At 45.9% G+C, this 140,623-nt stretch overlaps 7 protein-coding genes and 1 long non-coding RNA gene across 25 annotated transcripts in view; 3 read left to right on the top strand and 5 right to left on the bottom strand.

Moving 5' to 3' along the window:
* Nucleotides 1–7,488: 7,488 nt before the first annotated feature.
* Nucleotides 7,489–42,494, bottom strand: DYRK1B (dual specificity tyrosine phosphorylation regulated kinase 1B). Of its 4 annotated transcripts, none has more exons than XM_083512301.1 (11): nt 42,430–42,494; nt 14,579–14,724; nt 13,779–13,898; nt 13,343–13,531; nt 11,850–11,997; nt 11,115–11,401; nt 10,674–10,820; nt 10,188–10,328; nt 8,933–9,236; nt 8,622–8,728; nt 7,489–8,487 (listed from the first exon to the last, which is right to left on the bottom strand). In XM_083512301.1, exons 2-11 carry the CDS (start codon nt 14,639–14,641, stop codon nt 8,092–8,094), a joined length of 1,902 nt encoding a protein of 633 aa, XP_083368427.1. In that variant the 5' UTR covers nt 14,642–14,724; nt 42,430–42,494; the 3' UTR covers nt 7,489–8,091. The 4 variants fall into 4 exon arrangements, with proteins under 4 accessions (XP_083368427.1, XP_083368426.1, XP_083368425.1 ...); XM_083512300.1 differs by having other exon boundaries at nt 41,985–42,459; XM_083512299.1 differs by lacking the exon at nt 42,430–42,494 and adding an exon at nt 33,955–33,991.
* On the top strand, nt 24,038–26,450 carry LOC310711003. Its single transcript, XR_014528329.1, has 3 exons — nt 24,038–24,159; nt 24,939–25,078; nt 26,226–26,450. It is a non-coding gene; the product is annotated as an uncharacterized lncRNA (long non-coding RNA).
* Nucleotides 42,495–46,061: 3,567 nt separating the features above from the next.
* FBL (fibrillarin) lies at nt 46,062–60,008 on the bottom strand. Of its 2 annotated transcripts, none has more exons than XM_083512349.1 (9): nt 59,865–60,008; nt 58,867–58,965; nt 56,760–56,939; nt 55,333–55,427; nt 54,995–55,165; nt 51,793–51,925; nt 49,846–49,958; nt 48,149–48,294; nt 46,062–46,289 (listed from the first exon to the last, which is right to left on the bottom strand). In XM_083512349.1, the coding sequence occupies exons 1-9, from the start codon at nt 59,872–59,874 to the stop codon at nt 46,265–46,267; spliced, it is 972 nt and encodes a 323-aa protein (XP_083368475.1). In that variant the 5' UTR covers nt 59,875–60,008; the 3' UTR covers nt 46,062–46,264. The 2 variants fall into 2 exon arrangements, with proteins under 2 accessions (XP_083368475.1, XP_083368476.1); XM_083512350.1 differs by having other exon boundaries at nt 58,867–58,947; nt 59,865–59,921.
* Nucleotides 60,009–62,013: 2,005 nt separating this feature from the next.
* Nucleotides 62,014–83,574, bottom strand: IL20RB (interleukin 20 receptor subunit beta). 3 transcript variants are annotated; one of them, XM_083512354.1, is made up of 7 exons: nt 83,224–83,574; nt 76,117–76,237; nt 73,901–74,091; nt 69,897–70,021; nt 67,137–67,287; nt 66,464–66,606; nt 62,014–65,375 (listed from the first exon to the last, which is right to left on the bottom strand). In XM_083512354.1, the coding sequence occupies exons 1-7, from the start codon at nt 83,276–83,278 to the stop codon at nt 65,250–65,252; spliced, it is 912 nt and encodes a 303-aa protein (XP_083368480.1). In that variant the 5' UTR covers nt 83,279–83,574; the 3' UTR covers nt 62,014–65,249. The 3 variants fall into 3 exon arrangements, with proteins under 3 accessions (XP_083368480.1, XP_083368479.1, XP_083368481.1); XM_083512353.1 differs by having other exon boundaries at nt 66,464–66,609; nt 83,224–83,471; XM_083512355.1 differs by lacking the exons at nt 76,117–76,237; nt 83,224–83,574 and adding an exon at nt 74,317–74,443 and having other exon boundaries at nt 66,464–66,609.
* A 2,656-nt stretch (nt 83,575–86,230) lies between these two features.
* DBR1 (debranching RNA lariats 1) lies at nt 86,231–96,148 on the top strand. Its single transcript, XM_083512326.1, has 8 exons — nt 86,231–86,542; nt 87,592–87,716; nt 88,179–88,259; nt 89,533–89,618; nt 92,108–92,332; nt 93,437–93,517; nt 94,068–94,213; nt 94,639–96,148. The coding sequence occupies exons 1-8, from the start codon at nt 86,325–86,327 to the stop codon at nt 95,312–95,314; spliced, it is 1,638 nt and encodes a 545-aa protein (XP_083368452.1). The 5' UTR covers nt 86,231–86,324; the 3' UTR covers nt 95,315–96,148.
* A 3,572-nt stretch (nt 96,149–99,720) lies between these two features.
* LOC310710963 (kallikrein-15-like) lies at nt 99,721–120,018 on the top strand. 8 transcript variants are annotated; one of them, XM_083512339.1, is made up of 6 exons: nt 99,721–100,692; nt 110,358–110,441; nt 113,990–114,143; nt 115,370–115,623; nt 117,190–117,326; nt 119,770–120,018. In XM_083512339.1, the coding sequence occupies exons 1-6, from the start codon at nt 100,617–100,619 to the stop codon at nt 119,923–119,925; spliced, it is 861 nt and encodes a 286-aa protein (XP_083368465.1). In that variant the 5' UTR covers nt 99,721–100,616; the 3' UTR covers nt 119,926–120,018. The 8 variants fall into 8 exon arrangements, with proteins under 8 accessions (XP_083368465.1, XP_083368466.1, XP_083368470.1 ...); XM_083512340.1 differs by lacking the exon at nt 99,721–100,692 and adding an exon at nt 100,706–100,925 and having other exon boundaries at nt 110,358–110,437; XM_083512344.1 differs by lacking the exon at nt 99,721–100,692 and adding an exon at nt 100,860–100,925.
* A 1,831-nt stretch (nt 120,019–121,849) lies between these two features.
* Nucleotides 121,850–130,501, bottom strand: LOC310710978 (trypsin-like). The gene is made up of 5 exons (XM_083512379.1): nt 130,083–130,501; nt 128,399–128,558; nt 125,399–125,652; nt 124,339–124,475; nt 121,850–122,047 (listed from the first exon to the last, which is right to left on the bottom strand). Exons 1-5 carry the CDS (start codon nt 130,129–130,131, stop codon nt 121,895–121,897), a joined length of 753 nt encoding a protein of 250 aa, XP_083368505.1. The 5' UTR covers nt 130,132–130,501; the 3' UTR covers nt 121,850–121,894.
* Nucleotides 130,502–138,028: 7,527 nt separating this feature from the next.
* Nucleotides 138,029–140,623, bottom strand: part of LOC310710971 (trypsin-like) — a 12,455-nt gene continuing 9,860 nt past the window's right edge. For all 5 annotated transcript variants that reach the window (XM_083512365.1, XM_083512366.1, XM_083512367.1 and 2 more), the window contains exons 4-6: nt 140,510–140,623; nt 138,566–138,702; nt 138,029–138,269 (exon numbers count right to left, since the gene is read on the bottom strand). The exon at nt 140,510–140,623 is cut by the window's right edge and continues 140 nt beyond it. In XM_083512365.1, the coding sequence (XP_083368491.1) occupies nt 138,090–138,269; nt 138,566–138,702; nt 140,510–140,623 (431 nt within the window). In that variant the 3' untranslated portion in view covers nt 138,029–138,089. The remainder of the gene's footprint in view (nt 138,270–138,565; nt 138,703–140,509) is intronic.

Genomic DNA, 140,623 nt, shown 5'->3' on the forward strand with positions numbered 1-140,623 from the left:
GTCCCTTCTGTTCACCCTCTTCCTGTGCTGCAGAAAGGATTGTAGCTGGATTTCCACCCCCACCCCCTTTCTTGGATGAGTAGATCTCAAGGATCTCTGCTTCTACAGCTGTGCGAGCTCAGCTGGTTCACTGAATTGGTATATACAAGATGACCCCTTCTGTAACAGTATTGGTCTCTCCAGAGCAGGTCCTACCTGCTGCTGTTATCATTCCAATTCTATGACACTGGGATTTGTAACAGCCATGAATAGCAATAGCAATAGAGCTGAAATTAGGATTGGAACTTATTTTTAGCTCTTGTAATTTGAAAATGTCTTCGCTGTCAGCCTTGGAAGACAGATGAGTTGACCATTCACTATACAGTGGTACCTCGGTTTTCGAACGTAATCCGTTCCGGAAGATGGTTCCAAGTTCTGAAACATTCAAAAATCGAAACTCAATAGTTGACAGGGTCTTGCACTCAGTGGAAGCCGCATTTCCTGTTCGTCATCCGTGGCGTGTTCGAAAACCAAAGAATTTACAGTTTATGGCGTTCAAGTTCCGAAACATTCGTCAATGGAGACGTTCGAAAACTGAGGTACCACTGTAGTTTGTATTGATTAGACTAGGTGGTGACAATTTTGCTTTGCAATTTCTCAGGTGTTGTTCTTTCACAGCTATCTCCAAACTCTTAGAGTTCAGCCAAATCCCTTCAACATCTGAAGGCATCAAGACAATGCAATGAACATGGCTGCAGCCATGCTTTTTCCAAAGGTACCTTAAGTAATCCTCAGAACTGTGGAATCAGCCATGCCAATGCATAAGCTGAAGGAGTTGTGATAAAATGTGCAAATCTGGCTTGAACTAGTGGCGTAGCGTGGGTTGTCAGCACCCGGGGCAAGGCAAGTAATTTGCGCCCCCTAACCCGTGGATTTACGCCCCCTAACCCTAACCCCCAGATGTTGCGCCCGGTGCGGCCGGCCCCCCTGCACCCCCCATGCTATGCCACTGGCTTGAACCTCTGGATCAATCGTTTATATGAAAAGGAAGTAAAATGTGCCCTAAAAGAGAACAGTGATATTGCAAAGAAACTAAATTAATTATTTGTATCCATTGTGAAAGATGCTGGGCTGATACCTGATCCTCAGCGGCCTTTTTGAAGGAGGAGTCTGAATAACTGAGACAAATGGCTGTGACAAATAGAAGCCCTAGTGCTTATTATCAGATGGCTGGGTCTGAATCAGATCCATTCAAAGTTATTAAAGGAACAAGTGCAAAACTGCTGATCTTCTAACAGAGATATGCAACTTATCCCAAAAATCAGTTTCTGTACCAGAGGACTGGAAAGTAACCATATATATAGAGAGAGTGGTTCAGGTGTGAACCCAGGAAATGAAAAAGCTAGTAAGCTTAATAAAGTTCTATCAAGTATATAGAAGTTACAAACCTTTCTGAAGAAGAATCAGCATGGCTTCTGCAAAACAAAGTTCTGTCTCACATCTTTTAACTTTAGTCTGTCAACAGGAATGTGGATGGGATGATCCTGGAGGATCTTGGGCCTTTGGACTTTTGGGCAATACCTCACTAAAGGCTGCTGCATAAACTGTTAGTCACAGCATAGGACCTCTAATGGATCGGTAACTGACTAAACAACAGAAAGAAGAGAGCAGGAATAAATGGACAGTTTCACAACGAAAGAAGAAAGAGAAAATATATTGTAGTTGTTTATAAATGAGATGGCCAAACACTAAATTATTCAAGATTATCAAACCCTAAATGGATTAGGAAGTTTTAAAAAAAATCTCCAAATTCGCAAATGAGGTTCAATATAATGGGGGCAAAACCTCCTAACTTTCGATATACTCTGATGGGGTTTTAGCTAGTGCTGATTAACAAAGATGATCTCGGGGTTGTGGAAGAAAGCTCACTAAAAATCTTGGCATATAACTACAAACAAATAATTCATTGCTAATGATTATTAGGTAAGAGAATGAGAAGGAAACTGTCAGTGGTAAAAAGCCCTTGGCATAATGACATTAGTTGCTGCTGCTAAAATAATGCTGGATAATAATGGACCCATTGTGTGGCTCAGAATAGGTAGCTTTCTGAGATCTTGCAAATATTGTTCGCTGTTTCTAGGTGTCAGATCTCAAAAATGATACTGTACATCTGGAAGTGGTACTGGCAAGGACAACTAAAATTATCTCTAAATGAAAGGCTACAGTGGTTGCGGGTGAAAAAAAGGAAGAAATGATTGTTTTTGATGGTTGTAAAATTATGTAGGGTATGGAGAAAATGGTTAAAAAGATTTTTCTCCTTTTCAGTACTGTAACTCATCACCCGATGAATGTGGCATAAGATTCAGGACAGATGAAAAGTAATTATAGTACTGTATATTATTTCTTAGTGGAATTTCCTGCCACAAAATGTGGTGACCACTAGCTTATTACATGACTTTAAAAGATCTGATAAATTCATGGGATGGTTATATGCAACCCAGGCTCCGAGGCCGTGTCCTATATACAGTGGGAGGGTTGTTTCCTTCCAGAGACATCTTATTTGCCACTGGCCCCAAGGCCTCCCACTTTTCCCATGAGCAAAGGGCTCCAATACCCCAAACATTTTGGACACATCACTGATTTGAATAAAAATCTGCATTGTAAAGATGTGTGTTAGACTGGCAGTTTCAATCTGTTTTCTGGCAATACCCAGGGCCGACACGCTAGTTTCTGAATGAGAGACTGAGTAAGTTGAGGCTTCCACTGTCTACCTTTGGCAATGTGCTGGTAGAACAGGAGTAACACAAAAGTGTCCCAAATTTCAGCAGCTGTGCTGTGCACCTTCCTGTTCCACTTCTTGAAAGCCATCTGTTCTCTTGCTCACGAATAGTGAAATGGTTCACTATTGCTGCAAGCCAGGTTAACATGTAACCGCTGTACGACAGAGATGGGGAAGCAGTGGGCCCACCAACTGATGTTGGACACAACTCCCATTGACCATGGATGCTGAGACTGCAAAGAGCTGGTGTCCTACAGCATCTGGAGGGCTACAGGTTCCCCGACATTGTGGAACAGACATTTATAGAATAGCCTTCTTGGCCAAGCTCCTTCAACATGTCTGCTGATTCGTATGGTTCCATTACATGAACTAAGCTTGGACATCTCTCCCATAGCTTTGCTGTTATGCTATCCACATTGCGGACTGGGGGAGGTTGTCATGACTGCAGAGATTTTTAAAATTATTATCATCAACCAGATTCATTCTGCCTTCCTAGAGTGTGGGATATAAATACAGTGGTGCCTCGCAAGACGAAAAGAATCCGTTCCGCGAGTCTCTTCGTCTTGCGGTTTTTTCGTCTTGCGAAGCAAGCCGCTTAGCGGTTTAGCGGATCAGCTGATAAGCGGCTTAGCGGGCCAGCTGTTAAGCGGCTTAGGATCAGCTGATTAGCGGCTTAGGAAAAAGGAGGGGAGGGGAAAAAAACCCCGCAGGAACTCGCAAGACATTTTCGTCTTGCGAAGCAAGCCCATAGGAAATTCGTTTTGCGAAGCACCTCCAAAACGGAAAACCCTTTCGTCTAGCGGGTTTTCCGTCTTGCGAGGCATTCGTCTTGTGGGGCACAACTGTATGAAGGAATAAAGCTGCATGCTGAATGAGTAGTATGAACCCCATGCTACATGAATAGTCCAGCATTCTGCTCCCACCCGCCCAAGCAGGACGTGAAAACAATAGCTTTGTTTGCATAATTTGTCTAAAGGAAACAGGTGAATGCATTTCAGTGGTAATGGGTATTTGAAGTGACAGGTCTTATTACCCTATTTTCCTTTGAGGGAGGCTGCTACATAAAGCCTAAAAGCTGGGCCAGGGTATGTGCAGGAAACTACTTGTTAGGACAATTTGGGCGCAGGGTGAGGCAATACAATTTTAGACTCTCCACTGAATAATGTAAGTGTAACTAAATTATCACATCCTTCCCCGCCCCACCCCCAATCTGTTTAATATTTGTGAGCAACTCTGATGAAATGAGAGCAAAGTCTGACATGTGGCATTCTATTTCACATTGTATATGACTGGAAAAGCCCAGAAATCCTAAATGAAAACACCAAACTAATAGAGCTCAGAATAGTAGCTCAAATCAAACACATACACTCTAAAATGCCCATCACATTAATTAAAAACAAAGGGATAGTACCGAGGTAGAGTTGTGTACCTCGATACTACCCCTTATTCTCTCCTGTATAAATGTTATGCATTTGATCTTTTCCAATAATTTCTTAATTTACAAAGAGGTACAAAAGGCTGAGGAAGGGATCCATGAATTTTAGCTGTGCAGTTTGTTACCAACTGAACTGTGGCCTCATCTGAGACCTAGCCCTCCTGCCATTTTGAAAAGATTGCTCTGCCTCAATTTATTGTGAGATGCGTTTTAAAAAATAATAGTGGTGACATACAATGAAGGCTTTCCATGTTGCCTGCCAGAATTAAATTTGTGGGTGATGCCATGACCATATTTGTGAACCTTTGTCCAGTATCCCCAAGCCCCACTAAAAACAGAGACAGAAGTTCTAAAAACACTACCCTACCCTGTTCTTTTAAGGCCCCAATCCTTAAAAACCCTAATTCCCCATTATAGCCAATGGGACATGGGAATCAAAACTGCCTTTAGTCTGTTAATTTAAATTAAACTTGGGCTTGATCATTTTTGCAGTCACACAAGCTAGAGACCTCCTTTTGGAGAAGGAAAAAACTGGGATTCTAAAAATGATTGATGTTAAACTGAATACTAGAGTTTTTTTGTCTTCTCTTTTGCATGTGCACAATTACAACCTGCATACAAGACTTAACAGGCTATAAGATTTAACAGGAGCTTTTAGTCTCAAATCAAGCATTTTTAAAAACAGAAAGAACTGTGCCCAGAGTGGAGTTTACTGTGGAAGAGAGAGAAAAAGAAAAGAATAAAAGCAGGTGGTAATCTGGTAATTTATGCCAGAGAATATACTCTAGCCCAGGTGTGGGGAAACTCTGGTCCATCAGGCCTTCTCATTCAGCCCACAAGACTGTTTTGCTCACCTGCCGCCATACATGACATCAGGTGTGAGGCTAAATAGAGACATTGGTAGCAGAAAACACACCGAATCACATACACTTGTGCATTAGCTGATGCACAGGGAGTTCAATACTGCTTAGGTGTACCAGCTGATTCCCACTGGAAACTGCACAAAGCAGGCCAACTTTGGCAGGTGGGCATGACAATCATCAGATGTCAATAAGACACCAGGTGGTTGACAGGTCGGTAGTCCTGTCCCCATAAGAGTTAGCCCGCGGGAAAGTAAAGATTGGCCTACTGCCCCAAAAAGGTTCCTCACCACTGCTGTAGACAGCAGGGATGGGGAACCTGTGACCCTCCAGATGTTGCAATTTATACTGCCTTTCACCCTTGACCACTGGTGGAGCTAGGAGTCCCAACATCACACCGAGGGCCATGGGTTCCCTATGCCTACCTTTGAGGAAATGTGACAAGTCAGTAGAGAACTGAACAACATAAGAGCATGACCTTGATGTGCACTTCTACCAGAACTCTAGCCTAGCTTGAAACCTTTCCCAAGCAAGGCTCCTTGGAAGTACAGAACCCAGGTGTGACAGCAGAAAGAACAACAACCACTGCTCTTTCTAGTAGGCTCAGTTATTATTCCCAGTTTGGGCATGTATTTCGTAAAGGAGGCAAGTTTCAGGTGATACAGCTATCTGCCTTCATTTTAACTGTGAATTCACTCTTAAAAGGCATGAATGGCAGTGGGTAGTGCAGGTGGGGTAGGGGTTAAGAGGAAGCTGGTCTGGCAGGGAGCTAAGAATACAGAACCCTCTGATGATCACTTTTAAGCATTTATCATTTAAGTGGGAGCAGATAATTAATGGAATACATTCCCAAGTTGAACAACTGTCTGCAAGAGCTTGTTTGTTCAAGTGTAACAGACTCATTTATTCTATTCAGAATAAAGGCTAGGACCAGCACCCAAAACCTGCAGAACTTCAACTTTGTGGTACTTACGAGCTATTGGATGGCCTTGGTTGAGGCTATTTTGTGTTCAAGCAGCAAGTTCTTCTTTCCACAAGCACCACCAAATGTCTAATTTGATTTCCCATCTGCAGTGGAGTTTGCTCATGCGCGCAGCCATCTTTCTTCATTAGCTCTTCTACAGCCGACACTGCCTAGCCTAGCTGGGCCCAAGCCTCTCAACCGGCCTCCTTTCTTTCAGTTGGTAGCATTGGGCGCAAAACTGTGCACATTTTGTTCTAAATAACAAAAAAGCCTGCACTGCATAATCTGCATAAATTACACAAACATGCTGTGTTCCAAACAACTGCTTCTTGGGGCAGAAGGAAGAGGGCATGGAGTGCAACAAAGAATTTGAACACCAGGCCATCAGAAGGCCTATCCAAGTCATCTTCTGGTTTCAGAAGTTGGAATTGCCCCCACGCCTTTCAAACCCATCTTTACAACCAAGAAACATATCAAAAGGCTGAGATTTTTAGGATGCTGAATCCCAATATCTAATGCCATGATACTGTAGACATGGGCCTGAGTGTACTAGGACTGCTGAGGACATAGCACATATCCCTGGAACAAATTCTTGGTCTAAAAAACTGACACAGGCAACATCCAACCACTCTGCACTTCCATTGAAGCATCACATTTTGCCAGTAGCAGCTGAGTCTGGAACCATGTGCCCTGCTTTCAGAGAACAATGGACAAAACTAACATCTTGTTCAAAAGCCCAAAGCAGCAAGACCACACTTGCCCTTGTGTTGACTGTATGGTAATTACAATGAAATGCTCTGTGACTGAAATGCTCTTTTTCTGAGAGGCTCCCTTCATGTGTAAGGCCCAGCCGAATCTCATCCAGCTGAAAGGGACAGCAGCCTGCCAAAACTGGAAAAGGACAGTGCTAACTCAAGCACCTCCAAGTCTGGTCAGGTATAAGCCCTGATCTGCCTGGCTGTGCAGCACAGCAGAACTAAGTGCCTAGTGAGCAACAAGAAGCCACTGGAGTAGGGAAACAGGCTCCTTGGGTCACCTCTGGCCTTGTTGCTTCAATTTCTTGCCAATCTAACAGCACACTTGCTATTTATACTACAGCAGTGTTTTATGGTGTGGGTGTGTTAAGGGCCAACTCCCTGTTATTAGGAAAAATAATATTGGTTGCATCCCTCTTTCTCTGCTAAGCTTCCACATTTCCTACTCGCGAAAAAGAAGAAAAGAATCTTAAGGAAATAGCCTGAGCTCAGACGACCGAATCCTGTGCAGGTGCATGAGCTCAAGTAGGGCAGAGGTACAAGTTCACAACCCAGCTCAGCACCCCTCTCCCTCCTTTGCCACCTTCCTAATTGCGCCCTGCACTAGTATACTTCAATGATGCCAGAGCAAAGATCTAAGCACTCCCCCCCCCCACTTTCCATCATGTACACACAACAAGAGGCAGGTCCAAGATGGCTGCACACGAGTCAGCATAAACATTCGCTGGTTGGGGCAACCCTTTATTTCCAAGCAGGGGGAAAATTTTTTAGCAGCAATTCCCATGGGACCACATAGGCCACCAAGCCCATCAGTCCACGCAGTGCACAGAAGTCTGACTGTCCATCCAAGCACAGAATGTTGAAATCTCTTGCACCAAGGAAGGGAATGGCTGGCAGGCCACATGCCGCTGAATGATTCAAGAGGGGCTGTGGCCAGGAAAGACCACACAAGTCAGAGAAAGCACTGACCGAAAGGGGGAAGGCGGCATCCAGGCTGCAAGGGCGGTAGGATGCTGGCTCCACATGCTTCCCCCTGTCCTATTCCCCCCTCCCCCCTCCCCTCCCCCCCCCCAACAATGCTTACCAGTTGCAGCAAGGTCCTAGGTAGCAACAGGACCTGGTCTCTAGACTGGCCACAGCCAGGCAACCTGACCCATCCCACCGCAAGTCCTGGCCCACTCAGACTCTCACCTATGGAGAAGTGCTCTCTGGGCACTGGTTCCCTGCCCTACAGTCAGTCCTGGCCCGTCCAGGCTCTGGTGCAACAAGGGAGTGCTCTCGCTGGGCACTGGCTCCTAGCCTGCCGGGCCAGTCCATCATCAGGAGCTGGCAGCCGTGCCCTGGGGCACGCAGACACCCATCAGTGCAGTCTCGTCAGTGTCTCGGTGCCCACGCCCGCGGAGAGGATAGTTGAGGCCAAGTCCCTCAGGGCGCGAGCCGCCAGCAGTCCTAGTCCGGAAGGCCGAGGTGCCCAAGTGCAAGGAGGAAGAGCCCAGCCCGGGGGGGTTGCAGTCCAGATGGCGAGGGCCCAGAGAAACCTCCATGGCCTCGGGAAGCGGGGGGGAGAGTGGGAGTGGAGGGCGCTGGTACGGAGGGTGCCCGCTCGGGGGGAAACATGGCATGGCCTGGCTGGGCGTGGGCTTGTGAGGTAAGATGTGAGGAATACTCTCGTTGTCGCCGCTGGCCCAGAGACGCATCTGCTGCTGAGGGGGCGCCTGCAACCACAACAATAAAAAAGAGGAAAACGGTAAGTTAAAGATGGAAATGGAGGGGTTGAGCATGTTAAGGGCTGGGGCGACAGAAAGGGCACGGGGAGCCAAAACAGGCCAGAGCTTGACAGGCAACGTACTTGAGGACTCTGCATCTCGCAGTCTGCATGCACGGTGCCCATGCTGCCGTAGTAACGATTGCTGTAACGGTAACCGCGGTTGTCGTTGGAAGAACCACTGGAGCCGCCTGATAGGAGAGGAAAAACGTACACAGCGTCAGAGGAGCAGAACAGGGGCCAAGGTAACATTTGGGCACAGAGCAGGAGATGCTAGGAACAGCTAGACTGACACCCTCCTATGGGGAGAGGTGGAAGAGTATCAGATCACGCAATGGAGATGACTGAGGATAGAGCTGGCAGCGGAAAGGAGGCGGAGGGAGAGATGGACATACCAGAACTAGACACAGAACTGGTGGTGCTGGTGGAGTGGCTGTGCTCCGTGCCCAGGCTGGGTGAGGTGCTGGCGCTTGTGTTGGTGCCCTCGTCGGCTGTTTTCTTGAAGAAGTTGTGCTGCAGGGCGTAGAAGGGGGTGATGCGGCTACGGGGTTCATAGTCCAGCATGCGCAGCACCAAATCCTTGAACTTCAGGTAGTCTGAAGGCGAATGCCCCTGCTCCCCTGCACGGCGCCCGCCTGGACCTCCACTCTCCACCCCCAGCACTTCGTGCAGCCGCCGTGTCCCTGGAACCTTGTAGTCCTGAAAGACACCAAGGAACGGTATAGTTAGGCAGACTTTACTTACAGCAAGATAGAGAATGGTCTGTATCAGCCAGGTGGGGTGTTGTACTCAGTAAAGGCGTAAACATTATCAGTCATGCCAAGTTTGTATTTGGAAAGTAGAAAAGAATTCATTTTATCGCAACACAGGACAAGGCTATTTTATATTCCTAAACCTAAGGAACTCCATCAGAAACAATGTCCTTGTGGATTGTGAAGTTGATGCGTTTAATTAGAGAAAAATCACTGTCAATATTTACTAAAGATTTGGAGAAAAGAGTTGACTTAACACTCTGCAAAAAGCAAGGACTTCTCAGGGCTTCTTGTTCCTGCCCAGGAGTGCCACGCGTTTCTGTCACATGCATCATTCATGTTAAAGGATAGTTATCTTAACACACTTGCAAGATACTTGCCCCATCTATTTCAAATCACCCATGAAAACAAGGGCAACAACTGTGGGGGAGCCTGCTTCTGCCCTCACAGAGAACTCATCTGCTTGTTCCAAGGCGTATTAAAAACTCATGTCTTCCCACCTGCATTCTCAAAATCATTCCCCTTCTTCCCTTGAGGTTTCTAGTCTCTTAGCCTGGAAGTCTGAGGGCAGAGCCTGTGCCTTTAGGTTGATTTAGTCAATAGAAATTATTTTCTACCTCCTTGCCATAGAAGTAACCGAAAATGATGGATACAAAACCACAGTCCCAAAACAAAATACAGTTCAAAGGTCATTGGAAATATTTTGTGGCACAACTAAAAAACTTACCACAACATGTTCCTCCCCCCCACTAAAACACAAAAAGTGAATAGCAAAACTGACAAATCAAAACCTTGTGCTGTGCAGATAATCTTAAAAACATTTGTTGTCTTGGGCTTATTTTAAAGGGAATGCAGAGGGGGAAAGGGCTGAAGATAGGACAGCTGTGCTAAGCATTACCTTCCTGCCATCTTTGCCCCGCCGGAGGACCCAGCCCCCCTCAGGCAGCTTTTCAAAGTACTTCCGAGCTTTGGGAGCCTGCTCCAACATGTGAGGGGGTGGCAGCCCCAACACCTCCACAATCCGGCTCATCTGATCTGCCTGCAAGGGAAAGTCACAGAATCAGGAACACAAGGTGATAGTTTCCAGCCCCACATGGCTCTTCCTGGCTTTACAAACCCACTCCTTGCTTCTTTGAGGGCCTTCTAAATCCATTCATTTGTCTCCTTGAACCAAGGACCTATTCATGCAGCGCCACACACTTCAACTCCTCCTGCCAGCCAAGCCAAGCCAAGTTGCTGCTGCATTCTTTGTCTCGATTAGATGGTTCTGCCCAGCAAGTTCAACAGCTGCCCTTGCTAAAAGCTAGCTGCTACACCAAGTTCTTTGGAGCATAATACCCAGGGGCCAATCTCCCCTCCCCTGGCTCGTCCTCTTTCCACCTACCTCATTGGCACCACTGAAGAGGGGCTCTCCTGTGTGCATCTCCACCAGGATGCAACCTAAGGACCACATGTCAATAGCCAGGTCATAAGGCATGCCCAGTAGCACTTCAGGTGAGCGGTAAAATCGGCTCTGGATATACTGGTAGATCTACAGGGAAGAAAAGGAAAGATAGGATCAGCTGCTGCACTCTGGGGACTGAAAGGTCACAACAGGTAGGTCTGTCTTCTTTCAGTCCCTTTGCTTCAAATGTTGGCCAAGACAAATAAGGTGGTCCAGTGCCTTCTAAGGCCCTCATCTAGCCAAGAGCAAGCTGAAGAAGTCCAAAGAAAATGAGGGAAGCTGTTCAAGCTGACAATTACAAACTTCTGATGTTGACCACTAGGAGGCCAGGCAGTGGGAGAGGGGCTGCAGTTAGAGAGGTCACAGCAAGGGGTCACTCACCCGCTGGCCCAGCTGGCAGGAGCTGCCAAAGTCCACAATCTTGATGGCACTGCGCTTGGGGTTGCAGAGCAGGATGTTCTCAGGCTTAAGGTCACAGTGGATGATGCTGAGCTCAGGTGTTGCCAGGAAGAGTAATGCAGTGCACAGCTGCTGGGCAAACTTGCGTGTGAGGTTCAGAGAGACGCCACGGAAGTTGGTGTTACGGAGCAAGTCGTAGAGGTTGTAGGACAGCAACTCAAACACCAGGCACAAATGGCTCCGGAACATGAAGTGCCGCTTCAAGTGCACTGCGGGTGGGGTGGAAAGAGTAAGTGTGGTGGAGGCATTGCTAGAATACTGCAGCTCCCCACTGATGCTTTGACAACACCCCGCAGCCAGCACTTGTGAATCTCACTGACATATAATTATGACCTCCAGGCATCCCACATGAACATTTCCCACAGTCTTGGACCACAGGTCACTGAGTGCACCACATCTGCAAGCAAAATGATGAACCAATCTCTCCCAATGACCTGAACCCCCACCGACTTCAACTCATGCCCCAACCAGTCTCTCAAACACTATCCAGACCTTCCTTTAATCAGTCACTCACTTATGCAGAGCCTTCCACAAGTTTCCACCAATCTAAATGAAGCACTGGAGACTTCATTTAATGTGCATCTCACCAGTAGTGCTCTCCCTGACCCACTCACACTTCTCAACTAATTCCAAAAATATATCTCTGCAAACTCTCACCAATGTAGTATTTCATCTCTGTGTCATGCTGGTTCATCAGTTCCAGCAATCGCAATTCAATCTGAGCCTGGCTCAAAAATGCCTTCTTGTTCTTGATTATCTTTATGGCCACCCACTCCTGAGCCTGTTGGTCATAGGCCTTCACCACCTAGCAGGGAGAAAAAGACACATCAGTATAATGTTATCGCAGTGGTGCCAAGAAGTAATGACTTTGGGGAGAACCACCAAATCAAAAGTACCGCTGGGCAGGGGGAACATTCAAGCGTCCACACACATAGTGGTCATCTTATTTATTTATTGCCCTTCCTCAGAAAGAGGCCAGGACGATATACATGCAAAAGTTTGCTTAGGATGGCAATGAAACATCAACCCCAGTTACTTAAAACAGTGTTTCCCAAACTTTTTTGGGCAACGGCACACCTGTTTACTGAAAAAAAATCTCGCGGCACACCACCATTAAAGCCCCGCCCCGTGACGTCAGCGCGCAGCGTCACGCCGGGAGGGACGCACGAAAGTGAAAGTTTTTTCCCTCCCCCTTGCCGGGGAACCTCCAAGCTTTGGGGGTGGGAGGAGGCAGCAGAGCGAGGGACTGAGGGACGGCGGCAACTGAGGCGGCGGCGGCTGTTGTGGTGGTGGCGGCGATAGCGGGCGGAGGAGGGGGCGGCGGCGGGGCTTGAGGAGCCGTCGCCGGGAGTTGCTGCTGCTGTTGTTGCTGCTGCTGCCCGGACATGCCGGCCTCCTCCTCCTCCGCTGTCTCGCGCTCCTCCCTTTTGCACGCGCTGCCCCGCCGCTCGGCACCACCACCGCGGAGCCGCCCCCGGCTCGACGCGGATCCTCGCCGCCGCCGCCTCTCACCGCCCGACTCGCCCGCTTCCCTCCCACGGCACACCAGCCAATGTCTCACGGCACAGTAGTGTGCCGCGGAACACCGGTTGGGAAACACTGACTTAAAAGCAGGTCAGAACCCAACAAGCTGCCTTATACCAAACAACACTAATGAGCCACCTGGCTTATACTTTCTATATCAAGGACAACCAAAGTGATGATGTCCAGATGTTGTCAGACTCTCATTGTAGTCCCAGCCAGCGCTGCCAATGGTCATGGATGATGGGAGCTGCCGTTCACTAACACCTGGAAGATACCACGTTGGTTATCTCTTGTCTGTACTGACTAGCAGAGGCTCTCCAAGGTTTCAGTTGGGCATCTTTTCCAGCCCTGCCTGGATATGCTAGAGACTGAACATGAGGCCTTCTGCAAACTAAGCTTCTGCTCTACCAATGAACTACAACCTTTTCCCTTTGGCAAGATTACAGGCCGTGTGTTCCTGTGACTGTGGGGCATGCTCCCTTTTGATCTTGCCAAAGGCACATTTGCTGGGGAAGGAGAACCTAGAGCTGTGTTCTGACCAATGATCACCAGAGCACAGGCTGCAACTTGCTATGTAGTTACAGATGTGGATACAGAAGAAGAATCTCTCCTGGCTGCCCTCTGACCTGTCCGAAGGATCCCTTGCCAATGAGCGAGTCTATTTCATAGCGTTCCAGCCAGCGCTCCCCGTTGCGAACAATGTAATCATAGTTGTCGTCATCGTAGCCCTCGTTGTGCACTTTCCGTTCTTTTTTGGTGCTTGTGTCCTCGGGTGCCACCTGCAAGGCTCGGCGTTTCTTCTTAGCATAATAGACCTGGCAGCGAAACACAGGGTCAGTGCACAGAATACAAGGAACCTTTCTTTTAAGATGAGGAATTGCATCTCCCCATAGCAGCCCAGGGAAGCAAACTAAACTCTCTGGCAGGGCAGAAGAGCTGAGGAATGGTGCCATCAACATGCAGCACAGAAGGAAGAAGAAGCGCAAAGAAGTTTAAATCATCACTATTCCCAATGCTTTAAGGAACTGGTCAAAGCTGTCACCACAGAGAAGGTCCTCTTACCTCATTGATATGTTTGTAAGTTTTGATAAGGTCGACAGACAGCTTGCGCAGTGGGGCTGTGGCAGAGTCCCGAAAAGTGAGTGGGATTCTTCTCTGCAGGATGGCCAGGTCTGGCATGATCTGTGGGAGAAAAGGGGGGTGGGGTGGTAGATAAGTCCCTAAAGGTCATGGGCTTGAAATAGTTCCCTGATGGGGCTAATAGCATGTGTTCCAGCCGCCAGCAGGAAGCAGCGATTGACAAGGGCTTCATTCTATTCCACTAAAAACCCTGTTTTCTTTTATGTACTTGGAGGTGGAAGGTTTGCAGGAGACAGAGAGAGTGAGTGAGTGCAGGGGTCATGCTGAGATTACTAACCTTTTAAACTTAGTAGATTCAGTCTGCAGCCCACATCTAATTTCCCCCACAGTGTAGGAAAGAGGTTGCTATCAGCCCAGGTGAGGATGACTGCTTGGGCCCAGGTTAAGTGGCTCTCACCACACATCATGGCTGATTCCAGTGGCAATCGCATTAGGGGTTTGCTTCATCCCACAATAACTCCCCTCTGCATGCCTTGACTAGAGACTGAACTTAGAGCCTCAAATCTAATAGCCATTGTTTCTATAACGTGAGCTAAATAAAAACAGAGATTCACACCTGTATCAGCCTCATGTAGATTTTACTTGGAATGACCACAGGTTGAAGAGTGGGAAAGGAGCTGAGCCAGGCTGAGCTGCTGTGTGTATTTACAAGCATACAGTCTGAAGAGGAGACAGCTGATTCAGGGGGAGCACCCGAAAAGGCTGAATTTCCAGGAAATTACCTGCTGATGCTCAGCCATGGGCTGGATGCTGGAGAAGGGAGCATGGCTGTGCTGGCTCGACATGATTGTCTCAGTAGGAAGAGAGCGGCCCAGAGAGGCAACCTGGCTGCAGGGCGGCAGCTGGCATTGTGGAGTGCTGCTGCCACCTAGAGGGCACAAAAATAGTTTGGTGAGGGTTTTTTTTTTTTTTTAATCACCACACATGCCTGCACTTCCCAGAAATAGCTCCCTCCTTTCACCACAAAACGCATTCCAATTTAAGAAGAGAGTCAGGTATCTTGATTACAGTAGGGGTGAGGATATGGCCAAGAACCTAGGTTCTATTCTTAGCTTTTTAATGGGAGGGGGGCAGTAGATCCAATTTCCTGAAACAACCCAGGATAGAGAGCTTCATACAGTGAACTGAAACAGCGACACAAATGTATTAGAAAAGACAGTCTAAAAGGTGTTTGCATTTCATGGTATTATTAAGCAAATTTATATTTGCAATACCGAAAACCACAAAACAAAGTTCAGGCATAAGGGCTAATGCTTAATATAAGCATTTTCCAGCTTTCTTTATTTGTTTTGATTACATTATACCTTCATTATACTAAGCAAGGGTCCACTAAATTCTGCAACCTCAAGCTACCACAGCTTGGGGGTGGGATAGGGGATTGCAGGCCTCTTGTTATCTTTCCCAGACTGACTGCATAGCAGCTTTAAGTGAATGAAAGCTGAGAGAAGAGTATAAGGAAGCCATCAGCTGTTAGCACTGGGATCAAGACCATGCAAATAGGAAGGGAGAAGGCACATATGAACGACTCCTAGATTCAACTGTTCCCTCAGTATGGCATAGTGTGGCTAGGGTGTTGTACTTGGTAAAAGGTAAAGGGACCCCTGACCATTAGGTCCAGTCGTGACCGACTCTGGGGTTGCGGCGCTCATCTCGCTTTATTGGCCGAGGGAGCCGGCGTTTGTCCGCAGACAGCTTCCAGGGTCATGTGGCCAGCATGACTAAGCCGTTTCTGGCGAACCAGAGCAGCGCACGGAAACGCCGTTTACCTTCCCGCCCTTACCTTACCTATTTATCTACTTGCACTTTTGACATGCTTTCGAACTGCTAGGTTGGCAGGAGCAGGGAATGAGCAACGGGAGCTCACCCCGTTGTGGGGATTTGAACTGCCGACCTTCTGATCGGCAAGTCCTAGGCTCTGTGGTTTAACCCAGAGTGCCACTTGGACCTGGGTTCAAAACACTCTCCAGCCTTGAAGCTTACTGGGTGAGCTCCAGCTCTTTTAGCTGTCTTATCGCACAGGGATGTTAACAAAATAAAATAGGAGAAGCAGGACCATGTACACAACCCTGAGTCTATGGGAGGAAGGGCAGAATCATGAAATGTATTCCTGAATGTTTTAAGGTCTCGGTATTGTGTTCCATGTTTTGTAATCAAGGACGCTTGCCTGAGTGCATGTGCACCTTTACCATTAATGGCATTTTGGGAAAGGAAGGAGGCAAGAGGAGAGGCTACAGCTTGAATTGTGCAGAGGAGAGGTAACTACAGAAAAGCAGGCAGAGGTGTTTGCATGTCAGACATGGTTAGAGGCTCTAGCAAAATCACAGGGATTGTCAGAAGTGAAGAAAAGCTGGGCAGAATGTGGTCAGGGTATCTTATTATGCAGCCACACCTCAAAGTTACAGATCTCTCTTTTGAATGTAGTTAAAGAGAGGGATTCCCTCAGCGCCCACTGGGAGTCAATATCTGTGCTGTTTCTAACACGATTCCTATCTGTTGTTTGCTTCTCCTCCCCCCAAAACAGCAATTCTCCATTGGTGATGCTATGAACATGTCAACTTTTCTTACTGCAGGTTACTAAACAGATTTATACCCCCTTTTAGAATAATTCAGTTAATGTTGACATGTATTTTTCTTTAATGTCTGTTTTATTATCTGTTTTAGTTTTGAAATACTGTTAATTATAATTTTTTTATAGATGGTATTTTCTACCGTGGCACCATCTGGTGAAGGATGGTTTATAAATACTCTAAACAAACAAACAAATAATCAAAAGATACAAAAGCGTCTTTTATGCTACTGGTGCCCAGGACCCCGATATACACACCCATATATCTATTAGAATACATTCTTTACATTAAAATTTATATTACTGTATTAGCCTGAATATAAGCGTCACTTCTTTCCCAAATTCCGACCATGAAAAGTTAAAGTGCACGTAGTCCCCCATCCTCTCTCCCAAGGCCGGGATGGGAGACAGCGAGGTAGGGGAAAGGCCGCCGGCAACGCAGCGCAGCTCCCCCACCCCCCACAAGCAGTGAGGAATGGAGCGGCTTATATTCGGGTATTTTTTCTTCCTCCCCCATCTAATTTTAAAGGTGCGGCTTATATTCAGGCCAATACGGTATTTTGTACAACTTGTGTCCAATTTTCATCTCCCTGTAAGATAAGGATCAACTGATGTGGTCTCGTTGGCCAAATCTGGCCATTTGAGGTATGTTATGTTTCCCCTACTAATTTTTAGTCCCAAAGGCAAGAGAGGGATCTGGATGAAAAGCAACAGTAGGAACAGGAGCTTACCGTCAAACCACTTTTAAGGGATGGCCTACCACAGACAACTTTCTTATCAAAGTGAACCTCCAGGAAAAACAATCTGCTAACTAAAGTTCTAATATTACTACATAAACATGATGGTGTTTACTGTTTGCTTACAACAAATAAATAAAATAAAAAATCTATGATGTGATAACCTATAAGGTCTACTCTTGCTTTAAAAACAAAACAAAACAAAACAAAATCTGACGTTCTCAGTGTTGAATTTTGCAGCCAGAGTCATGTTCTCTGCTATCCCAGAACACACATACCCTTGCTAAGAATTCAATAATAGCCAAGCCTACTATTATTTTTTAAAAGCATTTCTAATATTATTTACTTATGTAATAAAAACCGTTAAATTACTCTGAGGGATTGTGAATGCAACAACCCAGTTATGCACCCCCCCTCCAGTATGTTTAATTTTTATTCAATTGTATTTTTCTTTTTCTATTTCCTTATTTCTTCCAAGCCAATTCTATTACAAAGAACAAACCACCTACATAATTAAAAAGCCAATTCCCAGAGCCACACATTAACAGGGCCTGAGGGGCCACTGCAACACTTCCATGTGAACACACCTTGCCCTTCCGGACACACATTTCACGAGTATGGATTTTACAATCTAAGATGTCAGAACTTAATTCTCAGTGGCTCCCATGGAATTCCATGGAGCAAGGGGGGGGGGGGGAATTGGAGCACATTTGAGAAAGGCAGATCCCAGTGCCTGGAGCAGGGAACAATTTAGGCCTCATCTCAATGCAGCTGTTGAATCCCCCCTGAACGAATCTAGAATCACAGAACAGAACAGAATCTAATCGTAGAGTTGGAAGGGACCGTGGGAATCATTTAGTCCAACCACCTGCAATGCAGGAATATTTTGCCCAACGTGGGGCTCAAACCCACAACCCTGAGATTAAGAGTCTCATGCTCTACCAACTGAGCTATCCCAGTTCAGTATTGTCTACTCTGGGGTACTGTCAACCCAGCACCCATGAAGGCATTTTCTGGAGTCCCCAGGCCCAAGGTTGCAGACCCTCAATATTTTTTGGATTTTGCAGGAAGAGGGGATGGCAGAGCACTGTAGAGCAGTTGCTGGAGGTGGAAGGGCAAGTCCTCTTGCATTATATTTGTGGTTTTTTGGTGGTGGCAGGAATCATTTTCCTGTTCCCTGAGTATCCCAATCTGTTTGATTTGTTGCCTGCCAGTGATGTAGAGCTGGTGGCAGGCACTTGCTTCACCCCACGAAGAGGTTATCTATGGATGCTTGACTGACAGAGGTTCACTTGGGCAGAGAAAGAGGGAAAGATGTACAGTGGTACCTTGGGTTAAGTACTTAATTCGTTCCAGAGGTCCGTTCTTAACCTGAAACTGTTCTTAACCTGAAGCACCACTTTAGCTAATGGGGCCTCCTGCTGCCGCTGTGTCAGAGGAGCACGATTTCTGTTCTCATCCTGAAGCAAAGTTCTTAACACGAGGTACTATTTCTGGGTTAGTGGAGTCTGTAACCTGAGGCATCTGTAACCTGAAGTGTATGTAACTCAAGGTACCACTGTATGTGTGTGAGAGGGAGGGAGAGAGGAGGTATGAACGAATGGTGGTCTGTGAGAGAGGTAGAGATGCATAGAGATGTGGGTGGCGCTGTGGTCTAAACCACCGAGCATCTTGGGCTTGACGATCCTGCACTGAGGAGACACAGAGACAGAGGCATATGTGAGGGGAGTATGTGTGTGTGAGAGACAGCTGTATGCACTGTGATTATGGGAGAAAGAAGTGGGTGAGGTGTGTGTGAATGTATAGTCTGTGTGTTTATGTGGTCTGTGAAACAGTTGGAGAGATGCACTTGGGCAAAGAAAGGGAGAGATGTATGTATGGTTGTGTATACAGTGGTACCACGGGTTACATACGCTTCAGGTTACATACGCTTCAGGTTACAGACTCCGCTAACCCAGAAATAGTACCTCAGGTTAAGAACTTTGCTTCAGGATGAGAACAGAAATCATGCTCCGACGGCGCAGCAGCAGCAGGAGGCCCCATTAGCTAAAGTGGTGGTGCTTCAGGTTAAGAACAGTTTCAGGTTAAGAACAGGCTTCCAGAACGACTTAAGTACTTAACCCAAGGTACCACTGTAGTTGAAATATGTGTTTGAGAGAGAGAGAGAGAGAGAGAGAGAGAGAGAGAGAAGGATGGATGTGCATAAGATCTGTATGTGTGTTAGAGAATTAGTGTAGTGTGGCCACCTTGTATATATATTTTTTGGTACTGGGGAATGCTCTCTGTTCTTATTAGATAGCAACAGCGTCAGTCTGTATTTGCAAGATGTCAAGATTGTATGTCAACAGCCAGGGCCAGCAGAACACTGCTGATCTCCTGCAGGTAGCATGAGGTTGTTCGGTAGGTGGGAGGGAAGCAACAATGACTGGATTCTCTCTAATCTTGTGTTATGCCATGCCCTTATGGCAGCAATTTTGTGACTGCTGCCCATATAGTTTTTTCAAAATTCTAAATGGGCCCACTACCTCTGGTCACCAACGATTGGTGACTGACAGGCCAAGGTTTTCCCAGCCCGCAAGCAGGATTTGAACTCAGAACTCTATTCATGCAAAGCATGTGCTCTGTTACTGACACATGGCTGTAATTCACCTCAATGAGGGAAAAGCCAAGAACTGTATTTAGGGACACCATTGTCTTCAGCTCACCAAAGCACAGTCTATCCTTCAACAAAGACCCATTACACATGTTAAGGACCAGTACCATATATAGGCCGTCCCTCCACAAATACTCAACCTTTCACCTTATGTTTCACTTGTGCATTGTGTTTTTAATATTTTATTGGGAGCCACACAGAGTGGCTGGGGCAACCCAGTCAAATGGGTGGCATATAAAATTGTTAGTATAATGATGATTATTAATAATACAAATGAAAATCTTAAGTAGCTGAAGCAGTACTGCCACATCAGATGCTCTTAAACTATTTTCTGGGACTCATGGTAATATAATTTATTGCTAAACAATTACACTGCGACCTTACAATTTCTTTATGTAAACATCCTCAAGCAGCACAAGCAAATCATATGTTGCATTACTCAGCAGTCAAAACATAGGGGCTGGTTCACACATTAATGCAGCATGTAGTCACCACATGCAGTGGGCAATTAGTCATGTTGCTAATGTTATTATTTAAATTTATATTCAACTTCTACTGGCAAGGCGTCAATGAAGTTGTATCTTTACAGATTTATATGCTGTTATTCACTGATTTTACCTAACAACTCAAAGCAATACAGGCAATGCTCAGCTTATGCAGGGGTTACGTTTCAGGGATGGCGTGTAAAGCCAAAATAGTGTATAGTCAAAACACATTGGGTTCAACGGTGGGTGGGATTGCCAAAGCCTTTCCCCCCAGACAACTGCCCTCTTTCCATCCCCTTTTTAATTTTCTAAATCTGAATGCGTACAAGTTAAATGTGCACAAACTGTGAGTTAACTGTATACAGATAGCAGAGATTCCACTTAGATCTCTGAGGGGGGAAGCAGATGCAACTTGACTAGAAAATCACGCGAACTATTCTTAAATTAGTTGAAAATATATTAAATATATTATATGGAAGTTTATTTAATATTTTTATGAAATCTACTACTTCCTTACATTTTAAAGCCCTAACCGCCATGGGAAAGTGCGGCAAAGCTCTTTGCTGCCCCAGGGAAGCACAGCGCACCCTCCGCCACCAAGGAAAGGCGCAGCGAGGCCCTCCATCTCTGTGGGGATGCTTGAGGAGGCCCTCCGCTGCCGTGAATATATATTGTGATATATCAAGATATTGTGATGTTTAGTTGATGATGTATTGTGATATTGAAAACCAGATATTGCCCAGGCCTACTTATGATCCCCAGCAACTGGTAAAGTCATACTATCTCCATCATGGCTAGTAGGCATTGATAATTTGTCTGAACACTTTTGAAAGCCACCTGACATATCACTATCACTATTTCCATTTTACTAGGCAGTCAGTTTTAATTTACCCATGGAAGTTGGAGCAAGCACCTAGATTCATATAGGACATATTATAAGGAGTGAATGAAGATGAAGAGGAGTCAGGCTAGAAGAACCAGCCCAGGTCTTACAGATTATGCTGCCAAATATTTAGGCTGTGCGGTAGCAGTGGCCTAATTGGGACTAACAATTGACAACTTCAGTTTACTTCACTTATATCCCACCAGAGCAACATGAGCTCAAAACAACTTGCATTTTTATATTTTTCCAAATCCTGTGATGCAGGATGGCAGACTATAGTGATATGTCTAGTGTAGAAACCATAGCTGGACAGGGATTTGAACAGGGACTCCCACATCCAACCTAGCACTTTAGCCACCGGACCACACTGGTTCTCTGCATCATAGAACACTAGCAAGATAGGAGACCGCCAAGAAAACCTGAGTCTGAAGCATGACCCCTACAACACTGTGGAACCATTCAAAAATATGTATTTTTAACACCTACAAAGTTTGTGTTTCGAGTTACATAGCTTTCCTCTTACTTGTGCTTCTGGCTGCTCTCCACCAGGGGGAAATTTGCCCTTTTAGAAATATAGGTATTGTTGGCCTAGACAGTGCTCAGTTTGTACATAAAATGCAATTTTATTACTATTGCTGGTGCCTCGGCAACCATCAGAACTACTAGGTACTATTCTTAGCTGTGGAAAGGACATGTTAGAGTGGCTGGAATGAAGTACAGCAGCACACAGGCAGAGAGAGCTAATGGTTTCTATTCCTAGGTCTGCTTCATGGAGGCACAAAACTCAGTACCGATTTGGCAGAAAGAGTGCTTGCTTGAGGTCCCACAAGATCCAATTCCTGGCAACACAGCACCCCTCTAACACCAAGCTGGCTGCAGCTGCATGCTTATTAACACGGCTAGTTAATTAATGGAAGGGTTTCAAAGCTGGGCTTCTGCCCTTTATGGACAGACTAGTTGAGTGCAATTTCTGGCAAAGAAGTGCAAGGCTACTGACATCATATTCCTTATTTATTTAACGAAGGGCCTAAAAAGAGACAGACCCACTTCCCAACCGGAGGTTGGCACAAATAAAAACAATGTGGGGTTTAATAAGCATGTGACATCACAAGTTTTCACTCAGAAGCAAGTTGTGGAAGTTCCTTTGCAGCTCAGCCTGACTCTAGGGTTTCTCCTAAGCCTCTTCTCACAATGAAGAGCTACAACATCTATCTTTAAATCAGGGGTTCCTAATATGGTGCTTTGGGCACGCATGTGCTTGCCTTTCCTAGTGTCCACAGGGTCCGCCCCCGCTGCCCACTGATATCAGACTTGAAAGAATCTTTCCATTGTAGCCAATAGAACAGGTTGCAGGGGGTGCTTGGTTGCAGGGTGTGTGTGTTGCCCACAACAGTTTATCCAGTATGCCAATGTGCCCATGGGCCTAAAGGGTTGACAACCCCCATTTCCCCAGGATTGATGTCTTTATTAATAAACAGGTCTATGTACCATTCCAATATGCCTGAGTTTGTCAGGCATAGTGTGGAATTTGGTATTCTGGGCAGTTCAGTTTCCAATGCTTAAGATCAGTTTTTTCAGCTGTTATAGCTGAGGAGCAAAGCTTAGAAGTATCCAGGCAGTGCCTAATGAACCCTCTAGAATTGTGTTCTGCCTGGCTCATGGCTCATATTCCCTCTTCTCTTACCCACCAAAAGCCACTGGTCCTCCATTCCCCATCCCCTCTCATCTTTCATTTCTCCAATCCTTGACCAACCCCCCCCCCCCCCGCTCCTTGAAAATCATATGAAATCTCACGCAGACACTTTCATAATTTATTATCAACATTAAATCTGGAGTTCCTAAAACCACTGGTAAGAGCCTATATGTGAAAGTAAAAATTCCAACACAGAGTCCAGGGCACATTCTATTTTCTACATGCAGACTCAGGTTGACATATATGAAGATTTGGTCTTAGATTTTTCATTTAAGTTTCAAAGCCAAGAGATATAATTTTGCTCTTTGCCTGCGGCTCTGCTTCTCTTTTAGGGCATTTTCATTTATAAAAGAAAGGGTCACAGATTAATTTAAAGTACATTTCCACTTCCCTTTTAGTAAAACATGCAATTCCCTAATCCACAAAGATAACAGCTAGTTCCCTACAGAGCTCTACAACCATCAAGATACAATGATTCAAAGAGCGCCAAAACTGCATATGAAACTCAGGCATCATCCATGCAAAGGTGGTAGCTAGAAGCATGCTCCTTATATGTGTTTGCGTATATATTCACAATTAAAAACTTATCCTAACTCAGTCACATAGCTCATGTAGTCCCGATGACCTACTCCTTCCCAGAGTCTCATTCTTGAAGCACTGAATAAAAACCACACCTTGTGTTCCAAGCAAAGCTATTCAACATATTTTTAAAAAACCAATCAAGCCCAAACCCTAGATTTCTTGGCCTTCTTCCTCAGGGTATTTTCATATTTCACCTAAGCCCATTAACACCAAAAGGAGACAACAACCTCCCTCTCCCATCTACAGAGACTTTCCTCAGTGCATAATAGTCCTCCAGCTTCCTTCTAGTTCTCCCTTATGCGGTTGCCAAGTCTCCCTCAGTTGCTGCTCTTGGCCTCATAGCTTAGAACAAAGACATATATGATCAGATAATCAGTATTTTCTCATTTGCCACACATGGTCCCTACCTGTGACCATTTTCCTGTTGTAGCAGGCTGAGGGCAGAAAGCAGGAAGGCTCCTGTCGGGCCCAATGCGATTGCAATGTCAGCAGCATCGTATTGAGATGGGTCTCAGTGCTGGAGGGGATCACCATGGGAAAAGCTATCTAACCACACCATCTACTCAAGTCCACACCATGGAAAGCTGTTCGCTGAAGTCCACTTTTTGGCTGTTGCTCGCCCAGGTTGTGCTCCCGAGAGAGAGTCTTAAAGCCACTAAGCAGAAAGCAGTGCTACACAGCTGTCATTGCAGAGGCTATGGAAGGTCAGCGGGCGTGGAATGCTCTCTTGGCTGGATCAAAGCAAACAGCTGGTTACATGCCATGGCCAAGTGGAAACTGATCAGAGGAACAGCTGACAAAAGATTTCCAAACGCAGGCCAGAGAAACCACTAAGGAGAGGGGCTGAAACGTGCCAATTCCAAACTCCTCTTTTCTAAAATGTTACCTCCAGGCCACTGTTTGCCTCTTTGAACTTTCCCAAAGGAATTAACTCATTGGTGCTGGTTTCTAAAAACCCGAACGGTCACTGAACAAGCTGTTTCTGCTAAATCCTTAGAGTCAAGAGGAGTGTGGGACAGGAGTCTAAACTGACCGCATGTTATCACTATTTTTGCAGAAAAAAATAGTAATATAAAAAAATGGAGTTTCAGTATATTTATGAACATGTAATCATTTTGTGAGGGTTTTTGCAGGGTGGTGGTGATGTTAGCATAAATTTCCAGACCCCATTCTCCTAGTAACTAGCATCTTGGCCGACCACCACTGGAATAATAGTTTCAGACATTCACTCTGAGAGGTGTGTGTTTGTTTTGGGGGGTGGGTGGGACAGCTAACGGCTTTATTGACTAAAATATCAATCATGCTTTCTGACAGGCAAATATAGTATTTTACAATGGATCTCCCCGTTTCCCAACAATCAGTCTCATTAAAAATCCAAATGAGGCAATATTCAATCTTTGACTTAAACTCTGGTGTCTTTTCAAATCAGAGAAAGCCATTGTCCATTGCACTGATACTTCTATAACCAAACTTTTGATTCCAGCACCATCAAACCATCATCCTTTTGGCTCCTTTTAGCTCACGCTGCTCCCATCACCATGAAAATCCACATCCACCACATGCAAAAGTGGAAGTGTTATGCAAGAAGATGGCAGCGAGAGAATATGAATCCAATATCAGGAGGTACTATTTTGAGGATTTCTTCACATCAAAACTTTTAAGAGTTGCTACACATTTTATTACTCAGCCCAAACAGCAATGTTCATAAGAACCTCAGGTCTGGTACACAGTTTATACATTTTTTGGAATAGAGTGTGGCTGGGGAATGAGGGCCATAAATACATTTATTAATTTATAGACCACCCTGGGAAGCACTCTGGACAATGTATCTCAAACATAAGAGCACCATACAGCAAAGGTAAAGGGACCCCTGACCATTAGGTCCAGTCGTGGCCGACTCTGGGGTTGTGGCGCTCATCTCACTTTATTGGCCAAGGGAGCCGATATACAGCTTCCAGGTCATGTGGCCAGCATGACTAAGCCGCTTCTGGCGAACCAGAGCAGTGCACGGAAACGCCATTTACCTTCCCGCCGGAGAGGTACCTATTTATCTACTTGCACTTTGACGTGCTTTCGAACTGCTAGGTTGGTAGGAGCAGGGACTGAGCAACGGGAGCTCACCCCATTGCGGGGATTTGAACCTCGACCTTCTGATCGGCAAGTCCAAGGCTCTGTGGTTTAAGCACAGATATATAAATAAAAAAAATTAATTGCAAACATGAAAGCATTTTTAATTGACCTTTAAAGGATACTGAATTGAAAGTAGAAAGAGTTAATTCACTATCTATTAATGGCAACTAAAATCTTAATTGCACAGACCTGTAAAAGGAAGAACCTCAACAACTGGTAAAAAAACTGTTGGAAAAATGATTAATGGCAAAGCTAACTTATTGGAACAAAGAGAAAATAGAGAAGGAGCTTGCAAAATGAACTATTTTGATAATTTTTTAAAAGAATGTAATTTTTTAGGAAGTTTACTTGATCTGGATAAATAGTCTTCGGAAGGAGTTATTTATTGTTGTAAAATGTAAAACTGAAATTTGAATGGTTAATTTAAAATGAATACTTAACTGATATAAAAATTAAATGTATGACTGTAATGTACAGAATTATTGGAGAAATACTATTGTGAATATTGTATATTGTTAACATCATTTATTTGTTTGCCCACTTTCTCTAGTTAAATCATATTCAAGGCAGCTATGTTATGATTTGCAAAAAATTACAATCTAAATCACAATATCTAAAATATTTGTTTTGTGTTTTTTAGTAGCAAATCATTAAATGTTTTCCATTGGCATCTGAAATCCAGTAATGTTGAAGACAGGCCCACTTCTAAGGAGGAATCATTCCAGAACCAGAGATCCTCCTGCCATAGAGGAGGCCCTTCTACGTGTCTCAAAATCCTGGTAGGACTACAAGCAGAGCATCCCAGCCCATCGACCTGAAGAATTTAATTGCCTAGCATTGAAAAAAGTCAACTATTTAAAGCAAATCAGAATAAAATAGACAAAAATCCTGACAAGACAGAAGTACTGGTTTGGGGGGACAGGGGACGGGCTGGTGTGGAGGACTCCCTGGTCCTGAATGGGGTAACTGTACCCCTGAAGGACCAGGTGCGCAGCCTGGTAGTCATTTTGGACTCACAACTGTCCATGGAGGCGCAGGTCAATTCTGTATCCAGGGCAGCTGTCTACCAACTCCACCTGGTACGCAGGCTGAGACCCTACCTGCCCGCGGACTGTCTCGCCAGAGTGGTGCATGCTCTAGTTATCTCCCGCTTGGACTACTGCAATGCGCTCTACGTGGGGCTACCTTTGAAGGTGACCCGGAAACTACAACTAATCCAGAATGCGGCAGCTAGACTAGTGACTGGGGGCGGCCGCCGAGACCACATAACACCGGTCTTGAAAGACCTAAATTGGCTCCCAGTACGTTTCCGAGCACAATTCAAATTGATGGTGTTGACCTTTAAAGCCCTAAACGGCCTCAGCCCAGTATACCTGAAGGAGCGTCTCCACCCCCATCGTTCTGCCCGGACGCTGAGATCCAGCGCCGAGGGCCTTCTGGCAGTTCCCTCACCGCAAGAAGCAAAGCTACAGGGAACCAGGCAGAGGGCCTTCTCGGTAGTGGCACCTGCCCTGTGGAACGCCCTCCCATTAGATGTCAAAGCGATAAACAACTACCTGACATTCAGAAGACATCTTAAGGCAGCCCTGTTCAGGGAAGCTTTTACTGTGTGATTTTAGTGTATTTTTGGTTTCTGTGGAAGCCGCCCAGAGTGGCTGGGGAAACCCAGCCAGATGGGCGGGGTACAAATAATAAATTATTATTATAAAATAAAGAAAACAGGTAAAAATAATCCTAATTTATTATTGTCTGAATATTTAAAATAGGTTTATTCTAGCATAGACTTCTAGTGAAACTGCCAGTTAGCATAACACAAATCAATTGTATTCTGTTCTGCAAGCTCTTTTACTTTTCTATGCAAATTGACCTTGCATTTTTATTACTTTCCACTGTTGCTTCTGTCTCGAGCCCCCATTTGGTCATGTCTGGCCAGTATTCAGCTTAGCTCACACAAGACTGGTTCAGATACAAGTAAGCTTCTACCTTGCATACTCACTCCAAATTTGCACCTCCTGAACATCATCTTTTTGCCATACTTTGCTGTTACACACAAACTGGTAAACTATGATTTGTGCTTGCTCTCCCAAGCTAGAATTGCAAATAGTGATCAAACTGTGTTGTGAAATGGAGGGAATCAGAGCATGCAAAGGGAGAGAGGACTACATAAGACTGAGACTTCCTCATGGGAACCAAGCCTCACTGGTAAGACTACTGCCCAGATCTAATCCTGAGAAAGCAAAACTAGTTAACTAGTTAACCATATTAGTTAACTGATATGATATTGATTGATTGATTGATTGATTGATTGGAAGAAGGGAAATCCAAATCAACCACTTTTATCCTAAAGTAGGCTGGCCAGTGGGAATACAGAAATGGAAATTTATACATTCCTATTCCCTGCTACTTTCCCTTAGTAGTAATATGTAGCTATGAAGCTTGAGCAAGCAACTCTTCATTTAAAAAAGGGCACTGTACAGGAGTTATAAGAACTACCAATCATGGGGCAATAATTCTCAGGGTTAAACTTCCTGGTCTTCATAACCAGTGCTTTTTTTCTAAAAAAAAATGTTTAGGGGTACTCTCATTTTCCTACTCATATTGAAATACTGCCTCTCAATGAGGCCAAACTTAGATTAACCAAATGTTTAGGGGTATGCATCCCCCTGCGTCCCCTCCAGAAAAAAGCACTGTTCATAACACGGACTATAGCATTTATTCTGATGTGCCTGGGAAGCCTACAGTGCAGATGATGTTTAACATAATAATCCTGAAAAATCCTAGAAACCTTGTACTCTTCAGCAACCAGAGCCACCATCTAAATCACCAGTCCCCACAGACAGGGATTTTTTTTCCTTCTGCCCCACACTGATCTCTCATGTCTGTACTAGACATCCTTCTACACCTCCATACAGCTGTACTATTCAACTCACAGGTATCAAGGCTTAAATTATTTGGTGTAAAATACCAAATAGGTTCCAGTATCAACTGTTCTTTGACCAACAAGAGAAAGAATAGCTGTCTGATGGTTGAACAAAACCCAGAGGTGTTGACTGGGTTTATGACCAAGAATACTGGGCACTAAGTGATCATTCTACACAGGAGAAAGGCAATAAAGCATACTGAATATTATCCAGCAACTGGCTATTCAGGGCAGTGAGCACCTCAGGTCTTGTATCTTTGTATCTCAAAACAGCTTTGCCGTTCCTCAGCTCATGAACCGTCAGGCAGAGATTCAACTCATTCAGTTCTAGGAATTGGTGTCTGCCAGTCTGTTGGAAGTGCTGTCCAAACACTTTATATGAAGCACTCACAGAGAAATGGTCTCCATGGCATGTAACAGTCACAGTCTTTTATGCTGACCTAACTAGGCTCAATGACTTCTACGTGATATGACATCGGAAGAATGTGCATGATCCTTTATATGTAGGGTGTTGAAGCTGTGTCTGGCTAACATCTGAATCCTAACTTGTTGGGCCACAACACTGGGGAAGCAAAATTCTCAGTCACAATCTTACATCCATGTTAATACTTTCTGGCTCCAAAAGCAGACCCCACTTCGTGAAATGGCTCCACCATACCACCAGATCTCTGATCAAGATGGTTTATACTGAAGGAGATACTGTTGTGAACAGCGTTGATGAAACAACTGAAAAGTATGTAGGTGCAGACAAGCCCACCAAAAATGAATACAGAAGCATATGATCCTGCAGTTCAGAGACAGGTCCATCTTCTTAAAAAGAGACAAAACTGAGTAAAACCTGTAAAATACAGGAGGAGAAAGGCAGAGCTGGAGGTCAAATCAGTTCTTCCTAGAATCACATGCTTTTTCCTAATTCCCCGTCCCTAATTAAGCTGGCTTTATCCTGCTTTCGGTCCAGCCCCAATACCATTCCTATGGGATGTGTTTACAGGGAAAGGCCTTTCTTCTAAAGAGCATAGGCCGGGACCTTAAAAGCAGAGTGATTTTTTTACAGCAGCACCCACTAATAGCTGATAAACATGCACACACCTTCATATTTTGTTATCAGAGAAATGATGTGCATGAATCAAAGAGAAAGAATGTGCACATGAGCACTTTCAGCAATGCCATTAATTCAACTTAGACAAATGTGAACGGTGGGGAAGAGGTCAGTTCAAACACAGTTCTGGTCATAATAGCAAAACCTCAGAATCTAGACTTGGAATCCGAACTTGAGACCTCTAGTTTGATCTCCTGGCTTTGGAAAGATGCCCTATACCTCAAGTATCCTAGGCTGGTGCACACACCGCCCTTTCATAAACTTCCAACAGAGATGGTTCAAAAATTCCTGAGGAAGATTATTTCAGTATGAATTGCTCTTATACTTGGGATATTCACCCTGCTAAACATAAAAAAATGGGTTTTTCATCCCAACCTTAAGAACTTAAGGAAAGAAAGCAAACAGCGAGCCCCCTTTTCTGAAATCTTCTGTTTGAAGATGAAGAATGTCCTGTGACTTTCCCCACCTATAATATGCACCCCAATTTCTTGACCTTTTCCTCATATAACTAGTTCTTACCTCTCCTCTGAATTCTCTACAGCATATCAAAATAGTTTTTGGATTCTAGTACCTGTAAGGTACACAATATTCAAATAACACATACTGTTGGAGGCAGTATGCCTCTGAATACTAGCTACTTGGAATCATAAGTAAAGAGAGGGCTACTGCCCTCATGTCCTGCTTGTGAATTTCCCATAGTCATCTGGCTCATCGCTGTGAGAACAAGAAGCTGGACCAGATGGACCTTTGTTATGATCCAACAGGTTCTTCTTCAATTTGTATGTTCTTAATATTAACTCCTGATATAAGTCAAGTTTCCACTGTCCCCTGCTGGCATAAATTTACTTGCCCCCAATAAACCAAAAGTTATTCAATGCTTCAAAGCATTTCTCAAAAACCATGCTCCCCCAATTGTTGAGGCACTGTTCTCCCATTCATTATACTGCAACACAGAAGGTCATAATAGTTTGAGAGGTGGAAATAAAGAGACAGACTTCTCGTTTTCAGCTTTACCTCAACTTTATTGGACTTTTCTGACCATCTGTTCAGGCTCTAGTGCCTTCAGGACCTGGTGAGCCCTTCAAAATTCTGCTTGGGAAGAAACTATGTTTTCCTCACCAACTTGCACAAGTGTGCTGTCCATATCTATGCTGAAGTAGTGTATTTGCTAAATTTCCTTACTTGATCTGGGGAAAGTGTTTGCAAGCTACAAACATCCACTGGCTGCAACCATGGAGGGGATATCTCCAATGCCTGGTCTCTAGGAGGACAGGGTCTCTGGGGGTGGCATTTGTTCTATAGCTTTAAAAGCTGCAGCAAAAGCCTTGGTGGTATCTGAGAAACATTCTACATACAACATCTTGTGATGAAAGTCCTGCATCACAACACAATTAGAGGTAGCACTGTTGGGCTCTTGACTAGAAATTTGAAGCTTTATGAGGAAGGCATAAAGAATTCCCAGTTACATGCTATATTTCAGGCACCCAGTCAGAATGGTCATAGCTTGAAATACTATCAGTCCTGAAAGCTCTTGTTTGCTCTCTAGACCTTCAATGTGATAGACCCCTTCATTAACTCTTGGTGCACTGCAGAAGCAGATCAGGAGAGCTAAGACCTCAAAATGTCTCATGCAAGTGACCCACAGCTGCAGAGAATGACAAAAAAGCCTGGTGGAGGACCACTGCTCTCCCAATTAAACTTTTAAAGAGTCATTTTTGTGGCATATTCTATTTTCCTTATGAAATCAACTCCTGGGATGAGAAGAGGTTATATCTCTTCAGGAGGAAAGAAGATGCCACCATTTCTTCTCTCTGGAAACAGAAGGAAATGTCTTCGCCCAAGTTCCCCAGCTGGCTCCCTCATGAACAAACAGTTCCAGTTGGAGAATTCTAGTTTGCCCATTGGCTGATTTCTGTTTAAGCTCCTGCGTCCTGTTGCTATAGCATGGGCACCCATCAAAGCAGCCCTGGCCTGTGTCCTGTCTCATGTCCACCCTATACCTCTATGATCAGAGCACACTGGCAGGTGATGATAAACATCTATGACTATGCTATGCTTCCGCTGGTGCTAATATTTTATAGCCACAATTTTTAATATGCTTTGTACCATTAAGATGCTTACTGGTAAACTTGCATGGTATTATTGAGTTTAGTATGTTGTGAACTGCATAGTGAATACAGTTCAATAGGTGCAATGTAATAAAAAACATGCAAACAAAATGCTTGACCTTCTGCAACAATTTCAGAAGGGGGATAGAAGCAGCTCAGTGGCATGCAGACTGAAAGGGAGGGTCTCCTATCAAGTAATCTGAGGTTTACTAGCCCTAATGTGTGCTAGAGCTAGGTTTTCTAATTAGGCCTCCTAAGGGAAAGGAGGGGGATAAGAGTTTATGGGTGCAGTTTTTGGAATCTGCCACAGCCAAATTACTGCAACAAGGCAATTCCTTCCAACAACCAAGAACCATAAAACAGATTACCAGATGAGAGATCAATTTAAAAACATTAATAGCGGCAGCACAAAATTGTTGTCTAAGGAAATAAGGGGGCTAAACCATTACAATGTACACTAACTGCTGAAACGAAAAGAACCCTAACGTACTTTCAGACATTCATGGGGCGGCCCTATGATTTCTGAACATGTCAGCACTATCAGCTCTACCACTGCAATGGCTTCTGATGGAACTGTACAGCAACAGCCGCCCAGTCCCTACACAAGGAGAATGCACAACAAGCTTTTTGAGACTGTGTGTGTCCCTTGCCAAAGCAGTTTCTTGCTGTGCGGCGGGGGGGGGGGGGCAGACTGGGGAGGGGTTGAGAAGAGGAAACATGTTACTTGCTCTCTTTGCAGCAGAGGAGAAATTAGCCAAGAAGCTGCATTTCCAAACATGTAGGGCTACCTAGGGGAGTTTCATTCCGTTAGCCCACCCTGGCATTGTACGTCACTGGCACAGGGCCAAGCCTGCACTCCGCTTCCAGGCCACAGGCTACACATTAACCCTCTGCTTGGTCCCTGTTCTGCCCTGCAGATTTCCACCAGGCAGCAAATTCAATCCCCGCCTCTTCACTCACTTCTGTGCAGTGGTGCCTCTGCCATGGCAACAAGCTTCTCATTGGAGAAGCGGAGCTGCCAGGGAACCAATGGGAAGCCAGGCGGTGTTGCTAGGTTCTCCGGGATGCAATGGGCTGATTATGCCCAAACAAAGCAAGAAAGAGGAGAAGGCGAGAGTCTCCAAAAATACCTCGGTAAAGAACTGGCTCTCCTTCCAGGAACAGGGGCTAGAAATAACCTGCAAAGGGAGACCCAGCAACAACAGGGCTCATGGTGCTGGCACGATGCCACAGCCACTCACGGCAGTCGTGATCTCTCCTGTTCAGTGACTCTCAGAGCCAGCTGGGTGCAAAAATCTCCCCCAGTTCAGAATCCCATGGGGTGCTTGAATTGAATTTCCTATCTGTCTCCATCCTTCGGTGTAACTGGCAAGGCTAACATAAAAGGCTGCCTGGCCTGGCTGCAATTCCCTAGCTGTGCCTGCCTTTTCTTTTGCCAGCCACAGGGCACCAGGTATCCTCAACAGAGGTTCACTGCCACAGTTCTACCAGATCAGAGGTTTTGGACATTTCACGGATTCCTTAAAAGGGACAAGGGTAAAAAAAGGCTAGGTCTCCATGTACAACTCGACTGCCTTGCACCCTAGTCAGAAACCTATAATCTACTGTCAAGGTTCTAGCCAAAGGGTCCTGAAATGAGTTAGGAGCCTCACTTTTATTTAAGCCTAGGTGCCTGCTAACCTGTGCTGCAGGACTGCATTTCTTTCTAACCCACTGGGCCTAGAGACTCAACTCAAGCTACTGGAGGTGTGGAAATAAAGAAAAAAGATCATGCAAACCCAGTCTAAATTACAGCCTTCAGAAATGCTCAAAAACTTAAGGCAGCAAACAAAACCTTTGCAGAAAATTCTAATGTCATATGATCCAATATGGAAGAATGCCAGCTACTTGTCTGTCCTTAGAACAGGGGTGGGGAACCTGCAGCACCCCAAATGTTTTGGACACTGAACACTCATCAATCCCAGCCAGCATGGCCCTTGGTCATGGATGTTGGTAGCTGTAGTCCAACAAAATCTGAAGGGCCACAGGCCTTTCCCTGATTGAAGAAAAACATCTATCTATGATTTATATCAGAATGCCACAGAGTTCATTATAAACCTGGGAACTTTCAGACTACTGTCAACTTAAACACTGAGCACTGAAAAACATCTTGTTTGGCAAAATGGCATCTTTCTTTGAGGTGGAATCTATTCCATGCTCCTTGAGAGCTCTTTTCCTCATTGCAACTTAGTTATGGTCTTACCTTCATCACATGCAAGCCTCATAAAGCTTAGTTATATTCCCAGTCAAAATGTGGCCAGAATGATTAGGAATCCCTTCTGCTGAACTTCATTCTAAAGCCATGGGATTCAAGCATGTAACAGGCTCATATTTCTATTGGGCAAAAAGAACTGAAGAGTTAACTGCCACTGTTGTGAAATTAGATGGGCCCTGAGTAACATCTCAGGGAGGAAAGGAAGAGCAAAAGAAAACCTGTTTATAAAATTCAACACATATCAAGCGAGGCCAGAGAAGACCAATGTGGAAGGATTAAAGTGAGGAAAACAAGACTCCACTGAAAAGTATGTCTCACGGACTTTAATGGAATGTGCCTCCAAGAGTGCTGAAGATAGAAGCTTATGTTGAAATCATAAGAACACTTACTTGGAACAAGTTTCCGTAAGTCTATGAGCCATACTTCTGAGTAAAAGGTAGGGTATATAGAGATGATTCAGGGCACTGTCACAAACATTGCAGGGGAATATTATCATCACAGACCAAAGTGAGTTCAGAGCATAATAATATTTTCAAGATAAACACTGTATTATTGGTCATGAGGATATCATACAGCAGCAAACACAGTGCAAGTGAAAATACTTAAGCCTAGAATTACTGCTAGATTTCTCACTGAATTACATACATGGAAATCTCACAAATCAAGTGCACAGAACTAAGACTGTGGCAGCGGGAATACTATGCAGCAGACTGCTGGCAGTAATATGGGTGACATGGATTAACCTACTAGTCATGTTTGGGTGTGAAAGATCCTGTCTCAGTGAAGAGGCCTTGAGTAGACAAGAGGAGCTATTCAGGGTCATACTAAAGGTCCAGCCAGCCAAGTATCCTGTTTCCAACAGTGACTAGATTAGGATGTCACAATATGTTTTAATGACCCAGGATACTAACAGAGAGTCTCTTCCCGCTGTTCTCCTCCAGCCATTGACAGTTATACTGTAGATACTCTGATCTTCCATGAATGGGTTTAATACTTTTTAAACTCAGTATTACTAGAGACTACTACTACATTCTGTGCAAGTAAGAGCCACAGGTTTGTACTAGCATAAAATATGTGCTTGTTTAAAAACTACTCAGCGCTCTCCAGTTTTATTTAGTATTAAGTCAATGGACAAACCTCATACCATATTCAATATTCTAATCTAGTTCTCTCTTTTTGACCATGGTTCTTATCACTTTAGCTTATGCTCAATATTCACTTCTGAAATATGAGGAAACTAACAGAGCCTAGGACTTGCCGATCAGAAGGTCGGTGGTTCGAATCCCTGTGACGGGGTGAGCTCCCATGGCTCAGTCCCTGTTCCTGCCAACCTAGCACTTCGAAAGCATGTCAAAGTGCAAGTGGATAAATAGGTACTGCTCTGGCGGGAAGGTAAATGGCGTTTCCGTGTGCTGCTCTGGTTCACCAGAAGCGGCTTAGTCATGCTGGCCACATGACCCAGAAGCTGTACGCCGGCTCCCTCGGCCAATAAAGCGAGATGAGCACCGCAACCCCAGAGTCGGCCACGACTGGACCTAATGGTCAGGGGTCCCTTTACCTTTACCTAAGACTACACATAGTACTAAGTTGCATGTACATTGGATAGTTATGCTAGTTTAACCAATTATTTTCCAATTCATTCTAAAGTTGTTAGCTTTTAATGTGGGTTTTTGTCAGTCGCAGTGCACAGAGCTGAAATTTTAAGCAATGACTTTCAGGTCTGTCCAAGTTCCTTTACTAAGGTTGTTCAAATACAACCAAACACCTATTGTCCAGAGGCAATCACAACCTGAATTTGTTGGAAGCTTTTGGAATGTTGGGAATGGCCTGCTCTTGAATCAGAATTTCAAAGCCAATTATATAAACTCAATGATCTGACTATGAATATAGCGTTAGGGTTGTTATACATATTACTCTTTCCTAAAACTATGGCCAAAATATTGTGAAACCAATTTTAGCTGAATGATTATTGTGGACCACAGCACTATATTAGGCTCCTAATATAACTTATTTTTCTACATTATCTTAAATTCATTCTTTTTTGACACTAGGAAATTCCCTTTCCCCATCTTCTGCAACAGTGTTGAAACTAGGAGATGTGCTGACATAGTCAGTGCCATTTGGTCTCCATCTACCTTGGTTTAGAATGCAAAATCTGAACAATCAAAGAAGACTAGGAAGGAGATAACAGAAACTGAACTGGATCTACATTGTCAAATGGGACCATCACCCTTCTCCACTAACAGTTCTATTTCTCTTATAATGAAATGCAAATTTTCCCACACAAAGTTTACTACAAGTAAACATTTAATCAAAATGTGAAAGAAGGATATACAAGAAAATAATTAAGTATGGCTAACAAGGTATTTGGGGATTTAAAGCTGGATATGTGAGAAGAAGGAGGACTGAATTGATTTCCACAGGATTTGGAAAAAGGTATTTGGAGGGCTGGGACAGTGCTTCAACCAGGAACACTGGCTGATAAAAGTTAAGTAAGCATAGAAACATTTCATGAAATGTAATGATACCCAAGTAAGGTAGACTATAAGATTTATAGAAAAGACTAAAGATACTTCATCAGGCTCCTTATAGCAGTTCTGTGTAAATTATGTTCCATCTGATGGCATCCAGTTTGTCAACATTCTGTATGAAAAACTTCAAGTACAACCTCACACCCAGATCTTGAGTTCAAGGCAGGACAATGGTAAGTGGGGGAGCCATTCAGGTAGGAATTAGTCCTAATGGTTTAAATTAATTGAGAAATTATGCCGAAAGTAATTTAGGCAAATAGTAAAAGGAGGCAGATGACAAGACCATCAGCATATGTGCTCTTAACTCAAAGTAGTCATACTGCCCCAACTTCCCTGTAATTTGGAATGACAGTAAGAAGCCTTCACAATGGCAAAACCAACAATGATACAGGATTCTCACAAGCCACATTGTTTCTACTCTTAATAGGTCCTTTTTTGTACTTCCAGCTTCTCCTTCAGATAGATGAAGACGCTTCCTAGTGTGCTAAATGCCAAATGAGTTATTTATGCTATGGCCGCTGAACAGTATCCATCCTATAGTTTCAACAAGAGCTCAAAAAGAACTGAGAACAGAGTATCAACAAATGTATGCAAGCCTTAACAACAACACCTTCCTCTTCTTTGTGGATTTTCTGCAACCAGTCTTTTATCAAATTAACACAAAATGAAGTCTGTGAACTATAAAAGGATTACCCAGCTAACAATTTTGTGTTCTGCTAGCATCCAGGAAAAATAAAATAGCCTACCCAGACAACTGATGTAAAGCCTCTGATTTTTACAGAAACTTTGTCAAATGTCTTAAAAGGTTCAAGAAACCTCCTTTCTATAAAACCATGGAACTTATTAGTTCCATATAAAGTCTGACACCAGATCATAATGTTGTTGTCCATTCACACACTTAGGAGAAGGCTATCATTTCTCAAGTGGATGGGTCATCTTTCAACCTCAGTTTTAAGAGGTCAAAATCAAAGCTGCTTGCTTACCACCTTAGAACATTTCAGTTTCTCTTTGGGAATGTAAACAGAACAGACAGTGCCATGTTTCTCATTCAACTTACTTTTACTCTATTATAGTGATCATCTCACTGATCTTTTGCTACTGCAGGGACAAGGAACCTCCAGCTCATGTGCATAATTAGGCCCAGAAGTCCTAATTTTGCCTGCAAGGCCATTTCCTCCAAACCATACTGATTTGTCCCACTTCTAACAGCATATTTGATGTCAGGTAAAGGTATGGCTGCCATCACTTTGAAGTCCATTTGCAAGCAGCATGTATTGAAACTGCTTGCAAACGGATTTCAAAGGTAAGTCTCTTTCAAGTTGTCACCTTTCCACATGACAGCCCCTGCACATATGTCACAAGTTGGCCTGCAGGGGTGAGTGGAGAAAGGAGTTCCCCACTTCTGGGCAACTGCCACATCCAATACAAGCCATGAAGGAAACAGGTATTTTGGTGTCTTTAATGTACCTGGTGGCTGCACCAGATGCTGTGGTTGCCTATGAAAAACCATGCAAAACTTGTTCCACTTTCTAGAACAGTAGCCATAGTAGTCTATCACTGCAAAGATGTCAGAATTCTGCAACTAGCACCAGGTGAAAAAGGCTGTAGACAAAAGTTTGCCCTGCAGTAAACTCATTCTAAAGAGGTCACAGAAACAACATGAATTTGCAGCATGTGCCTTGGACTGCTCATTTCAATCACCTAAAATGATTTATGCTTACAGAGTTATGTGATGTACTTGCTCTCAGCTTGTGACAGGTTGTGGTTTGAATTTTCATGGATTGATCTTATGCTGATGTACAGATAACCCCACCTTGTGATGGTGAATAAACGAGGTGGCCTTGGGGTCCTTCAGCTCCATGGTTCTATAAAATTATTCTTCTTGAACATCTGGAATATCTTTCATCAAAGCCTTTTACAAAGTTATTAATATCTCTGCATCCTTAGTGAAAATACCCATTTAGTAATCCAATAATCAATTTGTCTTTTTTTTTGTTAATTCACATTTTGTTGCTCATAGCTATCTTGTATTTTGCCAAGACTCAAAGAGCTTCTCTTTCTTTCTTTACTGTCCTTTTCAGCTAAGAACAATTTACTACATCCCAACCATGTCACCTTTCACTGTACTTACTACCAAGGGTCATCTTCCACTGAACTACTACTGAGGTTTATGAAATCATCAACTTCTATCACAAAATAACTTCCTGATCCTTATCTGTACTGTCCACATCTAACAACATGTTATCAGTAAATACCATGGTATCAGTGAGCAACCACAGGAAGTGCCTATAGCATTGTAACCTTTCCATGTCCCCAGTGGCACTTTCAGTCAGTGTGTAAAAAACCTGAACCCCAAGTGTGAAAGGCTATGTAACTTCAAATAACAAGCAAGCAAGCAACACAAATATTCTACCCATCCAAAATCCTGTATCTGGACATTCTGGGCAAATCAGAAAAAGTGAGACACCTATCCGCTCAGCCTCCTCAGCTGCAGAAACAACAAGTCCCACAACTTTTTATGCTCCTGAGCTATTAGTGCACCCTAACAAGGAAAGGAAGCCCCTATTCTTCTACCTAGTTTACAAGAGTCTGCAAGATGTTATCCAATGGTCCTTTCCCAAAGGCTTCCATTCTAGAGGAGTGGAAAAGATTAATTCCACCATGGGTTTCTTAGTCTCCACTCACTTAGCACGACATAGTTATCTCACAGGTTTCAGTGATGCTGCTTCTTACAGTACTGTATAGGCTAGACTAGGTGAAGAAATACTCATGGCTTCACAATGGCAGCAGGGGTTTTGCAAGAGCATAGGGCAGACTAGTATGAAATCAGGCATATGCTGAACTTAAATACCGCACAAATGTTGCCTACTAGTGACCATGCAGAAAAAATGCATAAAGTTCATCCAAGATTCTTAGTTTCTTAAAAGTTGTGCTCACTCATAAATGAGTTAATATACTACGATTACACCTGAGATAGTACATTTCCTCACATTACTGCAGTAGTGTGAGTCTGAGAACAAGAAAACCTATTATTCAAAATCAGGGGCTAACAAATAATTGCCAGTGCTGTACAGATGCCACAAATTCATATCTCAACCTTACTTACAGGTTCAACTCAGGCACAGCTAGAGATGCAAGATATCTAACCTGACATCCACATCAACAACTACGAACAATTTCTGAACCTACAGAAATCTGGGTCTGTTACTAAAGTTCTATGAACCAATACAGGGGTTTTCAGAAACCAACTGCTGATAAGCAGATTAAATATTTTCTATATTTGTTTCTAAGAATGACCTCATTTGTAAATAGCAACAGGTACCACAAATATGCATAGATGGAACTGCTCCAGGAAACCAAAGGAAATCTCCATTTATGCAAAGTTGCGATTAGCTAGACCCAAGTAAGCTGGCACATGGGGTCATAAAGCATTGAGGTCATAAAGACAGCACTGGTAAAAGCAACTACCATCCAGATTACAGAATTAAATAAATTCCATCACAAGGTGTAGGTACGTATATGGAAAGCAATTATATCCCATCAGTTTTATTTGTGAAACATCTACAGCACAATCCTATATATGTTACAAAGAAGTCCCCCTGTGTTCAATGGTTTGTGCTCATTGCAGTTAGGGAGCAACCTTACTACACATAACAGCATTTATTTCAGAGCAAACATTAATATGATTGCGCTGATTATTTCTTTATCGATAGTATTAAATACCTGGCGTCAGCAACATCCTGGAGCAAGGGTTCTACAGGTTATCTGTATTGTCAACTTAAATCTCTTTTCCACTACCTGCTCTTACCATTCATAGCTGCTGCAAATGATATCATTGCAACTTATTACTGAAATTATGCATGATGGCATTTATGGTATTAGCATAAGAAACTGCAGCAGGGAGGGGGAGAGAGATAAGTTTTTTTTAAAAAAATAAAAGATACAAGTAACACACTATAATAATTAGTGCTGTGCCAAAGGTTACAAATACCATGTACTGATTTATCCTCACCTGGGAGGGGAAGATTGAGAACATAGGACACATTATGATGAGGGCAGTTTATGAAGGTTGTATATTCTAGGTAACTTTCTCCAGAGAAAGGAAGACAACTCAAGTGTACTATTTCACCACAATAGTTGAGATGCTCACAGCATGATTGTGGGCAGGGGGAAGATATCCTTGTTTATGGGGCTATCCAAAAATACAACAAAAATATAAACATAAATTCACTTCCTGGAAGGAGTAAAATCCCCAAAGGGATCAACCCACATCTCATTTAAGCCAATGGAGTAAACTCTTAATTTTTAAGGCTGAGCTTTACCCAACAGGTATCCTGATGCAAGAAGCCCCATATCAATCATGGTGCACAGTGGAGCAACATTTACCTACTCTACTAATTTATGGTAATCCTAGCTCACCTGAAGTTAAAAGGGCTCATCATTTTAACCACCTTGTACGTGTATAGATTAGTATAGATTAATTCCATCTAGATTTTTTTTTTAAAAAAACTCCACCCATTCAATACACATATATGTTTGAGGTTGGAAGAACTCAGTGATTTTCTCATCCAGAGGCATTTGCACATCACAAATGCCCAAGAGATTTGGGGTGGGGGGCGAGGAGAGCACCTTAAAGACTACTGGATTTACTAGAGCCTAAGCTTCAGTGGTTTTAATATTTAATATCAGTCGAATATCTTATATCGTTATATTGCTATCACAATAATGAGCATTTGATATCGCTATTAGATTGCCACAGAAATCTTTTTTTTTTTTTTTTGAGCCCTCCGACGAAGTAAAATAATACACTGAAAAGGCTCCACAAGCCTGGAAACAGTGTGTGGTGGTGCTTAATGTAATAAAGACTAACACGGCTGCAAGAAAGAAAGACGAAGGGAAGGGGGGGGGGAGAAAAAAGATGGGTCTTGTCCATCCATGCACCACCAGCAGCAGCAGCAACGATCAGAGGAGGAGGAGGATGTGGGAACTCAGTAAAGGAAGGCCGGGCCTATCGGGGAGGAGAAGGCAGAAACGGGCGGCTGCGCTGCGGAGGGCAGAAGTTTTGGGGGAAGGAAGTGGGAGAAAAGGCGGCGGCGGCGGCGAATCAGGGTGGGGTCGGGCGGTGGGGAGGGGATGAGGGTGGGGCGGGGCGGCCCGGCCGGGAGGACGAGCGGGGTCCCGCCCGAGGCGAGGCGAAGCCGGGGAAGAGCCGGCCAGGGGCGGGGCCTGACGAGAGAGGGAGAGAGTCCGGCTCCCTGGGAGAATCTGCCCGCCGCAGCCGGGATGAGCTGAGGAGAAAGGCGGGAAGGATTGGACGGGTGGCGGTTGGGGGAGGGGGGGTCGGGGAGGAAGAGGAAGGCGCGACGGCGCCCGCCTTTCTCTCCCTCCCCTCCGTCCCTCCCTCCCCTCCTCTCTCCTTCCTCTCCCTGGGAAGGGCCCGGAGGGCGGTCGGATGGGGAGCGGCAGGCAGGCGGGCGGGTCTCTTACCTGAGGAGGCGGCTGCGGCCCGCGGCGTGTTTCAAAGCTGGGGCTGAGGAGGAGAAGCGCGCTGGGGGCGGGGCGCGGCAGGCGGGCGGGTTGCGCCCCCACCCCCAGCGCAAGGGGCGTACTCCGGCGGCTGCTCCGGCGCCGGGATTTCCCAGTAATGCAACAAAAAATGGCGACCACAACAAACCGCCTCCGTTGCCGCCGCCGAGCGCATGCGCCCCGCCGGCGTGGCCACGTGAGGCAGCGGGCCGGGAGGGGGAGGGGGAAGAAATGGACGCGCGCTCGCGCGCGCTCTTTCTCTCTTCAGGAGCGCGTGCCTCTTTCCCTTTCGACGCTCCTCCCTCCCAAACGGGTGTGCGCATGCGCAAGTGTCTGCGGGCCGCCGTGTGTGTGTGTGTGTCTATAGCGCTCCTTCCCCTCCACCCCCACCCCGCGCCTCACTCACGTCCCTTTCCAGAATGGCAGCCGCGAAGCTTAGAGCCGTTCTCTCGCTCTACGTGACACAGAATGAGAGGGTAGAATTCTGGACCGTACCACTGCAGATTGAAAGGAAGGGGGTTGGTGTGGGTGCTCCCTATCGTTTCGTACAGCGGCGCAGTTAGGTAATGCTAAGGCTTCTGGGCGCAGTGGTCTTTATACATCCCTCCACTCCTCTTTAGATGGCAGTGGCAGTACTCCAAAAAACGTAGCAAGACAGTCCATCTGCATTTGGGGACCGTCCTCATTTTTACTGAGGGGTGCCCTAGATTTGTGCCCCAAAGCCTAGCACCCGTTGAATGCTTTCCCAGAGGATAGCGGAGGGGGAGACTTAAGAGCAGAACAAAAGGGCAATCTGAAACCTTTCTCCCCTAGACCTTAGTGATATTTGGCCGTGGTAGAGCACCTGCTTTGAATGCAGAAGGCCCCGTGTGCAGTCCTTCAGTCCTTCCGCAGGCAGGGCTGGGGAAGCCTCTTAAGTTCCTTACGATCACCTTCTGCATACCAGAGCAGTGTGCTGACATCACCTTGGTGGCATGGAGATGGTACTGCCGATAGCAGTATTTTAAGAAGCACCAACGATCAAAAATATTAGGCATTTGGATTTGTAGGTCAGGGAAGCATTTGAAATGACACCCCCCTCTCAGTTGGGGATGCTAACTGCATGGTGCAGCGCTTAACAGTCCTAATCCTGCTACATGTGGGAGAAGCCTACAATGCAGCCCTGCAATGGGAACTATCACTAGGTCAGAGTCGGCAACCTAAGGCCCATGGGGGTTGTTTAATTGGCCCATGAGCCGCCCCCGAACTGAACCGCCCCCTCAGCGAGTCCCCGTGCACTGCACTAAACTGGTGCGGGGACTTGCTTTCGCGGTGCCGGAAATTACGCCTGCACAGACGCTGGGAATCACAGGCGCGCTCGCTCAGGTGCGATCTGGCCCATGACGGGATCTCCACTGGAGTGAACCAGCCCAGGCAAGGTAAACCTTGCTGACCCCTGTTCTAGGCGCTATCCAGGCAGTACAGACTACAGGATGATGCTGTGATGCAACATTCCACAGCTCTGGAGAAGCTTCCTTCATATCCAGTACTGGGATGCTAGTCTAGTCTTAACACGCATAGTAAATTTCTCATAGAATTTCATGTTTGTCCCATATACGCCACCAAAGATATGTAATAATCCATGTAATAATGGGGCAGAGTGGTGCTGGTGTGTACTGAAACCATACCATCAAGGAGAAACATCTGCCACCCAGCCCCAGAGAAACTACAGAGTCATCCAATTTTTTTAACATCCAACACGAGATGTCCCTTCCCCATGCCCATCTATGTCTCGCCTTCAGGACAGAGACCCATCTGATTTTATATCACGTCTTCACTGAGCCTGGAAACAAAGAGATGAGTACTTTGGTCATCTCAGGATCCCAGTATGTATTTTACAAGCATATGTATGCAAAATCAGATTTCTAGAGCTAACTCTCTGGTCAGTTTTACATAATGAATGTTGGCCATTATATTGCCTTATAGCGCAGTCATATTTCTCTTCTCTGTCCACCCCACATCTTGCCAGCCTCCATTTTTCCTCTTACACCTAGTTGGGTTGTCTTCCTCAATTTAAAAACATATCCTAAACAACTTTTTTTTAAATGGTGCTGATGTTGGGTGTGACCCATTTTAGGCTGTGAACTGCCTGTAACTCCCAAGCTACCACTTGAAGATGAAGAGTACAGAAGTGGAACTCATCCTGGAATCCTAGAACTGTAGAGTTGAAAAAAAAAATTAAAGGTTCAACTAATCCAACACCCTGCAATGCAGGAATATAAACTAGGCCATACATGACAGATTGCCACCCAACTGCTGCTTAAAGACCTCCAAGGAAAGAGCCCATCACCCCTCACAGGAGTCTGTTCCACATTCAAATGGCCCATACAAAAAGAAGGTTCTTCCTGATGTTTAGTCAGAATCTCCCTTCTTGTAACTTGGATGCATTGATTTGGGTTCTAGCTGCTAGTGCAGGAGAAAACAATCTTGCTCCATGTGACAGCCCTTTAGATGTTTGATGATGACTATTATTTCTCTTCTCAGTCTCTTTACCAGGCTGCTGTTGGCATCAGTCTGTCTTGAAAGAGAATGGAGTGTGCGTCCAAGGTGTGAAATCAAACTGTTGGAGAGTCACAGCATCCACTGTGGATGCAGAAACTGGTAACTTGCAACTGCTGCTTCCTGCAATGTTTTTGCTGCGTTAGCAGCACCGAAATGAACTCTCTGGGGTGCAAACCTGGGCAGTGTGTATGGCGGTCCTAGGCTGATCAGAAGACACCCCCCCCCCAGCCTTGTAGTCCAAAGGAATGCAGCACAATACATCAGGCACCAGCTTGGCTGCAGGAGTTGCTGGAAGGAGGCATAAAAGACACCATCCAACTGTCCGAGAGAATTCACTCTGGATTGGGTGGGGTTTTATTCTTCAGCCTTTTCTTCTCCTCAAGATATTCCACAAGGCAGCGGAGGTGTAGGATCAGAGTTGCCTTCTCCTAGATGGGCTACCTTCCCAGGTTGACGAGCCCCATGTTCCTTCACTTCCCTCTACTGCCTGTGCAGAAACCACCTTCTTGACCCTTGGGCCCACTATTGGTCTTGTCCACTCAATCTGCTGAAGCCTGTCTTCACGTGCAGGGCAAGTCCCTTAACCACTGAAGGTTGGAGACCCAACAACTACTCTCATTTGGTTTAGCTGGCCAGTCAAAGCTGTTCCCCAGGGTGTGGCCACAGGCATATGCCGGCAGCTTCTAGGAGCCACAGGTGAGAACACAGTGCAGGGTGGGGACCAAAGATGGACAAACTACCCCAGAAGGAGCATGCGTGCCCCACCAGAGGTACTATCCCTCCCCTAACACACCATACACCCTTTACCCAGTTCCCTCAACTGCTTCTCATAAGGCTTGGTTTCCAGGCCCTTGGATCATCTTGGTCACTCTCCTCTGCACACCTTCCAGCTTGTCAGTATCCTCCTTAAATTGTGGTGCCCAGAACTGGACACAGTACTCCAAACGTGGTGTGACCAAAGTAGAATAGAGCACTACTATGACTTCCCTTGATCTCAAAACTATACTTCTGTTGAGGGAGCATTAGCTATGTGCTGCTGCATCACACTGTTGACTTGTGTTAAGCCTGTGCTCTACTAAGACTCCTAGATCCTTTTCAAACGTACTACTGGCAAGTCAGATGTCCCCCATCTTATATTTGAGCAGCTGGTTCTTCCTGCCTAAGTGCAGAACCTTACATTTGTCCCTACTGAAATTCATTTTGTTAGTTTGGGCCCAGTTCTCCAATCTGTTAAGCTCATCTTGAATCCTGATCAGTCTTCAGTGGCACTGGCTGCCCCTCCCAGTTTAATGTCATCTGCAAATCTGATGAACACCCCCTCAATTCCTTCATCCAAGTCATTGAACAACAACGGGCCCGGGACACAACCCTGCGGCACCCCACTTGTTACAGTCCTGTACCAAATACATATTAAAAGGAGACTCTGGCAAGTTTTACAAGCTATTACACTAATTCTGATCCTTGTTGATTATATGCAAGTCCACAAGCAAAACCATATCTACATTACTTATTTTAATAAAAAATATACACATTTGATAACGCCACGGAACACCAACGCACAACAGCATCTCTGCGTAAGTGCTTGGCCTTAAGAAAGCTGGGGTCTAGTCAGTAGAAAGAGTCCTGTATCGTTGAAGCGGCAGAAAAAGCAACTCTGACCTAAAGCACTGTTGCAATGGTCACCTACTAGCTTCCACACTTTATTTCTTCTGTTTAGGAGGTGGTCTGTAAGGAAAAGGAGAGTGTTTGTTAACAGACTGTTGACCAAACATGACTGCTACCAATTGTGCTTTGACACTGTAAATGAAGAAGTTATTTTCTAAAATGTACCATTCAGTATCAACATCAGCTTCTCATACACAAAAGTTCATTTTGTGAGTATTCCGTGGTAATCCTGATAGCAAAGGCCGAGTGGGAGGCAACAAGGATATCGCTGATTGCAGGAGCCTAAACCAGGCATTAGCCATTTCATGGAAAGACTCTCAATCTTCCCAGGTATGTACGGTACACATACCAGGATACTGTTTCCTGCCAGCTACTTGCAGTAACGTGACAAGCAAGGGCAACACAACACAGAATGATTTCAATAACAGGGACTCAAACACTGTCATCATATCAGATGAACCAATTCCCGTAACACACAAATTGGAGCCTAGTGAATTAAGCAATGCTGATGAAGCCTCTGTTGAAATACAACTAGTCAAAAGCTGTTGCAAGGGAATGGCTGATGATTTAGCACCCCCAGCCTAAATTAGTGTGCATTTGAACAAACTTTTGAAGGTCACATTAAGAGTTCAGTAACATCTGGGGAGCCACAAGTTAGACACCCATGAGAGAGGGCTGTAGTGCCTGTCCTCCAGAGATCAATGAGCTTGAAGGCTATTTATGGATATCCTCAATTATACTGCATGAACTTTGACGTAGCTGTTTTTATTTTATTGCTGTAATTTTATCCCAAATTCTTTTTGAAGCACCTTTTGGTCTCCTATTTTTTGAGTCACTAAGCAAGTAGCAAACCTTCCAAATATTTGCATTTTCCTTTTAGACAATCTACAACTGCTTTCTGATTCCTTTAAAGATCTTACGTATTTTACATTCTGTAACTTTTTCTTTGTTCCAGTTCCTTGTGCGAACTGTAAATACATTATATTCCTGTTCATATTTTTATCCTGTTTTAGATAGGTAGCTCCTTACTTAAGATAGAGCTTTGCCTTCAAGTGCAGAGTTTAAGAAAAGAAGACATGTGACATATAAGGGAAAGGGGGGGGGGGAAGTAGAGAAGAGAGATCAATTGCAGAAAGACATTAATATATTTAATTGGGGCCAGGCGGGTAATCTCTTGCAATTGAACTAGCAACCCTTGTTCTGTTGGGACAGGTGTGGGGAACCTGTGCCTGCTCCCCACTCTGTTGCTGAACTGCAACCCCCATCACCGCTAGTCATTGGCTATGCTTCCCGAGGCTGATAGGAGTTGCAGTCATAGGACTTTTCCAAGGGATGGAAAAGACCTCAGCATAAGACCCCGGAGAGCCACTGCCAGCCACAGTGGACAGGGTTTAGTTAAGACCTTGGGCAAATGGTCTGAGAGATGAAGGGCAACTTCTCAGGTTCCTGTACAACAGGGAAACCCAGTTAGTGTGGAGACTGGCATACTTTACAGATTGCAATGATTTTAAGAGATAATGGGTGTGTGTCGGTAGAGGAGAGGGAAGGGAAGTCCCGTCGCACGAACGGAAGAAATGTGTTGGATACTGTCTGATCAAAGGAGTTTGATCAGAGTGGGGGAAAAACCATTATCATGTAAACCAGACACATATCTGGCCTGCTTTGCAACTTATTTAGATCGCTTGGCTGCTATTTATTGGACAGAATACACACAGAATACACAGTGTGCACACAAGTCCCATCAACACCCTGGTTCTTTTCCAACCCTGTAACAAGCCCAATCTTCCCTCTGCTCAAGTGTGGGGTGGGAAAAACAGTAGTTGCTCCTCATTATGTCCCAATGCTACCTGTTCCCCTTTTATGCCTCCAAGGAAATACCAAGCGCATCCAGAAATCAGCACCCCCAGACTTTACTGTACCTGTAAATGCCAACTACTACAGCATGGTCCCGCTCATAGGGCTCCAAAGTCAACTGCTCTTGGGGTTTCATGTTCTCCTGCTGCATTTTCTTCACCTCTGAAGCAAAGACGGCCTCGGGTGCTGCTGTTGAGTCAATGCAGTTGGCCTGGGAGGAGAGAATCAAGCAGGTCAGTCTAACAGCAAGCCTTCAAGTTTATCTAAGAGGATGGGTAGGCAGACTAAGGCCTGGAAGCCAGATCCAGCCCATCGCCTTCTATATCCGGCCCACGGATGGTCCGGGAATCAGCATGTTTTTACATGAGTAGAATGTGTCCTTTTATTTAAAATGCATCTCTGGGCTATTTGTGGGGCATAAGAATGCGTTCATTTCCCCCAAAAAAATATAGTCCGGCCCCCCACAAGGTCTGAGGGACAGTGGACCAGCCCCCTGCTGAAAAGGCTTGCTGACCCCTGGCTAAGAGGGACAACTCATCGCTCCCTTATGTTACAGGAGCATCCTAGTAGCCTGGTCGCACACCCGTCCAGAACAAGAACCCTGTCTAATTTTCAGAGCCAGGAAACGCCCACCCTCAAAGGCCTCTTCATTGGCAGGATTCAGTTTCAGCTTGTTGGCCTTTGTGCAGGTCACCCTTACCCAGGACCCAAGTTATGTATGACTATGCAGAAGTTACAAAGAAATGCATTTGGGCATTCTTTGCAAATCGCCAAACCTGCTAAAAAGCATACCTAACGGCTTTATTTCCCTTGGGGACACGATGGAATCCTGTGGCACCCCACAGTGTGACTGCAAGGAGGCAAAGATGCTACTTCCCCCCCAATTCTACTTTCTGGACCAAGACTGGAATGGGTCCAGATAACCAGTTTCTTCCCAAGATCACAGCCACCACCAGCTTGAGAACCTTCCTCCAAGAGGGTGATTGTGAGCTGGCAGTAGCTATCACACACTTCTAGATCCACAGAGGGCTTCTCAAGAAATGGGCACCTTTACCTCCCTCGTCTAAAGACCATGCTGTCAGCCCACCTGGTCACTCACTTCCAGATTGCTCAAATTACTGGACACCTTGAGGCAGCATTAGCATGAATGTTGCCTCCCCCCTCTAAGAAAACAGTCCTGGGGTTCTCCAACACAACTCCAGAGATTACCTCCAGCAGTCCAAATAGGCATAACACTTGTCAGTTGGGTGGAAGGCATATCAACCATATCTCTATACACTTAGGTGCGGCTTACGGCCACAAAGCTTTCATGGGAAATGGTCCCTGCCCATCATGATTTTGCCCTAAAATGGCAGCAGCCGACGAGCAGGAGAGAGACAAAGGAAAAATTGATTTGTCTGATCTCTCTTACTGATACATTCGCTCGCCCCACCACACTCTCCATGGTTTCTGCCTGAAAATAGCTGCCACTGACCAGCAAAGCACAAGAAAGGAAGCGGGCATGATCTAGGCTCTTTTGATATCTGAACCAGCGAGGTTTGGGCATAATTCTTTATGTTTGTATAAGTGCCATGACCAGAAGAAGGTGTAGACTTATGAATCCTGCCCCAGAATGGTTGGTCGTCTTGATGAGGGAGATGGAATTCCAATGGACTACCGGAAACCAGCTCTTAGCCCCCGCTGACTCTCCAGCCAAAGGCGAAGAAAACGACCCACTGAAGGTCATACAGTTAAAAAATTTAACAATCGCACTAAACATTACCTTGATGGAGATGACAAAATGGCCACCATTCTTCAAGAAATTGTGCGCGTTTAAAGCCACAATACGTGACTGGTCGGGCTGAGCCACATCTGCGAAGATCACATCTACCATGCCTGCAAAGCAAGGGGGCGTATTGAACAATGGGCCTGGAAGTTGCCCTGCAAATCCTATCGCTTTCCTCACTTGAAATAAGGTCATCAGGCAAAAGAAAAACAGTAGAGCCTAGAGCACTAACAGGGGACCCCTGGCTTAATTCAACACACCCACCTTTCCCAGGCCTGTCTGCTTTGGCCACAGCAAATTTCAAGCCATGGCTAAGAGGACAAAGAAGTAGGAGTACACACTTGATTCTTACTTTGCATCAGGAAGTCAGATCTTTTTATATTCGTGCCTCTTCCTGTCACCATACATGGCAACAGAAAAAGGTGCCACATGTAACGAGGGTGGACTTTTCAGTGCAAAATATCATTTTGCCTTTGCAGCTGTGGCTTAAACTCAAGCTGGGCTGCAAAGAAGGGCTGGGAGCACACTTAGGCTGTGCTTCCAATTATTTCCTTTGAAGCCAAGTTACCCTGATGTCATGATGGCACCAGGTGATTGACAGGTGGGTGGCTCCACCCACCCAGCAAAGTGGCCCCCTAACCCTGTTTCCCACTTCCAGTCTACAATGTCAAGATCTGCCCCTGCACTTTTGTGATTAAATCAACAGCAGTGAGGCAGCAGCAGTGTTCATTTCACCTACTTTACCCACATTTATTTAGGACAGTGGTTCCCAGTTAGCTAATTACTGAGGATCACTTATTTTTCAAAAGCCAAGCTACAGACCCCTTACTTTTGATAACTTTATGGTAGTTACCTCTGCAAAGCAATTTTCTGAACAAAATGTGGGGTAGCCCCTAATAAGCAAAGGATTTTAGCTATATTAAAAACAGACTAGGGCTGAGCGATATCTGGTTTTCCGCATCGTGATATATCAACAGCTAAACATCACAATATTCTGATATATCACAATGTCAGAAATGGGAGATCAGGCACAGAAATGAGGGAAGGAGCAGCTGCGGAGATCAGGCAGGTGGGGTTTGTGCAGATCAGGCGTGGGGATGATTTCAAAACTGATTTTGGCCAATATATTGATACTGGCACAGCAGACCATAAAATTTGTGATATTACCATGCAAAAATGACGAAAATTTAGTTTTTTGGGGGGAGAGGCAAGGGATGGGGCTGTGGACCTCTAATTGGGAACCACTGATTTAGGAGAACAGCTCAGACTTTTTTCTGAGATCAAACTAACAAAACTGTTAGGAACCTTCCCTGTCAATGGTTTAGAAGAACACCCAAGACACTTATTTTGTACAATCCCCAGCATCAGTTACTAGCAGCCAGCCAGTTCCTAATAAACAAAATAAACATAAATGGATGTTTCTCGGTGGTAGATCATATGCTAGGTATGGGGACCACCACCAGCCCCAGCAAACAAAATTTCCCCACACCTGGTACATGGCTTGCTTGCAGAAGTTCCCAGGCTCTGTCCCCAGCATCTAAGGCTGGGAAAGACCCTTGCCTGAATCCTTGGAGACTCACTGCTTGTCTGTAGACAACATAGAGACAGTTGGGCTTGGCATAATGCAAGTATTAATGTTACTAAGGTCTTCCAATCCATGGGCAGCTGCTTTCGCCCAGTGGGTGGGGGAAACAGAAGACAGAAGAGAAAGGGTCTCCTCTAAGAGATGTCCAGCTCAACCAACATACATGAAGCAGCCTTTCTCAACCTGTGGGTCCCCAGATGTTGTTCAACTACAACTCCCATCACCCCTAGCTAGCAAGGCCAGAGCTCAGGGATGATGGGAGTTGTAGTCCAACGATATCTGGGGACTCAAAGGTTGAGAACCGCTGCATGAAAGGAAGGCTTATTTGCTCAGGCGTTAAGGCTTCACGGGCATCTTACCAAGCAACATGCGGTATTTGTGTGGGTGCCGTGCATCCTCTATTACGGGGATAATGTTGGTCCGTTTCTTTGCCACGTTGATGAGGTCGCGACCCGAGCGATGGGAGAACTCCACAGCGTACACAAGGCCCTCCTGTTGGGTAAGAAGCAGGAAGCAAGGGAGTCAGTGCCTTGTCCACGGCCCAGAACAGGAAAAAGGGTTCATGAAGAACATCGCCCAGTGCCACTGCTGAAGCCCTGAGTGATCATCTTTGATAAAATAGCTAGAAATAGTCTAAAGAGCAGCACTCACCAGTTCCACTTATCACCTTCAGCAACAATCTACTACTCATTGGGCAAGGATGGCTAGAGGAGCCCCAGACATAAGGGCCATTTTGCTAATTAGATCAAAGGCCATCATTCTGTTCTTGCAGTGGCCAATCAGGTTTTTTAAAAAATAGCATTTAAATTAAAGGTGGAGTTACAGTACTTTTGATTGTGATTGTCTGATTGTGTGTGTGTGTGTGTGTAATTGTTTCATTGTTTTGCAGACTCATATTTGCTTTTATGCCAAACAGTTTTTAAGTACAGTGGTGCCTTGCAAGACGAAAATAATCCGTTCCGCGAGTGTCAGGGGTTCAGAGACAGAGGCACAGGTGAGGGAGGAGACGGAGAGCGACGAGGAAGAATCCCAGGACAGTGAGGAAGAGGATGACAATGACTTGAGATCTTCCATGAGTCTCTCAAGTGAATCGGAGGATTCTCAGGAGGGGGCGCCCCTAGTCAGGACAAGGGGGGTCACAGGGGGGACCTGCCAGGAGCAGGGAAGCAGCAGGGAAACCCCGAGCGGGAGTGGGAGATCGGGGCCGGCTTCCCAGCAGGAACGAAGGGAAGAGAGGGGGGTTCCCAGTGTGACACACGGAGCGGAGCAGGAAAGAGACAGGGGAAGGAGATCGGGGCAGGACGTCCTGCCGGAAGAGGCGGAGAGTAGTACAGGGAGTAGTGTAAGTGTCAAAAGGAAGGTCAGGGGTAGCGAGCGCGCGCCAAGTTCAAATGTGGAGGCGCGCGGAAATGGAGAGAGCCCGGAGGAGGAGCCTGGCCCCAAAGCACGAAGGAGGGGGGAACAGGCATCTGAGGAATCCGCTTCAGGAGAGAGCAGGAGGGCAGGAACCCAGGGGGGCAGAAAGACCCTGCGGAAAAGGAAAGACAGGAAGAGGTGGACCAGCACAAGCCTCTTAAGTTGGTGTAGAGGCGGGAGCCAGTCAGAGGGGACTTCAAATGTCTGACGTTAGAGACGCGGGGCTGCGCGCCTCGGTTGTGGAATCAATAATGAACTGCAATAAACATCCTTGTATATAAGAAGAGCTTGGCGTTGGTCTTTTGTGAGCTGAGACCTGAGGCAGCCTCTGACAGCGAGTCTCTTCGTCTAGCAGTTTTTTCGTCTTGCGAAGCAACCCTATTAGCGGCTATTAAAGGCTTAGCGGCTAAAAGGCTATTAGCGGCTTAGAAAAAAGGGGGGGAAGCGGAAAAAAAATCGGAACACTCGCAAGACGTTTTCGTCTTGCGAAGCAAGCCCATAGGGAAATTCATCTTGCAAAGCAGCTCAAAAACGGAAAACCCTTTCGTCTAGCGGGTTTTCCGTCTTGCGGGGCACCACTGTACATGGTACAGAAACCACTGAAGAAGACTAAGGTCAAGAAGTGTTTGGGTTCTTTGTTAATTTGTGAGTTATAGCTATGCACAATTTGAGTATTTCTTAAGATACACTGTGTTTGGATTCTTTTGCTCTGGATCAACACTGTTTTTCATTGTCATTCAATATCTGGATCAACACCGTTTTTCATTGTCATTCAACTGCTTAAAATTATTTCGTGTACAACTGTATTTGTTTGTTACAAAATAAGTTAGCTTTCTGATCCCAATTTTCCCCCATCACATTTTTCCAGCTATACAATATTTTCCACAGAGAACAGAAACGTACACAGTATTCCAAGTGCAGCTGCAACACAGATTCACATAACAATATTAAGATACTGGCAAATTTATTTTCACTCTTCTCTAATGTAATTTGCCTTTTTGCATAGCTGCCACACACCAGGTCAACACCTTCACTGACCTATTCACCACTACTTCAAGATGCCGTTCCTGGTCAGTCACTGGCAGTTTAGATACCTATTAGCATATATGTAAAATTAAGGTTATTCCACAATATGTATCACTTTACACCTGCTCACACTGAACCACATTTGCCAACCCATGCAATCATTTTTTTTATTTTATTTTTGCTTTTACCATCTGGAACAACACCTGGAAGCAGGAAGGGATAATCCCTGCAATTATGCTGTCTCCAGAAGTGCTGGCCAAGGGAAGATTCCTAACCTCAGGGCTGGTCACTTGACACTTACAGCATGGAAGCACTGGACAGCCTGCCCGCTAGGCACCAAAAGAAAGCTGCAGTCTTCTCTTTCAGCTCTGGAGAAAAGAGCTGAATGCTGGGTTGCCAAAGCACTCGAGTACCATGGGGAAAATGTGGGGGTGGAAGCCACAGCTTGGTGGCAGTGCATCTACAAGATCTCAGGTTCAACCCCCAGCATCTCAAAACGGGGTGTCCCTGGTTGGAAACCCTGGAGAGAAGTGTAGACAATGCTACTCTGAATGGACCAGTCGCCTGACTTAGTATTAAGACAACCTCCAGTGATGATTCCTGTCCCTACACTCCCCTCCTGTCCCAAGCTTGGAGCTGGGGATTAGGTCTCTTGATCTCATTCAGAGTCATAGCCCGAGGTCAAGGAAAGAGCATAGTACAGTGGTACCTCGGGTTAAGTACTTAATTCGTTCCAGAGGTCTATTCTTAACCTGAAACTGTTCTTAACCTGAAGCACCACTTTAGGTAATGCGGCCTCCTGCTGCCTCCGCGCCACCACCGCACGATTTCTGTTCTCATCCTGAAGCAAAGTTCTTAACCCGAGGTACTATTTCTTGGGTTAGCGGAGTCTGTAACCTGAAGCGTATGTAACCTGAAGCGTATGTAACCCGAGGTACCACTGTATTGATATTTGCAAGCTGTGGGAACTACTCAAGAAGATGTTTTCTGCAGCACCCCTGCTACTCCTGTTGCAACTCACTAGCTTAAGACTGTACAGCTTTATCTGTACAAACAGCAATACCTGGCAGCAGTTTAAGGTACACCCGCAGTCTCAGGTACCCCAAAGCGTCTCCTTACCGGTCCAACTATGTCAGAGACATGAGACACTGTTGTTCCTGACGCGGCTCCTAGGTACAGCACTTTGGCACCAGGCTTGATATGGATCTGGTCAATGCCTCCAAGGATGGCAGCAGCCAGTTTGGAGCGGAAGGGATTCCAGGCGCGGTACTCCACCTTCAGTTCACCGTCCTGAAGAGGGGAGGATACGGCATGCTGGATTGAGAGAGACTTTCCAACCAAGGCGTCTGCAGACCAAGAGGGGTCCCCATCCTTGGAACGTGCTCCCCCTTCCTGCATTTGCCAGCAATTCCCTCTCCCCACAACCATGCACCCATGGAGCGTCATCCATCACCCACCTCCACAGAAATCCTCTTCTCTCCATACACAGACTCGCCAGGCACCATGTTCCGTGTGACTAGCGCATCTTCCTTCCCCCGGCAGATGAAGACACCTGCGGAGGCAAGACAGACCGGAACTTAGATCTGTTCACATTGGAGACATGCTTCAGGCGAGCAAGATTTAAATATTGGGAGACTGGGGCAAGCTCAGGTGGGCAAGGATACAAATATTATTATTCAGCAAAAACTGTTTCCACTCTTGCCTTTCCCCCCATGAGCTCAATCTAGGCAGCTGCTAAGCCGTGGTGGCTGGTCCTTTACAGTGAATGGGACTCTGTCCCCATAACCTCATTTCACCCTCAGCTAGCCTTCTTACAAAAATCAAAAATGTTTAGTATGCCGTTAGGATATATGGACATGTATTACGTGCACAAACAGATCACATGGAGATGGGGAGCTGCCCGTACTTTTTCACACAGCACAGTTAAATTGTGGAACTGCTCCCCCAGGAGGCAGTAATGGCCACCAACCTAGATAGCTTTTAAAAAAAAGGATTAGACAAATTCATGGATGCCTCTGCTGTACCTCCACAGCTGGAGGAAGTAATGCTTCCAAATACCAGTTGCTGGAAATCACGGGAGGTGAGAATTCTTTCTTATGCTCATGTTCTGCTCTCCAGGTTTCCCACGGGCATCTGGTTGGCCATCCTGTGAGAATAGGATGCTAGACTACATGGGACCATTGGCCTGATGCAGCAGGCTCTTCTTACGTTTTCAGCTGGTGCAACTACCATTTCTGCTGCTTTTAGCTTTCCTCACTTTCCCTTAAAAAACAGCTTCAAAGTTAACAAGCATGCCTAGAGTATATATGATGTTTTGGGGCAGGAGCTATTGGAATGTTGGCATCTAACTCCAGTTTTCCCTTTGGTCAGGTAGCTCCCATCCACATGCAGCAGGACTTCAGGCTAATAAAGCAGTATGGGATGCCAGAAGTAGGACTGCATGTCAGAAGAGGAGTGTTTAAAAAAATATTTGTGCTCATACATGGAGGGTTGTAGGAAAGGAATGCAAACCGACTATAAATATTTGCTTTCTAGCATTAAACAGAGTCATGGATGTGTGTGTGTGTGTGTGTGTTTTCCAGGCAATCAATATTTTAGAAGTGAGTAGAAGCTCAACAACAATTATCAGAGAAGCCACAGGGGCTGTTCCCATGATAGCTTTTGGCTACAGTTAACAGGAAGGAATAGCTAGCCTTCTGAAGAGGCTTTTACCTTGCCCTATATCAAGAGTCTTTTACCTTGCCCTATATCAAACAAAGAAAGAATGCCTCTCCCACAATGCTCTGGGAGGCGGTTCCTCATTCACTGGGTCTACTGCAGTAAAAGTAATGTTCTTGCAAAAAGTTTAATTATCTTCTTATATGACAGGATGAACAAGTCTCACCTTCATGTCTGTGGGGCTCTACTGTAACCTTTTTCCCTCCTCTGAAGCCACCCCGTCCTCCTCGGCCACCTCCTCCTCGGCCGCCACGGAAACCACCACCTCGGCCGCCTCGGAAGCCACCGCCACCACGACCACCTCGGAAGCCTCCTTCACCACCACCAGGGGACTTAAACCCACCTCCTACAGGTGAAAAAAGAGAGAAAGAAGGAATGGGGTATGAGCAATTCAGAAGCAACAGTTACCACAACCCCAAAGCCTCAACATGTCTATATAATCCCACCCACTCCAGCTGCATCTATTATCCCAACTATATTTCCTTGACAGCACCATGATTTCCTTCTAATTATGCTCCAGTAAATGCACCGTTTCCAGCTAGGAGCCCCTGGGTTATCATCCAGCCCATTAGTTACAATGTAACTGAAAGTTGAAGTAAGCTTTATTTTCTCTCTCCCTACTTAAAAAAAGATTTGTTGAACAAGCAAAACAAATAAAAGAAGAAAAACAGCAATGAGTTAAGCTATAAATAAAACTAGTTAGCTCCTTCAACAAATACAACAAGAATGAGAGTTGTGACAGTTCAGTGTAAGTCCAATGTAATTTTAGTAAATCTCTAGTTTCCTTCACTTAAGTTTGCTTCTGTTTTTAACTGTTGCAACTCCTAAAGGGCATAATGGAAAGCAGAAATCTTTCTGCATCAAAGATTAAATACTGTGGTTTTATTTGTATGATTTTGATATCTTATCACCCTTCACCCATAAGGGCTCAGGGAGGGATACAGTAATATACCATTATAAAAGCAAACAAAAACCATTACAGGTATAGGACAAGTAAAACTATTCCAAATGAGACAGGACAGTATAAATTCAGAAAAAGAGGCAAGTGCCATGAAACAAAAACACCTTAACTGCCCAAGGCTGGGATTAAGAGATTAAGAGATGTGCCTTCAGTGTACAACAAAAGCTGTGCAATGAATATGCTACACATACCTCTGTGGCGAGTTGTTGTTGTTAAAATTTATATACCTCCTTTCATCCAAAGATCTTAGGTCAGGGGCTTGCAACCTATGGCCCTCCAGCTCCCATCACCCTGACTGACTGGGACTAATGGGAGTTGTAGTCCAGCAACACATGGAGCTCCACGTTTTTCAGAATGTCACAGAGAAAACCCTCTCCATGACTGCCTTTCTATACAATTCTGAGTGTTCCACCAAACTATCAAGGGAGATGCCTTTGCATATCTTTATGCCCAAGAAGACTGGCAGGGATGGAGATGGTCTTTCAAGTATTTGGCACCTAAGCTGTTTAAGGCTTTAATCAGGTCTTGGAAACAAATTGGCAACTAGTGCAGCTGTTTTAAAACAGAGCTACAGGAGTTCTACATTTTATCCTTTATTTTATTTTTTGATTTCTTAATAAATCTTCAGCATTAAAAATTGATGTCTGTCTTCTTTGTACTCAATCCAGTCCCTAACTTCTTGGTCTTTTACTACTAAGTTGGTGACTTCAGACTCAAGGAGTGCGGTGCCTTGTTTTTAGCTCTTGCTTCTCGAGAATCTTAGGGATATCTAATAAGGTCTCCTGACCCAGGCTGTTTGGACAGGAGGAGTGGGGGCAATGTACTTTGCAGAGTTGGTGTCAGACCTTGATTATTAGTCTCAGCTTAATTACCAAGGAATGGGTTTTGGGGACCAGTCCTTGATGCTAAAATGGGTTTGTCATAGCCCTTTAGCGGGCTCAGTCTTCCTCCCAACCCTGGAGCTCCACAGGAGACCAGGGATTGTCTTGGAAGCTGCCCTCTCTCCACCTGCAAGTTTGGAAGGAAGGCTTTTAGCTGCTTGGCTTTTATGTTTCTGATGTGCCCAGGCCCAAACTGGCTAGACCTCATTCCCACCCAGAAAGGGAAACACACATGGCTGCTACCTGGCCAAGGCACCTGGACCACCCTTTGACTAAACCACCAAGAGGAGAGACAAGCCACCACAACTGTGTGGTTAAGTACCTTGATTTCTCCCCAGCATGCCCCACTGCAGATCTGAGTGTCCTATCTGTAGGGTGGCAACAAACGCTTACAGCTAATGCACAAATGGGGGAAGAAAGAGATAACTCACCTCGCCCTCCTCGGAAGCCTCCGCGTCCCCCACGATCTCCAAACCCACCACGATCTCCAAACCCACCACGCCCCCCACGTCCTCCACGGGGGCTAAAACCTGCAGAGGAGTAGGGCACACAAGTCAGAGAAACGAGATGAAACCTTACTCTCCCCACCCCTTAACTGAGACCTAACGGCTGCCGTCCCATAAGGTCGCAGAGTGAAAATAAAAGTACAGTGGTACCTCTGGTTAAGTACTTAATTAGATCTGGAGGGCCGTTCTTAACCTGAAACTGTTCTTAACCTGAAGACCACTTTAGCTAATGGGGCCTCCTGCTGCCGCCGCGCCGCCAGAGCACAATTTCTGTTCTTATCCTGAGGCAAAGTTCTTAACCTGAAGCACTATTTCTGGGTTAGCGGAGTCTGTAACCGGATGTTACAGACTACAGTAACCTGAAGCATATGTAACCTGAGGTACCACTGTAGAGTATGCAAACAGTGCTAACTTTTGCCGAGAAATCAACTGCCTTTGGGAAACTCTCAACCGGTGACGGTTATTTCAACAGGTGACCCAGCTGGCCGTTGTAAGGCCTGGTTCAGGCATCTGCTAGGCCACTGTGGAAACAGGACCCTGGACCAGTCCTGGACTCCCGATCCAGAAGGCTCTCCTTATGCTCTTTAATTTTTAAGAATCTGTGCCCTGAGCTTGCTCCTCGCGTCCTCCTTTTCAGATCGTAAGCCTAAAAGTAGGAACCACCGATCTCTATAGTAAACCGCTCGAAGAGACTTTGTCAGCTAAGGAGCAGGGCAAACAGCAGCAGCAGCAACAGCCGCATAATGACTTTAAATAACAAACAGAAGAACAAATCAACCACCAGACGATCCGAGCAGCCACGTGTCTGCCCGCGGGCTCCTTTTCCCCTTCCTTCCACCCCTCCCCCGCCAAGCTCGCATCGGCTTCGTGCACCCCCCGAAGCAGCAGCACCCTCCTCACAACTCTTCCCTCCCGTCCCTTACCGGGCCGCATGGCTGGAACCGACAAGAGGCAAACTTCGCCACACACGCGCTTCAAATTCTCGGGCCGGAAGCACTAACCGCGCAGCGCTCGAACGCACGCGCGGGGACAACGCGGTCGCACCGGAAGTGTGAAACAGGGGAAAGAGGCGGGGCAAGGGCGGGAGTGCCGCAGAGGTTCCTGGGGAATGGAGTCCGCCGCTGGGGAACGCATGCGCAGAGCTATTGGGCGGGGCTGCGCTGCTTGATCTTCCCATTTTGCGTAGAGCTCTCTCTTTCTGCTGGGTGCTGAGAAGGGAGACTCGTAGCTGGTTTTTCTTTATTCTTTTCACCCGGGGGTTAAGGTTGAGCTGGAAGGGGGCACAGTTACGGGACACACACACACACAGTGCAAAAGGCTTGTCCTGGGAAAGCCTGGAATTTGATTTTTATTATATTACTATAATTTTATTATATTATTATAATATATCAGTGAGCGCAAGGAGGCATACATGGATAATAAAACGAGTTAATGCACATAGTAATGAGTCGTTTAGTTATAGCCGCTGAACATTAATTAGGGTTTTTAATTGATCCAGAGTGAGAGATTCAGTGATTTATTCCTGCTCTCCTGAGCAAACGAGCAGAAGTGTGAGCTCCCCTTTTTCTTCGCCATTTTAACAATGGATGGCAGATCCTCCCAAGTGTCCCTATTTTCCAGGGACACTCCTGGATTTACAGAAGTCGTCCGAGTTTCTGATTTGATCCTGGAATGTCCCACTTTCCCTTTGTTGTTGTTTAGTCGTCTTCGACACTCCGTGACCCCATGAACTAGAGCATGCCTTGGAAACACTGTCTTCTCAAAGCTGCTCCTTTTTTATGTCCATGGTGTTTTCTTGGCAGAATACTGGAGTGGATTGCCAGTTCCTTCTCCAGGTGGATCACATTTAATCTAAACTCTCGGCTATGACCTGTCCGTCTTGGGTGGCCCTGCATGGCATAGCTCATAGCTTCTCTGAGTTATTCAAGCCCCTTCGCCACGATGTTGCTGTTTTCATCAGATAAATATTGGAAGGTATGGAGTTATCCAATGCCTGAGATATCTGAAGGCAGCTCTGTACAGTGGTACCTCGGGTTAAGTACTTAATTCGTTCTGGAGGTCTGTTCTTAACCTGAAACTGTTCTTAACCTGAAGCACCACTTTAGCTAATGGGGCCTCCTGCTGCTGCTGCACCTCCGAAGCATGATTTCTGTTCTCATCCTGAAGCAAAGTTCTTAACCTGAAGCACTATTTCTGTGTTAACAGAGTCTGTAACCTGAAGCATATGTAACCTGAAGCATATGTAACCCGAGGTACCACTGTATAGGGAAGTTCTTTAATGTTTAATGTTTTATTATGTTGGAAGCCGCTCAGAGTAGCTGGCATAACCCGGTCAGATGAGCAGGGTATAAATAGTAAAATTATTGTGATGGAATAGGATGTCCCTATTTTCATTGGAGAAATGTTGGAGGGTATGGGATGGGGGCCTAATTAGGAGCAGAATTTGCCACAGCAGATGGGGAAATATTAAAGCATTAGATACTGCTGAACCACACTAATGGTAATCTAGTCCAGCATCCTGTTCTCAACAGCGGCTAACCAGATGTCTAGGAAATCTGCAAGAGGTACTTTCATCTGAATCCTCCCAACATTCAGCTTCATTGTGGGTTGTGGTGTCATGAGAGACGAAAATCTTCTGGGTCCACTTTCCCCATGCCATGCATGATTTTAATAAACTTAATGCAGTAAACTCCAATCCTCGCATTTTCTCTAAGCTAAGAAGTCGCAAATGCTTCATAGGGGAGTTGCTCCACCCCCTTGAAAGTTTTCCAACTCTACAATATCCTTTCTGAGGTCAGGCAACCAGAACTGTACACAGTATTCCAACTGTGGTTGCCCCATATAACGGCAACTCCTTTCTTAATGATCCCTGGCATGGAATCTGCCTTTTTCACAACTGTTGCTGTGAAAGAGAACACTTGGAAATAACAAAACTGAGGACTTCAAACAAGTTGGAGAGGATAAAGACTGCTGCCAGGGCTTCTATTTTTAAAAAAAATCTACACATTTCCCAGCACTATGAAGTTAAACATATCGTCTCTTCTAGTATATGTAATAACTTTGACCACACCATTCTAATGCCACATTGAATTTTATATGCTTTCTGTGTTTGTGATATAGGTCAGATGCATGTTACAGTCACGCAAACAGATAAGATTTACATACAGATGTTCCATGTTATGATTAGCCAGTGACAAACAATTTACATATGCTGTGCTTATGTTTTTTATTAGGTCCAGGTTCCAAAAAATCATTACAAAATTTAATAAGTAAACTACTTCTTTTGCCAGTAATGTAAAGGTAAAGGACCCTGACAGTTAAGTTCAGTTGTGAACGACTCTAGGGTTGCGGCTATCATCTTGCTTTACTGGTCCAGGGAGCTGACGTTTGTCCGCAGGCAGTTTTTCCGGGTCATGTGGCCAGCATGACTAAACCGTTTCTAGCGAAACCAGAGCAGCGCACGGAAATGCCGTTTACCTTCCTGCCAGAGTGGTACCTATTTATCTACTTGCACTTTGACGTGCTTTCGAACTGCTCAGTTGGCAGGAGCTGGGACCGAACAACAGGAGCTCACGCCGTCGCGAGGATTCAAACCGCTGACCTTCTGATCGGCAAGCCCAAGGCTCAGTGGTTTACACCACAGCAGCACCCACGTCCCAGTTGCCAGTAAGTTATATTCCTTCAAAAACCAGCTATCAAACTAGAGAGGAAGGCTCACAGTGGTTCTGCTCAGGATACTTTACTCCTCTCTTTTCTTAACTACAGAAACTACAACTGCAAGGAGTTGAAAGTAAGGAGCCACAACCACTGTTTCCCTTAACCTCTCCCTGAAACTGATAAATTTCTGTATTTTTGCTGGACAAAGGTTATGTGAAATTCATCCACTGCAGTTTTTCCTTGCATAGGTAACTAATAAAGAACTTGGTTAGATTTCTACATTTTTGTTCAGCTCTTAAAAGGGACATGGGTTTTGCCAGGGGAAAATGTGGCAATCCTAATCTAGTTTTGTAACATCATCACTTCACAGTCTGGTTATGTCAGATTTTGCTGTACGGCTGAGTTGGGACTGCATTAAAATTCCATGCCAAGATAATTAGGTGCTCTGTGTTCTTTTCCCTGTCCCCACCCCAATCCTATGCATCAGCATTGCTGTGTTACATGATATCTTCCTGCACGCCTTATTACTGGCATAGCACGTCTGAGGACTATAAAATATACATGCAAAACATTGTTTTGCTTTCCAGATATCTCTATATTTTATGGCTAACATTGGGAATGCACAGAGTTGCAGTACTCAGGATACCATAACTTTTGTAAGGTAACTTTTTGAAATGAACTTAAGTAGTAATCACATGTAACTACATTAAAAAAATTCAGTATTTAAAAATATTTTCCAAGCCTTCCAATGCCTTGCATAGTTAAAAAAAAATCCCACCAAAATAATGTGAAACTTGTTATATGTCTTACTTTAAAACCTGGCCCAGAAATTGAATGTTTTTCAAGCAGCAAACTAGTTCCACAGCAAGTGATTTAATCCATTTAAGTAAGATGTGGCCAAGTTTAACCCAATCAGATTAGGCACTGGAAGTAAACAACTTTCAGTAAGTTAGAACTAAGCTGGAAAAGCACAGTAGTTCCTGAATGCAAGGCAGACAACCCATGTGTTGTTGAATTCTGTGTAAAATGCCTATATTAAGTGAGGGCCTTCTCTCACTGAGCTAGTTCAAACATAATACTAAGCCATAGTTTTGTGTAACAAGAAGGAGTCTCAGCAAACCTCAGGTTTGTGCACCTCTCTTCCAGCGCAGACATGAGGAGGAATTTGGAAGCTTTTGCTTATATTTTTTAAAAATTAAATCACATGCACTAGCGGAGGAAGGGGTGTGCAGTAGGTGCGGCTTGCCCGGGTGTCATCCCTGAGCGGGGGTGACATTGCCATGGGTGGCGCTCGCCGCGGGTGCCAGAGCAGCTAGCTCTGCCTCTGATCACATGTTGCCCAAACCTGACAATCTGTGGTTAAACAGTGTTGAAATAAGCAGGGCCATCTTAACCATAGGCACCAGGCTCTCAGGGGCGCCAGGCCAAGAGTCTGGGGCTGGAGAGTTGGAGTCCGGGAAGAGCCCACCCGTCAGTTGGAGCGCCACAGAGGGCTCTTCTGCTGCGGGCGGCTCTGCGCCTCGAGTTTGGGAGCAAGCAAGCCAGCCAGTGAGGCGCTGAGGCAACTCTGGGGTGGTGGCGGGCGGATCTTTGCACCCTGGCGCCGCATATGCTTAAGATGGCCCTGGAAATAAGCTAACTTGAGACTGTAGTTTAAGAAACGGTCTTATTACAAAAATCCCAGAGTTAAGGTTAACCGTAGCTTAGGGCTATGATTGAAAAAATATATGTGAAAAATATTTATTCAGGTGAGATCTTTGACTAGGAGGAACATAGGAAGTTTCCTTGTACAGTGGTACCTCAGGTTAAGTACTTAATTCGTTCCGGAGGTCCGAACTTAACCTGAAACTGTTCTTAACCTGAAGCACCACTTTAGCTAATGGGGCCTCCTGCTGCTGCCGTGCCGCCGGAGCACCATTTCTGTTCTCACCCTGAAGCAAAGTTCTTAACCTGAAGCACTATTTCTGGGTTAGCGGAATCTGTAACCTGAAGTGTATGTAACCTGAAGTGTATGTAACCTGAGGTACCATTGTACTAGGTCAGTCTTTTCCAGCATTGTCTCCTCTGGCATTCAGGATTTTTCACACCATCTTCTAACTGATCCTTTTGAACAGAGGTGCCAGATATTGCACTTAGAACCTTCTGACTCAAAACATGTGCGCTAGCTGCTACTGCTAAGCTACAGTCCGTCACTGAATTCGAACCTGCTGCTCCTTGCTCCTGTTCCGCAAAATCAACATGGATTTGAATTGCATCTCCTTCTAGCACTGCACCTTTATGTTAAAAAGCAAACCCAGCACATTGTAATCAGCCCAAGGTCTTTTAACTCTCAGCTAAGCAGATGATGACAAGCAGCTAGGATCACAGCCTCTGTGGCTATCCATGAGCTTGGCTGCTGCTCTCTGTCAGACAAGGATGAATGTGTCGGCTCCAGCCCCCTCTGTGAAACCCTCAGCGCGGGAACCCGTCTTGCTGGCCCCATGATGCCTTTCCCTTTGAAGAAAGCAAATCCTCAATTTTCTGTCTTTGTGTTGTTAGGAGAGGAAAGCTACCTGTGTGTGTGCACTGTGTGTGTGTGTGCCTTACTCAGAGAGGCAAAAAGGAGAGCAGCACTGCAGTCTCATCTTGCAGATTGTGTCCTTGGTGTGATATTAAAGAGTTTCATGAATCCACAAGCGGAGAAGCTCTTCAGGGGGTAGCACTTCCACAGACTCATCACATTTCTCCGTCTCCTCTCCCCTGTAATTTAGTAGCCTAGCAGGTGATTCTGTTACTTTCTGGAAAAGAGGGGGGGGGGAGGGAGGAAAAAAAAACATACAGTAATGGGGAAAAGATGGAAGAGCATTTACTTCACCACTGCAGAGGGATGGAGGTACTGGATTAGTATTGCAAAGCTCAGTGTTCAAAGCAGTGCTCAGGGCTGTAGCCATAAGAGGGCCTGTGTAAGTCTGATTCCCTTAGGCAGAAATGAGGAACCTGGCTTCCTCCAGTTGTTTATGGGCTTCCATCAGCCCCAGCCAGCATGGCCAATGGTCAGGGTCAGGGATAGTGGAAACTGGACAGTTTCTCAAGGGCCACAGTGTTGCCCACCCCAGCTTTAAGTGATATTCCACCCTGCTTTTTAATTTTAAAAGTTAAGTATCTAGCCCTCTTCATGGTGGCACTACGAGGGGAGAAGAGCACAGGTAGGATTCTACCTGATAGCTCACTAAGTTGCTCCAGCGTTGGGTTCAACAAGCACAAAGGCAAATATAGTTACATAGCTTTAAACACCAGTGGCGTAGCGTGGGTTGTCAGCACCCGGGGCAAGGCAAGTAATTTGCGCCCCCTACCCCGTGGATTTGCGCCCCCTAACCCGTGGATTTGCGCCCCCTAAGCCTAACCCCCAGATGTTGCGCCCGGTGCGGCCCACCCCCCTGCACCCCCCACCCTATGCCACTGTTAAACACATTGGGCTACCTGTAACCCTTACATCAATATTCCTTCATTTACAAATCTGAGCACCTCAATGATCTGACTTTTGTCATTTCAAGGTTATGTGCACATTCAAAGAACATGCCCCCCTACAAAGAATTCTGGGCAATGTGGTTTATCCCTCACAGAATTACAATTCTCAGCAACCTGTAACAACAATGCCCAGAATTCATTCAGGGCGGGGGAGAAATGTGATTTTAAAAGGTATGGTCATGTGTCTGCAGCCAGACTGATTGCTGCTCTTATGCATTCTAATAACCTGCCCGGGTAACAGGCACAGTATAAGCGCCAAGCTTCAACCCATGGCTTTTAAAAGCAGGGCACATCTACCTTTTCTGGAAGTGTTAAGGCACAACCTCAATACAGTACTCCAAACCATTTCTTATCTTACCAAAGTGTCCGGCAGGCTCTCGTTCGGGCAGCAGGAATACTGGCAGATCTGACATGTTTTCCAGGCAACCCAAAGAAGGGCCAAAAGAGTCACAACAGAGATAACCAAGAAGAGTGGGGCGAAGGTGACCAATATGGCTTTGCCTGCTGGAGACAAAAAAGAGTCTGTAGTTGCTAAGAGGGCAGAAAAACACAATGAGGGGCTCTGAGCTGAAAAGTATCTGGGAATTGATGTAAGTGCCACTGCTGCACATTGTGTTTACATGGCTTTGCACTGTTCTGAAGAAGAGTAATGTGAAGCAGTAAAGTAAAGGGAAGCAGTGCTCCCTTTCCCTTATGGGGTATTCCGGAGCCCATATAGAGTCCTTAAGTGGGTTCCCTATCGGTAGGAGAAAATAACAGAGGCCAATCAGAGTATATTGAGAAGCAAAGCGGCTAGTAAGCCTGATCTTTATTCAAGGAACTGTTGCAACAGGTCCCCACTCACCACATGCAGGAGGGAGGAGAACCCTGAACAATGGTACGCAAGCCCTTATATAGACTTTTGAAATTGCCCACCCTGTAAGCCCAACAAAGGTGTCACAAATGTTCAAGTTTTTATTAGATTCATCTGCCCTGGCCCCCCAGCAGTGGAGAACCATGTCTGGAAAGGAGAGTATCTTTGTTGTTCTTACCTTCGGCCCTCACACACTGCACCTGGCTGAAATTGCTGCTCCGGTTGATGGCTTCAACATAGGTCTGGGCTTTAACACAGTATTCAGTACCAGCTTCCATGGTGTCCATATGTAAGGTAGTGCTGCTGTCTTTCACCACTTTGCGATACACCTAGGGTGAAATCAGTTGCATTTGATCAGGTAATGGGAACATATAGCTCAGACGTCCCCAACCTGCGGCCCTCCAGATGTTTTGGCCTACAACTCCCATGATCCCTAGCTAACAGGACCAGTGGTCAGGGATGATGGGAATTGTAGTCCAAAACATCTGGAGGGCCAAAGCTTGGTGATGCCTGATATAGCTGTCCAGACTAGAGACGGAAAGTTCTGTGAATTTTGGTTCTCTTGGGTTCTCATTTTGCCAGTCTGAAATGCACATTTTATATTTAAAAAAATATTCATGAAAATTCAGCATTTAAGCACAAATTTATCCTATTGAACTTAATTTTATATGCAGCACAAACTAATGTACAAACACTTTCCCCCTAATATAATGTATTTTTGTATGTTATTTTCACTGGTGTCTTTGTTTTTATGCACACTTTTACCTAATATATGCATTTTTGTAAATATCATTTGGAGAACATCAGAAAATTCTGATAAGAGCAAATTTTGAAAGATATCTATGTTTCTGTTCACATGTTGTTTTGGAATGCACAAATTTGATAGATTCTGCTTTAAATGCATACTGAATGGAATTTCTCCTCCATCCCTACTCCAGACTTTATTGCATTACAACTTCTATCATCCCAGTTCATTGATCATGCTGTTTTGGGCTGAGGTGAGTTGGAGTCCAACAACACCTGGAGAGTCACAGGTTCCCCACCCCTATATTTGATTAAGTGGTCTGTTCTTTGCTTTGGCATGAGATCCTGTTTGGTCACCCTCTCTGACACCCGAATAGTAATGAACTCCATTGCTAAACAAGAAGAACCACCACAGCCCATTTCTGTAACGCAGCCAAACGCCTAAGACAAGGTGCACAAATACTAGAGCCAAAACAAAAACTGTTCACAAATTTGAAAATTCTGCAAGATTTCAGAATGCAAATTTGACTTTTTGAATTTCCGGTTATTTTCGCATTTTGCTTTCAGATACTTTCAGAGGCACTCATTAAAAAACCGTCTCAGGGAAATATAAATAGGAATGTCTGCAAGCAAATTCAAGTTAGATCTCCCCACTCCCCACCCCTTTTATTTCTAGGCAGTTGTAAGAAATTCTGGGCGATTAGGGAGTTGTAGGAAGTTAAATTATTATAGTACAAGACAAATGAAATAAGAGATTAACCCAGGTTCCCTTGTATAGGGAAGGGCCAAAGGTTTTGAAAGCTACCAAGTAAATTGTTTTCTGATTTCTTTGTAGGTAAGCTGAGCAGCTGCCAAACTAGACATTACTTCAATTGCATAGATAGCAAAATGTCTTTTTAAAAAATGTAATACTAGGGTAGTGGATGAAGCAATTTTCACCGGGATAGCAGAGTGTAGGGAAGGGAAGGTTTAATCCAAATTGAACTTTTTTTCTAAAGCTAACTGCAGCAGGGCATAAAGGTAAAGGGACCCCTGACCATTAGGTCCAGTCGTGACCGACTCTGGGGCTGCGGCGCTCATCTCACTTTATTGTCCGAGGGAGCCGGTGTACAGCTTCCGGGTCACGTGGCCAGCAGGACTAAGCTGCTTCTGGTGAACCAGAGCAGCGCACGGAAATGCCGTTTACCTTCTCGCTGGAGTGGTACCTATTTATCTACTTGCACTTTGACGTGCTTTAAAACTGCTAGGTTGGCTGGAGCAGGGACCGAGCAACGGGACCTCACCCCGTCGTGGGGATTCGAACTGCCGACCTTCTGATCGACAAGTCCTAGGCTCTGTGGTTAAGGTGATTTTAATTGAGATCATTGCCCTTGGCCCTGGTTCAGAAGCTCCAGCTGGGGCAGAATGCACTGGCCAGACAGCTGATGGGGGCACATGGCTGGCAACATGTGATACCATTGTTAAAACCTCTGTACTGGCTGCCCATCTACTACTGAGCCAGCTTCAAAGTCCTTGCATTAATTTCTGTTTCACTGAGAAGTAGCAACTGAGAAAGCCTCTCAATGCACTTTTTGCAAGCTGATCTTTAAACTTATTGATAAAGAGTCTTTTAAGACATGCAGATCCCTGAGCTTTCTGCAACTTGGGTTCCACAACTGAAAAGGCTGCGCCACAGCCATTCTGACCTCCTATGGTGATTAAATATAAAACAGATCCTCTGGTTTATTGTTGTGGCCAGGCAGACTCACTGGGAGAAGGCCATCCTTTAAACAGTCTGTTCCCACTTAGGATGTTTGCACTGCAGCAAGTAGGAATCAAAGAGATTGCATACACCATCAGGCAACAATATATAGCAGGAAAAAATTTGGAATTAGGAAGGACCAAAGTGAAGTCTCCTTGTGGATTGTTTTCTGTGCTGCTCCCTCATAATAACGTGCAGAGTTTTTGGCAGAGCTTCAGGATAGCCTAACCTAACTTCTAGACCAGGGATGTGGAACCTGTGGTCCTCCAGACATTGATGGTCTACAATTTCTCTGATCATGGCCTATGCTGGCCAGGGCTGGTGGAAGTTCAATAACATATGGAAGGCCACAGGTTCCTCATCAATGCATTTGATATTGTCCATATACTTGCAAGAGAACTTTCTTCTCTTTTGTTCCTGCATTCTCAGGCCAGATATAAGACCAAAACGTACCTTGTGCCCTTGGCCCTTCTTCCAGTAATATATCCAGAATTCAAAGGCAGGTCCTAGACGCTCAAGTTCCACTAGCAAATGATATCCATCAGCTGTGACAGTCAACATAGGTGGAATGAGGGAGGCTGTGAAAACGACAGAATCATATCCATCATGGGACCATACATGAATCTCGCATCCCAGCTTAGGAAAAACAAGGATCAATATGCTGTGGAACAGCCTAAAGCAGGGGTCCCCAACCTTTTCCAAGCCTGGGGGAACATTTGGAAATCTAAGAAACTGTTGTGAGCATCACAAAATACCCATTTCATAGAACAAAAACTGTCAATGCTCAGGAACCCCACTCCTCAAAAAGCCCCTCAGCCCAAATACCGATACACATCCCAAAACAAATATCAGAAAGCAAGAGAAAAAACAGGCAACTTCCAAAATAGGAGCAACATCCCATACCAAAGGAAGAAAAAAAGACAAATATACACACTCCAAACAAACAGAAAAAAGCAGGCAAAGCTGGTGGTGGTGGTGGGGGAACGGGATGGGACAGAGGCTTTATGAGGAAAAGGAGGTAAGATGGCGTTTCTGGATGCTTACAATATGCTTTGTAGCCAGGCACAGCATCACTTTGGTTTAAATAACAACACCCTGCGATATAAATAAATAAATAATGGAGGGCAGAGAGGGACCTTGGCAGGTGTCCATGAAGACCATATTGGAGGCTGCCAGCCTAATTTGGAACCTCAGCGCCTAGGACTTTCCGATCACATGGTCGGCGATTCGAATCCCCGCGGCGGGGTGTGCTCCCGTCGTTCGGTCCCAGCGCCTGCCAACCTTGCAGTTCGAAAGCACCCCCGGGTGCAAGTAGATAAATAGGGACCGCTTACCAGCGGGAAGGTAAACGGCGTTCCGTGTGCTGGCTGGCTCGCCAGATGCAGCTTGTCACGCTGGCCACGTGACCCGGAAGTGTCTGCGGACAGCGCTGGCTCCCGGCCTATAGAGTGAGATGAGCGCACAACCCTAGAGTCTGGCAAGACTGGCCCGTACGGGCAGGGGTACCTTTACCTTTACCATTAAGTATCTCCCCTCCCTACCCCAATGCTGTGGTCCTAATCAATCTTACCCTACCTCAGTTGATCTGATTAAAAGAGAGAGAGACAGAGAAGATCCATTCATGGATCTCAAACATTTCATCTGCTTTAGTCCTTACAATAATAATAATAATAATAATAATAATAATAATAATAATAATAATAATTTATTTGTACCCCGCCCATCTGGCTGGGTTTCCCCAGCCACTCTGGGCGGCTTCCAACAAAGATGAAAAATACACTAAAATGTCACATATTAAAAACTTCCCTGAACAGGGCTGCCTTCAGATGTCTTCTGAATGTCAAGTAGTTGTTTATCGCTTTGACATCTGATGGGAGGGCGTTCCACAGGGCGGGCGCCACTACCGAGAAGGCCCTCTGCCTGGTTCCCTGTAACTTGGCCTCTCGCAGTGAGGGAACCGCCAGAAGGCCCTCGGAGCTGGACCTCAGTGTCCGGGCAGAACGATGGGGGAGGAGACGCTCCTTCAGATATACTGGACCGAGGCCGTTTAGGGCTTTAAAGGTCAGCACCAACACTTTGAATTGTGCTCGGAAACGTACTGGAAGCCAATGTAGGTCTTTCAAGACCGGTGTTATGTGGTCTCGGCGGCTGCTCCCAGTCACCAGTCTAGCTGCCGCATTCTGGATTAGTTGTAGTTTCCGGGTCACCTTCAAAGGTAGCCCCACGTGCATTCTGTGGTAGCTTACAGTGCATTCTGTGCAAAATTTGAATTCAGTGTGGTTATCTTGTTTGTGGTCCCAGCCTATGGAACGTATAGTATTGCCCAAGGTGATCCACTTGAGCAGAAGCTTACAGCTTTATGTTCAGTGCTGATGTACTGAGTTTGTGAGGTGCTCTCATGCTGATGCACAAATCTTTAGGTACCATCTTGAATCTGTCATCTGTTTTCTCCGATTCCTTCTTGTTTTTCTAGCAGAAACCCCTCAGGGCTAAGTTGGGAGTGGAAACTGGATTCCACCATCAGGGCCAGGCATTTAGCAATCTTGCATAGACTTGAAATGTTTCTTGGGCTGCTGAGTTATCAGTTTTGCCTGCAGGCGTCATCTACAGTAATAGTACCAGCAATAGCTACAGAAGAAGGAAGGACAAACCAGTTCTGTCTAGATTCGAAGGGAGACTATACCATCCAAAATACAGTGTGCCTTTATGAAATGCATAGAGAATGGTAATTCAGGCAGATAGAATCAGAAGCACATCAACTGATAAAGAAAAGGGAGCCCTGGCTTCCTTTCCAGCTAGGGCAAAAAACTAAAAGTAAGAATTGAAAAATGCTGCATCAACTGTCAAATTTTGGGAACAACTTTGTCTGGAAGTCGCACTTTGAATTGTGCTCGGAAACGTACTGGGAGCCAATGTAGGTCTTTCAAGACCAGTGTTATGTTGTCTTGGCGGCCGTCACCAGTCTAGCTGCTGCATTCTGGATTAGTTGTAGTTTCTGGGTCACCTTCAAAGGTAGCCCCACGTAGAGTGCATTGCAGTAGTCCAAGCGGGAAATAACTAGAGCATGCACCCCTCTGGCGAGACAGTCCGCGGGCAGGTAGGGTCTCAGCCTGCGTACCAGGTGGAGCTGGTAGACAGCTGCCCTGGATACAGAATTGACCTGCGCCTCCATGGGCAGATGTGTGTTTATTAGGTTAAATGTGCTGGCGGAAACTCACTTGCTCCAACCCATTTTTATTACGACCTCACATTTGTGGAAGGCTGAGCCATGGGATTCAAAACAGATTTTCCACCTCAACCCTGGCAAATTCCATCAAATTAAAGCAGAGAACTGGGGAGAACTGCACTTGCTGTAATTCTCCTAACTACCAAAGGTGCAGGAAAATCCCTAAGTCATTCGATCCAACGGTGAGGCAGCCCACCATTACGTAGGCCCACAGGAGCCAAATCCTAGGGGCCGAGGTCTGTTCAGCCTATCACGATAAAATATTTGAGGGGGTCGGGGGACCCTAAAGTTGATGGGCATTGCCAGTCAAATGGTGTGCATGCACAGCATCATGTGATTGATTATGCGGGAAAGCCCTTATCTCTCCCCTCCCCCAATATTTTAACTAAGTTGGCACCCTATGTAGGCCCCAACCTGTGTATGTTCAATTGTTTCACACACACAGTTTTATCACCTTAATCAGGACCAAGTTTGTGGGGAGGAGTTTCCCACAGCAAAATGCTGTTGGTTTCCCAACTCAGTCAAGAGCTTACCTGCCGACAGTGGCAGGCAGACCTGAGCTGCCATTCAGATTTCACAAAGTGCCCTGGAGTGATGCTATATGTACACCGAATGCTCCAGTGCATTGTGAGAAATTTAAAACTGCAACTCAAAGCTGCCTTCCTCAGCTTTGAAGAAGGAGAGGGCAGGGCATGAGTCTGCTTCAGTGGGGTCCTGGCAGGTTTATAGAATCAAAGAATTGTAGAGTTGGAAGGGACCCCAAGCCTCATCTAGTCCACCCCATGCAATGCAGGAATCTCAGCTAATGCATCCAAGACAGATGGCCATCCAACCTCTGCTTGAAAACCTCCAAGGAAGGAGAATCCACCACCTCCTGAGGGAAACCATTCCACTGTTGAACAGCTCTTAATGTCAGAAAGCTTTTCGGAATCTCCTTTTTGTAACTTGAAGCCATTGGTTTGAGTCCTACCCTCCAGAGCAGGAGAAAACAAGCTTGTTCCCTCTTCCATGTGACAGTCCTTGAGATATTTGAAGATGGCTATCCAATCTCCTCTTTTCCAGGAGAAGCTGCTCGGGTCCTGGCTAAGCTGCTCAATGCTGCCAGTTTGCTGACACCCAGGACTGACCTCAGTAGGAGCAAGGTACCCCAATGGGATCATTAGCATCTACCATTATCCTAAGGATCCCAGCGTGAGATGTGCATCACAGAGGAGCACGTGAATGCACTTACTTGTGACACGATTGAAGAAGCTGCTGAGAGTGGCCCAGTGCGAAGCCTGGGTCCCCACACCTGCCCTGACACGTAGATCGTATGGCACAGTGGCAGAAATGTCTTCTGTGATGTCACACTGAGTAACACTAATACCCGTACACTCTCCAATGGGAATCCAGCTGTCGTTGGCATAGTCTCTCTCATATTCTCTGAGGGGAAGAAGAAGAAGAAAAATTAGGGGAAAGAATGCAGCACGCTTTGCTGAAGGCAGTGGTTCTTACTTATTTATTACATAAAATTTGTACCCCGCTTGATTGTAAAGAAAACCTCCTCAAAGCGGTTTACAAAAGATGAAACAGTGAAATCGAGAAAAGATTATGACTCTGATTTAAAACATGCAGAAGTTAACATACTAATACAGATATTAAAATTACCTCAACCTTCTAAGCATCTGGGTAGGCTTGTCTAAACATGAATGTTTTTAGCAGGTGCCGAAAATAGTACAGTGAAGGCATCTGCTTGATATATCAATAGGCAGAGAGTTCTGTAGGCGCTGCCACACTAAACAATTGAGTTCTTACAAATGAAGAACAGGTATTATGTGTAATATTGCCAATTCCGCCAACTGAAGCCACTGACCTACTTCACTCAATAATCTTGATGCTTATTGGTGGCGGCTCTCCAGGAAGAAACCTGGAAATGACAGGGATTGAACCTGGGGCCTTCTGTATGCAAAGTGTGTTACTCAGTTGAGTTATAGAAGACTGAGATCAAAGCAGAGTACAAATTACGCACTGTACACTTGAGGGTGACCCACCCCACCCCGAAGCAAATATTCTGTGCACGTTTTAAAGAATATTTGTTAGGAACCCTCACACACATGTGTTGCAACGTGAATAGTCCCACAAGGGCAGACATGTCTGGTAGCAGATACAATTCTTTCCAACCTTCTCACGTGGGCTAGTTTACTGCAACGCCACTTAATAACTACGGCTTGGGCCCAAAGACATGCATCAGAATGTCACATTAGGGTTATGAGGGGATAGAAAGGGTTGTATTGCTCCAAACTGGAAGTGGGTAATAACATTTTTGAATGCTACTTTGCAAGCAGAAACCTGGAAGAGGGAGCAAGCTAGGCTAGAACCTCTTTCCGCAATGTTCTACTTTTTTCTCACTTGCAGGAATTTTGTTTTGTTTTTAACGCTTGGGAACATTCAAAGGCATCTCTCATAGTCTGGAACCATAGGCTGTGTGCACAACCCCATTTTCTCTGCATTCAGTACATTCCCACTTAGAAACCAGAGTACACACCACAACAGCCACAATCCAAATCTATCCTGTTGTTTCTTATGAAATAATGCATTTTGATGCATTCCCCCACCCCCAAAAGAAACCAGTTTAGATCCTTATTGAGAAAAAGAATGACGTGGCTGTGTTTCAAGTTGGCCGTGTGTACACAGCAATAGAGTCAACTTGACCACCTCAGGATATTTACCACATTATTTGGCTGAATGTGTGGGTTGGGCCTAGGTCCTACTACATGCTCCAGTCTGTGAGGAAATTTTGCAAGAGCTCAGCCAAAGGAGCAGGATAGGCCCTCAACAGCTTGCATTGGCTTGGGTCATAAGATCCCTGCTGGGTCAGACCAAAGGCCTATCCAGTCTAGGTTCTTGCTCCTAACAGTGGCTAACCTTATGCCTACAGGAAGCCCACAACAAGGGCATGAGGGCAATAGGGCTATCCCACTGTTGTCCTCCAGCATCTGATATTCAGAGGCATTCTGCCATCATGACTAGCAACAGAATTTGCCTAATGGGGATTATCTGATTGATTTTTGATTTTTATTGTTATTCATGTTTTTATACCGTATTTTATGCTGCTTTTATAATTAGGGGAAGTGTTTTAAAGTGTTTTAAATTTGTTGTTAGCCACCCTGAGCCCGGTTTTTGAACTGGGAAGGGTGGGGTATAAATAAAAAAATATTATTATTATTACCCTTTTAAAAACATCAACTATATATTTTGGACACCATAGTTTAATACTGAATCGTGTGAATAAATTCCCTTCAGCTTAATTGGATGATCTCAACCCAGTGTTCTAATTATCCATTTCCTCACACCATGCATAATTTAAGACTCTTCTGTCTTGTCCTTTACATACTTGCCTAAAAAGAAAAAAGAAAGGTCAGCAGTGATATTTACTCCATGTTTAGACTCAATGTGAAGAAAAGTTACCCTTGAAATTCGACGGAATATTTTACAGCTGCTCCAGGCACCGTCACCGGGCTCCATACTAGAAAGTGCTTCATATTAGTGGACAGGATCGTGATGTTCCGAGGAGCTGGCAGTAGCACACCTTTGCGTAGGAATCACCCAGGAACATGCAAACAAGGGAGAAAACCAGAAATTACAATTGGCTCTGTGAGTTATTATGGAGGAGCACAGGTTACTGTTACCGCTGGGTTGCTCTGTCAACAGGGTACAGACTGATGTGCTCATGTCCAGCTTTGTCTGAGAAATGTGTGGAATCCTCTACCTTGGAGATTTTTATATACAGTATATGAAAAAGTCAAATGAACATCTGTCAAAGATGCTCTAGATCAGTGGTTCCCAATTAGCTAAATACTGCGGACTTCCTACTTTTGAAACTTTTGATATTCCTGTTGTAGTTTTTGTTATGTGAATGGGATCCATGGACCACCAGATGGGAACCTCCGTTCTAGCTATTTGACATACTCTGAAAATTTGGGCAGCTGCCTATGTAGAAATCACACTTCAGTTTCAAAGATCAGTTCCTGTACATAAAAGGGCTTTTGCTTAACTACAGTTTTTTTTCCAGATTAGGGCTGCAGGGCACCTCCATCAGCTCTGCTAAGAGACCATCTTCATCACACCCTTCCCTCAGTTGTCATCTGCCAATGGCACTCATTCCATCAGGCTACAGGAGAGGAAGAGATGGAACGGCAGAGCCTACCCTTCAACCAGTCAGCAATGTTTGGCTCCTCCTCTTCAAATCTCTCCATTCCAGCTGGTTGCGACAAGACATCTGTTACTACGAACTAGTGCCTGAACTCGTTTTCTGTACTTGCTATTCCCCTCCTCCCCACCTTTCCTTGTGTGCTATGTATCTTCGATTACAGTATGAGCCTGAGGGCAGGGACTGTCTCATCACTGATAGATGCAAACTGCTCTGGGAGGCCTTTTTTCTTTCAGATTGAACTATGAAAGAAAAACGCTGCTACTATGATGGCTGATAATGATGATGTATAGACTACAGTTAACATTAACTACGATCAGCGATATTTTTCTAGAAAAAGAAGTGCCAGAAATGAGTTCTGGCGAGTTCTGGATGAAAAATCCCTGACTATGATTACCTTCAAACAAGTCGCCTTGAAACCATAGCTACTGAAGCTGGCTTGTTTTATAATGTTCATAATGCTTCGCATGTGCATTATGCTTCGCATAATGCTTCGCATGTGAAAGTTTAATTCTTGCCATCTCCAGGAGAGCATTTGCCCCTCGGTATAAACAGCAGTGGGTGGATCAAAGGTTTAATTAAGGAGAAGGAAGAGTCCTTTGCACCTAACCATAATTTGCATGTCTGGACGACATGGATAACTGTGGCTAATCAAAAGCAGAAGCTTCCTAACTCTGGGAGAGTGTAGCAGTATATTGTTATGGCAAGTGCCTTTCTGGTTAAATAATAATAATGAGGCGCCAGGGCTCATATCTTGATAAAAGCATTACAGGCGTCAACACAACATAGCTGACATGGGCAGCAAAAGCAATAGGCGACTCGGTACCAGTGAGTACTAGTCACAGAAAAAGCACTGGTTATGGCTAATGGCTAAAACCAATGCTATTTTTCTTTTTTAAAAAAAAAGTGTGAGAACTCACCATGAACACCTCCCTCATTCTCTTAGAATGGCAATGGCGCCCACCTGAGAGGTGCTGGAATTCAGTTCCGGCTGAAAAAAAAGCCCTAGCTAAAACCAGACTAAAAGAATATGTGGGGAAATTTTGTTTCGCAAGGTGTAGCCCGGAAAGGAGTCACCAAATCTTGTGCGTCAGTTGTTTGAGGATTGAGTAGCCTGAGGGCCTTTTGTTACAATTCATTTTAACTTGGTTCCTCATGTCATGTGCATGGGTCACATATTTCCCCTCAAACGTGTCCTCCTGTTTGTGAAGATACCACTTTTTCTTTTTTTTAGTACTTAAGGAGATATAGCTCTGAGGAAGCTCAGGCCAAGAAGCACATGCCGTCAGCTCCTTGTAAGGACCATCAATGGTCTGAGGGAACTACTTGGGCACCAGTACTATTCCCCGGGGCTACTTAAGACCTGTGCGACCTGAGGGAAGGCAGAAGTGATGAAGCCCAGGGGAGGAAGAACCTACCATCAGCTTTCAGTTGACCTGAGAGACTTTGGCCACTCTCCATTTTATAGGATTTTTTGTTTTTTGTTTTAGTGTTTTACAATTGTGAACTGCCTTTGGTACCTAAGCAGAAAGGCACCACATATATATAAAAGAAATACATTATAGACCAGGGTTGTGGTTTTTTTGCGCATTTAAGGTCCCCATCATTTAAAGCAGTGTTATACCACTTTTAACTGCCCTGGCTTCCCCTGAAGAATCCTGGGAAATGTAGTTAATTATGTCATTTATTAATAATAGTAATCTCCCTTCCATCTCTGTCACCATGGAGAAATTATCTTAAATCTCTAGACTGAAGTATACAGTACCCTGTGGATGTGAGCTTAATCTGTAATGTAAAAGATTTTTCAAGTCTGTTTTGATGCAATGTGGATGACTGCACACAATACTTTACATCTGTGCATGTATTTGTCCTGGAAGACAACACTCTATGCTTGATAATTGTTTTTAACTTTATCAACAAAGTTTGTAACCATACCACTTTAAACAATCACGCCTTCCACCAAAGAATCCCAGGGACTAGTTTGTTAAGTGTTCTGAGAGTTGATGTTAGGTTAAGTACAAGAATAGCCTTGCAAATTTGTAAGCCCCCCCCCCCTTTTCTTTCTTTTTTACACAGGTGTCTTAACAATTGTTATTCTTTTCATGTCTTATTTTACCTTGTGCACTTATAATTTTATACTAGGTATATATATATTTTTCTATTTTCCAATAAAGAACATAACTCTTTAACAGGTGGTACTATAGAGGTGTGGAGCAAATGGTATAAGAAACAAGCTTCCTCACCCTAAATCCTGCTTCCTTATATATCACAATTTCAAGATAACTTATCAGTATCTACTATTCTTTCCAAAGCAGGGCTCCATCGCCTGCAAGACTGTTGTGAAAACGATGTGCCACTTACAGAACCACAACTCCTGGAACACTTGAAAGATTGGCATGGGGTAACCACAGAGTCGTGACACTTTATGAACATCTAACTTTAGCAAGCTCCCAGAAAGGCAGGGTCTGTGTGATATATCCCCTACTGCTACAATCCCAATTCACTTACTACTTTGAAACTGGTGTGAGAGACGGACCCTATAAGCAAACTGAAAGATTCTCAATGGCTTAAGATTTTATCCACCCATCCCTTTAGGTCTGTGTCTGCTAACATTAAGGAGAATTCTTCGAGAGCGAACGCCTTTGGCTTTAAAAAAATAAGGAAAAACATAAGCATCCTACACTGTACTGTATTAATTAACAAAGCAAAGGAATGGATAGACTATGTGCTATTGCTGTCTTAACATTTGTGTACATGTATTTATCTGCATAGGCACCGCTAAGACAGAAATCAAAGTTCTTGGGATGTAAGAGAAGTGGGGAGGCTCATCAAACCAGTTTAAAAGGCCTGGCTAATTTTAACACCCAGTGCCAAAAAGTAAAACCGCCCTGCAGAGTGTTTTCCAAAATTGGAGTCAGTGGTGTGCAGTCAGTGGATTAGGCTAGTCCCCTAAATGTTCCCCTGGCACCTCCTTCCCAAAGCCCGGAAAGTTTCTGCCTGGCTTAGGGAGGAAGGCATGATGCTCCAACAGGTCCAAGATCCCTTCTGCTACCTTCCCAAAGCCTGAGAAACATCTGCCTGGCTTATGGAAGAAGGCACAATGCTCACATACACCGCTTCCTCCCCACAATTACCCTCGCAAGCTGGCACCTCTGGCCCTAACTGTTCCCCTACAGACAATTTCATCACACACCACTGTTTGGAGCAACACCAAAGAAAAGTCCCATAAAGGAATATATGAAAAGATTTGGTTTTGGAGCTCAAATTTAATATGCAATAGTTAAAGTGCACAGGGATATAAGACAATAGCATAACATATAAAAAGGTAAAGGTAAAGGACCCCTGACAGTCAAGTCCACTCGTGAACGACTCTGGGGTTGTGTCGCTCATCTCGCTCTATAGGCCAAGGGAGCCGACGTTTGTCCGCAGATAGTTTTTCCGGGTCATGTGGCCAGCAGGACCAAGCCGCTTCTGGCGAAACCAGAGCAGCACACAAAAATTAGAACCGCCGACCTTCTGATCGGCAAGCCCTAGGCTCTGTGGTTTAGACCACAGTGCCACCCGTGTCCCAACAGCATAACATATATGGAACAACAAACACAATACCTCTGTCAACACAACAAGAATCAATATGATATAGAGAAGATCGCACATGGGTGAAGGGAAGTTACCAGCATGGGGGGGGGGGGGAGGTATAGGGCAGTATCTGGAAAATTGTTAAAGATATACCGGTATATGTGATTTAAGAGGTCAAGAACAAGGAGTCAAAAGAAGGAGACTAATATTAATGAACAGTAAATAAGGAAATCTGAGAAGAATATGTTACAAATTAAAACATGTGAGTCATGTTCTTGCTTGTATTTTGGTTTATTTGGGTTGTAAAGTCTTCTGTTGTAAAGATTGTATATAAAATGAAATAAAACATAAAAAGTGAAAAGAAAAGAAAAGTCCCTCTCTTCAGCCAAGGAGATGGCGAATGCCTAAACAGTCGCAACGTCCCCCCATGATGACAACTGCCCAACAACAAAAAGGGACCTGAGGTAAATGGAACTCGGTGTACAGGGCTCCCGGTGCTGCTGCTTTTGACCTTTAAAGCCCTTCACGGCCTAGGACCCTCGTACCTACGGGACCGCCTCTCCTGGTATGCCCCACGGAGAGCCTCAAGGTCCATAGATAACAACACCCTAGTGGTCATAGAATCATAGAGTTGGAAGAGACCACAAGGGCCATTGAGTCCAACCCCCTGCCAAGCAGGTCCCGGGCCCTAAGGAAGTTAGATTGGCTTCAACCAGAGCCAGGGCCTTTTCAACTCTGGCTCCGATCTGGTGGAAAGCTCTGCCTCATAAGACCAGGGCCCTGCAGGATCTGATTTCTTTCCGCAGGGCCTGTAAGACAGAGTTGTTCCGCCTGGCCTTTGGCCTGGAGCCAATTTGATTCCCTCCCTCTCTTTCTTTTTTCTTTTCCTTCTCCTTCTGCGATGAGGCTACATTTTAATATTTTAATGTTGTATTTTAATTTTGTTTTTTAAGTTGTAATCATTCAACTTGTTTTTATTATTGCTTGTAAGCCGCTCTGAGCCCGGCCTTGGCTGGGGAGGGCGGGGTATAAATAAAAATTACTATTATTATTATTATTATTATTATTATTATTAAGACTAGCAGAGACTAGCAGAACTATTGAAGAACACAGTGACTCCCCTGAAGACAAAAATCAGCGACCTGACCTCCAATGATGATCTGAAAAGGGCACACAGAGCTCTTAAGACCCATGCCGAAAGCCAAACGCCCCTCCACGAGACATTATCGTGTGCTTCACCTGCTACAAAAATAAAGAAGAAATATGGAACAATCTCAGAAACTCAACCAACTTCCAATATTGAGAAAACAGCATCCTGGCCTTTCAGGATTTATCGCAAGAGACCCTAAACCGAAGAAAAAACCTACGACCCTGTATCCAACATCTTCAACAAGCAGGAATCAAGTACCAACTTTTGTCTCATTGTAACAACTGACACAACACAGCACACGGCCACCGGCATACCTGAAGCCCTGCAACTTCTGGAGAACCTCAGACTTAACCTTCCACCAGAATGGCAGCCATCTGACCCACCGAACGACAGTCAAGGAGAAAATACAGCTAATGATTGAACGACAGTCAACAAGAGAAAGAAGAAATAATAGAAACGACATGACAATGCAAACCAAGACAGTCAAGTACCACTCACAGAACAGCTCCACTGAACACAGAACACAGGACTACGAACCAACCTCAGCTAAACCCACACATCACAGATTGACAACCCTGCAACAACATCTACTGCCGAATTAAGCACCCAGAAAGCACCTCAAACCAACAGACTGGTGACCAACTCTTCCGCCCTCTTCCCTCCCCCCCTTGCTATCCACAGAGATCCTTCCCACATCAACACCTTCTTCTTCTTTATCGATCACTCGTAGTAAGATTGTCTTCCATGAACACGGTTTTAACAGTGAGTCCGTAAATGACTGTGGAGGCCAATTCTGGATCCACATGTCCTTCCACAGTGGGGACATAGGTTTCCGTGTGGGAGTTGATCACGGTGAGGGTTCACCCAGTGTGCCTTCCTCTTAGCACACTTCTCCCTTTTGTCCTGAGTTTGAGCGTCTTCGAAGCCCATGACAGCTTTGGTAAAGGCTGTTCTCCAATTGGAGGGCTCCCAGGCTAGTGTTTCCCAGTTGTCGGTGTTCATACTACATTTTAAAATTTGCCCTGAGAGAGTCTTTAAACCTATTTTGTTGACCACCAGCATTACGCTTTCCATTTTTAAGTTCGGAATAGAGTAGGTGCTTTGGAAGACGATAACCAATCCAGGTGACGCTCCTCCATTCTCTCCAACTCCACCCACCCCAACACGCCATCCCCCCAACACCCCCCCTCGCTGTAATGACTATACGCAAAAAAAGCACACAAACAAAAACAGAACCCACCTCTCCATCCCCTTCCTCACCACATGAATAAAACAAAAAACAAAATAAGCAGGTAAAAGGAAAACAGAAAAAGGCAAACTCATGCTAACTAAAACAACACTCCCACCCCAATAAAACAAACAGCAAACAGCATTTTCTAGGAATAAAAAGAAGGAAGGAAGGAAGGAAGGAAGGAAGGAAGGAAGGAAGGAAGGAAGGAAGGAAGGAAGGAAAAGGCCCTTTCTCCCTAGGACATATCTTAACAGATTTCACTAATTAATGTTACTTGGAGAAGAGTCTCATTTTAAGATATAAAGAAAATCTAAATAATCTGGAAGTTACAGTTAGTTCTAGGCAATTTCCCCCCCAGCTCCATGCCCCATCATTCTGAACCGGGATCAAACATAAATAACCACATACCTGACACAAAAAGTGGCATCAAAGAAAAGATAAAGGACCGGAAGCAAATTGCCATTTCACTCCAAATTAGGAAGTCTGCTGAGGTATGGCTGGCCCTGGCATTTTCTGTTCCTGGGCCAAGAGTCTCTCCATGTTCTGAGCTGAATGGCAACTTGAATGTTCACTGGAGAATGCTGTTGCCGTTGCTGCAGCATGTAAACTGCTCCAATAGTCACGAGTGTGGCTGCTACTGGATCCTACCTTACACATGCAATTGCATTGCTCAGGAAGGTGTGGCCACAGGTAATTTAGGTTCTGTAACAGGTTCAGTTAATTTCATTTGGGTATTTTCCTACACTATAGGTTGAGCAATTGACCTAGAGAGAGAGAGAGGAAAAAATGCTGGCTACGTTGGCTCTGAGATTAGGCAATCGACAACTTGGAGGAAAGCTCAGTTGCAACCCGATATTATCAAAATTCTGGAGTGAAAGTTGTTGTCTGAAGGCTTTTGAAAACCCCAACAGTTGATATTTATTTATACCTGCCATGCATGGGAAACTAGGCCACGTCTCCATTATAAATGGCCAAGGGTGTAATGAAGACATCTGCCCACACCCAACTCTCATCCCACATAAATAACTTCCTGCTTAAACCTTTATATCATCCCATGGGAACATTGTTGGAAGGAGAGAGAAAAAAAGTGAAGCCAAGCTGGAATTATTGTAGATAGTTCTGGATACAGTGGTGCCCTGCAAGACAAATGCCAAGACGAAAGGTCAAGTAATGTGAGCAAGGGGTTTGTGCATTCCCCTTTGAGGAAAGATTAATACATTTGTGGTTACACCTCCCATCATCCGTAGCCATTGGCTATCCTTGCTGGGGCTGATGGGAGATGTAGTTCTGAAAGATTTTTTAAGTATTCATAGGCTCTCTTGATTGGACAGGATGTGTTAGACCTGTCTTTCATTTGTTCATATTTTTGTGGGGTTTTAAAAAATGTTTTTATTGTTTTAGTGTAGTTTTAGTATTTTTGTTGTGTTGTAAGTTGCTTCCAGTCATTTCAACGGGTAAAGCAGCTAATTAATAATAATAATGTGCCCATGGGAAGAAGATGTAAGCAGCTCTTCTGTTTTAGCTTTCTTTTCTTTAGCCACCAGCATTTTTTAACTTGTAAGTTTCCAAATCTGGACAGTCTGATCTTCTCCATGTTTACCCATAAGACTTGCTACTGAATAAATGTGCATTACTAGCGTGTGCTAAAAAAGCAACATTGCTTCCAAAAATCTTTTAAGGACTTTCCCCAGAATATTGAGCTAGTTTGTATTTCTGTGATGCTTTGTTAGTGCTGTAACATTCAATTAAAGCCTGCAACAGACCCTCCAGGTGTCCCTATTTTCCAGAGACGTCCCTGATTTAGAGAAGCCACCCTAGTTTCTGATTTGATCCTGGAATGTCCCGCTTTTCCTTAGGACCTCCCTATTTTCATTGGAGAAATGTTGGAGGGTATGGTAGGATGTCCCTATTTTCACTGGAGAAATGCTGGAAGGTATGGGGTTATCTGACCCCCAAGCCGTCTGAAGACACTTCTGTATAGGGAAGTTTTTTTTAAAAAATATTTAATGTTTTATTATGTTTTGTGCTGGAGGAGACTCTTGAGAGTCCCATGGACTGCAAGAAGATCAAACGCATCCATTCTTAAGGAAATTAGCACTGAGTGCTCACTGGAAGGACAGATCGTGAAGCTGAGGCTCCAATACTTTGGCCACCTCATGAGAAGAGAAGACTCCCTGGAAAAGACCCTGATGTTGGGAAAGATTGAGGGCACAAGGAGAAGGGGATGAGAGAGGACAAGATTGTTGGACAGTGCTCTCGAAGCTACATACATGAGTCTGACCAAACTGCGGGAGGCAGTGGAAGACAGTGTTAGGATATCTCCCTGGCAGTATTCCCAACAGACAGGAGTGCCTGGCGTGCTCTGGTCCATGGGGTCACGAAGAGTTGGACACGACTAAACAACATTTGTTGGAAGCTGCCCAGAGTGGCTGGGGCAACCCAGTAAGATGTGTGGGGTACAACTAGTAAAATTATCATTATGGAATGGGGCGTCCCTATTTTCATAGGAGAAATGATGGAGGGTATGCTGCAAGAGTCTGACATGTGAACGGTGGATGTGGGCAGATGGAAGAAGATATGTTTTTGTAGCCAGTAAATGCCATTTCTAGGCAAATTGTCTCAAGAACAAGCCTGATTTCCAAGCAGTTAAACGGGACATACTTAAGGGCTTATCCATATTTCTGCTTCTTGAAAGAATGGGACCGAGCGGTTTCCCCTTTCCCAAGGGAAAACCTCTCCTAAGTGACAGATCGGAACACATGGCAACCCGGGGAAAATCCGTTTTACTTCCAAGCACCTTAGAAATCAGGCCTGGAAATTGCATTTATTGGCTATAGAAAAAACACCCCCCTTCTTCCAACTGCCCACACCCACCGTTCCCACGTCAGACACTTGCAGGCTTTAACTGAAATTTCTAATGGCATTTTACTTCTTGCATTGTTCTTTCGCCGCTGCACTTCCACGTGAACGCTGCTTCTCAGGAGGAGCTGGATTCAACATTCTAACCTTCCCTTTGTTTAAACCGATTCTGATATGTTGCATTTTAATTTGATTGTGTCGTAGCCCACCTAATTGCGGAAGGGTGGGTAAGGAATAGAATGATAGTGATGATAGTAATAATAATAATATGAAATGATAATACATGAAATATCGTAATATGTGCCATTACGAGATTGGTTTCCTTATGACGATTAACAGTAATAATGAACGATGATGACAATTAATAATAATACAAAAAATGAACCAAAAAGTTCCTTGGAGCCACGTTAAGACCATAGATATTTGCGGGGGGGGGAAGCATCCTGGCGATGATAAAAATCATTCGGCGGGATATTGTCGCAATTCTAGCGCAACCTCCAAACGTTCGGTGAGAGCAAAGGAGAGACGCATGCGCAGCAGCAGCGGCAGCAGGGGGGCGGGGCGGGGCCCTCGGGCTGCCTCGCGATGCGGAGAAAGCAACGGTCGAGGGCGCGTGCGTTGCGCAGGCCGGGCTGCCGCCGCCGGGGCGCATGCGCCGAGGCCGGAAGATGAAGGTGGCGGTGGCCGGCTGCTGCCATGGCGCGCTTGACAAGATGTACGAGACGCTCCATTTGCTGGAGCAGCGCCACGGCCAGGCGGCGCCGGATCTGCTCCTGTGCGCCGGGGACTTCCAGGCCGTGCGCAACGCGGCGGACCTGCGCTGCATGGCGGTGCCGGCCAAGTACCGCTGCTTGGGGGGCTTCGCGAGGTGAGTCGCCCGCGAAGAGGCAGCAGGATTTCGAATTCCGCGGAGGCTCCGCCCCGGAACCCATTCGAGGGAAGGGTGCCTCTGAGCACGCGCAGAGTGCAAGGTCCTTTGCGGGGTTTTTGACTGTTGGGGTGGTAGAGGAGTTGGTTAAGCATTGTGTGCGCGCGTGTAAAATATTATATAATTTGTGTTTTATGCCTTGCTAGGCTGTTAAAGCAGCTCCCGTAGGAGGAAAGGCTACAGCATAAAGCAGGGGAGGTTTTTCTTGGTGTGCTTTTTCACCAGGTTTTCCATATGCGAATAGCAAAGTATTAACCAAGTGTCAAGTTTTCCTGAAAGACCAGCCCTGAGAGAGGAAAGGACGTGTTCAACTCAGTACATAACAGGATGGCAGGGCCACACCACTGACCCCAATCCCAATTTTACACAGCCTTTTCTCTCTCTACTCCTGACATCCACGGGTGAGTGTCTGCAAGAGAAGCACTACAGATCTCTGCAGGAACTGGAATCCTGATCATGCGGGGTTCCACCTTCTGTAGAAGTCAACAGGTTTGTGTAGGTTTCCCCCCTGCAAGATGTTCACACGCAACGTGTGGATGGCAGATGGAGGAAGTTGACTGGCCTTGGGGAAAGCCCCGCTGTCCTTTTCAGTCTATGCACTCCTTTTATCCATATACTGTAGTGTGTTAACTAAATCCCAAGTTGAGGTGAAATACGTGGCTTAGTCAGTCTTAGTTGGATTGACTGTGGAACTTAGTGGGACTTAACTTCTGACTAAACATGCTCCTGCTTCCACTGCATGTCCTCCTGACAGGTGCAATTAAATAGGTTTGCTTTATGTGTTTCATGTTAATTTGGTGATTCCTATGAGCACTTTCTTCTCAGCAGTAGACCATGTGCCATCTCCACCTCCCCAGCTGTGCACCAAAAGTAATGTATGATACAACGCGCATGCATGTACGGTAAACCTGGTTCCTCTGATCAGGAAACATGAATATGCTGATCCTTAATACCAGTGACGAAGACATTGGCTTTTGGCTGTGTTCTAGGTATTATTCTGGAGAGAAGAAGGCTCCTGTCCTGACCATCTTTATTGGGGGCAACCACGAAGCCTCCAATCACTTGCAAGAGCTACCATATGGCGGATGGGTAGCACCAAACATCTACTACCTTGGTATTAACATTTCGCTTTCTGTTTTGATAGCCTAGGATGCACAAGCATAGGGCTGATGATTTAGACTGAAGTTCAGCTTTATAGTGGGGGACTGCTCTTCTTTCCCTCCAAAATTAGGCATGTCAGTATCTTGCAGGTGAAGTCGTATACTCTTGTTGCTGGAATGTTTTCAGTGTAAGCCTGTATAGCTGTTCTGGAAAGTTTTCAATGTAGCAACAGCAAAATATCTAGGTCCAATTCTGTCTTTTTCTGACCTTGTGTGGCCAGTATAGTGAGCAGCAGATTGTAGCCCAAAATACACTATTATCCCTATACACATTACAGAATGTAACCTTTTTCTTTGCTATGAAGGAAATACAGCACATTATTGGGAATCAGTAACCACTTTATGTACTGCTCGTGGTTTTCGTGGACAGTCTTCTACTTCTTAGCCTGATCGACATATTTTTTTTCCTGTTTCAGGTTACGCTGGAGTGGTAAAGTATCGCGGGGTGAGAATTGGTGGACTCTCTGGCATCTTCAAATCTCATGATTACAAAAAGGGTATGTCTAGGATGGGGTTGTGCTGCAGATTCTTGTTTTAAATCTGAATTTCATTTTCGGCTGTAGCACTTACTGCACTAGAGTGAGTTGCGTCTGTTGCTGGTAGGTGATTCTGAAGCCCGGTTTTGATACAACGGGAAGCTGTGGCTAATGAATCAGGATCTGAAACCATGGTTTGATGTTTGTTTGTGTGAACTAACCACAGTTAGGTTATTGAGTTTAGATGTAGTGGGAAACTGCAGCTTATTCAAAACTGAAAGTAGGCATTTTTTTTAATCTTCATTCTTGCTTGAAGGAGGGGAAAAGGGAGCATGTGGTTCCAATGCCCACCACAGCATATTTTTTAATGGAAAACCCTAGTTTACTGGTACATCTGAACAGGTCTTGATTATCCCTGTGATGTGGCAGTGCTGAAGGGAATCAATGTGGCAAAATGGATCAAGGGTTTTTCTTGGATGTAGGAAACCCAGTTTTAAATCTTCACTTGACTAAAATGCTTAGCTGGGAAACTTGGAGCAAATAGCTATTTTTTACCACGGCCTAATTCAAAGTGGTGTTGTGAGGCCCAAATGCTACTCTGATTCCTGTGTGGAAAGTATAAGATACAGATACAAGGAAAAAGGATGTGAATGTCCATTTGGTTTTCTCTGCACCAACATCTGTTGGTGATGTTCTATCTCATCTGCCTTGTGATCAGCAAAGGGCCTTGTTTCAGATCCCTGCTCACCTGGGAACTGAGTTTTCACTTCAGTAAAATAGGAAAAATTGTTACTTGCCTCTTGAGGGTGTCAGAGTAAGGTTGTGTGATCTTTGTTCCATGGACGGTGCTAAAGCCAAATATCTATTGAATGAAATAGGAAGAAGTTAAATTCCTTGTTATGTTTACTTATTTAAAATATTTTTAGCCTGCCTTCTTTTGAAAGCAATCTCAAGGTGGTGTGCAGTGCATTTAATCTTAAAGCAGTAACATCAATCAGTACAATAAAATGAGGGCAAATAAAATGCATAAATAATACTATGTTAAAATTATAGTACATCTGTATTCTGTGATCAGGCTTCTAGATCTCAAGTTGTATAGGGCTTTATAAATTATCATTAGCACCTTGAAACTGGCCTTGTAGTATAGTGGTAAGCACACTTGTGCAACTCTCAAAGGAGGTTGAATATAGCACCCATTCCACAATGCTGCTGTTTCAGGGGATCGGAGCCAATTAGGAAGTCTTCCTTTTTGTCGTCGTTTTTATTCAGCTAAGTGTTTCTCAACTTGCTTAAGGTCACTTTGAGTATCCACCATACAACCAGCAAACGATAAGAAGTGTCTACCATGTAAGAAACATTGAAGTCTTCAAGCTCAAGCAGGTTAGTGTAAATCCAATTTCATATCACCTGTCTGTATGTTAAGATCTTCTTCATAGCCCTGCCCCTTCCCTTCAAGTACCTTCATTGCCATCTGAGATAAAGTGGGTGACACCACGGGGATAAGGGCTGGCATCCCAGCTGCAATACACTCTCCCAAGAGATTTGTGTGGCACCGTTCTTGTTAATTTTTCTGGCACTAGGTTTTCTGCCACCAGCCTTTTAATTTTCCAGATCTTTTAAAAGCCTTTAAAAGGGCTTACACCTTTTAAAAAATTGGTTTTATGTTGTTTCTAGTTATGTTATTTCTTCTTCAAGAAGAAATAACTGTTTTTTAAATTATTGTCCCATCCCCCGCCCCGTTTTTAAAGCTGTTCTGATTTTATCTTTAAGCCACCTTAAGTTGCTCTCAGGGAATAAAGGCAGGGGAATAATAATATTAATAATACCGTATTTTTCGCCCTATAGGACGCACCGGCCCATAGGACGCACCTATTTTTTGAGGGGGGAAATCAAAGAAAAAAAATTGATTTCCCCCCAGGTTTGCGCAGCCATCCCCAAGCTAGAAGAGGGAGACGGGGCACTTCGTCTCCCTCTTCTGCCTTCAGGGACAGCCTCCCAAGCCTCTGTGGAGCAGCGCACAGCGCTGCCCTGCAGAGGCTTTGCGCAACCATCCCAAGCTAGAAGAGGGAGACGGAGCGCTCCGTCTCCCTCTTCTGCCTTCAGGGACAGCTTGGCCCGCTATCCCGCGAGCTTGTGGGGCTGGAGGGGGGAGAAGCAGGCTTGCTTCTCCCCCCGCCAGCCTCCAGATCAGGTCAGGGAATAGCGGGATGGCGGCGCTCCGCCATCCCCCTATCTCCCGAGCTTGTGGGGCTGGCGGGGGGGAGAAGCAGGCTTTCTTCTCCGCCCGCCAGCCTCCAGATCAGGTCCGGGAATAGCGGGATGGCGGAGCGCTGCCATCCCGCTAATCCCCGACCTGATCTGGAGGTTGTGGGGCTGGTGGGGGGGAGAAGCAGGCTTGCTTCTCCCACCCCCAGCCTCCAGATCAGGTCGGGGAATAGCGGGATGGCGGAGCGCTGCCATCCCGCTAATCCCCGACCTGATCTGGAGGTTGTGGGGCTGGTGGGGGGGAGAAGCAGGCTTGCTTCTCCCACCCCCAGCCTCCAGATCAGATCGGGGAATAGCGGGATGGCGGAGCGCTGCCATCCCGCTAATCCCCGACCTGATCTGGAGGTTGTGGGGCTGGTGGGGGGGAGAAGCAGGCTTGCTTCTCCCACCCCCAGCCTCCAGATCAGGTTGGGGAATAGCGGGATGGCGGAGCGCTGCCATCCCGCTAATCCCCGACCTGATCTGGAGGTTGTGGGGCTGGTGGGGGGGAGAAGCAGGCTTGCTTCTCCCACCCCCACCCTCCAGATCAGGTCGGGGAATAGCGGGATGGCGGAGCGCTGCCATCCCGCTATTCCCCGACCTGATCTGGAGGTTGTGGGGCTGGCGGGGGGTGGGGGAGAAGCAGGCTTGCTTCTCCCCCCCCCCCCCAGCCTCCAGATCAGGTCGGGGAATAGCGGGATGGCGGAGCGCTGCCATCCCGCTATTCCCCGACCTGATCTGGAGGTTGTGGGGCTGGCGGGGGGGGGGGGAGAAGCAGGCTTGCTTCTCCCACCCCCAGCCTCCAGATCAGGTCGGGGAATAGCGGGATGGCGGCGCTTCGCCATCCCCCTATCCCGCGAGCTTGTGGGGCTGGCGGGGGGGGAGAAGCAGGCTTGCTTTCCCCCCCGCCAGCCTCCAGTTCAGGTCGGGGAATAGCGGGGTGGCGGCTCTGTGCCTCCCCGCTGTCCCCAGCTTTTGGGTGCAGGCTGCTGCCCGCAAGCCTTGCGAGCCCGCGGGACATCCCGCCGGGCTTGCAAGACTTGGGATAGCTTCCTGAAGCCTGGAGAGCGAGAGGGGTCGGTGCGCACGGACCCCTCTCGCTCTCCAGGCTTCAGCGAAAGCCTGCATTCGCCCCATAGGACGCACCCAGATTTCCCCTTCATTTTTGGAGGGGAAAAAGTGCGTCTTATAGGGCGAAAAATACGGTAATTCATTGATGTTGCATTCAGCTGCAGAAACACCAGGCATCAGGAAGTCTCAGCGGATGCTGCCGAACTGGCTGGCTCTTAAAATAAATAAATAAATAAATAAAACAGTTACAAAAAGAAATACTAACTATGTTGACTAGCAAAATATAATATTTAAAATATAATCAGGATACAGTAAAACATTACTTAACAGAAGAAATCAAAAAGAAAAAACCAGTAAGTCAAAACTTAGAACAATAATCTTCATTAGTCCTACTCAGAGCAGACCCATTGAAACTAATGCAGTTAAGCCCACTTAATCATTTCCCCTCTTCCCTAAAACTTAATTGACATCCTATGATCCTATGCTGTGTTTCCTTTACTCACAACAGCAGCCGTATTGTCTCATTTTGTGTTGCTTTCGTTTTGGTTTAACAGCTAAAGCAGCCTATGGATGTGTTTATGTCCCACGACTGGCCCAGAAGTATATATCATTATGGAGACAAGAAATTGCTGCTTAGGAAAAAATCCTTCTTCCGCCAAGAAGTGGAGAGTAATACGTTGGGAAGTCCTGCTGCTTCAGAGCTTCTGGAGCACTTGAAACCAACCTATTGGTTCGCTGCACACCTGCATGTGAAGTTTGCTGCCTTCATGCAGCACCAGGTAAAAGAATTGGAGCGTTTTGCTGTGCCTCTGTTGACATTTATGTGTGCAGTTGTGTTTCACCATTGTTGTTTTTAACGGAAGCTGGAGCTCCAGAGAAACTTCAGTGGAGGAAACCTGATACCTGCCAGTAGTTTCAAAATAACAAACTGCTCTGGATTGGGGGCCAGTTGTGCTCAGCTTGCACCTGGCGCTGCTTGAGAATTCTGAGAAACAAAATAAGTCATTGCAGTTTTGAAAGGTTCATTCTGTCATATTCTAAATGGCGTCGTGTTGTCTCCAAACGTAGACAAAAAGCTGCTGATTGAGCTCAGGAGTTATTATGCAAAATTTGTTTATAATTTCTTAAGAGGGGTTCAAATGCATAGGGAACATGTAAGCAAACAGCCTTCCAAAATATATAATAGATTGCAGGGGTGGGAAAACTGCCTCTCCAGATGTTTTTGAACTACTGCCCCCATGATCACTGAATACTGGCCTTTCTGTCTGGGGCTGATAGGGAGTCCTACAGCACCCTCAGTTTCCTTGCCTGTGCTCTATTACAATCTTTTTCAAAATACCATAATTCAAATATAAGCTTATCGGGGGTTCCAGAACAGTGGTTAGGATCTTAAAAGGCTATTGATAAATTTACGTTGGTTTGTTTTGATAAGTAGCCCTTAGTGAATTCTGCTTGGAATCATAGAGCTGGGCAAAACTGGAGAGCCTGCCATGTAATGATACACTTCACACTCTTATTTGCACTGTTGATATTTCTATAAAAGTGAAAATTACTGATAGGCAAGCAAACCTCTGGTACTTCCAGAAGGGCAGAAGACGGTTGTCTGTCTGTGAATTTGTTTTGCTGGTTTAATCCCTGGCATCTCCAACCAAAGCTTCGGGAGGCACCAGGTAAGAAAGACTTCCATCTCAGATAATAGAGGGCTGCTGCCAGTCAGAATAGACATTGCTGGGTTAGATGAAACAGTGGTCTGACTCGCAAAAAAAGGCAGCTTTATATGTCCATGCATATAAATCGCATCAATCCTTGTTGTGTAGCAAAAAATGTTGACTTTGGTACATGTGCCATTTTTTTGTTAATGTATTCCCTCCCCTACTTAATAGGCCAATGGCAGCGGGAAACAGCCAAAAGCAACAAAATTTCTGGCCCTGGATAAATGCCTGCCCCACAGAGACTTCCTACAGGTAAAACATGCTGAATTTTCTGTTTGGTATCTATTGTTATGAAGCCTAAGGCTCAGTGTATTTAGAATCTTCTGTAAAAGGGGGAGAAATGGTCAGCCAGATATGACTTTCCAAGATGCTCTGTTTGACCCTTGGAACCTTCTCCCAAAGCTGCAGCCCTCGCTATCCTCCTTGAGTGGTTTTCCATAGCATGGATATGTCCTTTAACTGTGATAAAGCCTCAAGGAGGATGTAGAGTTGTGTTAGTAAATGTCTGGCTTTTGTGGCTTACAAAGTAAGAGCTGCCTCTGTTGCTTTACCTGCTTTTCTCTTGCCTTGCCCACTGGTGACATGTGCCCCCCCTGAAGGTTGCCTGTGGGGGAATGTGGCCCTTGGACTACCCCTGTTTCCCAGCCTGGCTTCATGGTCCTTCCAAAAACAAGGGAGAAGTGCAGTCTGTAGCAAGGGCAAGGGCAGATTTATCTGAGGTGCTAGTGGCTTAAGTTCACAGCCAAGTCTTGCCTGTTATGGAGGACAAAGAGGTCTTCTTAATTTCCCAATGTTTTCTAAGATTGTAGAGATTGAACACGACCCAAGTGCATCTGACTGCCTGGAATATGACCCTGAATGGATTGCTGTTCTTAAAGCTACTAACAATCTTGTTAATGTGTCTCCAAATTCCTGGAATATGCCTGAAAACAATGGACTCCATGCAAAGTATGTAGAGTGTTGTCTGTGTATTTTTATTTATTTGCTGCTTTTTGACCCCTTATGCCTCCTCTGCCAACATCTCACCAATACAACAGAGCAGTAATGAAACAGTCAGATTAAAAACAACAACTAAGGCAACAATCCTAACCCCACTTACTTGGGAGTAAGCCCTACTGAATCCATAGGACTTCTGAGTAGATATTGATTGCACTACTCCCAACTCTCCCTTGCGCTGGATTCCTCTAGCATGCTGGGATAATTGAATCTGGCCCATTGAAGTTAGGAGGCATTACCATCCCTAGAACTCCATATATCAGTTAATGCCCTGTATGAGGAAGCACTTCCTTTTCTTTGTCCTGAAGCTGTTCAGATGTAAGGGGCAGAGAGGTGGGTAGCCTTACTTGAACCTCTCTGTGTTTGGCCTCTTGTAGATGGGACTACAGTGTCACAGAAGAAGACATCAAGGCGGTTTTGGAAGAGGTGAACCACGACCTTAAGGTTCCACATAACTTCAGTACCACAGTTCCCTGTTATAACTCAAACAAATCCCAGGAGCACAGAGAACCCGTTCATCAAATCAATCCCCAGACGACCGAGTTTTGTGCCCGGTTTGGCCTCTTGGACATTAATGGCCGAATCCAACAACTGAGAGAGGAGCACGGAGATGAGGATGATGATGATGAAGAGGAGGAGGAGGTAGACAGTACTGGATCAGCAGAGGAGCCCAGTGACTATAATACAGACGTTTCTGGCTTGTCCTCTTCTATCAACCCTGATGAAATAATACTGGATGAAGACAGCGATGATGAAGAAGAGCCAGGCAGCTGCCCAGTGGACTCGTCTGCCAACCACCCTTCTGATGTCTCAACAACTTTTTCCGACATCCGGGTCATGCCAGGTTCCATGGCTGTGTCGCCGAATGATACTGTGGAAAGTGATGAACTGGAGAAATCGAGTGAGAGAAACCAGCCAGAAGAGGTGATCCCCAGTGAAACGGCCTTGAAGCGGCTAAGTGACACAAGTGAAGAAGGAAAGGGTGGGCCAAAGAAAATTAAAAGGAGGAACCAGGCTATCTATGCTTCCAAAGATGAAGATGAGGTGGAATGAGACAGTATAGGCAGGATCTTCGATTGCTATACCTGTTCAACTTTTGGCGTGGGTCTTTTTTTTGTGGGGGATGGGATTTTACAATCCTACACAGATTTTACACTTTAATTGCAATAAGCCCTTTTTTATATTAGAGCAAATATTTTTATTAGGGAACAAATATTGATTTGGTAGAAAGAACTTGTAGGCATCTGTGATCCAACGGAGGACCTGTTGTATCCCTTTTTGCAGAGGCTCACCAGACAAGGAGAAAATATTTTGCATTTTGATGGAGGTTCGGAAAAGGACCTTTTTATATATATATAATGAAGCAAGCTCAAATTGATTCAACTTCTTTGCTACTTAAGCTCACCCACCTGCCCATTGACAGCAATTAGTTCCGAATCTTGCATTCATTGGACTTTGCATCAGTGAATGTTATAAGTTCTAGCTTTCTCAGGTAGTCCCTCCTCCTTCCTGCCCTCCCAGTGTTGATGGGGAATTTGCTGCCTTCTGTATGTTGTTGGACTCCCAGTTCTCATCATCCCTGATCGTCGTCCATACTCACTGGGGCTGATGGGACTTAGTGTCCAACAACTTCTGGAAGGTCATGGATTCTCCATTCCTGGTTTTTGCTATGTTAACCATAAGAACTAATAGGCTGTCTGATGTGCATCATTTCAGCTGTCAACCACATTGAGAATGTGATTGAAATAATACTATATAAAATTGGGAAAGTACAATAATCCTATGGTGAGTTGAGCATGTAAGAAGTGAAACCACAACGTGGGGTTTATTTTAATGCCATTATTTACCAAGATGATATATAGGTCTGTAAATAAATCCTTTTGCACTGCCCTAGTTTCTGGATTTTCTGTGCATGCTGTGTGAATATGCAACATAGATTTTCTTTCATGCATGTAGTGAACCATTTCAGACAGTCAGATTCTGACTAAATAAGCTGATATATGAAATAGGAGTCAGCTATAAAATAACATTTTAAGTGTGTTTTAAGTGCATTATACAAATGTTACTCTAGATGGTGCTAGTGAGCTAATAGCAAATTCAATATATATATATATATTTAAATGGTAAAAAAATTCACAGCGTTTTTTATATATGTGTAGACTCCACCTGAATTTATCTGTGTTTCCCCAGAGCAATGATTAACATATGATCTCCAATCATAGTTTCTCATTTTGTCCAAGCGAGCCAAGGAAACAGTTACCAGTTTTGGAACAAGCCATACTGTACTTGTTAAGCCACAATTTGAATTAATTTCTTGGTGTGTTCCAAAGCAGTTAACCATAGTTTCATCTCAATAGAGAAATTATGGTTAACTAGAGAATTGCAGCAAAGGTGAGGCGAAGAGAGCCACCTATCTGAGCAAAAGGTTCAGATAGAATTGTCTGAACGTGGCCACTGTCAGTTTGAGGAGTTGTAAAATGATTTACATAACCAGATGTGCCCAGAACAGTACAGTGGTACCTCGGGTTAAGTACTTAATTCGTTCTGGAGGTCCGTTCTTAACCTGAAACTGTTCTTAACCTGAAGCACCACTTTAGGTAATGGGGCCTCCCGCTGCTGCCGTGCCACCAGAGCACAATTTCTGTTCTCATCCTGAAGCAAAGTTCTTAACCCGAGGTAATATTTCTGGGTTAGCGGAGTCTGTAACCTGAAGCGTATGTAACCTGAAGCGTATGTAACCCGAGGTACCACTGTATTCTGAAATGGAGAGTAGATAGCAAAGATAACATACTGTATTAAACCAGAATTTTGGAGAGGCATTGATTCATAGTAGTTCCAACTTGCTCCATAAGTTAGGGCAAACATTTCATGCATGCCCGAAACTGGCAACTTAGTTTCCCAGGTACAGTGGGTAATTGAATAGCTGCCATCTAAATAAGACAAATTCTAGAGGGGTAGAAATCTTTTGTAATGAGCAACCGAAAGTTTATTGTGGCACATTAAGGGGTTTATTGCGGAAGGAACTTTTGTTTGTTAGAGCCTGCTTTTCAGCAGGAGGAAGAAATACCCTTTTACATCTGTATCCAGTAGTGTTTTTATAGATATACCGTACTTTTCCGTGTATAAGACGCCCCCTATTTTGGGGGACTCAAATTTAATAAAATGGGCAGAGATGGTACAGAAGAGTTCTTGAGCTTTTTTGTGGAGGATTGCCTCAGTTGTTTTTTGGGGGGGTTGCCGAAAATCGCTCACCCGCACACAAGCCGCAAAATCAGGCTCCTGTCTGTCCCTTCGCTGGCAGAAGCTGCCAATTGCCCACCCAACTTCTGGAGCGTAGGCCAGTCAACAACACCCATTGACGCAGCAACCAATAACATGCACAATAGTTGCTGACAGCCATGGCAGGAACCAATCAAACGTCCACCCTGTGTATAAGATGACCCCCCACTTTTTAGCATGATTTTTAAAGAAAAAACATAGTCTTATACACGGAAAAGTATGGTATATATATATATAAAACAGCAACAGTGTAACTGGCCCCTGGTATCCACTCTTTTAGATTACTAAAAATTATTTCTGCACCGAAAGCTCGCCCCTCTCCCCATTTTATAGTCTTTGCTACTACGTGTGACTAAAAAGCCAACAGATGCAAGACGTACAACATGTGCAACTTTTTTGCATTAGTGCAAATGAATATAGATGGTTGCACAGTGACTATTCGTAACAGCGGTTTCCTTCGGACACTGACAGGGAACAGCTGCCGTAGAAAATCACATAGCGATAGCTTTACAGGCTATAAAAGCAAACACCACTAGAGGGCACCCTCTGCATGGTGCAAACAGCTATTTGCTAAATTCTGACTTCTGCTAAATGATGGACCTTACGCCCAAGTGTGCAAATAAGTACAGTCAGAACGGTGGCAGCAGTGCTGTGTTTTCCAAATTCAGAAATATGTCAAGGAATGTGATGCCACTTATTAGATCTATTAGTTTTTTTTAAACACAGTACTAGAAGTGAGCTGTCATTCTATGCATCTTTTTGTCTATTCATAATAATAAAAGATGCTACACGATCAATCTCTTGGTTGGCTGGCTCAGTTTGGCACATTTTAGAGCAAAAGAATAGGTGGGTTGAAAAACAAACTCCGTATGGTAGTTTAGGAAGATGGTACATGAGCCATTGATGCACACACATTCCGCAATCCACTTGGAAGAAAACCCTTTTTTGTGATGCAATTAACCATAACTACTGAGGAAATACAGTTAGAAATGGCAAGGTATTCTTAAAGGTGTCCCATTGACTTGAGACGAGAGCTCTTGGCTACCCCGCACATTGCTCAAGTGAGAATTGAGCCCTGAATGTTACACCTTGTTTCCCAACCTAAATCTTAATGGCTTGTCTTGTAGATAGTCTTGCAACAGGGCATGTGTGTGTGTGTTTTAATAAGTCTTTTTTTAAAAAAAGTATTTTCATACTATTCTTCAATCACATTCCAAGGGTGGTTTACAAGAAGAATAAGAAGAAAAAGTAAAGTAAAGGTTGCAAAATTGTAAAAAGCACAGAACTATCAACGGGATTAAAACTGGATCTAAAAAAGCTTTGGAAATTTAAAAAGAAAAGCCTTTGTCATAAATAAGGCCAGTGGTTCTCAAACTTTTTTTCCTCAGCCATACTTTCAGAATAAAACTTTGCTTGTGCCACACCATATATTTTTTTTAATAGAACATGACTACTTTATATTATAATCATGAGACACCCAGAAAGGATAGAACAATAGAACAATGCGCCACATAAGAGCATGAATCATTCCCAAAATAGAATAATGATTGTCCTTGAATCTTCCCACCACACTTGCCACCCTCTCCTGCCACACCCTTTGAGAACCATTGAATTAGATAGTCAACAAATCTCTCTGGGGAGAGTGCTCCGCAACTGGGGTGTCACCACTGAGAAGGCCCTCTTTTCAGTGTAGGCCTGGGATCACAAGGAGACTGTTGATCCTTCAAGTAACTTGGTCATATGATGTGAAGTTAATTGCTGGCTCACATTATCAATCCGTTGCCGTCCTCATTAAAAATGGAGCGACTCGTCCCTTCTTGAGAAATTAAAGGGCAGCAGATTGCAAAACGGGGACAACGAGAACAAAATCAGAACCTCACTGAAGACGTGGTGAGAAAGGGGGAAAAGCACAGCGTCCTTACAAACAATGGCAAGCCTAATTAAAGAGGGTTAGTTCAGCTACCCCTTCATTAAGAGAGGGCAAAATGAAAGGTGCCCCGTAAATCAGTGTTAGCCAGGTCAGCCAAGTAGGTTAAAAATGAGTTGCTTGTTGAGCACCAGTTCCTTGACATCTGCATCATTTGGAGCAGACTAGATCCTGCAAAAAACCCGGGCTCTCTCTTCCCACCTCAGCAAAGGAAAGAGGTATTTCTTGGGATCAGGTAGGAGACTTTTGCTACTGGTGCTGCTGCTGCTGTGCATGTGTACATCTTGCATCAAGGGTTCATTGTTGCTCGTCTTGGTATTTGGTGATAATGCTATTGTGTTACCTAGCCTGGCTTTGTGAAAGCTAGCTTGCTGTCCACTTTGCATCTTTTCCAGATGGGGGAACCGAGGATGTCACGAGAGACAAGATAGGGGGAATGATAAAAAGTTCACGAAGTTATTCATGGTGCAGAGGGATGGATCAGATAGATCAGAAAAAAATGGATACGTTTTTCTCCTCATAATAATAGAACCTGAGCTCACCTAGTGATGCTGAATGGACTTAGGAACTTAGAAAACTGCCCTATACCATTGGTAGCTCAGTATTGCCTACACAGACTGGCAGCAGCTCTGCAGGGTTTTGGACAGGGGTGTCACCTGGCCCTACCTAGAGATGCTGAGGACTGAAACCAGCTGGGACTTCCTGTATGAAAAGCAGATGCAACCCCTGAGCCACATGGTCCATCCCTTATGAAATGGCCAGAACACAAATGGGAGTGCTTTTTCACCAAGAACAATGTTAAAACTAGGAAATTTGTTGTGGTAATGGCTACCAACGTAGATGGCTTTAAAAGGGGATTGGGCACATTTACAGGATCTGAGGTAGCTAGTGGCTACTAACCATGCCTTTGAATACCAGCCCCTGAGGAACAATAGTGGGAGAGCGTTAGTTGCTTATGGCCTTCCCATAAATATCTGGGTGACCATTGTGGTATATAGGATGTAGGCCTTTGGCTGTATCCAGCAGAGTCTTAGGCCACCCAGGGCTGCCCAGAACAGTACAGTGGTACCTTGGGTTAAGAACTTAATTCGTTCTGGAGGTCCGTTCTTAACCTGAAACTGTTCTTAACCTGAGACACCACTTTAGCTAATGGGGCCTCCTGCTGCCGCCGCACTGCTGCATCTCGATTTCTGTTCTCATCCTGAAGCAAAGTTCTTAACCCGAGGTACTATTTCTGGGTTAGTGGAGTCTGTAACCTGAAGCGTCTGTAACCTGAGGTACCACTGTACTGTGATTTGGGCAATGTTTGTTTAGGGTTGACTAGAAGAGGACCGACTCTTGACTACAATAGGACAGGAAAGAGAATGTCTCTCTATGGAAACCCATGCTTTTTATGCAGAAGGCTCCAGGTTCAGTTTTTGGCATTCAGCAGCAGGTGATGGGAAACGCCTCTGCCAGGTGAGCCCGGAAAGCCACTGATAGCTAGATTAGGGAATATTGGGGGAGATGGGCATGCAATAGCTTCTGCCCATTTCACTTTTGACCTATTGTTGGGCAAAATGAAAGTTTTGCTTGCCCCACCAAATGGGATGGGAAGCTGTGCAGTGATAAATGTCACCTTTGGCTTCTGATCCCAATTCAATGTATTAGGTTATTCTGGATAGCAAAGGATCCGTCATTTTGATGGGATGTATGTTAGTGGAGGACCAAGGGCCAGGTGTATGTATGGGGTAAATACATTGCTGTATGTATATATGTGTGTGTACACACACACACACACACACACACACACACACACACACACACTGCAGGGGTCACCAACCTTTTTGGGGTCATTTGGCACGTTTGGAATTTGGAAGGAGTGCCCTGGGGTTCCAGTCACAAAATGGCTGCCGTGGGAACATGGCATAACACAAAATGGCCCTTCTGGGGATGTGGCTGCCAAGGGAAGTACTTTAGGCCCCAGATATAGAGGCATATAAGCACCTTCTCCAGATTGCAGCTACCCAAAGGTGTCCTGTGCTTGCAGCAGGTCAGCAAAGCAGGACCTGCATTTAAATGCTTGGCTTATCAGTGGCGGCTTGTGTCCATGTAGACCGGACAGGAAGGCACCGTCGATCCAAAGCCGATGGCAGGCTGAGTCAGCTAATTCTAGTTTTGCACCCCCTCCCTGACAGCCAGTGCCACCCCGGGCCAGCCCAAGACTTTTGGGCACCTGAGGCAAACCACAAAATGGCGTCCCTCTTCTGTCAGGGAAGAAGGGGTGAGTGAAGATCTACATCGGGAACAAGCGGTGAAATAAAGATCCACATTGAGATCTGCTTCCCTCATGGATCCTGCCGCCCAAGGCAGTTGCCTAATGGGTGGGCCGGCCCTGGTGCCTCCCCTGGGCTGGTTGTATGTAAGGAGAAAGTCAGGTGAGGGCTGGCTGAGGGATGACAGAGGTTGTTGCGGCAGTGCCCCATTTTTCCTGATGGACCAGCCTCCACTGCGTCTGACCCCTCTATCACCGCCTGCTCAACCCACATTCTCAGCTGTCCAATTTTACCACGTCTGTGAGCCTTTGGAGAGCTAAGAAAAAGGAGTGACCTCTGCTTTACGAAGAGTTTCTGGGTAATATACTGGTCACCATTCTAGGATGCATTGCTTGACCAGACTGAAAATAAAAAAATTCCTTCCAGTAGCACTTTAAAGACCAACTAAGTTAGTTCTTGGTATGAGCTTTCGTGTGCATGCACACTTCTTCAGATACACATGCTGTGTATCTGAAGAAGTGTGCATGCACACGAAAGCTCATACCAAGAACTAACTTAGTTGGTCTTTAAGGTGCTGTGTATCTGAAGAAGTGTGCATGCACACAAAAGCTCATACCAAGAACTAACTTAGTTGGTCTTTAAGGTGCTACTGGAAGGAATTTTTTTATTTTGACTATGGCAGACCAACACGGCTACCTATCTGTAACTTGACCAGACTGGTAGTGGTAAGGGGGAAGCTGGAATAGGGAGAGATAAGAGAGGCCTTTTCTACAATGTATATCTCAGAGCTTTCACCAGAGGCAGAGATTTGCATTCGTCACCAGCCACAGCAATTTATGTACAGATTGCATTCATAACAATTTGACGGGTTGAATTTAAAACTGTACAAGTTAAGGCTCAGGGAGCCCCTCTAGCGGCCATTCCGTTAATGGCACCTGACGGGCTGATCAGAAGTCACAGCCAAGCTTCCTTCAACATGCTCTTCAATATGCTTTAAAGGGGGTGGTTGTAACCAATCAGGCGACCAGCAGTTGTGGCAGTCTCCTTTAAACTTGGTCGGGTGTCAATCACTCAACGACATTAGGATGCCAGGGGATTGATAAGTAGGTGGTCTTTTTTGTTTGCTGGGATCTAAGATCCCCGGCATGACCCACTGGGGTTGATGCCAGCTTTGGCCAACCAACCAACCAACCAACCTATGTACCTCTGGCTGCTAGCTCAGTGTTTTGTGTTGTTGGGTGGTTTGGGTTTTTTTGGGCAAAAAATGAAGTGCTGGTATACTTATATCTTAACTGAAGTGCTGTGGGTGCCACCAGAAAATGGTTGCAACAGGCAGGAAAAGAAGAGGTGATGGCTGTTTGGTTAATACCATCACAAAAATTGCAAGGTGCTAGTTTATCTGGCAGTGGCAGAAAGGTCCGTCAAACCACAAATACAATGGTACCTCTGGATGCTAACGGGATCCATACCAGAGCCCCGTTCGCATCCTGAAGCGAACACAACCCGCAAGTGTGTATGCCATGATTCGCCGCTTCCGCGCATGCACGTGATGTCGTTTTGAGCGTCAGCGCATGTCAGAGCTGCTTAAAGATCCTAGCTCACAGAGGATCACGCTAGCCAGCGATCATTAAGTAAAAGTCTTTATTGAGTTACAGTTTCCATTCTCAAGCTGCTGCGTGCAACTCTACATCTAGTGGCTAGATCGGCGAAGCTCCGTCTGAGTCTCCGCCCCGTGTGCACCAACTTAATATCCTAGCCCGGCTCCACCTTTTCCGCCTGACTGTCCTCCTCTGGGTCCCTCTACCCCCCGGGGTCTCTTCCTTCCGGGATTCTTCTGACGCTGACCCCCCGGACCCTCCTGTCTCCTTGCGCCGGGCTTTAGGACCTGGCTCCCTTTCCGGGCTGCTTACTGCGCCGCCTTCCTGTGCATTTGAACTTGGCGCGCGCGCCCAACCTTCCACTTTCCGCTTAACCGTTTCTTCGCTCCCCGATGGAGGTGTGGCCACTCCTGACTCGTGCCCTCCCTCCTGTGGTGAGCTGCCAGCGCTTGCCCCCTGGCTCCCTTCCTCTTCCCTGCTCTCTGGCGGTGACGCTGGTCCCGATTTCCAACTGCTCTCATCTGAGTCCCCTCTGGCTCTATCTTCCTGGGGTGCCCCCCTAGACTCCCCCCTTGCCCTGGCCACTGGTGCTCCTTTCTGTGAATCTTCTGATTCACTGGAAAGACTCGGAGATCTCGGGTCGTCGTCATCACTCATCTTTTCTTCTGCCTCCTCCCCTTCGCTCTCTGTTTCCTCCCTTGCCCTTGCCTCTGCTCCTGAACCCCTGACATCCACCCCCCCTCGAAGCCCCCCATTCCCCCCTCCCCTCCTTCTGGTGCGGGAGCTGGGTTCTGCTGTGTCAAAGGGACGAACGTCGGATATCGTTCGCTTCCCGTGGCGGGCATCCATCTGAAGTCTCCCGGGTCTTCCTCCCTGCTCTCGTCGACGACGGTCACCTCCGCTTCCATCTCTGTGCCGCCGTGCTCGAAACCAGGGTCGTCCCCGAAAACGTCCATGTCCATCTCTCCCTCACTTCCTCCTGGCGGCGTCGCTCGTCCTGGACCTTCCAGCCACTTCCTGCGCCACTGCTCCTCTGCTCTATCGTCCCAACAAAACGAGGGTTCTGAGGCAGATCCCGAGGGTGACCCCTCCGGGGAACGGGCGTCTCATGTCGGGTCCTCGTCCGAGTCGAACCCCCGGAACGTGCTGGCCGAAAGCGTGGGCGTGAAAAGCCAGTCGTCGAAAAAGTCTGCTGGCATTGGTCTATGCGGGAAGAGGGCATGAAATTCGTCTTTGAGCAGAGGTTCGTCCAAGGCGTAGCCCGGTACCCAGCTGTTCGCACTGGCCGGGGTGCCCTCCTTGGCGAGAAAGTATTCTACCCCCTCTTCCCCCCATCTGGAGTCCAAAATCTCCGTGACTTCGTTGATGCGCTCCTCCTGTGCCACTCCCGCGTGCCCGGTTCTGTCTCTGAACGGACTCGGTGCCGTTCCGGGTTCCTGAAACCTGTGCGGTGCCTTGTAGGGAGTGAGCACCGATCTGTGGAACACCGGATGCATCCTGGAACCCTCCGGAAGCGCCAGCCTGAAAGCTACCGGGTTGACCCGCTCTTCGACTTGGTAGGGCCCCAGTTGCTTATGCCCTAGTTTCTTCTTGGCCAACGACCTGGCCGGCACTGCGTGGGCTGCTAACCAGACCCAGTCTCCCACGTGGATCTCTTCGCCAACCCTCCTGTGTTTGTCCGCTTGTACCTTGTATGCGTGTTTGGCCAGCTCCAGGTGGCGCCGCAGCTGATCGTGGACTTCCTGCAACTCCGACGCGAACGCATCTGCCGTCTGCGGCTCCCCCTCCCCCAGTCTTTCCAGTCCCGGGAAGGTTCTGGGGTGCCTCCCGTTGTTGGCGAAGAACGGCGTGACCCCCGTGGACACGTGCTTCGTGTTGTTGTAGGCGAACTCGGCGAGCGGCAGGTAATCCACCCACGTCGCAGGCTGTTGATTCGCATAACATCTCAGGTACTGCTGCATGATGGCATTGGCCCGCTCCGCTTGCCCGTTGGTCTGCGGGTGTCTCGCCGACGCCAGGTTGATCTTGACGTTCAGGAAGCCCATCAGCTTCTGCCAGAAATTCGAGATGAACTGCCGCCCCCGGTCGGACAGAATAGACCGTGGCAGACCGTGAACCTTGAACACGTGGTCTATGAACAGTTTGGCGGTTTGCTCCGCCGTGGCCACCTTAGCACACGGAATGAAATGTGCCATCTTGGAAAACAAATCCACCACCACCAGCACTGCCGTCTTGCCCCTCGAGCTGGGCAGATCCGTGACAAAGTCCAGGGCCACCCTCTCCCATGGTTCGACCGGAGTTTGCAGCGGTTCCAACAGTCCGGCCGGCGGTCTGTGCACTGGCTTGGCCCTCTGGCAGGTGTCACACCTCGCCACGTAGTCCGCGACCTCCCCTCTCATTCCGGGCCACCAGAAATCCCTGGCTACTAATTCCACCGTCTTCTCCTTGCGAAAGTGCCCGGCAGTGGGCACGTCGTGCAGCTGCTGCAGCACCTTGGCGCGAAGTTCGTCTCCCGGCACGTAGATGGCCCCTTTACGGATGAGCAATCCATCTCTCAGCTGGAAACCGTCGGTCGCTGCCTTGCCCCTTTGCACCTCTGCCATCTTTGCTTGCGCGAAGGAGTCATCCTGCAACGCTCGTCGCACCGCCTCCAGGTCCACGGTTGCCGCGGCGCACGCCCACACTGTTGGTGCGAAGATGTGCATGGCGGCCGCTGGCGTTGCGTCCTCCAGATACTGTGGCTTACGGGAGAGAGCGTCCGCCATGATGTTGGTGTCCCCCGGGACATACTCTATTCGGAAGTCGAAGTTCGCAAAGAACTCAGCCCAACGTATCTGCCTCTGGTTCAGGAACTGTGCTGTGCGCCAGTGCTCCAGATTCTTGTGGTCCGTGCAAACCTGCACCGTGTGCTTGGCTCCGATCAGGAAGTGCCTCCACGCTTTGAACGCTGCATGAATGGCCAGCAACTCCCTGTCCCAGATGGTGTAGTTCTGCTCGGACTTGCTGAGCTTCCTGGAGTAAAACGCTCCCGGCCGCCAAACCCCCTGCGGGTCTTTCTGCAGCAGGACTGCCCCCACGGCTCTGTCCGAGGCGTCTGTCTCCACCCTCATCGGCCTGCTGGGGTCGACATGCAGCAGCTGCTCTTCCGACGCGAAGAGACGCTTGAGTGCCTGAAAGGACTGCTCCGCCTGCTCTGTCCAGATGAACTTCTTTTTCTTGGAGCTAAGCGTGTCCGTGATGGCCGCTGTCTGCATAGCGAAGCCCTTGATAAACTTGCGATAGAAGTTCGCAAAGCCGACAAACCGTTGGACCTCCTTCCGGTTGCGTGGGCTTTTCCAATCCAACACCGCTCGAACCTTGGCGCTGTCCATGGCGAGCCCCTTGTCAGACAACTTGTAGCCCAGAAAATCCACCTCAGTCACGTCGAATTGGCACTTCTCCAGCTTGGCGTAGAGCCTATGCTGCCTTAGCCTGCTCAGCACTTCCTTGATGTGTCTGTCATGCTCCTGCTGCGATTCTGAAAAGATCAGGATGTCATCTAAGAAACAGACGCACGTCTTGTAGAGAACTCCCGCCAACACGTGATGCATGAAAGCTTGAAAAACGTGAGAGCCATTTTGCAATCCAAAAGGCATAACTCTATATTCGTAGGTGCCCAGTGGCGTGAACATGGCTGTCTTCCACTCATCTCCTTCCCGCATGCGAATGAGGTTGTACGCCCCTCGCAGGTCCAACTTGGTGAACACGCTGCCCTTCCGCACCTTTGCTAGGAGGTCGTCGATTCGGGGCATGGGGAAGTCCGATGGCTTGGTCACACTGTTTAAGATGCGATAGTCCACTACAAGTCTTTTTTGGGGCGTGTCCCGCTTCTTAACAAAGAATACAGGACTGCCCCCCGCTGCCTTGGACTCCCGGATGAAACCGCGCTCCAAATTATGATCTATGAACTCTTTGAGTTCTTGCAGTTCGTCCTCTGACATGGAATACAGCTTCCCTTTAGGCAGCGCTGCCCCCGGCAGCAGGTCAATCTTGCAGTCATATGGTCTGTGAGGGGGTAGCCTGTCTGCCTCCTTCTCGCAGAAAACTTCCAAAAATTCTGCGTACTTGTGGGGAATCGCTTGCAGCGTGCCTAGCAGCAGCTGTGACTCCTCTTCCTCTCCTTCCTGCCGGGGCACGATGCAGTGTTCAGCACAAAAGGAAGAGCCGAAAGTCAGTTGCCTCTGGTACCAAGCCAGCGTTGGGCTGTGCTTGTCCAGCCAACTCATGCCCAATACAATGGGCGTGTCCGATAGTTGAGTGACGTTGAAGCTGATGATTTCTCTGTGATTCCCAAGTCGCATCACCATTGGTGGCGTCTGCTTCACCACTTGCCCCCCTAGCAGCTCCCTGCCATCCACCGTGACAACCTGCAGGGGCAGCGTGGCAGGCAGCAACTGTATAGCGTGCCGGTCGACAAAGTCCTGCCCTATAAAGTCCGCATTGCTTCCTGAGTCAATGGTGATTGGCACGTCCATGGTGATTCCATTGGGCAGCTGGAGCGATGCGGTGAGCCTCACTACTGGTTTGGGCGGGAGGGGGTTCACGGGCTGTAAAATCTCTGGGGACTGCGTCACTAACACGTCTGGCTGGGCCCCAGCGCCTCTTCCTCCAGCCAGACTGCGTCGTTTCCCTGCTGTGGTTCTCCGTGCTGCGTTGCTGCAGTCACCATCGCTGAGGCTGCAGTGTGCTTGTGGAGCCTCCGGGGACACTCTTTCGCCATATGCCCTGGATCCTCGCAGATGTAACACTTCCTGTTCCCTCTAGGAGGCTTCGCTTTCACTGTTGCCGGTGCTAGGGCTCTGGCTGCTGACTGAGCCCTTGCACTTCCAACCTCCATAGGTTCCGCCCCTCCTCCTGGCGGAGGCGTGGATTGCGCACGCGCTGCTTCACTGGGAAGGAAGGAGGAGCCCCTGGCTGGTTCGCGCCCTCCACGCCCTTCGTCCCTGCTCCATGGACGTTCTTCCATCCGCACCCCCACCGCCAGCGCCCTTTGAACGATCTCCTGCGTGGTCCGGGGTCTCTCCCCCCTCGCGATTTCATCTTTAATCGAGCTGTGCAACCCCTCCCAAAAGAGGTCTCTTACAGGGGCCGAATCTCTGTCCCATTCCAGGGCACTGACCAAAGCGAAAAAGCGGGCATGGTACTGCCTCACGCTGGCCCTCCCTTGCCTTAGTCCATGCACCTCCTTCCGGGCAAGATCCACGTCAATGCTTGATAAAAAACACCCATCCATCGCTTTAATAAAGGCATCCGCATTTTGGAGCGCCGGATCCTTATCTCTCCACAAATTGCGCAGCCATGCTTTAGCATCCCCATGCAAATGGGACATGATGAATCCCACTTTCTCTTGCTCATCTCTAAAGTCTTTATTCAGCAGTTGCAGTGCGCACAGTACGTCTGCTCTAAAGTTGGGATACTGTTGCAGGTTCCCATCGAAGTGAGAGACCAGACCGCCTGTTCGTCTCGCCAACCCAATTCCCTCCTGTCTGGGTGTCAGTTGCCCTTGCTTTGTAAGCACGTCTAACCTGACCTGGAGATCCCTGCAGGCGGCAGCTGCCTCCTCCTCTCTCTTCCTGGATGCGAGAGCCTCGGCATTCAGTTGTGACACTGCTTCTCTGAGTTCCGCTATCTGCTGCTCAGCCGTCATGTCGGCTGCCGTTCGTGAGCTCGCTAGTAGGCACCTGCTTCTCTCCTCTCCTCGAGGCTGTAGATGCCCACAATTGTCAGACGGAGCTTACTGTCAGAGCTGCTTAAAGATCCTAGCTCACAGAGGATCACGCTAGCCAGCGATCATTAAGTAAAAGTCTTTATTGAGTTACAGTTTCCATTCTCAAGCTGCTGCGTGCAACTCTACATCTAGTGGCTAGATCGGCGAAGCTCCGTCTGAGTCTCCGCCCCGTGTGCACCAACTTAATATCCTAGCCCGGCTCCACCTTTTCCGCCTGACTGTCCTCCTCTGGGTCCCTCTACCCCCCGGGGTCTCTTCCTTCCGGGATTCTTCTGACGCTGACCCCCCGGACCCTCCTGTCTCCTTGCGCCGGGCTTTAGGACCTGGCTCCCTTTCCGGGCTGCTTACTGCGCCGCCTTCCTGTGCATTTGAACTTGGCGCGCGCGCCCAACCTTCCACTTTCCGCTTAACCGTTTCTTCGCTCCCCGATGGAGGTGTGGCCACTCCTGACTCGTGCCCTCCCTCCTGTGGTGAGCTGCCAGCGCTTGCCCCCTGGCTCCCTTCCTCTTCCCTGCTCTCTGGCGGTGACGCTGGTCCCGATTTCCAACTGCTCTCCTCTGAGTCCCCTCTGGCTCTATCTTCCTGGGGTGCCCCCCTAGACTCCCCCCTTGCCCTGGCCACTGGTGCTCCTTTCTGTGAATCTTCTGATTCACTGGAAAGACTCGGAGATCTCGGGTCGTCGTCATCACTCATCTTTTCTTCTGCCTCCTCCCCTTCGCTCTCTGTTTCCTCCCTTGCCCTTGCCTCTGCTCCTGAACCCCTGACAGTCATGATTCGCCGCTTCCGCGCATGCACGTGATGTCGTTTTGAGCGTCAGTGCATGCGCGAGAGGTGAAACCCAGAATTAACGCACTCTGTTACTTCTGGGTCGCTGCAGAGCGTAACCCAAAAAGGCTTAACCTGTAGTGACTTCAACCGGAGGTATGACTGTACTGTAGTTGGTATGTGGTTTAGGATAATATTATATCATCTGACAATTTTAAATCCTCCCCCAAAGTAGTATTTATCCATCTTAATACTTTCCTCCAAAAATTTGTAAGCTAAATGTTGGACATTGCATAAATATGTATTTCAAAGAAGCATTTTCCTGCAGCAGCATGTTGTCATAGTTAGTCCCTTTCTGCACAAACATAGCAGAGTCCGAGTTTGAAGCTATGTTGAACATACATCACTGCCACACTGGGTTATTATTTCAAAGTTAGACTCCAGTTGATTATTTATTTTATTAACTTTTATCTTTCTGTCTCTCCCCCTTTCTTTCTCCTTAAAGGGAGCTGCCTCCGCCATACACAGCTCATCACCATGACAACCTTGACTCTGCATTCCATTACTCTGCTCCTGATTTTTTCAGTAGGTAAGAGTTTGTTAAGGGAAGAAAGCCTGCCCATTTAGCCCAGTGCTGTCCATGCTGAGTGGGAGAAATCCTCAAGGGTTTCAGGCAGAGAGAAGCTTCTATCAGTCAATCTTCCAGCTCTACAATTCCATGATTCTATGAATCAATTAATTGATGTGCAAAGCAGAGGCTCTATGGCTGATGTACAGCGCTTCCCATGTTCGGGAGCCATTTGGGAGCCGAGGTTTGACTGTATTTATTTTAATTGATTTGCCACTTTTTTCAACAAAAGAGAAGCAACTTGCGAAAGGTTCAGATATGTAAATGTAACCTCTTGCAAATAAATCTGTTAAAAAACAACACTAAAATTGTTATCTGTTAAAAAACAACACTAAAAGTGTTCCTCCACAATGATCAGTTAAGAAGAAAAAACCAAACATTTTTTTCGTTATCCAACAAAAAGATGAACGGTACCATAACGCATCTTAAAGCTTAAATCTTGTTCTTCGTCTTGGGCACAAAATGTATCGGGGTCCTTTTGCAATGGCGTGATATAAGCATTTTTTAAAAACCCTACACCTTGGGATGCTGGGGAAACCCAGCCAGATAGGCAGGGTATGTATGTATGTATGTATGTATGTATGTATGTATAAATAAATATGGACTGAGCTAAGGCTGGCCTGTATGCCTGCACTGTGCATCAAAAGCTGCTTTGCCAAAGTGTTTTTCAGCCTTGTGTATCCCAGATGTTATTGGATTACAGCTCCCATTATCCCTGACTAATGGCTAAACTGGCTGGAGATGATGAGAGCTGTAGTCCAACAACATCTGGGGAACAAAGGTTGAAGAACACAGGACTACACTAAGAAACAGTAGCTCTCCAAGATTTCGGACTAACAGGTCCATTCATTTCAAGGGATGCCTGTCCAAGACCTAAATGGAGATTCCAGGGATTACACCTGGGACCTTCAGCATGCAAGGCAGATGTTCTGAAGGAGAGTCCCCACCCCCATCGTTCTGTCCAGACACTGAGGTCCAGCTCCGAGGGCCTTCTGGCAGTTCCCTCACTGTGAGAAGTGAGGTTACAGAAAACCAGGCAGAGGGCCTTCTCGGTAGTTGTGCCCGCCCTATGGAATGCCCTCTCATAAGATGTCAAGGAAATAACCATCTGACTTTTAGAAGTCATCTGAAGGCAGCCCTGTTTAGGGAAGTTTTTAATGTTTGATGTTTTATCGTGTTTTTAATATTTTAATTTAATAGGGACGCGGGTGGCGCTGTGGGTTAAACCACAGAGCCTAGGACTTGCCGATCAGAAGGTCGGCGGTTCAAATCCCCGTGACAGGGTGAGCTCCTGTTGCTCGGTCCCTGCTCGATAAATAGGTACCGCTCTGGCGGGAAGGTAAACGGCGTTTCCGTGCACTGCTCTGGTTTGCCAGAAGTGGCTTAGTCATGCTGGCCACATGACCCGGAAGCTGTACGCCGGCTCCCTTGGCCAGTAAAGCGAGATGAGCACCGCAACTCCAGAGTCGGCCACAACTGGACCTAATGGTCAGGGGTCCCTTTACCTTTACCTAATACTCTGTTGGGAGCCGCCCAGAGTGGCTGGGGAAACTCAGTCAGATGGGCAGGGTATAAATAATAAGTTATTTTTATTTTTATGTTCTACTACTGAACTATGGACCTTATCTGAAGAGAAGTGTGCTTGGAACAGTTCAAGGAGAACTGACCTAAGGAGGGTGTGCTTGGGTTCATTCCATCCCAGCCCGCTGGCTGCCCTTCTATTGCCGTTCTATGGCCAAGTGATGGAAGGAGCCCTGTTTGTCTTGGTCCTCCAGGTTCTATGTCCAGGTGCTGGTGGCAGCTCCTCCAACCCTTATCCTGAAGTCCACTTGCATAAGGCAAGGTCTCTGCATCCTGACCTCTGCAGCGACCTGGATGGTGCGCATGCTTTTCAGCGTCACATGCCACCACACATCTTTATTGGCATAAAAAAGCTGCCTCGTTCTTCCACCCCTTCTTTCATAGACCAACACCTGAGAGCGACTCCCTTTTCCCATGTAATGAGATGCTGGGGGGAGGCTGGGTTGAGGAACACACCCAATGTGTACATTCTAGCCATGATGCTAGCTGTCCTGTTAAATGTGCTTTGCCTTTATAAAATTCATTATGCTTTCAAAAACAAAACATAAAACCCAAGCACAGACGCCAGCAACACAAGTAAGCCATAAAAACTGAAAGTGTTTTGATTCTGAACAAGATAAATCTACACGAAGAAACACACATCTGGGCGTGTTTTTAGATGATTAGATAGGACTGCAAAGGTTTAACTGATTTATTCGCGTGACAATCGCTTAATCTTTAATTGCAGATTAAAATTCCTCCCCCCCCCCAGTTAGTCTGCCATGGAGGGACTTCTGCTGCACAAGATGCACAGATTAGTTTGGTTCCTTCTTCCCATCCTCTGCCATCCTGTGTCAGATTTTAATAGGATTCTCCCCCTCCAATGTTTTTTAAAGATAGCTTTTTCAAACTGGTTGCATTCAGGACTAGGGTGACACCCACAGCACACACCTCAAGCACTCTAATATCACTTTAACTTTAATATTGGGAACTGTAGTTTGTTAAGTGTGATGGGCATTGCAGGTCCTAAGCACTGAAAATATTAGGGTGTCCCCTCATGTAATTCAAAACGAGAACACTACTAAACCACAAGATAAAATGTCCGATTTTTGAATTGAGAATGAAAAAGTGGGGAGGAGTGTGTAGTGGAATGTAAGAAAGTCTAACAAAGTTCTGTTTCCCCCAGCCATGATGACTAGAATTATGGAGTTGGAAGGGAACCCGAGGGTCATCTAGTCCAGCCCCCTGCGATGCAGAAATCTTTTGCCCAGCATGGGACTTGAACCTACGACCTTGAAATTAAGAGTCTCATGCTCTACCAACTGAGCTATCCCATGATGGCTACTTGGATGCTTAATTTTTTATATACAGTGGTGCCTCGCAAGACGAAATTAATACGTTCTGCGAGTCTCTTCGTCTTGTGGTTTTTTCGTCTTGCGAAGCAAGCCCATTAGCGGCTTAGCGGATTAGCGCTATTAGCGGCTTAGCGGGCTTAGCGGATCAGCTGATAAGTGGTTTAGCGGCTTAGAGGATCAGCTGTTAAGCGGCTTAGCGGCTTAGGATCAGCTGGTAAGCGGCTTAGCGGCTTGGGAAAAAGGGGGGGGGAGGAAAAAAACCCCGCAGGAACTCGCAAGACATTTTCGTCTTGCGAAGCAAGCCCATAGGAAATTCGTTTTGCGAAGAACCTCCAAAACGGAAAACTCTTTCGTCTAGCGGGTTTTCCATCTTGCGAGGCATTCGTCTTGCGGGGCACCACTGTATATATATGTGTGTATATGTATATATTATATGTATATATATTATCTGTGTCAAATACTTTTTAAAAAATATTTTTGTGTGTGTGTCTGTGTCTATTGGGTATCCAACACTGTTCTAAGAACTCTGGAGAAATCTGCAGGGATTTATCTACACACCAGTGTGCTAATGGACCTTTCCTTTTCCTTTTCTAGTCCTGGCACAGGGCAGAAAGAAACCCAAAGGCTACCCATGTCCACCACATTCTCAGCCTTGGCAGGCTGCCATCTACAAATACTCCCGTTTCTACTGTGGAGCAAGCCTTCTCAACCAAAGATGGGTCCTTACCGCTGCTCACTGCAACCATGGGTAGGTGTACGTGTGTGATCATTCCTCCTTCTCTCTGTGTGTTGGCTCAGCATGGGAAATGCAGGTATCATGGAATATGTGGCAAACTAGTATTTATTTGTTAAAATTCTAGACCGCCCTTCAACTGAGGATCACAGGGCAGTTTACGATAGAAAAACACCAAAGCACATACCATAGCAACAAATAATAACAATAAACCACGTGCAGTCTAAAAGACCATAGTAAAGGTAAAGGAACCCCTGACCATTAGGTTTAGTCGTGGCCGACTCTGGGGTTGCGGCGCTCATCTCGCTTTATTGGCCGAGGGAGCCGGCGTACAGCTTCCGGGTCATGTGGCCAGCATGACTAAGCCTCTTCGGGCGAACCAGAGCAGCGCACGGAAACGCTGTTTACCTTCCCGCTGGAGCGGTACCTATTTATCTACTTGCACTTTGACATTCTTTCGAACTGCTAGGTTGGCAGGAGCAGGGACTGTGAAACAGGAGCTCACCCCATCGTGGGGATTCGAACCGCCGACCTTCGGATCGGCAAGTCCTAGGCTCTCTGGTTTAACTCACAGCGCCACCCGCATCCCTCTAAAAGACCATAGTTTGTTTAATTAGCCAAAGGCCTAGGAGAAGAGGAATGTGTATTGCCTAGTGCCTAAAAATATGTAACAAGGGCGCCAGGCGAGCCTCCCTGGGGAGAGCATTCCACAATTGGGGAGCCACTGCAGAAAAGGCCCTGTTCTCGTGTTGCTGACCTCTGGATCTCTCATGAAGGAGACACACGAAGAAGGGCCTCTGATCATTATTGCAGGGTCCAGGGGCATATGGGGAGAGGGGTCCTTGAGGTATTGTGATACTGAGCTGCTTAAGGCTTTCTAGGACAAAACCAGCACTGAATTGGGCATTCCAACCTCTGCTTAATGAAGGAGAGTCCAGAGACTCCTGAGGGAGACTGTTCCACTGTCATACAGCTCTTACTGTCGGAAAGTTTTTTCCTGATGTTTAGTCTTGTAACTTGACTCCATTGGTTTGGGTCCTACCCTCCAGAGAAGAGGAAAATAAGCTTGTTCCCTTTTCCACGTGAGAGCCCTTGAGATATTTGAAGATGGTTTCCTCTCAGCCTCCTCTTTTCCAGCCTAAACATACCCAGCTCCTTCAACCGCTCCTCATAAGGCTTGGTTATTGTTGGTGTGCAAGTAGCCTCACCTACCCATTATTTATCTGTTCTTTCCTTTACAGAAACATCCATGTCCGGCTTGGAGATGATAATCTGAACGTCCTGGAGGGCACAGAACAGTTCTTGGCAGTGGAAAAAACAATCGTCCACCCCAAGTACAACCAGTCGTGCTATGACAATGACGTCATGCTGGTCAAACTGTTGAGCCCAGCTGTACTTAACCATTATGTGCAGCCCATAAGTCTGGCTACCCAGAGGGCAAGCTCTGGGGATATGTGCATGGTGTCAGGATGGGGCGGTCCTATCAATTTCCCAGGTATGTAAATGATGCTGTCCCAGAAAAGGCCTAGAAGAATCAACCTCAACCATACCCTGCCCACAGATAAAGAACTAAAGCTTCTGAAACGAACATCCAAGATAGTGAAGGCATCTGAAGGAGCTGTAGAAAGGACAATGCTCTCCCAGTAAGGGCGGTGCTATCCAGATTTATGGCGTACCTCTCCATATATATTCAGTTGTACCTCGGAAGTTGGACGGAATCCATTCCAGAAGTCCGTTCAACTTCCAAAATGTTCAGAAACCAAAGCACAGCTTCTGATTGGCTGCAGGAAGCTCCTGTAGCCAATCAGAAGCCGCAGAAGCCCCATTGGATGTTGGGGTTCCAAAGAACATTCGCAAACCAGAACACTCACCTCTGGGTTTGCTGCGTTTGGGAGCCAAGGTACGACTGTATGCTGAAACTACCAGGGAACCAATTTTACAGCTTTTAGCACAGTGAAGTCCTACTATAGAGGATCAGGTTGCAGGTGAGAAATTAAATTCTTAATGTCTTCCTTCCCTGCACCAAAAACTCACCCCCCCCCAAATCCCACAAATTCAGTGAGATTAGTTGTTTGCTTGGGTCTCCCTTTCTACTTCATGCATTTGTTTTGTTTTGTTTAACTTGCACAGAGATTTGTAAATGGGAGAACAGTAAAAATGGGAACACCTCCTCACTAGAGACAGAAGTGAAATTAAGTTCGGTTCACATTTTAAAGCAAACTTACCTAATTGGCTAATTGGTGAAACACATCTAGCCTTCAAAGTTTGCAAATTTTTGATGACCAAGCCCTCACCAATGTGTATATTAGAGGAAAGTGTTCATAAAAATGCCTTCATTTCTGAGAATGTAAAAACATGTATGATTTAGGGAAACTTGTTAGCAACCTTAGATAAAGGTAAAAAAGGTAAAGACGTTGTTTAAAAAAGAGCGGAGAAAAAGAACTCTTCTTTTGGCATCCTCTCTTCTTGAAGCATGTAAATGTAATGAACTATGAGTAAAACCATTGGGATGCGGGTGGCGCTGTGGTCTAAATGACAGGGCTTGCCGATCGGAAGGTTGGCGGTTCAAACCCCCGTGATGGAGTGAGCTCCCATTGTTTGGTCCCTGCTCCTGCCAACCTAGTTTGAAAGCACATCAAAGTACAAGTAGATAAATAGGTACCACTCCGGCGGGAAGGTAAACAGTGTTTCTGTGCGCTGCTCTGGTTTCGTCAGAAGCGGCATAGTCATGCTGGCCGCATGACCCAGAAGCTGTCTGCAGACACACGCTGGCTCCCTCAGCCAGTAAAGTGAGATGAGTGCCGCAACCCCAGAGTCATCTGTGACTGGACTTAACGGTCAGGGGTCCCTTTACCTTTATGAGTAAAACCAATATTTCTCAAGATCCCAAACAACTTCTTGTTCTTGCCTCTAGGGACAGCTCAGTCAGCAGAGCATGAGACTCTTAAGCCCAAGGTCATGAGTTTGAGCCCCACATTTTGGGTAAAAGATTCCTGCATTGCGGGGGGTTAGATGACGCTTGCGGCCCCTTCCAACTCTACAATTCTTCTTCTTTCTTTAGAGCGAATTCCTCTGGTCCTTTACTGTGCAAATGTCAGGATAATGTCTTGGGAGGAGTGCTCTGCCCTGTATCCGGGGAAGCTGAACACCGATATGATGTGTGCTGCTGCGATGGGAGGAGGCACTGACTCCTGTGAAGTAAGGACCTTTTGTTGGAACATCACAATTGCCTTGCAGAACCAGATAACACATCCCTGTAAAGTGGATTAGGCTGAGATATAAGCCCTGTTCGGACATTCGATACCCATGGATACTGAACATGCGATGAGGCTCTCCAATAGGCACCCAACTAGCCACAGGCCCTGGGCTCCTTAGGTTGGAAGGGCAGGATAGAAATTTGATAAACAAAAGAAAGAAAACAAATAGATGCAAATATATGCATCGGCCAAGCCCCACAGCCAACCTGCAGTTGGGATCACTCTGTAGGGGGCCTATGCACGGCTGGATGTACATATTTAAGGGTGTGAACACCTGTTCCCATGGAAAGAGCCCTATGTGCTCAAACCTGTATGCACATAGCCCCCTACAGTGTGACGCCAATTGCACATTGGCTGGGGGCTTGGCCAATGCATATGTTAACATGTATTTGCATTTGTTTGTTTTGTTTATCAAATTTCTATCCTGCCCTTCCAATCAAAGGAGCCCACGGCCTCTGGCTAGTTGGGTGCCCCTAACGGGAAAGAGCAATGGTCCCAGCAACATTCAGTTCAATCCATGGTCAGTTCAATCCATTTTGGAACTTAAGTTGGCTGATAAACTAAAAAGTCTTGTTGTTGTTGTTGTTTAGTCGTTTAGTCGTGTCTGACTCTTCGTGACCCCATGGACCAGAGCACGCCAGGCACTCCTGTCTTCCACTGCCTCCCGCAGTTTGGTCAGACTCATGTTTGTAGCTTCGAGAACACTGTCCAACCAAGTCTTAACATCCAACTAATCTGATTTTGCTGGGTTGTGGATGAGATTTTGCTATTGTTGTGTTTTTGCCCTTTCAGCTCTACCTAGATTTAAAGTACATCAGTGTATTTCAATATTCACTATTCAGTGCCCCTTCTTGCTTTCATGTCACTGTGTTCTATGTAATGTGTGCCAAAATGTTCAAACTCTGCCCCAGAAGAGAGGCTACCGAACTTGTTGCTGGACTCCAGCTCCATCATCCTGGCCATGGGCTATGCTAGCTAAGGCTGTAGTTGGGAGTCCCACAACATTTAGAGCCTTGGGTTCTTCAGCCATGCTATATATTGTGGAAACCCAAGATCTGTGGCCACAGTGAATTATGAAAAATGATGCAATCTAATTATGTGCATAGGTAAGGGTTGATTCATCTATTGGGTTTTTTAAATGTCTAAAGTCAGTGGGTTTTTTTGGTTAAAGAAAAAAAAAAACCCAACAAAAAGCCAAGAAGGTAGTACTCAAAATGGCTGCCACAGGTAGCAAAATAACAACAACAACAACAACAATATTGATAAGAGAGAGAGAAAGAAGTGGCAGTATTTTGTGCCACTGAGTACCATCACACACATTCAAAAGCACTGGTTCACGCCAGTGTGACCCAATATATCCAGTGGATTTTGGTGTGCTGAGCTTATCTTGCAAAATGGTTTAATGCCGCTCGTAACGTCTGACAGCCAGCAATTTCATAAATGGGTGCTGTTTCCGCCCACCCGCTGCCCTGCCCTCGTCCGTCTTGATGACTGGCATTTCCCTAATGGCAAATAATAAACACCCACAGGTTCTTTTGAAGACTGGAAGGGTCAGCTGGAGAGGTCTGAAGGACTGTGTTTGGATGCCAGGCCTGAGGCTCACTTTCCCTGACCTATGGACTATGTTCCTATGCACTTACCTGGGAATTGCATCTCCTTGAACTTAGTGAGACTTCCTTCCATGCAAACGAGCCAATTCCTCGGGGCCAAGGTCCCTTCACCCCTCCCAATAAAATATTGGAGGGGGCCACCTCCCCAAGTTGCCATTCAAATTGTGTGTGCGTGCTGCATCTTGTGCTCAATTATGTGGGGCAGGAGTTTCCTGCTCCCCTTGTTATATTCAAGTTGTCACCCCTGCTTCCATGTGAACATGCATAGGAAAGGGTGACATTCTTCAGCCTTGGGTCCCCAGATGTCGTTGGACTACAACTCCAATCATCCATCATTATTGATTAAGATGGCTGGGGATGATGGGATTTGTAGTCCAGTAACACCTGGGAACCCAAGGTTGAAGAACGCTGGGATAGGGCAATATATTTGTATATGATTACAGGTAGTACAGTATTGGCGTATTTTTAGATGTTTTATCACTTGTGTGTTTAATACCCTGGGCTCCTTTGGGAGGAAAGAGTAGGGTTGCCATATTTCAAAAAGTAGCAACCAAGACACCCCCCAAAACCCATGATTTTTTCAATTGACTTGTCTAAGATCCAGGATAAATTGCCACCTTTCAGAAATCCCGCCCCACCCCCCAGATGTCAATTCCGCCTTTGCAATTCTGGTAACGTCCAGACGTATGGCAGCCCTAGGAAGGAGGGGATCTAGTAATAATCAGAACAACCCTTCCTGGGTTAAAGAGATGTCTCTCTTGGTTGTCAATACAGGGTGACTCCGGGGGACCCCTTGTCTGCAACGGGAAGCTCCAGGGTCTGGTGTCTTGGGGTGACGTGCCCTGCAGCTCCAGCACCAAACCCGGGGTCTACATGGACATTTCCAGATACAGAGACTGGATCATTGAGACCATGTGTGATGACGACTGACTTGTTGTGGGGAAATCAGACCCTCCCCCCTCCTCATTTTGCTGAGATCCCAGAATAAACCATGAGGAACCCATATTTCCTTCCTGCCCTCCATCCTTTTTCACTCAGGCCTGCTTCTTGCCTTCCCTTATTTGGATTGTAGCGCTATCTGCATTGCAGAGGGTTGGACCATTGGGATTCCTTCCAGCTCTACAATTCTACGATTCTGTTATCTCTCACTCACAAACTCTTTCGGTCTGCTCCCAAAGGAGAAGCACCAATAGCTTCCAAGCGGAGCCTGACACGAGTTTCACACAATGTATCTTAGGAACATAGGAAGCTGCTTTACGCAGAGTCGGACCATTGGCTCACCTAGATCCATACACTCTACACTGACTGGCAGCGGTCGTCTTGGGTTTCAGACTAAAATCTTTCCCAGCACCTCCTGTACTGTTTGGAGAAGGAATCCTTTGGGGAAAAATGAAAACCTTTGTCTGGGGAGGGAGAACATTTGTTAAGCGATATCTTCACGGGCACCTTTCACCTGCCATTTGTTCAGTTTTTGATTTTTTAAAATTTTAATGGCATTCTTCGCCCCCTTCATGACTTCCAGTGCATGGTTTATTCCTGTGATAGAAAATTTGCAACTCTATGGCTGCATTCAGAGCAGACCTATTCAAAATAATGGACGTGGCTTAGGTCCCATCTGCACTGCACTTCTGATATAATATTTTTTTTATTAATCTTTAATACAATTCCAATAAAAGCCACATTGTCACATTACCAAATTACAATCCAAAAAAAAAAAAAAAAAGAGAGAGAGCCAATTATTCAAAAACCAAATTAATCAATTTGAAATGACCTCCCGTGTACTTGATTTCAGGTTACAAAACTCTTATTTCTTCCTTCTTTCATAATCTTGATTAATCCAATAACAACACTTCTGATTTTAATCCTGCACTGCACTTCTGAAACAGTAAAGGTAAAGGTAAAGGGACCCCTGACCATTAGGTCCAGTTGCTGACAACTCTGGGGTTGCGGCGCTCATTTCGCTTCCGCCTCATGTGGCCAGCATGACTAAGCCACTTCTGGCGAACCAGAGCAGTGCACGGAAATGCCATTTATCTTCCCGCCAGAGCAGTACCTATTTGTCTACTTGCACTTTGACGTGCTTTCAAACTGCTAGGTAGGCAGGAGCAGGGACTGAGCAATGCGAGCTCACCCCGTCGCGGGGATTCGAACCGCTGACCTGCTGATCGGCAAGCCCTAGGCTCTGTGGTTTAACCCACAGCGCCACCCGCGTCCCTCTTCTGAAACAGTATCAAACCTTTTTAAACAGTCCTGGAAGATAGCTTGCTTAGCTTGTTGAGAGCTGTTAAGAGACCCCTGTTTCCCCCATTGGTGAATGAATGAATGAATGAATGAATGAATGAATGAATGAGAGGGCAAGGACACACCCAGCTGGGCATTCAAGAAGTAGGGACCACTCCCAGTGCTGAAACTTATATTGTCCAGAGTTCTTGGTGTGTGTTTTTCTCGGGCATTCCAGAAGGGCATGAAGCAGGGCTGGTGAGGTGAATGTCCCGGGGGAAAATGTGTGGCTAAGGAGAGGGTGTGGCCTGGGCAAAGACCCGAGAGCCAGAAAAAGAGGCTTGGAGAAAAAGAGGCATTTGTTCCCCAGGCCTGAGGTTCTCCACCCCTGCCTTATGCTTTCCTGGAACCTTCTGCAATTTGTGATCTGCCTTCGGCACCTGGGGAAAGAGCCTCCCACACAGGACTGCCCCTAAGTGGGCCATCGTTAGTCTCAGCCTCAGCATGTGCCCGACCTCGTTGATCACTGGCCTGGTCGGCATGCATCCATGTAGGCACAGGAAGCAGAAAAGGCATGGGATAATGTTTGTGCGTTGGGGTGAGGGGGAGAGAACAAGGGAGATGCAGACTTGAGTTCATTTCTTATGCTTTATTTGTGCGCTTTGTCTCTGAGTTGGCGTCACCCGCGCTGTATCACCTCCCGGATCCAGCCGACGTAGTTGCAGACCTTGGTATAGATACCTGGTTTCCCAGGCTGGCCGCACACCTCTGGACCCCAAGACACGATGCCCTGAAGTTCTTCGTTGCAGATGAGGGGTCCCCCAGAATCGCCCTGCACAGGGAGAAAATCCCACCCCCATGTGAAGTCTTAATAGAACATTTCATCATGTTGGCTAGAACTCAAGAACCTTGAGCTCAGGCTCTGTGATAATTCAAAATTTCCAAGGCTTTTACAAAGCCGCATTCCTAGGGGTCTTCAGGGAAAGCTTAACCATTTAACTGGTTTCTTCAAACCAGTTAAAATGAGTAGTATAGGTCTTTCTAGCTAGGTCATATGGTGTAGAGTCAATGTAGCAGTCATTGGCTTAATTTCAAGTGACTTTTGCAAGCAATCTGTTCAGATCTTTGTTAAGAAGATGTGAGTGCCTGGAAAGAGCGAGAGAAAAGAAAGAAGAGAGAGATAGAAGGGGGGGAGAGAGAGAGAGAAAGAGAAAGAAAGAAAGAAAGAAAGAAAGAAAGAAAGAAAGAAAGAAAGAAAGAAAGAAAGAGTGAGTGTCTTGTACACAGTCATCATGTGGCACCTCCCTGTCAGATTACGTATCTCCAAATTTTGTCATGTGTACAAAAATGCATATACCAGAGCAAGGTGTACATATAAATGCATGTCTTGGTGAAAATACCATACAAAATGCACCACATTAGGGAAATGTGCTTTGCAAAAATGCTTATATTAGGCAACACTGCATACAAACACCAGCATTAAAATGCTGATGACTGTTCTTGAAGATATTTATTTACTAAGTCACGAGTTGATCTGAAAGTGTGGAGTACTGAACTTAAGAGTGGAAAAATTAGCAACTGAGTAAAACTGAAACTCACAGATACACCTATCACCACCTTGAGGTTTGTAAAAGTACAAAAAAAGACTTTATGGGGAAAACCTTGAAGGGAACAGAAACCCCGAACAAACCTCAAAACAGTCCAGTGAAGACTGAGCATGCTCAGTGGCCACAGAATGTGCAATATCTGTTGCCGGAGGTAGGGTGGGCAGTGGAGAAGTGGAGAGAGTAAAATGGAATGGAGTATCCCAGGAGGGGACATGGCTGGCTGAAACCCTGAACTGGAGCAGTCCCACACCACCACATTTTGCTGCAGGTCCTGGCTATTGAAACTAAACATGAAGTGGCAGTTCCAGGGTGTTTAAACACAGAAAAGGTCTTTGTCTTAGCAGCTCACAGACGCTGTAACACAGCCATGGGCACACAAGCCTCTACTGTCCTCAGCCAGTTCCGGGCTTAAAACATCTTGTAAAATTAAGCAATTACATGAAAGTCACTTTGGAACAGACAGAAAGCAGGTGGCAAAAAGTACAGCCCAAGAAACAAGGATTAGAGACAATAAGGACCATAGCAGGAGACAGGCAAAATGTGAACAAGGTGCACTCCAGCTACTGTTGGACTCTCGGCTCTTGCTGAGTTTGGTGTGTGGGGAGGGCAGTCTGGTGGTGGCAATAGTTGTGGGGGGAATGACAGCACAGGTGGGGCAGGGAGTGGCACCTTCCCATTTCATATGGTGAATTGGGATGGGCTGCCCCAGGCATGGTGGCACAGGACTCTCGTCCTCCCAACACCTCCGAGCTGCTCATTGCCTCATTTCACTCTGCCTAATGGCAGCGCTGGCTTGGAATGCTTATACTGTATTTTGAAAGTGACATGGGGGAAATAGTTTTAAAGGAGCCATTATGCCAATCCTGATTGTACCCTCCCCCCTCTCCCATCCCAGGGGTGCCATCTCTAGGGTGATTTTACAATTAAAAAAATTAATTGTGGGTGCCCAGCACCCACACTGCAGGGCCCCCGACGCAACTTCCAGTGCCTCGCAAAGCCCCAGAAGTCACGTCTGAGGCCTTGCGAGACCTCAGAGATGCTGTCCAAGGCCTTGTGAGACCTTGGAACTGGATTTCCATAGCCGCCGGAAGTAAGGTTCTGAGGCTGTGGGGTGTGTGACGTAATAACAGCATGTCCTAACGTGACACCCCGCTGGGCACCCATAACTTGGGGCCCAAATCGGCGCCTCTGTATCATACAATAATGCATTTTGCACACCATCTAGTTCAGGGGTCAGCAAACTTTTTCAGCCATGGGCCGGTCCACTGTCCCTCAGACCTTGTGGGGGACCAGACTATATTTTGGAGGAAAAAATTCCTATGCCCCACAAATAACCCAGAGATGCATTTTAAATAAAAGGACACATTCTACTCATATAAAAACACGCTGATTCCCAGCCCGTCCGCAGGCTGGATTTAGAAGGCGATTGGGACGGATCCGGCCCCCGGGCCTTAGTTTGCCTACCCATGATCTAATTTGACCCTAAGTTGCCTCTGAATTAAAGGATTTTCCTCACCTGGCAAGTGTCAGCACCCCCTTCCCTCACGCCAGCGCACAACATGTTTTCGGTGATGGCATCAGGATACACTGCCTCACACTCGCTCTGCGTGATGATGGGCAGATAAACACACTGCAGTTCTTCAGGGATGGTTGCTGTAGAGACGACAGTTACCAAGGTTAGGGTTCGCCAAATGTTTTGGACCAGTAGCACACTTGGAATTTTGCAAAAGGGTGGAGGGCGCCAGTCACAAAATGGCGCCCGCAGGAGCATGACAGGACACAGTTAGAGAGTGCACAGTCATTGCTGCTCCCTCTCAGGCAAGGCGACCATGGGAAGTCCGCTATGTGCTGCTGGTCCCAAATGTGGAAATAATGTAATAATGACCCACCACACACACACACACACACAGAGAGAGAGAGAGAGAGAGAGAGAGAGAGAGAGAGAGAGAGAGACTCAATGATGGTGTTGCTATCTAAAAAATACCTCGAAGCGTTCCCCAGTACTTGGGAAAATATACCACAGAGGCATTTCTCACATTTACACACACATACGTACCACAAATACAAAGCCATACATATATCTCCCCGCTCTCTCTGCCCAAGCAAACCCTCCCCTCTCTCTCACAAACCACACATACACAGAGATCATATATTTGAGGGCTGGGTAGTGAAACACTGTCCAAAAATCTGGACTTGCTGCTGCCAGTTAGTGTTGACACTATTGAGCTAGATGGGCAATTGGTCTGACAATAAGGCCGCTTCCAAGAGAAGGGCTGTAGCTCCATGGTACAGCATCTGCTTCACATGAAGAATGTCCCAGGTTCAATCTCCAGCTCCTGCCTGAAACCCTGGAGAGCTGCTGCCAGCCCGTGTAGGCACTATTAAGCTTTGTTCGCATTATTTGGCCTTTGCTTGCGTTCTTTGGAACATCGTTTGAATAAAGGGACCTCGATCGATTGCATGCTTTGCTTGATCCACACAACCCACATCTGTATGGTGGCAAAATCTTTCCGGCTGCTCCTATGGCCCCTCTCCCACCTCTGCCTTAAAAATGTTAAAATATTTGAAGGCCCTACGTCTTGAGCTGCTGGTCCTGCCCCACCCTGTCACAAGGCACCGCGTTCCTGGAGCAACGCACTGACTGGCCACGTTGATGGGCTGGACACTGTCGGTGATGGCCGCTGGCGAGGAGAGCCTGATCAGCATGATGTCATTGTCCTTGCTGACGGAATCGTAGTTTGGGTGAGGCACGAGCTGGACCGCTCTCTTTTGCTGTACAGTGTCCTCCATGCGCAACATGTTGTGCACTCCCAGACGCACGTAAGTGGTGCTGCAGGAGAGCAAGTCAAAAGGGGGTTACTTGGGAAATCTGCGAGAAAGAGAAATACAGTGGTACCTCGGGTTACATATGGTTCAGGTTACGGACGCTTCAGGTTACAGACTCCGCTAACCCAGAAATAGTACCTCGGGTTAAGAACTTTGCTTCAGGATGAGAACAGAAATTGTGCAGCGGTAGCGCAGCAGCAGCAGGAGGTCCCATTAGCTAAATTGGTGCTTCAGGCTAAGAACAGTTTCAGGTTAAGAACAGACCTCCGGAACGAATTAAGTACCGTATTTTTTGCTCTATAAGACTCACTTTTTCCCTCCTTAAAAGTAAGGGGAAATGTGTGTGCGTCCAATGGAGCGAATGCAGGCTGTACAGCTATCACAGAAGCCAGAACAGCAAGAGGGATTGCTGCTTTCACTGTGCAGCGATCCCTCTTGCTGTTCTGGCTTCTGAGATTCAGAATATTTCTTTTTCTTGTTTTCCTCCTCCAAAAACTAGGTGCGTCTTGTGGTCTGGTGCGTCTTATAGAGCAAAAAAATACGGTACTTAACCCAAGGTACCACTGTAGTTAAAAGTCTAGAGTGGCATGGTGTCATGGACTGGCTGGGGAACCCCCAAGGGAACCCCCAGGGGAATAAGGCTCAGAACCCAGGGATTGTTGGTGGGATGACGATGAATGGTCAGAGGGAAAGAGGGAGGAGCCTGGGAGGAGGAGGTGTTGGAAGCTGAAGAAGCAACAGGGTTCAGTGAGTGGGAATAGGCTGTGACAGAGAGCAGTCCAGAATGAGAGGCAGAAGCAGAGGCTGGAGAGGAGGGGTGCCAAGAGGCTGGTTGCTGAAGGAGCCAGGGAAATATCCCCTTCCTGAGGTGACCATCTCCCCTCCTCCTGGTCTCCCAGGAGGAGGAATGAAGAGGGCAGAGCAAAGAGAGACAAGATAAAGACACCTCAGGTTGCTGGGGAAGGACCCAAGGGAGGAGTCTTAGAGAGCAGTGGGAAGTTCTCACAACTGCCTCTTTGAAGCAAGACCTGGGAAGAGTTGCTGGAATCACTAGGCCTGTGCTATTTTAGTTTCTTTGAATAAAGCGTTAACTGACACAGGGTGTTTTATTGCTAGCCTGCTCCCGACTCCAGCTCCTGACAGCTTGGTGGGCAACTTGCCCTAATTTCATGTGGCCCTCAGTCTAATTTCATGCAGGTGACAGGAGGCTGGAGGAGAGGCTTCACAGACACCATACATTTAAATACAGTGGTACCTCGGGTTAAGTACTTAATTCGTTCTGGAGGTCTGTTCTTAACCTGAAGCACCACTTTAGCTATTGGGGCCTCCCGCTGCTGCCAAGCCACCGGAGCACGATTTCTGTTCTCATCTTGAAGCAAAGTTCTTAACCTGAGGTACTATTTCTGGGTTAGTGGAGTCTGTAACCTGAAGCGTCTGTAACCTGAAGCGTATGTAACCTGAGGTACCACTGTACATTCTTTTAACCCTAAGGATCCCGGGGATTATAATTTATCAAGCACAGAGCTAGAATTCCCAGCAGCCTCAACCAATTACAGTTCCCAGGATTTTTGTGTCCGGGGTGGGAGAAGTTATGTGCTTTAAATGTATGGTGTGTGCACTGCCCAAGAGTGAGAAGAGGTGGCAGAGAGAGGGGGTACTCCACCCACTTCTGGCTCTAGTCCCACCACCATCAACCACCAGCCCCTAACATAATATCTTCTAGAGAATGTAGCCCTTTGCAGTAAACAAAAGAAGCTTTTCATCCTAGTATAAAAGATGCCACCACTACTATCCATTTTCTCTTACAAGAACTGCCACAGCTAGAGCAAAGTTCATGGTTCAGTCTTGTGACCTGTTAACCACTTAGACTGATGTTTCATTGTCTTCTGCAACATGGTCTTGCCTCAATCACTGTGGATTAGTGGCAAGTTCATTCTGCTTTAGTTTGTTCCGTAATGCTTCCCCAATGCAACCACACTATCGCCGTCTGGAGGGGATATTGTGTAACAAAAGCAGGACAAATATGAATCCAGAACATCTGCGGCATAAAAAGTTGTGGGGCTTCAGCAGGAAGTTACAGGATATTCACTGACTGGAAGTGGAACTAGTGTGACTGTCCCAAACCTTTTGCAGGTGCTAACAGTACTGAGAGCTGGAGGGGCCCTTAGGCAGAAGAGGGGATTTTGCTAGAGGCAGTCTGTGTCAGGGGCTGGACTGAGGAGGAATAGTGAGGACCGCCCTCCTCCTCCTGAACCTTCTCCTGAACCTCCTCCTGAACCTTCCCAAGAACAGGAGGAAAGTGTAGATTTAGAACAGTGGTTTGCAGAAGGGCATAGTTCAGAGGCTGCAGAGGGGAGGAGATGGGAAATATTAGGAGAGCAGCAAGAAGAAGAAGCGTTTCAGGGAAGAGACAGCTAACAGACTCAGTGTCCCTTGAAAGCATTCCTGACCCCCCCTCCCAGAACAAGGCATGCCTTGAGATTAATAGAACAGAAAACTCAGAGGCAGAAAGCACAGATCAGCTGGCGCAGGGGTGACATATAATAGGAGACATGGAAGGGGTGGGACTTCACTCAGAGCAACGCCATTATCCTAGGTTGACTGCATTCCTTCGTCTCTCTCTCTCTGGGTGCATAGTGAATAAGTTACTTGGTAAGAAATGTTTTTTGTTTATCTACTTCTTGGCTGCCACCGTGGGAGGGATCAGATTCCCTGAAGCAGTCTGCTAGGTCAAGGAGGCAAAGGCGTACCCTGGGAGTCTGCAGTGTGCAGCGGTCAACACCCACTCCATGGTCACCAGAGCCCCGCTGCAATAGAACCGGTTCATGTCATAAATGGCTGCATGCCAAGGTTGGAAACCTTTCATGCATGCGGTTCCTCCAACGATTCGTGACGCTTCCTGCGCAGCCGCTGCAAATCGGGGTGGGGGTGGAGAGACAAGAACAGGGACAGTAAGAAAGGCTCTGCTGCGTCACCAGAGGCAAGGGTCCATTGAGCCCAGCATCCTGTTTCCCAGACAGTGGCCAATCAGATGCCTCTGGGATGCCCACCAGAAGAAGATGAAGACCATAGCTCTTTTCCATTGCTGCATCCCCAGCAACTGGTACCTAGAGATGCCTCTGAACTTGGAGCCTGCACACAGCTACCATGGCTAGTTGCATGCATAGATCATGGGATGGGAATCCATGGCCCTCCAGGTATTGTTGGCCTCCGACGTCTATCAGAAGAACTGCTTTTAATGTATGATATTTTAGTGTTTTTTTGGTTTCTGTGGAAGCCGCCCAGAGTGGCTGGGGAAACCCAGCCAGATGGGCGGGGTACAAATAATAAATTATTATTATTATTATTATTATTATTCTGTGAACCACCTTGAGATCTTATGATGATGGGCGGTATATAAACCTTAATAATAATAATAATAATAATAATAATAATAATAATAATAATAACCACCTGATGTCACAATGACTTGTGATGCAAGGTGCTTACAAGCCCCAAAGTTGGGATGTCAAAGCCCCTTGCAGCAAGGTGCTGCTAAAACAAACTTTCTCCCTATCCTTCTAATGGGGTTTCCATGCAAACCGCTTCCTGAATCAGGGAGGGATTTGCATGGAATGCTGCTGAACTGAGCAGGATTTCACCCCCTGCTCACTAGCTGATGAGCAGGCGTTAAATCCTTCTCAGTTTGCCTGTGTGCCTCTGTTCCTTGCTGGCTGAGTGGACAGCTGATGGGTGGACTGGCATGGCTTGGGAAAAATGGTCTTATGGGCCAACTTAGACCCCCCCGGCAGGCCATGAATGGCCTGTGAGATAGAGGTTCCCCACCCTTGTTATATGGAAAGAGTGGGAAACCTCAGGTGTGTGTGAATGCAGCTCTGCAGCCCTCTCTATTTAGGCCTCAGGACTCCCCACAGGCCACACCTGCTTCCCAGCTCCACCCCTTCTCCACAGCCCACACTTCTCACTGGTCCTGCTTTGCACCCTTCTAGAATGTTCTGTCCTGGCTAGAAAATATCCTTGAACTCTGCCAATGCTTCTTGTTTACCTGGAGGAAGGACAGAGAGTGATGTGTGAGTAAACTAACATTTGTTGCTCCACCCACTTTTCCTTCTGGCCCCACCCACCAACCACTGCAACATGGCCCCCGGAAGGTAGCCTACAAGGTAATGCAGCCCTGAGGCTGAGGAAAGCTGCACCAGTGCTCAGTGAAACAAGGTCCTAGGCTCAAATAGTGCGTCTCCAGGTAGGGCTGGGCGGCGCTCCTGCCTCAAATCCTGGAGAGCTGCTGCCAGTCAGTGCTGACATTACTGATCTGACTTGGCATATCCTACGTACATCTGAGCAACATGCTTCATGTGCACTGTCATTTACTTGAGGTTGAAATCTCCATTTAGAACAGTGACTGGCTTTGGAAACATGTTTGTACACTCTTACCTCCTGACACCAACAGCAGTGCCAGTGAAACCATCTCCATGGCTGTCATGTCACTGCATGAGACCGTGAAGGGCCTGTCTGTCAGTAGACCTGCTGAGGAGACATACAGAGCAAATGGTCACAGAGAGCCAAGGTAGTATTTGTGGATAGTGGGTAATAGGTTACAATCACATCGTCCCACAAAACTGCAACCCTGCCTGGTTGTCCAGGCAGTGGTATTTATAAAATTTCAAACAAAGCATTTCAATTTTCACCAATCATAAACATCATTACCTCATTTCATGTTTAATACACATGCACCATAAGCAATGGCAATTTATGTTGATTACGTTCTGATTCCCACCATGTTCTGTTACATTGTGTTAGTATGCATGTTGGGTAGCCATTTGCACCATGTAGCAACTTACGTTCTAGCTTTGAGCTGTATCTTTGTGATTCACATATTAGCTGTATTTCTGCCCCAATAGGGGGGCGGGGGGGGGCGGTTGTGTGTGTGGCAACATGCAAAATCATCAGTTTCATAAAGTAAAAGGGTACCATAACTTCTCTATTAGAAGCAAACTCAAGGATTTACAGAGGTACACATTATCACATTTATTGTGGCCCTTTGGGCCACCACCACAGGTACAGTAGGAATGGGGAGCCAGTGGCTCTCCAGATATTCTTGAACTCCTATTTCCACCAGCCCTTGCAGCCATTGGTAAGGGATGATGGGAGTTGTAGTCCAGCAATATAGTCACCATCCCTAGGATGTAGAGATACCTGAATTCACATTTCTGCCTAGGTGTGAAATTCACTGCGATACCTCAAGCCTCAAAGGGAGAAGGACACCAATAGTTGGCAGAGCACACAATTTTCAGAGCTTAGAAAGCCTGTTTTAACTAGTTCAAGTCCAACATGTCGAAAAAGGAACTGATTCCAGATTCCCACCATCCTTGAGGTCTAGTACTGTGGCCCTACCTTATTTATGTACCCCCTATGATGTTATAGTTTATAATTATTGTGTAAGGTTTAATTCTGACTATCGGTCGAATAAAGGAAATTGAATTGAAATTGAATTGATTCCCACCATCCCTTTACAAAGCAAACTAATTTGGTTCATGTTAAGTTCATAGTTCAAGGTCATCCAAATGATCCTTGACAATCCACCCCCCACCCCCATTCAGGATGTTACAAGTCAGCTCTCCACATTTCCATATCAGTTTGTGAATTTTGTATGAACAAATCCTCACAAGAGTTCAGCAGAATTTTAATGCAGACTTCTAATATACACGCGGGTGGTGCTGTGGTGCTGATCGGAAGGTCAGCGGTTCAACTCCCCACGATGTGGTGAGCGCCCATTGTTCAGTCCCAGCTCCTGCCAACCTAGCAGTTCGAAAGCACGTCAAAGTGCAAGCAGATAAATAGGTACCGCTCCGGCGGGAAGGTAAACGGCGTTTCCGTGCTCTGCTTTGGTTCGCCAGAAGCGGCTTAGTCATGCTGGCCATTTAGTCATGCTGGCCACATGACCCGGAAAAACTGTCTGCAGACAAACATCGGCTCCCTCTGCCAGTAAAGCAGTAAAGCAATTTCCCCTAATAGACACATTTTTGCAAAGCAATAGACCCCGATATTGCATTTTAATGTTATTTTTAAACTAGAAAGTGTGAACACTTTTTTGTGAACACTTTACCCCAGTATTTGCATTCTCTTACTTTACTAGAGAAGTGTGTTTCAAACTTTGGAAAAGTGCAAATCTGTTAAGTTCACTTTTAAATGCAAACTGAATTGAATTTCCATCCAGTTCCTAGGTACAATAGGAGGTGTTTTTGTCTCACCTTCCTTTCACATTAAGGGAAGCAGTCATGGCTGCTGTCTGGAGTAAGTCACCCTGGAGTAAGTCAGAGGGCTTACATCTCTTTAAAAGGCAGGAAAGTAGGCAGTGTTTTACCAGGGATAGATACCAAGAAAGAGGATTTCTTTCTGGTAAATAAGAGACAATTGTGGCATATTGTCCATCATCACCCAGCTGTCATTCAGAGGCATGTTCTAGTCTATATGGGATTAAAAAAAAATATGTTTCTATAATGCCCTTCATTGAGAACACTAAAATAGATTCACTTGCATATATTTCCCAGTTGGCTGGGGAACTCTGTGAGTCACAGGAAAATAGCCATTCTTTCAAAAGTGAAATCTCACATCACTTTTTTAAAACACACACACACACACACACACACACACACACACACAGTTCTTCTTGTGATAGGAAGAAATGGAAACTCAAGAAGAAGGGTATTAGTTGATCAGCTTGAAAGTAAAACATGCTTCTTTATCATAGAAACAACTATTAAAAATTACTATCTGGCATTTGTAGGCAGGTTACTTATCAATAGGTCTAACCAGAGCTAAATGGGACAAAACGAAATGCATTCTGACATTTTATAGGCCATTCCGATGAGCACGAGAATAGAAAAACAGATGTATATTTGTAAGGAGCTCTCCAGTAGCCCCTTCTAGCAAAAGGTCACTTGCAACAACAACAAAAATCTGATTGAAATCTTCGACAGCCCCCTTGCCCACAATCTTTCATGATGAACTGGGAAGCTTTGCTTCCAAACAAGGGCATCCTAGTCACCTTCTCTGGTGAGATCTCAGAAGGATGACATCCATCTCTGAGAGAGATAAAGAGCAGTCCCACCTACCTGTCTGTGATACAACTGGAGGGTTTGGAGGAACACTGTGGCCTGATGCCTGCCGACAACGCCTGGCTGGTTCTACTTTAATGAGCAGGGTGCTAAAGAGTATTCATCACCATGTGTGACTAGTTTTGTATCCAGCAGATTCCTTGATGCCTTGGTCCACACAAGTCCCACTTCGGAGCTCTTCCCAACTGCTGTATACTTTCCCGTCCCAACAGGGCCAACGCTTCTCTTCACGACTTGTGCCTGCATCCACCACATGCCTTTACAGGGCCTCAGACGCCTCATCTGCCATTGTTAATTCCTAGGCACTCCTCCTAATGAAGAGGTGTCAGCCTTTAATTATTATTACAAGGATTTCCCCCCCCCTCTTTGTTGGATAAGGCTGCAAATTGAGCAATGGTCACTGGGAAGGGCCTTAGAAAGAAACAGATTAGTGTCAGCTATTGTTCCACGACAGGTCCTTGCCGCTTTAGTTTTTAACTGGGTTGAAAAGCGTAAATGCACAGACCTGGTGATAATTTTCTGTCAAGCCCAAGGAACTGCGCAAACAGATCACGGGAATGGAGCCTGCTTTGTGGAAAGTTGCTCACTTTGTATGGTTGGTTTCATTAATTCATTGTTCAGTCAGGCTGCTTTTAGCTCACCTTTCAGCCCAACGGAACCCAATTTGAAATGCAGAGCCCAGCATTGGACAGAGCACCAGATCGGGGTGGAGAATTAAAGGGCAGGGCGCTCAGGGCACATTTCAGCACTGGGACTTGTCAAATGTCCAAAGATACCAGGTGTTGGTGCCAGCCCTGGTTAGCAGCCTATCTGACCTCACAATACTGCGGTCATGTTAAATCAAAGGACCCCCAATTTTGCCACAATGGGCTTTAGGTGAATATGCCACGAGAAGCTGCCTATCTCAGAGAAAGGGATGTAAAAAAGCACCGTTTTCTGTCCCACCCTGTCTGTCTCCATCACATGCATCACCGTTTCTGTTCTGCTGCAGTTTGTCTTCTGCCAGAAATTTTGTTCTTTGTCTCGCTGTCAGCATAACTTGCTGTGCAAAGGAAACATGGTGGTGGCCGGGGGGGGGGGGCATAAACAATTACAGATTGTTTGAAGACTGAAAACAATAACAGCTGTGATTTCTGATCATATTCAGTTGAATTATTTCTGCTCTCAACATGGGACGTATAAGCAAACACTGGCAATTTTTGCACCTATTTCTGCTTCAAACTTGGCATATGCCCCCCCCCCCACTTCCCCTTGTAGGGAACTGATCCAGCGGATAGTAGAGAGACATGACCAAAAGCCCTCACGTAAAAAGCGAAATGTGCCCACCGGTCTGAATGTGGGGTAAGCAGCCTCATATAACCAACATGCTTAAATCTAATTAATGCATGAAGGGGTTAAGAACATAGAGTAAGCTGTCCTGCCAAGCTTAGCTAGGTCACACACTCTACCTTGGGAAGGGTTATCCAGCCTTTGTTCTTTTCACTTTTCACCATTTGAACCATACTAGAAAAGAGGTCAAAGTTGGATGCTCCAGGAAATTCTCTTTAAATATATGAACCAAGCTTAGTCCATGTGTCAACCAAAGTCAGCCATCTTTGTGGTTTTATACAAATAATTTAGAAATATTTACTACTTTGGAACCTAAGTTTACTGCCTAAATTTTCTTTCTGCTGTATGAAAAAGCCCATGAATCTGACCTTTGAAGAGTTTGTAAGTAAACCATTTCTAACTTACCAAATATGTGGTCTCTTTGTACAGCATGGGGATGGCCTGCTGCTGTATAAGCCTGCATCTGAGTTACTGCAGGTCTGAGATTCTAACAACGCTGGAGGCAGCAAAGGTATAAAAATGGGCTGAACCATAGAAGACACAAAAAGTGTCTGCTTCAAAATGGTTCTGATAATTTGACTTTTGTAAAATAATAGAATGTCTTTATAAATAGTGGCATCCCCAACTTGTTTCAGTTTTTTTTTAAAAAAAGTAATTTAGGGACACAGCAACACAGTTTTCCTATTAAGATTGTGTCTCTCTCTTTTTAATAGTTGCGCATTCGTAGGGTTTTTTTTGGACCTTAGAGGGATGGGTGCCCACAGGAATTTTCCCAGTGGTGCACAGAGGAAGGAGGAAGGAAGGAAGGAAGGAAGGAAGGAAGGAAGGAAGGAAGGAAGGAAGGAAGGAAGGAAGCATACATACTAGTATCAGTGAATAGGTCTACAATTTATCTGATGGGTGGTGAGCTGGTGACAAGCCTGGGTAGACTAAAGATTTTCCTGAAAACACCCAACATGCCAGGATAACAACACTGGCCCATATTTCAGGGTTATGCTACCCTTCCTGAACCTGGTCTCTCCATATGTTTGGGGCTGCAACAAGGACATACTGGCTGGGGATGATGGGAGCTATCCAAAACATCTGGAGGGGCAACCAAGTTGGGGAAGGCTGGTGTAGACAGATGTCTAGATGGACCAATTTCTGACTTGGTACAAGGCAAATCCTTACATTCCTGTGGGTGGGGGCAAGCTTTCTATGGTCAAATGTATACACTCTTCTGCAGCTTTGTGTAGCCACCCGCTCCTTGCCCCATCTGGAAGCTTGCTGTGCCATTTTAGACCTAGGTTCAGGGCAATTCCCTTGCGCTGCCTTCTCCCTTAATTGCTCCCTTCCCTATGGCAGCAAAACTTTGGTTTCACAACCAGCCCAGACAGACTTCTTGCCAGACACAAAGCATGAGCTAAGTGCAGTGGTGGTTGCGAGGTAATTGCAGCCCACGCCACCCAAACAAGTCTGGATAGACCTCAGGCTCTAGAAAGGTCACACCGCCGAGGAAGGCAGCAGAAGGTATCTTTAGGGCTGGCACCCTGAACCATTGTCCCATCTACAAAATGGACAGGCCAGCCGTGCACATTCCTAGGGTATGAGTCTGACTTGATGGATCTCCCATGCGCTGCTTTCCTATTTTCACATATGTTGTTCTAGGCATGGCTTAGAGGGCACAAAGGTGGGGCTGCCCTTGAAGACTCTCTGGAAACTTCAAAATATTGCTGTGGCCCATCCTTTGACAGACCGATGAGTTTGTTACACCTGTCTTACAATTCTCTATTGACTACCATCCCCCCCCCCCGATCTAATTCAAAATGGTGGCTTTGACCTAGAAAAGTTTAAATGATTTGGGCTCATATAAACACCTCTCCTCTGCCAGTGAAGCATTCTCCTATATGAAGAGCATCTCCCCAGCTCCAACATGCGCATTAAGATCTGCTAATATGATCTTTCCCCCCCTTTTTGCAGATCCAAGATTAGCATCAACTAGAGCTTCAGTCATAAATGTTCTCCATGAGTTCACTAGAAGGTGCCTTCTGGATCTGCTCCCAACGTCGGTGTGGCAGATGCCTACATCCTCTGCCTATTTGGTGGAAGGTATGAATGGTAATTCTACGTATGTGCATGCTACAGTACTGCCTATGTACTATGTACTATGTACCCCTTTGGATGTCCCACAAAGGTGTTCAGGCCTGTACCTAGCACTTGCTGGTAGATAGAATAGTGCAGCTCTGTAGAGTTCTTTAAGCATGAATCACAGCTTCCTAGAAACACCATCTATACTAGAAAGGCCACCTGGCCGGGAGTTGTGTCCCTTAGAGCTAGGGCTACCTAGGCTCACATGTGAGTCATAAAACAGTGACTCAGCACTTTTAAGCGCTGAGTAGCGTAGGATGGGAATATCTAGGTTGTCCCATTACTTTGTAGTTCATTGTTGGCCATGACTACTCACCTGAACTTGCCCTACATAAACTTAGAGAAGGTCATGGGGAGGTGACCCCCGGCATGGGAGCTAAAGTATTGTCAGCACTCCCAGATAGTATATAAGGACCAAGGCCACAAAGGGTGAGTTGGACTCATGGTGCAGGCCGTGATGTTGACACCAGTGCTGCACATTCCACTTGTAAGGTGTTCAACCTGTTGCCTGCCCAAGAAGGGAAAGGGATTCTCGGGCAACAGATGGGGCTGTAAGATCTTTTCTGATTCCTATGATTGCTGCACTGCAGGAGTTTGGACTAGATGACCCTCGGTGGGTACCTTCCAAGCCTACAGTTCTCTGGTTCTGTGATTCCTCTTGTGTTGTTCCTTATTTTCCTCTCCCTGCTCATAAAATCTATTAAAGTACAATGTTGGTGGTCTTCTTTGTCCATGTGAACTCCAAAAAACTTCTGCCTTAGGCATCAAGAACCTTTTTGCAGACCCCCCCTACCTTTCAGAGATCCCTCTCATGAGATGCACGATTGACACCATTTTGTGTCAAGACCTACATTGGCTCCCAGTACTTTTCCAAGCACAATTCAAAATGTCAGTGCTGACCTTTAAACCCCTAAACGCCCTCGGCCCAGTATACCTGAAGGAGCGTCTCCATCCCCGTCGTTCAGCTCAGACACTGAGGTCCAGCTCCGAGGGCCTTCTGGCGGTTCCCTCACTGCGACAAGTGAGGTTACAGAGGGCCTACTCGGTAGTGGTGCCCACCCTGTGGAACGCTCTCCCACCAGCTGTCAAGGAAATAAACAACTATCTGACTTTTAGAAGACATCCGAAGGCAACCCTGTATCGGGAAGTTTTAAATGTATGAAGTTTTGTTCTGTGTTTAGCCTAATGTTTTACATTTCCCCAGAGTGGCTGGGGAAACCCAACCAGATGAATGGGGTATAAATAATAAAATTATTATTATTATTATTACCCCACACCCCCTTAGCAGCCATTTTGTGACTGATACTCGTGGCACTTCCTCAAAATTCCAAATGGGCCCCTAGGCCCCTGAAAGGTTGGCAACCCTTGTTTTGTGTGGTTGAGTTGTATTTTATTGTAACCTTGCGGTTTTGTGTGATTTTCATGGCAAAGTTTTATTATAACGGCATTGTCATTTTATGCTTGTATGCTCTGCCTTGTGCGAACTTGGTCCAGAAAGGTAGCTTAGTCGTATTAAAATAGATAAACCCTATTGCCACCCCGAGCTCATTGAGGACTGAGCATGCTCCATAAATGTGGAATGACAACTGCCTGTTGAGGGCAACACAACTGGGGCGAAGAGGGAATGGGATGAAGTGGCTAGAATCCTGAAGAGGGAGCACTCCACACGCGGCAACATTTTGTTGTGGGTCTTTTTTGTACGTAAATAACCTTGAGGCACACAAAGCGCTAGGGAATCCAAGGAGAGGCAAAGCCACAGCACAATAGCGACCCCTCCCAATGGCTGGTAGAATATGGCAATAAATCTCGGCTTTCTTATCTTTATTCTGAGATCAAGGTCCCAGGGCGCTAGCATCTCCCCATGGCACTAACAAGTGTCTGCAGCACGGTTGACTGAGTTGTTCCGTATGACGCTCTGAATCCAGTCGATGAATCGGCAGATTTTTGTGTAGACCCCGGGCTTGCCAGACTGTGCGCAGATCTGCATCCCCCACGAGACGATGCCTTCGAGTTTCCCGTTGCACACCAGGGGCCCACCGGAGTCGCCCTGCCGAGCAGAATTATTCACATACTTATTTAGAGTATTTATATCCCAAACTCCTGAATCAAAAGATAAAGCAACGAGAAAAGGACAACAACAACAACAAGGAAAGCCAAAACTCCCTCAGCTTCTCCTCCCCAAAACGACAGGGGCCTTGATGGGCACCAGGGATGGAAGATGACGTTGTGCGCCATTTTGAAGGGCCCAGGTATGGAGCACCTGAAACTGCTTTGAACTGGTGTTCTGGCAAACATCTTTATTATTTTGTGGGGGGTTTTGCCCAATAGGGGAAAGCCTCTCACCTGGCAGGAGTCTACGCCGCCTCCGCTCACACCAGCACACAACATGTTTTCTGTGATACCATTGGGGTATGCCTGGTTGCACTCTTCATTTGAAATTGTGTAGACCTGGGCACACTGCAGGATGTCAGGAAACTGTGCTGCAAACAAAGAACACCGATGGTTTTATGGAGGTGCTGGCGACACTGGAGAAAAAGCCACCACTTTTATCATGAGCCCCAGCCTAAGTTGACCCGTGGATCGTTTTATATTTCACTATCGACTTCCTATATGGCATTACTCGGGAATGGTAAGAAACCAAATAATCAGAGCAGTTTTGAAATCAGGGGTTAAAATCAATGCAGTTTTCAAAGATTCAGCCTTGTTTCAAGATGGCATCCAACTGTATCCAAACACAGGCAAGAACCTTCTTGATCTCAGGAGCCACTATGCTCAATGTGGTTATAATATTTCAAGAGGCATAGTGAACAAGCAACTTTCAAAAATATAAATAACTGTTGGTTTTGATTGTTAGTCATCGTGTTCTGTTAACTTCAAGCAAATAAATATATAGATGCAGTCCAGGAGATCTGGAGCAGTGAAACTTTGGACGTTTGGTGTAGCTGGTAGTTTAATGCTGAAGCTCCACCTACCTGTATACAGGTAAATAAACACATTGGACTGCATCCAACCAATTTCTACTTAGACTGGACCCATCAAAATTAATGAACCGAAGTTCATCATAGCCATTAATATCAGTGGGTCTACTCTGAGTAGAGGACTAACGTTGAACACAACCCATTTTGCAGGACTACACAGGGCACGCTAATTTATTCCATATAGATAGATAGATAGATAGATAGATAGATAGATAGATAGATAGATATGCAATTTCCCTAAAAGGGAATGCTGTCATTCTCTTCTGAAGATCAGTCAGGATATTGGTTCTCTTTTTTCTTCTGCATACCTAGGGCAGATGACTGATAACGTCAAGAGCCAGAGGGTACTTGGTACCAAGATGGCGAGTTGGAGACTTTGATGACCCTCAAAAACTATAACTGAAATTGGGAAGCAAAGCAAATCAGAGCCTCACACCAAGAAGGATTTTTTGTTTTGTTTTTTGCATTGGGTAAATTTGAATCTGGACTCTTTAACAGCACTGAAATAACCCCTTCATGACTGGAAGCACTCTGAAATATGAGAGAATGGCTATAGCAGAAGATATGAAAGGGAAATAATTAGCGTTGTGGCTAATTGATACATTAGTTTACTCAATGAAGAAAAAGTTTAATTTACTAAAAAAAACAAAAAACCACCCAGCATATTTTTCATTTTTTAAAACTACACATATTAATAAAAAAACCTGCGGATGACAACCGCCATCTTAAAAGAGGCACCACACTTTACTTTCACATAGGTTGTTAAGAATGCCTCTTCAGCTTAAGAGGGAATCACAGAATGGGATGCCTCCTCTTTTAAGGAGGACTCCTGGAAAAGAATACCTTTTCTCTCTAGATGGAATGCATCTTGAAGGGAATGCATCTTAAGAGACAATCGTAGGATGGAATGCTCTCAAGAGGGAATCTCCCTATTAGGAGAATACCTCTTCAGCGTCATGCATAATTTATAAAGTATGTTGCTTACTTTCGTTTTTCTACCCACATGCAAATTTCCACACATTTAATGAACCCCAGTGATTAACTGATGATTATTCTTAGAAACAAAACGAAACTGGGCGACAGACGCTGAAATACTTGGAGATCTGGGGCAGGGCGTGACAATTAGGGTGAAAATTTAAAAGTTGCGCAAAAGGCAGAGAGAAAATACGAATGAGAAATAGTGGGGAGGTATAATGCTTTGTGCAGGTGAAAAATGTGGCGATGGAGACTGCATGAGCAGGCTGTGGCCATCAACTCTACACCCACCACATCCATGCCCCTGGTATGTATTGAAAATTATCTACTGTACATTGAGGGGTTGTTGTGGTCCCCCAGCCTGACACCTGGCACCGAGTGTTTGGCTGAACACATTGGGTAGCCAGCTGAATAGGCCTGACATATTCATTGATGAAGGCGGGATTGC

Source organism: Podarcis liolepis (assembly GCF_965112155.1).
Source record: "Podarcis liolepis genome assembly, chromosome: 7".
Classification (NCBI taxonomy): domain Eukaryota; kingdom Metazoa; phylum Chordata; class Lepidosauria; order Squamata; family Lacertidae; genus Podarcis; species Podarcis liolepis.

What these genes read in the sequence shown, in the direction of transcription:
- LOC310710978 (XM_083512379.1), bottom strand. Translation starts at nt 130,131, where the DNA reads ATGACAGCCATGGAGATGGTTTCACTGGCACTGCTGTTGGTGTCAGGA. An exon ending in ACTGCTGTTGGTGTCAGGAG is followed by an intron (nt 128,559 to 130,082) that starts GTAAGAGTGTAC and finishes CCCGATTTGCAG; the next exon opens with CGGCTGCGCAGGAAGCGTCA. An exon ending in CAGGACCAGCAGCTCAAGAC is followed by an intron (nt 124,476 to 125,398) that starts GTAGGGCCTTCA and finishes TCGTCTCTACAG; the next exon opens with CAACCATCCCTGAAGAACTG.
- FBL (XM_083512349.1), bottom strand. An exon ending in TCTCTGACATAGTTGGACCG is followed by an intron (nt 51,926 to 54,994) that starts GTAAGGAGACGC and finishes CTTACCCAACAG; the next exon opens with GAGGGCCTTGTGTACGCTGT. An exon ending in ATTTTGTCATCTCCATCAAG is followed by an intron (nt 48,295 to 49,845) that starts GTAATGTTTAGT and finishes CTCTCCTCCCAG; the next exon opens with GCCAACTGCATTGACTCAAC.
- DYRK1B (XM_083512298.1), bottom strand. Translation starts at nt 23,989, where the DNA reads ATGGTGATCCCCTCCAGCACTGAGACCCATCTCAATACGATGCTGCTG. An exon ending in CTTACAAACATATCAATGAG is followed by an intron (nt 13,532 to 13,778) that starts GTAAGAGGACCT and finishes TTTCGCTGCCAG; the next exon opens with GTCTATTATGCTAAGAAGAA. An exon ending in GCAAGGGATCCTTCGGACAG is followed by an intron (nt 11,998 to 13,342) that starts GTCAGAGGGCAG and finishes TCTCCCTGCTAG; the next exon opens with GTGGTGAAGGCCTATGACCA.
- LOC310710963 (XM_083512338.1), top strand. Translation starts at nt 101,526, where the DNA reads ATGCTTGGCTTATCAGTGGCGGCTTGTGTCCATGTAGACCGGACAGGA. An exon ending in CTTCTGTCAGGGAAGAAGGG is followed by an intron (nt 101,731 to 110,357) that starts GTGAGTGAAGAT and finishes TTCTCCTTAAAG; the next exon opens with GGAGCTGCCTCCGCCATACA. An exon ending in GCTCCTGATTTTTTCAGTAG is followed by an intron (nt 110,442 to 113,989) that starts GTAAGAGTTTGT and finishes TTCCTTTTCTAG; the next exon opens with TCCTGGCACAGGGCAGAAAG.
- IL20RB (XM_083512353.1), bottom strand. Translation starts at nt 83,278, where the DNA reads ATGGCAATTTGCTTCCGGTCCTTTATCTTTTCTTTGATGCCACTTTTT. An exon ending in TATTCCGTCGAATTTCAAGG is followed by an intron (nt 74,092 to 76,116) that starts GTAACTTTTCTT and finishes TCTTCCCCTCAG; the next exon opens with AGAATATGAGAGAGACTATG. An exon ending in AGAAGGGCCAAGGGCACAAG is followed by an intron (nt 67,288 to 69,896) that starts GTACGTTTTGGT and finishes ATTTCACCCTAG; the next exon opens with GTGTATCGCAAAGTGGTGAA.
- DBR1 (XM_083512326.1), top strand. Translation starts at nt 86,325, where the DNA reads ATGCGCCGAGGCCGGAAGATGAAGGTGGCGGTGGCCGGCTGCTGCCAT. An exon ending in ATCTCATGATTACAAAAAGG is followed by an intron (nt 88,260 to 89,532) that starts GTATGTCTAGGA and finishes AACTTGCTTAAG; the next exon opens with GTCACTTTGAGTATCCACCA. An exon ending in AACAATGGACTCCATGCAAA is followed by an intron (nt 94,214 to 94,638) that starts GTATGTAGAGTG and finishes GGCCTCTTGTAG; the next exon opens with ATGGGACTACAGTGTCACAG.